This window comes from Raphanus sativus, chromosome 4 (genome assembly GCF_000801105.2).
Source record: "Raphanus sativus cultivar WK10039 chromosome 4, ASM80110v3, whole genome shotgun sequence".
NCBI lineage: Eukaryota > Viridiplantae > Streptophyta > Magnoliopsida > Brassicales > Brassicaceae > Raphanus > Raphanus sativus.
The window spans coordinates 44,799,328-44,908,424 of NC_079514.1; the positions used below are offsets into that span (position 1 = coordinate 44,799,328).

The following is a 109,097-nucleotide window of genomic DNA, read 5'->3' on the forward strand; positions in this document are numbered from 1 at the left end:
CCGATCTTGATGGAGAGATCTAGGTACCGAAATTACGACCACCTCATGTCATTAGCCTACACAAACAGGATTTGCCAGGTTCGTTTTTTTTTTTAAGTTTTACAACCAGTCGATATAATAACTTAACAAACTCCAAGATATCTTAACCATTCATTGTCAAAACCGTTACTTTCACCTCTATATTTAAAAAGTCAACATGGTAATCTGAAAAATATATAGTAGATACTCATCAATTATTTTACCAAAAAAATGACACTTCACCCTTATTTATTATAAAATTTATAAAATTTATAAAATTTGAAACTTATTCTATCTTTCTATTTTTTGAACTAAATATATTAGTACATGTTTAATAGTTCATAATTAATAAGTTATGAAATATAAGTATGTTGTCTAAATAAAACATCAATTTTGCTTTATGTTTAAATTCCAACTAAATTAACTTTGTTACGACTATCGAATTTTTATCCTACTTTTATTAAATCGATTAGTAACAACCATTTATGTTATTCTACTTTGAACTAAACAACTTCAAACAAAATAATACACTATGGTCGCTAACCACTATCAAAAAATAAAAATAAATATCATTTTTAACATATTTTCATTATCATAATTTTAAAATATTTTATTTACTAAAACCATATAATAAATTATAAATTCATGTGAGAATACAACATATGAACATGTCGCATAACACCGGAATACCACTAGTAATTATTAAAAATTTAGATATGGAAACATTTTAGAAATATCTCCAATGAGTTTAATTGTTTACCTTTGTTTTGTTTATCTCAAGAGAAACTAAATAAGACGAATTTTCTTTTTCTTTGTAAATTATACTCCCTCCGTTTTTGAATAAGTGTCATTTGACATTTTTCACACAGATTAATAAAGTGACGGAAATATATGTAACATGTTATTAATTACACTTTCTGGCTAATATTTGAGATAAATAAAACAATGCAGTTTGCAATTAATTTTCAGCTGAAAATAAGTATAATTTGCATTGGAATTATAAAATGACAATTTTTGTGTAATAAAAAACTAGAATGACACTTATTATGAAACAAGTGAAATATATTTTTAATTAAAAATAGAAATAAAGCAGGTTATCTTTTGATAATATAATGTTACATTTAATTACCATCCTAACAATTCAACATGTTGATTCTTATGTCCCTAAATTTTAATCTCATTTAATACTATAGGCCTTAAATATTCCCGAAAGCATGTAATGGAAATAGATTTTATTGCATTTGTCTTATGCGATTAATTTTTAGATTCCTTTATTATACACTGCAAATCACATATCGATGCATATCACAAAACAAGTCAATTTGTGCTAAACTAAACACTGCGGGAGCTTTCTATATTGCTAGAGTGTGGTTTGTTCTAAGTTACCCTTATTTTCATTACTCACAGCTATCTCTGTCTCTTTTTAAACACAGCCAAGAACCCTAATTTTCACACCAGGAAAACTATTATTACGTGTCAGACTCAAATCACATTCTTGGGGCTTTTTTTTTTGTGTACGAAGATGGAAGAGATGAAATAAGTTATACAGGATTCAAATACTCTCATCTAGATGTTTTTAGGTTTTTTCTTGTGTCTTAGTGCCGAGGAATGTAGATTAAAACCTAGAGATTTAGGACTATTATTCTTAACTTGCACATAACCCGTTTTAAATTTTTACTTTTAAAGTGTTATGCTTGTTTGTTTAAACTCTGGAACGAAATGTTGCAGTGAAGAAGAACAATCCTGTATAAGTTGTTGCAAATTGGAGGGATTAGTCAGAAGCTCTGACGCAGGCGTATTCGAGGTATTGACTTGGAGTCAAGAAGCTAAAGATACATGGTTGTTGCATTCTCTGGTAACTTTTTCACTGTTCTTTAGCTGGTATGAAAGGTTATGTACCTTTTTAATTTTAACCATGAAATGTTAATTCACAGAAATGATGGTAAGAATTAGAAAGCTTGTGACTTCTCGTCCAATATTCGTCATCTTCGTCCTGGTAATACTTTTCTTATTCTTTAATTCTTTTTTTATATGATAAGTTGGATGCATTTTCTTATATAAGAAGATATACGTTAATAAGATTTTGTGTTCATATTAGGCATTTCTTGTGTTTGTTTTCGGGTGCATACCGGTCACGATTTGGCGTAGAACAACTAAGGACGTAACAAACGAAATTGCTTCTATCACTGAAGATCTCCAGTCAAGTCTAGTTTCCGAGGTTGAAAACATCGGAAAATTTACCTACCAGAAGACCAGTTCATCTACAACCGGTTTAGCCAGAATTATAGATTCTTATCTCACCAACAATGATATTCATTTCAAAAACATTCAAACACAGGTTTGTTTAAATTAGTTATGCATCAATAAATCGATTCTAGTGGCTTTATTAAGAGACTTATTTGCAAAACGATTATTTTATTTTTGTTTGTTGTTTATCTTTCAGATCGCACCGGTTCTGTTTCAAGCCTATTCAACGATCCCTCAAGTCTCTCAAGTTTTGTACGTCAGTACAGATGGTCTCTTGTTTTCTTACAAAACAGAACTAAACGCAAGTGTCGCTGTTTTTGCCAACTCTTCGTCCTCGAACTCAAGTGGTAAAGGAGACTACACTTGGTACAAACAAACCATTGATCAGATAACCGGTCGTCTTATCGGGAATGCAACGAAAATTAAGCCCGTTGATGTAACCCATAAAGACTGGTTTCAAGCAGCACAGAGAAACCACACTATGACCTTTGTGGGAGCTGGTTTGGGAGGAGAAGTTAACGAAACTATGTTTCAGTGTGTAGTTAGCTTGGACAGCAAGAAAGGAGTTGTTTTATTAGGGTTTCCGGTTAAGACTTTAATTGGCACTTTGAACCATTTGGATCTACAAGGTGGACAGCTTTACTTGTGGACCAAGGAAGGGACCTTGATTGTTCCTGAAAGTTCACTAAATGCTACTTTCTTCACCTCTAATGGCTCCATTTGCTTCCGTAGAGAATCCTCGAGAACCCTCTCGTCTCATTGCATCCACGGAAACTGTAGTTCTAGTGCCTACCAGGTGGTGATCGGAGGATCCAAACTCCAAGCTTTTTGCTCTGTTCTTGAAGTTTCCGGCGTGCCTCTGGTAAATGTTAATATCATCTTATGAGACTCTTTATAGATTCATAACTTTGTTTCTCAGATTATTTTTTCTTCTTCTTACCAGAGATACACACTCATGTTTCCCAACAAAGAAAGAACACCAAGCATCGGGAGCGCATCGCTATATCTGCTTGTTGCAGCAATGTTTTTAGGCTTGTGCTGGCCTCTAGGGTTTGTGTATTTTATGGTGAATGCAGCAGGAAGAGAGATGCATATGCGTGCAACATTGATAAACCAAATGGAAGCAACACAACAGGCCGAGAGGAAAAGCATGAACAAGAGCGAAGCCTTTGCAAGAGCTAGCCATGATATAAGAGGTTCCCTTGCAGGGATTACCGGTCTTATTGATATATGCCATGACTCTGAAGAAGTTAGACATGGTTCTGAGCTAGAGACTAGTCTTAAGCTAGTGAATGGCTGCACCAAGGATCTGCTTGGTAAGATTCTGACCGTTCTCTTTTATATGTGTATTTGTGACTTTGAGCCCTAACAGTGAGTCTTTGTAATGTTGTTTCAAAACAGATTTGCTTAACTCAGTTTTGGACACGAGCAAAATCGAAAGCGGGAAGATGCAGTTAAAGGAAGAAGAGTTCAACCTAGCAAAACTTGTGGAAGACGTCATCGATTTTTTTCATCCTGTGGCGATGAAGAAAGGGGTTGATGTGGTTTTGGATATGCACGATGGCTCGGTTTTTAAATGCTCTAACGTACGAGGAGATGGTGGAAAACTGAAGCAAATCCTCAACAATCTTGTCAGCAATGCGGTCAAGTTCACGGTCGAGGGACACATTCTGATCCGAGCTTGGGCTCAGAGGACAAGTTCCAATGTGGTCCTTGCATCGGACAATGAAGGTGGTTTATCAAAGTTTTCAAAGTGTATAAAGAATAAAGACCAGTCGTCAACATCAAGAAGAGACAATGGGAACATGATGGAGTTTGTGTTTGAAGTGGATGACACAGGTAAAGGGATACCAATGGAGATGCGCAAATCAGTGTTTGAAAACTATGTTCAGGTAAGAGAAACAGATCAAGGACAACAAGGAACTGGACTAGGACTTGGGATTGTGCAGTCTCTGGTAAGATTAATGGGAGGGGAGATAAGGATCATTGACAAGGCCATGGGAGAGAAGGGCACATGTTTCCAGTTCAATGTTTTATTGTCAGTTGCATCAGAGTCTCAACTAAGTAGACAGGACATGGAACTGGAAGAAGGAAATTACAAGCCTTGGGCTATTAAAACTTCATTGGGAGGTAGCATGAGCATACGCAATATGAGCCCTAGGTTACACAACTGGCTCAGCTCAAGTCCAAAGCAAGAAAGGTCTCGAGTGGTTCTTCTGCTGAAAGATGGAGAACGGAGAAAGGTTACAGAGAAATACATAAAGAGCCTTGGAATAAAAGTCACAGTGGTGGAAAAATGGGAGCATCTGAATCATGCCCTGGAGAGACTTCTTGGGTTTTCACGTCAGGGTTCCATGGGAAGAGCAGAGTGCGGATCATTAAGCTCGAGCTCAAGGGAGTTGCCTTTGATTGGCATGGATGGGATTGATTCAAGAAGCCAGACTCCTAAAAGAACAAGGCATGGTTTCTCTCCAGCTTTCCTTCTGGTGATTGATGCGGAAACCGGAGACTTTCTTGAGCTGCACGACATCGTTGAACAGTTTCGCAGAGGCTTGCACCATGGTCAATCATGTAAAGTTGTTTGGCTTAACGGACCGAGCGGAAGTGAAAGTTTGGAAGGGAACATTATCTGTTCTAAACCCTTGCATGGATCATGTCTCAACCGAGTGCTGAAGATGTTGCCTGAATTTGGAGGAACCGAGCCAAAAGAAGACAAACAAGGAGCTTTCAAGCCTAGTGAAGATGAGTTCTTGAGTGGAAAGAGGGTTATGGTGGTGGATGATAATCGTATAACATCTTCAGTTGCAACAAGAAAGCTGAAAAAGATGGGAGTGTCAGAGGTCAAACAATGCTACAGTGGGAAAGAAGCTGTGAATTTAGTCAGTAAATGGCTTACACAAAGAGAGCTAGAAGAAGAAGGTTCAACACAAATGTTTCTTCCATTTGACTACATTTTCATGGACTGCCAGGTAATGTTTATTCGATAAGCCTTCCATAATGCAATAGCTTAATGGCTCACTCCTATTGCACAATATTTATGCATACAGATGCCAGAAATGGATGGATATGAAGCAACTAGAGAGATTAGAAAAATGGAGGAACAATATGGTGGTGGTTTGCATATACCAATTATAGCTGTATCTGGACATGATCATGGTTCAAGGGAAGCAATAGAAACCATCCAAGCTGGAATGGACGCCTTCATGGAGAAACACCTGAATCATGACCAACTTGCAAAGGTCATCAGAGAAATCACAAAGCAAGGTATGGGCTCTCTTAACTAGTATTGTAAGTTGCTTATATCATTAGGCTTTTCTATTCTCGTTTCCATAGCACACAAATATTTTACATTTATCTGTCACAGAATCCATAAACCGGATTTTGATGGAAGAGGGATCATCTCCAGACTCCATCATCTGAAATGATTGGTTTCCAACTGCTTCAGAGTGGGAGTACGCTTCCGTCAGATTCACTGTTAGCTGGATGAATCACATTTATCAGCATCCTCATCTTACGAGGAGCTTACAAAACCTTTAGAGAGCAAGCATCTAGCATTATAGGCCGCTTCTCTTTTTTGATGCCTTGCATCAGATTACTTTATATTTTTGAGGACTTCTCGCCAACTCTTTGGTTCTTTGTTCTCTTATTTCATAATTCCCAGCTATCATTTTTATCGGAAAACCTCTTATCAGCCTGAGGAAAACAAGACAACTATAGTCAATAGATTACCAACAAACAAAACCGCAAGAAGTGAACAAAACTTACTCTGAACATGTTTTGCTCTTCTTTTCCGATGATAATTAGCCATTTTCATCGGCCTTTTTAACTGTCATCTGAAGAGTTGCAGAACATGGGAAGAATCTTCAGCATTGGAGTAACTATCACTTAGAATTTCATGTTCGGTTATGGCACTTAAAGAAGAATGCAACAGAAGATACAAGTAAATCTGAAACCAGCCTAATATAAATAGTTAAAACGATACTGTATTAAGATAAAACAAAATGTGATTTGAGACAAACAAAACAACAGTGTTGGGACTGGTGGCGGAATAAAAAAGATTGGCATTTTAAAAGCAGTGGACATCATCACCAGAAGCGTCTTGTTGCTCCAAAACAATAGTGGCCAGTGCGAGTCTGTAAGCACAAGATCTTAGGTTTCTAACCAGGACATAAATCTCCTTCTTTCTCCGTTTCACATCTTTCCCTTTCCATTGCTCTTCTCTTAGTCTCCCTAACAACACTGCATCACACAGAGCTTCCGCCGTCGGCTTTTTACTGCACATTATTATAATAAGTTTTAAGAACGCATAACAAATCAGCCTCTGGTGATTGTTATAAAATCAAGATCTTTATGGGTTTAATTTTTGTTTTTCTTTTACCTCCCACGGACAAAACCTGTCGTCACAAACCCGATTGGCCATCTATGAGACTGCTTTGTATGAGTGTCTTCAGGGACATTCAGTTCCCAGGTTCCAGAAGGTTGTTCTTGGAAGTAACAACTTACAGAAGATTGAGGGATTGTAACACGCTCTTCTTCTCCTTCACTGCAGCTGTGTAACATAAATGCAATACATCAGAAATGGCATCCCAATGTAAATGGTTTCAACTGATTCGCAACATGATTTCTTGGAGATGTTACCCGGATTTTAGTAATGATACGTCTGCGAGAGATGGTGCGCATACAACCGCGCCCTCTTCGAATGAACCTTCCTTGAAAGCATGTAGAAGAACTCTGACAAGGCAGAGTTTATTATCACTGTTCTGAAGGATCCCAGCTCTTGCTTTCGTTTCATCTTCTTGAATCGTCTCCACACGATTTGTGAAAGTTTGGAGAAAAGTAGGCAGCGAATGTGGTGTTCTTGCCACGATACCATCGAATAGTTTACCAACATTACTGAAAATTTCCACTCCACTAGTCTCACCGTTTGTAAGCTTTTGATCGGAACTCTCTTTGACACAACGCGTGACATGGATACTACTCCATGGAGGTGGAATGGGAATTCTGGAAGGTCTCACGGCAAGAGGTCGTCTTTGTGCCTTCTCCTCCAAGTCTGCAGCTTCACTCATTTTCAAAGATGAATATGCTTTGCAGTCAGGAAAATCTGATGGGAAAAAGGGCAAACCAGCCTGCAAAAGAAAAAGGTTGTTCAGGCGTTTCTTAAGTCTTCGATTTAAGAGAATCTCATCACATAATGGTTAAAGTTCAAGAGATCGGAAATATACATCACAAGAAACCCAGCGTTTCTCCCTCTGACCTATTGCTTGAGCTCCTTTTGAGACAAAGGTATTCCAGAAAACTTTGACCCAACTAAGGGGAAGTATGAGAGACCATCTGAAAAACCATAATAGTATATGATTAGTTGTGGGCCCTTAAAGACCATGATCCTATATAACAACACAGAAACGATTCAACTAAAGTGAAGATTACCCTGTAGCTGTATCCCCAAGCTGTTTATGTTTAAGAAGCAGTAAAGGACAAGACCTCGAACTCCTTGGCCTGCTAGATATCTTAGGAAACTCATCAGCTGGGTCATCGATGCAAAAAGACTTCATACGACTTTGATGCTTCTCCCAACACAATATGTTCTCTTCTTCTGGAGGGTACAGTTCACAATTTGCGTCCCATAAGCACTTGAAAGTTTCAGCTTCTGTGCTGGTAGTCATCTCAAGCGACTCAGTACTCTTAGTTTTGGTCATTTCAAGTGACATTGTGCTATCATCACAAGGATTATTCGGGATTAACCGCGGATCTATGACAAACCGTGGTAAAATAGCGCAAGATGATATGCTCTCTTCTTTGTAAGGTTCAACAACGTTCTTAACTTCAGCTTGTCCCATCGAACACTTCCTTAAAATAGAGGGAGAATTCTCTGAGCTACTGCAACGAGAGAGAAAACTGAGATAAGAAAATCTTCCCTTGTTCATTTGCGTTCTTACAAAACCATTATATATTCACTTAGGTGGCTCACCTTGGAACAGGATGTATGGTCTTTTGCAGAAGCTGAGATGCTTTTGTACCAAAAATCTCAAGTTTTGCAAGCTGGCCCTCGAGTGACAAGCAATCAACTAAAACACCTGTCTCATCCATCTGAATGAAGGAACTTCAAAATGTCAATATCTCCACAAAAATACGTACAGCATGAGGCAAACTACTAAAACTGACTTCAAAAGGGAAAAATAAAGAATATAACTAACCTGTTTTTGACAAGCTAGTTTTAGAGAAGCATAACCCTCACTGAAGGAAGAAGCATGGATCCACAACCAAAGTTTTCGAGAGTCTGCATGATCTCCATTTGAGACTGGACCATCATTTCCTACGCAGTCACCCACTTTCTCCTCAACATTTCTCTTAGGTAGCTGAGAAGGTCTCCACATATAAATTACAGGAGCAATCACCTGAGAAACTGGTGGTTCGACATGATAAAGCTGAAGAAAACAGAAACAATTATGATTAAATCCTGCTGAAAGTGCCGTTTTCTGTTTTACTCAAAAAGTGATTCAGTATACCATGGCGTTTCCATAACTAAGGCCTGTGAGAATAGAGTCGAAAACTTCCTTGGAATGAGATAAGGGAGAAGGCTCCAATAGCATGTTTAATATCGACAAGAGTGAGCCCTGAGAAGTTCGACGCCAGATAAATACTTAATTACAAAACTTTTTTCAGAAGAATCTCAAAATAATAAGATAAATGCCTACCTCTGGACCCTCCAATTGAACAGCAATGTGATAGCTTGCATCATGCACAAGAACACCTTGCCTAGACTTCTTCAAGATATCCCTAGATCCCCTTCCTCTAAAACCATGACAAAAAAAAAAACAGACTTAAAAAAGGAACAAACAAATGAGAGAAGCCAAACTAACTACACTGCAAAGATTGAGATTAACCCGCCGTGTAAACCAAGAGGAAGGTGAAAACCCCAAAGCTTAGTCATAGAGAAGCGTTTAGCATGCCAAACATGTGTTCTCAGCCTCTTTGTTCCATCACCAGTGGTACTAAACCCCGATTCAGGGTTCCCTTTAAGTTCCAGTCTCCTCTTGACTCGTCTTGGGATCTTTGTTTCTTGAGACGATGATGGTTGACCTATAGATAACAATGACTCTGACCTCTGCCTCTTTATGTTACGTTTCTTTGAAGGTTGGTTAGTGTAAGCATTGGTCCTTCTCCTCTGGTTCCTCTTTGACCGGAAGTCCTTGTTCAAACGCTCAGACACTATGGAGTGAAGTGATTCGAGCTCTGCTGCTCTAGCCTCCGAGAATTTCTGGACGCTGATTTCTCGAGGGGCAAGCGACGATAGCCCACCACCTCTTTTCTTATTGTTGTTCCCATTACCAGAAGAAGCCATTAGAAATCAAAAACACAGAGTTGTTCGAATGAAACCCTAGTGCCCAAATACCCTAATACCAAACTTTTGTCTTCTCTTGAAAGAATTGGTCCTGACAATTTGTCGAACAGATGGCGCGCGGTAACAAGATACTGCGCCGGCGATTAGACAAGGACAGAGATAAGCGGTGGCTTAACTGAATCAGAAGTGGGTTTACTTGAACTGTAGATGGGTTTAACCCTTAACCGTTATTTGCTTTTTCGAACAAAATATATAAAATCTTAATGGGCCTAGACAAAAGTAAACTAGAACTCGTTTGTTTGTCAAGGACAAACTGCTACATGAGAAAAGGAGGGATGTTCAAAAAAAGAAAAAGAAATATAGAGAAAAGAAACCAAGTGATTTTGTTTATTTCCAGAATTTTAAAAATATTCAATTGTCTTAATAATTTTAATAAATTACTTTTAACATTTATATAATTTGATATTAATTTTTTTTTAAAAACAATTTATAAATAAGTTATAATCAATACTATTAATTTTGGATCATGACCTATTGATAATAGTTAGGTCCAACTAAAAAAAATACATAAGCTGTATTATATATAACTGTTTATACGTGACAGGTTCTTTGATAATTTTGTCACTTTAACATATGCATAACGGTTGGTTGCACCACGTAACTGTTTCTATTTCTTTTTAGAGTCTTCTTTTTATATGTTACAAAATATATTTACTTTTTAAAATCTCAACCTTTTATATAATACATTATTTTATATAATTATGTATAGAGTTACATTATGGACATATCTTTCTATAATGATATGCTAATTATTCCTCATAATATCAGTTAAGAAGTATAAAATGTAATTATTGTATAGTAGACACTTTATATTTGTTAACAATACAAAATAAAACATTTATAGTAGTTTTACGTTATATTTATATAACTATTGGACTAAACATATATCAATAGATCATGATCCTAATTTAATATATCACACTACAACAATATAACTTACAACTCAATCCAAAAAATTAGAATTTATTCACCAGAAATTATTTTATTCGAATTTTAAATATTTTATATATACAGTAAATTTATCAATTAACAAAGCACATGATGTTAAATTAAGATTTTAAGTGGACTTTTAATAGAAAAATGTATTTAAATAAACTCATTTAATTTAATGGGTTTTAAATAAGTTATTCTATCAAAAATATTATTTAATGCGATTTTACTTAAAATTAATGAAAACCTTATTAACCATTCACATATTTATATAAGAGAGTATATTAAAATTAATTTTTCAAATATTTTTCAAAAACTTTGTTTGGTTTCGATACGGGTTGGATTTAATATATTGATTTTCGGATATAACACGTTAAGAGCATTTGAGTATATAAACTAGGTCTAACTTTGATTTTCGGGTCGATTACGAATCGAGTTTTTTTGGTACAAATATTCTTGACTAATTATTTTAAGCAACTATTAAAAATATAATATGTTGCAGTCTTAAAAAAATTAAAATAATTTCTGAAATATATATAGCACAAGTATATAGTTAGGTAACTTTACATATTAAATATAGTTGCTAAAAATTATATTAAATTAAACTAATACTAAACAACAACATGATTAAAAAAATATAAATATAATAATAATTTTTCAAAACAAATTTTAAAACAAAAAATTACCCGCCCTTTCAGTATCTAGTAATTTCATTTAAATTGATAAACAAACAGTCACAAATAACATTGGAATATACATAATTTTTTGTCATCTTCGAATATATCATTTAGATATATACCATTTTTTGATCAAAGAAAAAAAGATATATACCATTTAAATCGATCATACCGATTGAGATTATTTTAAAACAGAATTATTTTTACTTCGTCTGGTAGAGAAAAAAAAACATTTTTCTTTCTGAGACTGTACGTCAGAACAACTTCTGTGATTAACAAACAGCCCATATTTTACAAGTCGTAACATACACTACAATTACGATGCCGATTGGTTCAGTTGCGTAGGTGCAAAGGAAGTAGAGACAAAAACAAAAAACAAAAAACAAAAAAGTGTAGCAAGAGAAGAAAAAACTTATTATATGTGTAGATGAATTTGACCAAATAATGAGTGATTAATACAATGAGTGCTTACATTATAACAACGCAGTTGCTTTACATGAACTGTTTCAGAAACTCTGTAGCCACGAGTCTTCCTCTGGTGTTCACTGATATCTTCAACTCGCTTATTTCTTTCTCTATATCCTGCAATTTCAGTTACATTTCCAGTTTTAATCAGAGTACCGAGGAGAATAGCATGTTGGAGGATATCATCAAAGTAACTAATCTCTTTTTTTGATTCTTGTAGAAACATTTCAATGGCTAGGCCAACTATTAAGATATACTACACTTTCCATTGTTACTACCGTGAAAAAGACAACAAGGTAAACACATAAGGTTTGGAGAAAGACTTGCCTCCATAAACTGAATAATGAAATCGATTAGCTTCTGTTTCTGCATCTCTTCACAGTGATAGTTTGTTATAAGAAAGCTAATGTCATATCCCTGTTCAAAAGACCAACAAGGAAACAAAATTGAATGGGATCACGGATAAATTATTCACATAATAAACAGTAACCATCTGATCTAAGTAAAGTGCATTTCCAGAGAGTGAGATGATTCATGATTTGTAAAATGAAAATCCCAATCCTGTGTGCGTTATATACTAAACCAATTAGTGATGCATTTTCCATAATATAGATTTTACAGAAGAGGGAATGCAATTTTAGAGCTTGGAAGATAAAACATATTAGCAGATACAAGTAGCTACGTTTAAATTAAGAAGAAGGTCTACCTGCACTGGCTTCCTCCTCAGTACTTGAAAAGCTTCTGCCCTCATGGACAAGAATCTAAGGAACTTTTTGGTTAGTATGTTTTCAAGTTCATCCGCTTGTTTGACCTGCAAATTCAAGAACAAGTATTTTTTTAAACAATAGGACGTTTAAGTCATGACACATGAAGACGTTAGTTATCTAAGGAGAGTGAATAGAAAGGAAACGGTGAAACAATATAAAGCTAATTCAAACACAAAAAAATTACCTTGAGGCTTATCCGGAGTGAATTTATAGATGTTTCTATCAAACACTTTTCAGCCTCATTACGGCATATCAAAACCTGCAAATTCAAACATAAAAAATTTAGCAGCCAGTTACAGAACCTAGTAAATAGAGAGTGACGTATCAATGCCAAAACTGAGAGGGAAACAAATAAACTACTTACAGGATTTAGCAAAAGTTCTGGGCTCGTCCTACAAAAGTTAACAAAAAAACACATGTCGATAAGAAGATTCCACTAAGTTCAAAATCACAATGGATAAGAGTATCCATTCTCACAAGCTTACATACTTTAGTTCAACCTCTGGTTTATTATGCCTTTCAACTTCTTGACACGGAAAGTTCTGCAAATAGAGAAATATAAACGCTTTCAGGAATATATACAGAGTTAAACTGAAAACTACAAGGACTTTACATGGCCCCTTTAACATACTTGTACTGTTGCACAGGGAAAAAAATGCATAGTTTTCAACATTTGCCACGAAAAATTGCGAGAGTAAAAGCGAATGATGGTGCATCATCAAGTGAACATGAACGTAACAAACACACGAGAGGTCAAACATAGATGGGGGAGAAGGGAAACAAAGAGTCTTTTATTGTTTCCTTAAACATAGAGAGAGGAAACTTAGAGACAAATGCACTGATACTTTGAGCGAGAATCGTTTTGTACCTGTAAGCACATAGCTGCCTCGAGGGTATTCTTTATGCAGGCTAGATATAGCCGTAATGGATTTGCCTGGAACATCAACAGAAGAGTAAAGAATCGCACAGAAGAGCAACTAGTAATCTAATAATGTAGGTAGAGAGAGAATAACATTCAAAGTTCTTACCATGTTAAAAAGGTGCCTCTTAGAAATGATGTTCTTCTACTTAAGACTTGCACCAAGATTAGGTATTTATCTTGGCCTTTTGATGAATCTTTAAGCCCCTGAGGAAAAAAATCAAAGTAACACAAACAATAAACAAGAAAGTATCTTTAGGACCAAATGTCAACAAGAAAGCTGAAAAAGGTTAACCTGATAAGAAGAGAACAAAACAAGGGGCAAGGCAACTCAGGACTGTCTCCTATGATCGGAGAAACCTTGATGTACAGGAGAAAAGCGGCGGTAAACAAAAACCCTAGATCAACATAAGTAAAATGCTGATAAGTACCAGATCTTTGATCAGATTACTCTATATACGAATTCAAATAAGTAAATTGTTGAGAAGCCCCAAAAAAAAAAAATAATAATAATCAGCCTCTGGAGATCGGAGAAGGCATCTATTGAATGGAATCGAGAGCAAAGAGTGATGCCACTGAATACCTTGGAGAATCGCGAGAGAAGAGAGATCGAAAGGGGGAATCAGATTTAGAAATCGACGCAGAAGATTGATTGATGCAGCCGATCGTACAAAGCCAACGAATTCAATTCATTTGGTATTCCTTCCGGTGTTAATCAAAACCGGACCTGACCGGTTCTACCGCGACCTTGGTGCATATCCGGTCCGGTTACAGTCTAAAACGCAAATGTTCAACACCACCGGCCCGGATGGAACCGTTGTGATGGGCAAACCCGGTTTATCTTTTTGCTATATTTTTAGCCAAACCTATCCTTTAAATTTATTTGAAAACGAAAATTTCCACTGATATAACCATTTTTATTGCGATGATTTTAAAATACACTATAATTTAATTTTTTTTTGAAAATGCCATTTTTCCCAAAAATTATTAAAATCTTTTTTTGTGACCAATAACATAAAAAGAGAAAAAATGACAAAAATAAATTTTATTAAAGAGATAAAAAGATTGATTATTTCCCAAAAAAATTAAAATTATATTTTTAAAATTATTATTTAATTTTATACTCTCAATCTTAAATTCTAAATCTTTTACTTCTTTAATATATTCCGTCATTTTGATTTTTGAGAGAAATTTTTGTTATAAAAATACATTTTGATGTTTTTTTCTTGGAAACTACACTTATATGTAAAAGGAAATTTTATCCTAATTTTAATATAAAACAAGAAAAATTAAATTGAAGATTATTTATGTTTTGAAATAATTAATATTTGAGAATATAACAAATATATAATTTTTTGAAAAATTAAAATCTGTATAAACAACTTACATAATTATGTTTCGGGAAATCAGCCAAAAAAACACTGAACTTTGCAGGAATTGCCAACAGAAACCTGTACACTTGTCTGACCAATAAAAGTCTGAACTTTTGTTGACTTATTTAGATTATTAAGAAACTTACGATTGACTGGCCAAATTAGCACACCGTTAAACGAGAGTTAAAACAGCGTTAACCCAACGTTAACTGTTGACGTTAAGTGAAACGACGTCGTTTCGTTTTATTTGATTTGAAAATAAAAAAAAGGTAGACTCCGAGGTTCGAACACAGGTTGTTTGGATCAAATGGCAAGGTATTTTACCACTAAGCTAGTGGCACATTCAATGTATGAACAAACACGTTTGCTTTTATTTGGTATTGATTTTGAATATAAAAATTCTCTAAAAATTTAAAAAGTCTTTAAAATTCCAAAATTTTGAAAAATAAAGATTTTTTTTATAAAATTAATTTTGAAATTGAAATTAAAAATAAAATTTTATTTTTACTTTTAAAAATCAAAAATCTTCCAAATTTTACATTTTTAAAAACAAATTCCAAAAAAAGAAAATTTTCATTTAAGATTAAAAAAATGAAAAAAATAAAAAAAATGAAAAATAACAAAAAAAAATTATAAAGAAATTTGAATCTGAAATAATCAGAATCTATAAAAAATAATTTTTTTTATTTTTTTATTTTTTTTATAAAAATGCCAAAAAGAAAATTTTCATTTTTCAAATTATTAAAAGAAAATTTGAAAAAATAAAATAATTCGAAAACAAATTCAAAAAAAAGTGATAAAAATTTTCAAATCTGAAAACATATAATAAGAAACTATAAAAAAAACAATAATAATAATAATAAAAATTATTTTTTATAGTTTCTGATTATATGTTTTCCGATTTGAAATATTTTAACTTTTTGGAATTTTTTTCGATTTTTTTCAATTTTTTTATAATCCGAAAAATGAAATATTTCTTTTTGGAATTAATTTTTCAGTTTTTAGAAATTTTAAAGATCTTTTTAAGTTTTAGATAATTTTTTTTATATTCAATCAGTACCAAATATAACTAAATGTGTTAATAGTTTCAATGATTGAGCCACTAGCCTAGTGGTAAAGTACCTTGTCATTTGGTCCAAACAACCTGGGTTCAAACCCAACCCAATGGTCAACTTGATTTTATTTTGAAATCATGTAAAACGACGTCGTTTCATCTTATTTCAAAACGACGTCGTTTCACCTAACACCAACATTTAACGATGTCATTTTTTCTGTTAAATTTGCTGACGGCGTGCTAAATTGGCAAGTCAACGAAAACATTGTTAATTAATTCTAAAGTCAATGAAAAGTTTGTGTTTTGTTTGACCAGCCCATATGTTCAGGTTTCTTTTGGCAATTCCCGCAAAGTTCAGTGTTTTTTTGGTCGATTTCCCATTATGTTTCATATATTAGGTTAATATTTTATATTTAATTTTGTTATATCTAAATATTTATTTATTTTTGACAAAGGGTTTCATATTATACCTTTTTTTTTGTAACGGGGGTTTCATATTATACCTAAATATAGTTTCCAGAGTCATTGATTTTAAAGATATTTTTTTTTAAAAACTATTTTTCAAAAACATTTAAATGTAACAATAACTCATATAAATCACCTTTAAATTGAATCATATATAACAGTATGAAAAACTAAACTAATTATATAAAATAAATATATAGATTTTGATGAAAAATATAGTGTATATATTTTGCGAGAATTAATTGTAATTATGTCTCAACAAAAAATACACTAAGATAATATTAATAGAGTTAAAATTATGTATATAATTAAATGTTTGAAATATAATTAAATATACTAATTATTTTAGGAAATATTAGTCAAATTTCTAAATTAGAGTTCGATGATGTTTAGTTGCGACAAGTTACTCAAACAATTGAAGCTAAATACTAAATCATAAACTTTTGGCGAAAGCCTGAACCCTTGGGCAAATCCTATACCCTAAACCGTTAATCCTAAATCCTAAAAAAATTTCTAAACCCTTAATCATAAACCATAATATTAAACCCTAAATTCTAAACACGAAACCCTAAACTCCTGGTCAAATATTAAATCCTAAACCCTTAATCCTAAATCATAAACCATTTTGGAATTTAGGATTTAGAGTTTAGTATTAAGAGTCATGATTTAGAGTTTAAGGTTTAGGATTTAGTTTATGATTTAGAGTTTGATTTAGGGCTTAATACTCTATTACTACTCCAAAACCTAATATTTTATCTAAACATAAACCTTAAACTAGATTTTGACCCGCCCTTAAAAAGGGCGGGAATATTTTTTGTCGGAAAATTATTTTACGTAATAAAAATTATGATTTTTGATAAATTATATATTTAACTTTTTATGAAATTTATCTTAAATTTACTTATATGACTTATCTTTGTTATTTTGAATATGACTAAATTTTAGAAGACTCTAAATAATTCTAACCCGTAATATGATTTTATTTATTTAAACCGAATTTAAACTTATTTTACACTGATTTTTTAATTTAAATAAAATATTTTATATTTTCAACACTCTTGTATTGAAAAATTCATTTGTGCGTTTCAAAACATTTTCTATAATTTTATCAAATTAAATTTATGTGATTTAGTTTTTATTTTAAATGAAATTATTTTTAAGGAGTTGAGATAATTGAGAACCATATTATGATTTTGTTGATTTAATCATTTGTTATTTCAACTTGATTTTATTTTGAGGTTTCATTTAATAAATGTAATTAATAATGTGAAAGATTTTTTTTGGAAAGATATGGTGTAAATATTTAGGAAACAAAATTTTCAAAAAGATTAAAAACTGAATTATATTAAATATTCTTTAATATAATTACAAAATAATGACTTTTGATTTGTTGCAAATAATGTTGGGAAAAAAATACATACAATTTCTATAATTAATTAGAAAATTTTCAAGGACATATTCATAAACAGTCATCTATCTGCTTTAATAGTATACATATGACCAGCTGAAACAAAGATTATATGTTTCATTTATTTTGTTTTATTTTAAAATAAACAAAATAAAAATATATTGATTCATCTAATCTACTAAATAAAATGTTAGGTTATTCGAATTTATGCTGTAATATTATATGCTTTGTTGAAAACAAATTTGACTTATGGAATTTAACGTTAGTGTTTTTATTTGTTTATTTATAAAACAATTTTTTAACTTTAATTATTAGATAGTTTATAATATTATTTGAATTATGTTTTGTAAATACTTGACTATTTATAATTAATTAACATAACATTATTTGAACTATGTTTTGTAAGTACTTGACTATTTCTTAAAGTTAACATTTGGTTTTAATTGCTACAATTTTATTTCTTAAAATATATGATCGGAAATATAAATATATTTTTTTTGGAGAGTTTTACTCCTATATAGGAGGAATATCTACGATTTAATATTTAGGAAATTTTAACTAAGAAGAATATCTTACTTTAGTATTAGTTCCACAAACCTAGCTTATTAGTTATTTTGCAGATGTTATAGAATCTTTCAAATTTAAATGTGATATATGATTAGGAATAGATTTTATTATTCCAGATTTATTTTATTATCTTTCAAATATAGTTTTGTTTCCACCACTGTCGATTGAACTTTGTTTTACCATTAGTCAATCAATTATAAATACAAACAGAGGAAAGTAAAAAATACATCGATCTAGCTAAACAAAATGAAAACAAACATGTACAAAAATGTACAATAAACCAAAACCCAAAAGAGCTTACTTTTTGTTAGTTGTGGGGTCAAACTTATCATATACCCAGAAATAGCTTTGGTTAATCGACAGTAGAGCATCAACCTAAAACACTTCTAAGAACAACCATTATCACCAGTTTTCATATTTAGATCGACATGCACTCATTGCAAACCAGCACCCATAATCTCAACAAAAATAATTGGTAAACCTAACTTAGAATCACAAAAACACAAATCACGTGCATATTCATCTCTATTTGAATCGCTAACAATCTTTAGATCAATCTATACAAAAAATGAGAAAGAGAGGAAGAAGATGGAGAAGGTGAGAACACAACGATGATGAGAATAAAAGATAAGAAAGAAAACGTAAATGATGGATTAACTTATATTATTAGATTTGTATATTAAGGGCATTTATTTAGCCACAACATGTTTTAATAAGTCCAAATTTAAATGATGCCATGGTAAGTTTTAAATAAGACTCTGTTTTAATAGATTAGATATAGATTAATTAACTACGTTGATTAATTCATATATCTTTTACTTTTTTAATATATTTTGTCATTTTAATTTTTGAGAGAAATTTTTGTGATAAAAATACACCTTGATGTTTTTTTCTTGGAAACTACACTTATATGTAAAAGGAAATTTTATCCTAATTTTAATATAAAACAAGAAAATTTAAATTGAACATTATTTATGTTTTGAAATAATTATATATTTGAGAATATAACAAATATATAATTTTTTGAAAAATGAAAATCTGTATAAACAACTTACATAATTATGTTTCATATATTAGAGAATAATTTTATAATAAATAATTTTATAATAAATAATTTTGTCGGATAAATATATTTAGAGAATAATTTTATAATAAATAATTTTATAATAAAATGTATTAAGATGCACGTTAATTAATAAGTTGGATCAATTTTGGATTAAATTTATATAGAATACCAATACTAGATTATAAAATATGAACGACAATTTAAAAAAAAAAAGAATATTCAATATGTATTTATCAATATGATAATATAATGTATAGAGATGCTAATAAATTTATCAAATAAAAAGATAGGTAAAGTGTATAATTATTATATATAACTTTTATCATACATATTATCATACACAATATAAATCCAACAGTGTATTGACATTTTTTAATCATACATTTTATCTAGATTAATCAAGCATAATGATAGGCAATTTTAGTGTCTCGTAAAAATGTACAATAAAATAATAAAATATATGATAAAACACTACACTTGCAGTTATATTAAGCGAGCAACATAATAGGTAAAAAATATGATAAATATATTTACAATAGTGTATTACCAATTTCTACGCATCGATAAATTTATATAATAGTAAAAAGAAATTTAGAAACATTATAAATACATTTACAAATATAATTTATATTTTTTTCAATTGAAACAATAAATAGCTACTCAATTCAAAAAGAAACAATAAATAGCTAAGAACTAATTATTTTAGAAGGAATAATCTATACTATTATTTGCGAAGTAATTTTCGGAATCAAGCTCTCACGTTAAAAGTTAGAGTGGTTAAAGTCGATGATATCTTTAATGAATTATATATATATATATATATATATAATTATATAATCAAAATCGAAATTTATTAATAATATTATTTATTTTTAAAAATAAAATAATTATTATATATTGTGTTGTTATCTTAAAATATCCCTTATACTATATTTGAGAAAGTGATTTTGCCACATGTCTTTTCTACAATCATTTTCACAAAATAATATGACATGGTTACTAAAATTGATGACATGTCTTATAGATTAATATGACATAGACAATCATATTTAATGTTAATTTATATTTTTGGTAAACTTTTTAAAATATAGTAATAACTCATATATTACATTTATTGTCGATTTCCATTTTTGGACTTTTTAAAAATATGTTAATAACTCATAAATTATCATTAAAATAAATATATTCAATTATGGCATTTCAAATTTCGAAATATCATTTAAATTAAAAATATTTCAAAAATATATACATATTTTTAGAAAATTATAAAAATTAAATCATAAAATCAAATTAAATCGTAAAATCATTAGTTTTTTAATATATATATACATATTTTATAAATATTGTTTAATTTTAATTTTTGACAATTATGCAATTTTACATATTTATTTAATATATTTAATTAAAATAAATAGATAGAAAAATCTACCTAAGATTATAATTTAAATATATACATGCACATTCTTAAATATAATTCAAAATAAACAAAATTGTTTTTATCTTAATTTTAATGTTCAGTTAAATCAAATTTATATTAAAATATTGATAAGAAAAACGAAAATTTATAATATTAATAAAAAATAAATATAATTTATATTTATCTGTTAAAAAATATTTTAAAATTTTTTACTGCACATGGTGCAAGAAAACACATAGTTTTCAATTATAATACATAAAAATTAGATATAAAACAATTTATAATAATTAAGTTGTTAAAATAAATATTGATTTTTTATTAATATTGTTAATTTTTTTTGTAAAGATAATTGTTATGTATTTTGTTGTTATCTTAAAATATTTTTCAATTATAAAATTAAAATAAGATATAAACAATTTATAATAAATAAGTGGTTAAAATCAATATTACCTTTAATTATATAATTAAAATTGATTTTTCCAATTGATCTCTTAGGCTAAAAGTTATAATGGTCAAAGTCGATGATACCCTTAATGAATTTTATATATAATTATATAATCAAAAAGAAATTTATTAATAATATTATTTCTTTTTTAAAAATAAGATATTTATTATATACTGTGTTTTTATCTTAAAATATTTTTCGATTAAAAATTTAAAAATTAGATATAAAAATTATAATAATTAAGTGGTTAAAATCAATATTTATTTTTTAATATTAATAATTTTTAATAAAATAATTCTTATGTATTTTGTTGTTACCTTTAAATATTTTTAGTTATAAAATTTAAAATAAGATATAAAACAATTTATAATAAATAAGTGGTTAAAGTGAATATTACCTTTAACGAATTTTATATATAATTAATTATATAATTAAAAACAATTTTTTATTAATAATATTAGAATTTTTAATAAGATAATTCTTATATATTGTGTTGTTATCTTAAAATTCATTTTTTAAATTATAAAGACATAAAATAACATATAAACTCTTTATAATTAAATATTAACCAACTAAAACTATTTTATATAAATATATTTTGTAAAATATTTCTAACATATAAATATTTTCTTTTAAAATATTAACACAATTATAAACATTTATATTTTACTGAAATGTTTTTGTAATATATATATATATATATATATATATATATATATATATATAGCTTGATGTTTGATTTTTTTTTTGAAAACATAAATAGTAAATTACTATGCTGGTTTTTGAATTAATAAAATATAAACTAATAATATATTTGGAAGACGTTCAAGCCCGCACATGCGGGCAAAACAGCTATGTTAATGTAGTGAGAGCAGAGAAATAAAGTGCAGAAAGTAAAAGACACGAGTTTTGCTTTTCAAATTCACTAGAACAAGAAAGTCTTACACCAATCTTTTCTATTACAAGAATCCTTTAGGATTAGCCTCAATCCTAAACTAAAACTCACCCTAGAGTCTAGACTTTTGTTTATCAGGATCCTCCAAACCCCGAGCTAAACTCCCCCTGAGTTTAGGCTTCAATCTTCCCACTTCTCGGAAGTACTTCACCAACTACGTCAGCACCTAACGCAGAACAATGACACCAAAGGCTTGATCACACAAGCACACACCAAACGATCTCTCAACTCTTCTTTCTTTTTAGCAGAGACATCTTTCTCCATAGAGGCACGTCCTCCTTATGTAGATAACCAGAACTTGCTCCACAAGTTCTTTCAAAAGCAACTTAAGCAACTTTCCATTTTCTCTTTAGGAAATAACTCTCTTGCATTTTCCTCTCCAAGTAATACCATTTACCTTTAATGTAAACTTTCTGATAAATATATTACGTCTTCTCCAAGCTTACCAAGCCCACGGACATCACAAAACACGAACTCCAACTCAGCTCATCTTCATGACACACACATGTACTACCTCCTGTAGTACTTCACAAACTGATACAGAATATACATCTTCAATCTCCCCCTTTTTGACTATGCATGTGAACTCATCACCACTAGATAAAAGACCACGTCTTCAATCTCCCCCTATGAGTCACATCATTGTCAAAAACTAATATGAAGATCTATATCCTCCAAAGTAAGAAGGAAATCCCATTCCACCATCTCCATAGTGATTAAATCCTCCATGATTAGCTCCTTGAACTGGCTTGAAACACTCACGTCAATATGCCCTTGAACTCCACAAGAATAACATATAGGACCATGACTTCTCATACCATAAGCACCATAAGTTTGCACCATCTGATTCTTCTCCCTCAGCAACTTAAAACACCTTGGCCTAATGTGCCCAATAACACCACAGTGATGACAAACAGGCCGCCACTTTCGTTGAGCTGCACTCTTCAATCCAGAAACTCTCTCTGGAGCAGTCGCCGTAGCAGTTACGTAGCAGTATGCGTAGCAGTCGCGTTCTTCACATCAGTTGCAGTCTTCACTGCAGTCTTTCCATTAGATGTCTTCTTTGCAGACACCTTAACCTCTGGTCTTGTAGTAGACGTAGCTAACACCTCAGCTTTTCCTGCTGATACAAAAACACCTTTAACTGTAGAACATTCTCCTTGATATCCAAGGCCACATCGATCACTTTTCCCAATATTGAGAAGATGATCTAGCTGTTTCGTCCCACCATTCAGCATCTTCAAACCCTTCTGAGTCTCTGCAAGTCTAGCCACAGCCTGTCGTGCTTCTTCTTCTTTCTCTGAAGCATACTTAAGTGCTTCAACAACTTGAGCTTCTAACTTGGCTTTCTCCTTAGCAAACTGTGAATTAGCATCAACCTGCTTGAGCCAATTCTCATACAGCCTCTCATAATTCTTACCAAGATCAAACTCTCCATCATCGTCATCACTTCTAGCATCATCTTCACCTCCACATGAAGACCCTGACACAGACGCTGATGCAGACCCCGTCGCAGATTTCGTCTTAGAACTAGGCACAAAAGTTGTGAACGCCACCAAGTTCTTCAACTCCTCACCATCATCTGAATCAGTACCAGATTCATTCTTCTTCTTCCGCTTCTGCAGATTTGTACATTCAGCTTGTACATGCCCAAAACCTTTGCATTCAAGGCACTGTAGAACCTTTGGGGAATCACCAAATCTTCCTCTTGTTCCTTTCGCCTTCATGTAATCATCAACCATCAACTCTATAGAAGATCCATTCCTAGCAAAACGCTTCTTGAAAGGCAACTTAGCTTTCTCCATCGATCTTCAAGATCTTCTTGAAACAATGTCCTTCTTCCTGAACCAGTTTCTGTTCTCACTCTCCCAGATCACACACCAGTAACTTAGGTGACCCGCTCTGATACCACTTGTTAATGTAGTGAGAGCAGAGAAATAAAGTGCAGAAAGTAAAAGACACGAGTTTTGCTTTTCGAATTCACTAGAACAGGAAAGTCTTACACCAATCTTTTCTATTACAAGAATCCTTTAGGATTAGCCTCAATCCTAAGCTAAAACTCACCCTAGAGTCTAGACTTCTGTTTATCAGGATCCTCCAAACCCCGAGCTAAACTCCCCCTGAGTTTAGGCTCCAATCTTCCCATTTCTCGGAAGTACTTCACCAACTACGTCAGCACCTAACGCAGAACAATGACACCAAAGGCTTGATCACACAAGCACACACCAAACGATCTCTCAACTCTTCTTTCTTTTTAGCAGAGACATCTTTTTCCATAGAGGCACGTCCTCCTTATGTAGATAACCAGAACTTGCTCCACAAGTTCTTTCAAAAGCAACTTAAGCAACTTTCCATTTTCTCTTTAGGAAATAACTTTCTTGCCTTTTCCTCTCCAAGTAATACCATTTACCTTTAATGTAAACTTTCTGATAAATATATTACGTCTTCTCCAAGCTTAACAAGCCCACGGACATCACAAAACACGAATTCAGCCCATCTTCATGACACACACATGTACTACCTCCTGTAGTACTTCACAAACTGATACAGAATATACATCTTCAAGCTAGTTTGATAAACAAATAAATAAATAACATAAAATAAAATTTTAAATACATTTTTACAAAAATGTTTATTATAAATTTATATTTAAATAACTTGCAATTATTATAAAACATAAACTATTTATTAGTACAGACTCGTGTTAACACGAATATAAAATCTAGTATCTTTAATAGTTCGGGTCATTTGGATACTTGGATATTCATAAGTAACAATGTTATTTTGGTCATATAATGAGCGCAAGTCGTGGGAGAAAGTAGGTCAGAATTCGTTCACAGAATTCTAAATTTCGGTTAAATTCAGTTGGTAACCAATTACTCCATTATCTGAATATAAATTGGCATGAGTTTGTCAGCTAATGCAACTCTTATCACAGAATCAGACATCCAATTTATACACATACAAAAAAGGTAGTGGCAAATTAGAATTATATGTTGCACCGGTCGTAACCCGAGAACCAAGAGGGTTCAGCAACAAGCTTTGAAAACTCGGATTCTTTCTCGTACAGCGGCTCAAACTCATCTCTCCATCGCTGCTCACTCGTAGTTGCAGATGGTTCCACGGCTTCATCACATTTTACAGAGGAGCTTTCTTTGTTGTGCATATGAGATTGTTGGACGAGAGTCTTGATTTCGTTCTCATGTTTCCTCTTCAGCTTATCAATCTGTTTATATGCGTCTGCAGCTTCATACTCTGCATCCATCGCTCGTTTCTGTTGGACACAAGAACACGCATAGTTTATTTGATCTGTAACCAATATCTGAAACGATATGCAGAACATAGTCTTATGTAACATGATCTGAAAATGTTCGGAAACGTACCTGTGCAACTGTTAATCCTTCCTCAGCCTCTTTAAGCCGAACAAGTAACTCTCCAGCTGCTTGTACGGCTTCCGCTGTATCTCTAAGTTGTGTCTGGAGACTTTTATTCTCATCTCTCAAGTATTGTCTCTCTTTCTCCTTTTCTACCTTCAATGCTGAAATCTCTGCTGCCAGTGCGTTTATGAATCTGGACTCTGCTCCTCTGACTCCGGCTCTTGCAGCTGACTTTTTAACATCATCGATTCCTTCTTGAATCTTCCTATGCCTTGCGAGCAATTGCATATGCTTCTCTTCAAGATCTGCATACTGTTCAAGCATCCTTGCATGCCCTTCCATGGCCATTTGCATCGCTTGTTTCAGCTCTTCCGCACATCTTTTCTCAATATCAAGTTCATGTTTCTGCTTATTTATCACCACCTTGCTGGCTTCAAGCTCAGTTCTTAGCTCCTCGGCGAGAGAAATCCATTTCGTCTCTGCCTCGGTCCAACGAAGTCTTTCCTGTTCCAATGCCTTCTCAAGACCCTCGTTCGGTGCTTCAGAAATTGTGTTAACTTGGGGAGCTTGGTATGTCAGCTTGAGCAGGGAACACGTTTTCCGAGCTGATGTAAGAGAAGGGTCGATGTAACATTGTAGCTGCATCTTTAGATCCTGTATTTCTTCCAATAGCACTTCCCTTTCTCCCATGTCACCATAAAAGTTCCTGAAACTCTCGACCTCTTCTTGCGCTCTTTCCAACTCAATTTTAGTCTGCAACACTTCAGGGTGATTCTGATACATATCCTTCAGAAGCTGCAACATTATACGTCAGAGAAAGCTTTCGGAGTGGAGTTAAATTGCCTTACTGTAAAACGAGTTCCCACAATTACCTTATGTTCATGTAGGAGAGAAGCAAACTCTTCATCCAGGAAGTCTTCCTTAGGTAAAACGCCGTCCATAAGGCCTTCAAGGCGAATGATTTTGTCCTCCCTTGTTTGTCCTATGATGGAGTTGCACTCTCTCTCATGTTTGTATTGTTGTACCTGTTTCACGATTTGGACCAATTTGTGTTCAAGGATACAGTATAAGGCTTCTCATGGTATGCAGAGCATTGGCAAATTAAAATATAAAATAGAAAACAATCAAGTGCCATACCAATCGATTAAGTTGAGTTATCTCAGAGGCTTGTTTAGCGCAGAAATCTTCTAAAGCCATTTCCCTCCTGATGGATCCTGCTAGAACCCTTTCCACTGCCTGAAAAGTGTAAAGACGTCCATCAATTGAAGGCACACATTATATGAATGTAAAGAAGCCACCGTTCTTACTTTAGGAACCTGGCTCTTGGGTTTTTCTGTCACTTCTGAGTTGTCAGCAGGCACTAAGTTGTCAACAGGTACTAGCTGAAGATTTGGCATGTCATTTATTTGCTGGGTATCATCAAATTCTTCTCTGCATTTACATTTACTGCAAAGAAACTCTTTTGTATTCTCCTCTGATATAGCATCAGCTTCGGGAAAGGTCTGCACACCTACATCAGCCTTACTTACAAAGGTCGAAGGCTTACTATCTGGAGCTTTCAAGGAAAACCTGAATGTCGATCGTCTTTGAGCTGTACTCTGGCAATATGACTCGAGGAGTTTAATTCCTTTGTGGAGGCTAGCTGCTAAATGCTCGGTTCCTACGGGAAAATCTTTGCTCTTCTGTGTAGACAAAGCACTAGGAAAATTACGCATCTTTTTGGATGATGTAGCCAAAGATGGGTCCGCCGCTGCTAAATTGTCTCCCTCAGTATCCTTTTGAGATGCAGTTGACATTTCCGATGTCCTCAAGCTTTTCCTGCTATTTCTTATTGTAGGAGAGACGCTCTGTGTGGGAGATTTTAATATAGGCGAAGGACCAAGTGGATCTAATCCATCAGCTATCAATACATTTGCAGATGTAACGTCTTCCAGAACCAAGTCAGGGAATGATGACACATCTTCTGCTTCGTTCGGTGAAGAGCAAATAGCATCCTTTACTAAAATAGGCTGCAAATTCGAACCTTGATCCAATGTAAGCAAGGGTGTCTTGATCTGATCTGCTGCAATGCTGGTCTCTGTCTCCGTTCTCACATTAACCACTGTTTCTGGTACATGGTTTTCAGATTGGCAACAAGCATCCTCCATGGCGACATCTGTGTCCACAGGAGACTGCTTTTCTATAGATTGTCCATCAGATGATTTAGGATGCGAATTGTTGTGTCTTTCGTCCTTAAGGGTTTGTAGGGATGAACGTATACTCTCTACTGAGTTCACATCATGATTGATCCTCTTGGAAGCTGGAGATGATTGCAAACCCACTTGAGCACAAAGTCTATCAACAGCAGCCTCATCAATTTCCATCTCAACATCTCCGTCATCATCTTCGTGAGGCAAGAACCTTGGATGACCCAGACCAAAACTTCTTAATACATTCATACTTCTACGTACGTTCCATGCAGTAGAATAAGCTACACTTGGATTCGTTGGTTTATTTCTATCATCCTTCATCCTTTGTAGTTCATCCTGTTCAATTTATCCAGTAAAAGTCATATTCACATTCATATTTATAACTTATGAAATATGAACGCGTACCCTCAGCTCGCTTATTACTTCACGTAAGACTTTGACATCATCTTGCATCACTTCATTCACTACAGCCTTGTTCTGTATTGATTTTGCACGCTGAGCAAATCTCAAAGTGCTTAAGGTTTCGCTCTTGCAACTGCAATTGTCAGTGCATACTTTATATTACAGTAAATGGAGGATAAATGATTGCTGAAGTAGAAACAGAGGGTCCTGTTTTACCTTTGTGACGGAGATATTGCAGAGACCACTGCTAACTTTGCATTCCCACCAAGAGAATCTTGCAACAAAAATGTCAACCTGGAATCCCTATAAGGTATATGCCTTTGCTTCCCTGATTGAGAAATCTCCGCGAGGATGTTTATCAAGTTCCTGCATAAATTTGTATGGTAAATTAAACATGCAGTTGACAATTTGGACTTTTGCAAAACGTCCTGTATTTACAGGACTCCATGCTACCATCAGTTTTTCAAAATTATCCCGAAGTGTCAGCACATTGTCATCAAAACTAGATATCTAGTGCCTGCCGCAGTATCAGAAACAAGGAGGCACTAAAATAGCAGAAGCTACACTACGACCATCAGTTTTCACACTATGTTCCATTATCACAAAATGTCAGTTAACATTAAAAAGTAGCTTTCTGGTGCATTCTAGTATCAAGAAATGAATGTAATGTTCCATGCTTAATTAACCCGATATGTAACATAACCACACATAATTAAGTTAATTGTTGAGTCATACCCTAGCTGTGAGAGAGATCGATTGATATTTCCAGCTTCCTTCAGACGTTCTCCTGCCGCACCAGTTAACTTTTGTCGTTCCGAACCAGCCAGATCAACAAGGTTTATTCTGCTCGTCTTAAAGCTGCTTATCCCATCTGCTACATCCTGTTGAAAGTACATTCAAACAAAGTCAGATGTCTCTTCCATCATACTAATCTATACAAAAGTTTAAGAAGAAGGTAGTATCTTAGCTTCACAGATTCCTCATGAAACGAAAAGCCTACCTTGCATCGGGATTCAACAACGCAAGTAAGGACACAATGTGACCTTGAACTCTCTGCATTCACACTCGTTGCACCACTCCTTCTATTTCCCAATCCCTGCACCAGTTCCAGACACAGGTATAGCTATCTAAGATACTTTTTTCTCAGAGCATAGACATATTCTTTTAAATAAAGAATAGCAACTTCTCTTAACTATTTTTCTAAAAAAGTATTGCCTTTTGTAATATGCGATTTACACAACATCGCTAACAGAACACAAACGTTAGAACCCAATAGCAACGTTCTATATGATTTGTGGCCATCTCCTCTTTCTAACAAAAACAAGATTTCACATAGCTACTTGAAGTTGAAAATTAAAGAGAAGTACAAAGACATGAGACCGGAAACTGGTTTCTTGTTTACTTCTAGTGCAGCAATCTTGATCAAGTACTTCGGAAATATTGCAAATCAAACAGGAGAGAGAGAAGCCCAAAAGTATAACAAACCTTAACCAGAAGCTGCGACACGTCTGTCAAGTTCTCTACGTTTTTCACAGTCAGGCCTACAACATAAACACCTGACTTGGCATCTTCTCGAATCTGGTGAGACATGAATGAAAAACGATGACACCCTTTTTTCTTAAGAATATAAGTCAAGTTAAAGGTGAAAGTTCTTTTTACCATCAGATTTTTCCGGCTCGGATCCAGTAGATCTGTTATCTGCTCGTTATAAATCTGCAACAGAAAAGAAAAAAAATGACATCATGTATCAAAATCTATGTAACGAAACCTTCAAACATACTCAAAAATTAAGCAATGCATCTAGTCAAAGAACCTCGAGTAAAGAACAGTGGCACTGGTAAATGAGTTGCCTGTCTGCATGCTTGACTTGTTCCTGCAAAAACCAAAACGAAACAACTTATAGTTCTGAACGTAGTAATCAGCTAAAATCTGCAAATTAAAAAAAAGAACCATGTATCATATCACCTCTTTGATTCGAGCAAACAGGTGCTCAAAGACGCGTGGGGTGAGACCTCTTTGGTCACCACTGAGGTGCTCTTCCAACAGTCCATTTGCAGGACCCCACATGGTATATGTCTTCCCGCTACCAGTCTGATGGAAACAGTTTCACAATTACAATCTCAGAAATGGAACTCTGAAGAGACTTCTCAAAAAAAAAAAACGAAAACTACCTGTCCATAGGCAAATACAGAACTGTTAAACCCAGATAAACAATTCTCAACAAGAGGTGCTCCCACTAGCTGAAACATATGTTCCTGAAAAAAGTTCAAAAGATAAGAATTAGACATAGCTTAATGCCACCACCAAGAATCATCCCAACAGATATATATCCTGCCTGTGTCGACTCTGAATCAGCGATTGAGTCGAAGGTGAAAGTCTGCCCACTGATTGCGAGAGAATCACTGGATATCTTATGTACTATCATATCTTCTTCCTCACTTTTGTTCGGAGGCTTCATTCTAACTATAACCTGGTCAAAAAAAAGTTCGCTCAGTTTGATATCTAAAGCTTGACTAGAAAAAAAAACTTCAACGGATTAATAAATAACCTTGACGCCGGAGTCTGAGAGACCAGATACGGTATTATCCGCCGCGGCGTCTGCACAGAGCTTCCGTTTGAGAGGATTAGACGGCGGTGGGCGTGGGGGTAACGGATTCTTCATTTTGGCCGCCGATTTATGGTCGGGAGTGGAGGAGTTTTGATTGGGAGGAGGAGCGTTTTCTTTTGCGGATCTGGTTTTGCGTGGGGGCTTCGATCTCGATGTGCTAGGGTTTGGAGAGTGCGGCGGCTCTCCGCCGCCGTCGCGGAAGATACCGTTTCTTGGCGACATGAAATGTTTCATCTCGCCGTGGAAAAGAAGGGAGAAAGAAGCGAATCTGCTCCTGCGAGGCGCGTCAGAGAAACCTCCTAAGGAAGAGAGAGAGAGAGAGAGAGAAGAGAGAGAGAGAGCCGTTAGAGCGAGAATTTGAATTTCTCCAGATCTTGTGAGCGATGACGCTTCACATGTATCACTAATTAATTATCTTAATTAATTATGAGGTCGTGACTTTAGGGCCGCAAGATGAATCCAACGGAGCGAAACCCCCTAATACAGATACGGGTCTTGGTCATATATTATTTTATACTAAAGCTATTTTCTTACGTATTTTTAATTTCTTAAATTCGAAATTTTATTTGTGTATAAATTTGTGCTTAATAATTTATTTTATAGCCCAATTTGAAATAGTTACTTTTCTTACCAACTTAACTGAATATTTTTAATTTTTTGAAATATTTTAATTTTGAGTTTTTTTTTAAATTGTGTCGAGTTTATATTTTTTCGGTGTAAATGTTAAATTTTATACCAATTTTTTCTTTATGACAGAAATTACATAGAACACAAGCAGCGGAATAAAAAAAATATAAACAACATGAAAAAGAAAGAAGAAGCAAACCCAGCTGAACGTCGGAACCATTAATGACTAAAAGAGAATTTGCTCTGAAAAAAAAATTTCCTAAAATTCTTATTCTTATGCATCGATGAAATAAAATATAATAAAAATAAATTTGTCATTTTATACTTTCATATTAATTGGTTAATATCAGACATAATTGCCTCTACACTAATCAAAATATATTTTTAAAAATATATATAAATCAGAAAATATAAAATAACTAATACAATCATTAGAATAATTTACATGCTTTGTTATATAAACTGAATTCAAAAGAATTTGCATTTGTTGACCTAAGTTACAAACACATATATTACAACCGTTTTACTAGGGTAAATTATTATCTAAATCTAAGTTAATATTAGAAGTGCATTATATATTTTCGGTTAGTCCATTTGAATCTAAAACAAATTAGAAAACAATTCTGACTCATTACATTTAAACTTAATATACTAATCATTTTCTAAATCATAAAAATTAAATAGCCACAGAGAAAAATTATAAAACTATATTTGAATCTTAGAAATTTTTTATATTTTAAAAATAATTAATAAATCTAATTATTGTTAGGAAAATAGTATTATAAGCTAATATATCTTTTTAATTATAAAAGGGAAAATGATATTCTATATGTTATAATAATCAAATAAAAATATAATTAAACAATAAGTATGGCGATTAATAATTTTTAATTTTAAAATATAATAAATTAAAATGAAAATTTAATATAGTATTATTTTGTAAAATTTATATATTTAAAATATGAAAACATAAACTATATAAATATTAAGGTTTATTTTATTTTAATAACTTAAAACATAAACTATATACATATTTTAGCTATTACATTATTTTGTATTTTATAAATCAGAATTTAAGGGTTAAAATGTAAGGTTTAATGAGACAAAATATAAGCTCAAAGATATAAAGACCAAAATAGTATAAGTAGCCAATTTCTCTGTACCAATTGGTTTGGTTCGGAAAGGAACATCATTGTTCGGTTCGCAAATTTTGGTAGCTATATCGGTTAGATGATGATGTATAAAAAGAAAAAAATCTTTGACCCAAACCCGAACATAAACATCATCAGATCCATCATCGATCTACCCCAAAGGGTTTGAGACCTCACCAGTGATATAATCGTTCCTTCCTAACTCTCCACAATTCGATTATTCCTCCCACCGATCTGATGGCTGAGATGGCGAACATGGATCCCGAAGGCATGGACGGAGTTCGCATGACGTGGAACGTCTGGCCTCGCACCAAAGTGGAAGCGAGCAAGTGCGTGGTCCCACTCGCCGCCTCAATCTCCCCGATCCGTCGCCACTCCGACATCCCTTCCCTCCCTTACGCCCCCCTCAGATGCCGAACCTGCGTCTCCGTCCTCAACGCCTTCTCCCGCGTCGATTTCGCCGCCAAGATCTGGATCTGCCCTTTCTGCTTCCAGCGCAACCCTTTCCCTCCTCAATACCACATGATCTCCGACACCAATCTCCCCGGCGAGCTTTACCCTCAGTACACCACCGTCGAGTACGCTCTTCCTCCCTCCACCGGTCAATTCGATCCCAGAACCGCCGCTGCTCCGCCTCAGACGCCTCCTCCTGTCTTCGTCTTTGTTCTCGACACGTGTATGATCGAGGAGGAGCTTGGATTCGCTAAATCCGCGCTCAAGCAGGCGATCGGGTTGCTTCCGGAGAACGCTTTGGTTGGGTTTGTGTCTTTTGGGACGCAGGCTCATGTTCATGAGCTGGGGTTCTCGGAGATGTCTAAAGTCTTTGTCTTTAAAGGGAACAAAGAAGTCTCTAAGGATCAGGTTTTGGATCAGTTGGGGCTTTCTTCGAGAAGAGCTCCCACTTCTGGTTTCCCCAAAGGAGCTCAAAATGGGTTCCAGAGTGCTGCTGGTGTCAACAGGTTCTTGCTGCCTGCGTCTGATTGTGAATACACACTGGACTTGGTAAGTAAACGGTCAATTGGTTTGGGTTATTAAATTGATTATTTGTTTGTGACGTGGATTGATGTTTTTGTATGTAGCTTTTGGATGAGCTGCAGACAGACCAGTGGCCTGTTCAGCCGGGTCATCGTCCCCAACGATGCACTGGTGTGGCGTTGAGTGTAGCTGCTGGACTGCTTGGAGCTTGCTTGCCTGGTACTGGGGTTAGAATTGTAGCTTTGGTCGGAGGTCCATGTACTGAGGGCCCTGGAACGGTTAGTGCTTGTTGATTCCGTTGAGGAAAGTTTGTTATAGTCTGGATCAAAGTTTCATTCTATTGTCTTTTTCAGATTATCTCAAAGGATTTGTCAGATCCTGTGCGGTCTCACAAAGATCTAGATAAAGATGCTGCCCCTTACTATAAGAAAGCTGTCAAGTTTTATGATAGTATTGCAAAGCAGCTGGTCGCTCAGGGTCATGTGTTAGACCTTTTCGCTTCCGCACTTGATCAGGTATTAATGTGTCGTGATTTTTATTTTGCGTGATGCCTAGTCTCTGGATTTGTTCTTTACGTATGAATGTGTAGTTTTCTTTCGCCTGATTTCTCAACTTTGTTTTTGTCGCTTTTTTGTATGTTTTAGCTATGATTTTATGTGTCGTCATCTTGAATATGCATTCCGATTTAATAAATTGTTAGGTGAAGTCGACATTAATGATGCACACCAATTGTCAAAGCTCTTACTTGTACTCAAGTTGTTCTATTCAAACTTTGATTACTAGTTTCTATTCTTTTCATCTGATTAGTTTTGAAGATGTTAAATAGATGTGTACGAAAGAGCGTCCATTTGTAAATAAAACCTTTACATATCTTTTGAAATCTCAAGTGATATTCTCTGTGATGTTTGATAACACCGCTTTCGTCTGGAAGTCGATAATGTTGCTTTAAAATCTCTGGATAACTTTTGCCATGCATGCCCATGTCATACATAGATGTCTGAAATCCCTGCTTTCCTGTTTATGTTGATGTCTTTCACTTTTTGAAAGATCATATTTTCAATACCATGTTTCCTTCTTAGCTTCAGTGTCAATAAGGCTTTGGTTATTCTACCTATCAAATTATTTTATTTTGCTATCATCACTCGTCAGATAATTCGATACCTAACTATAACGGTCTCTGCTGTTGCATTTTGATATAGTTAGGTTGGGGTTGCTGAAATGAAAGTTGCAGTTGAAAGTACCGGTGGCCTTGTTGTTCTATCTGAAAGTTTTGGGCATTCCGTATTTAAAGATTCCTTCAAACGGGTGTTTGAAGATGGCGAGCAGTCTCTTGGCCTCTGCTTTAAGTTGGTTTCTTCTCTGCATCTGTGCCAATACTTTACCATAATTTTGTCTATTCTTTGTGCAGCATGATAAGGATTATGTTGGCAATTCAAGATCTTATCTTGTGGAACATTATGCATAATATATTACTCTTATGCTACGATAATATATATTTGAATCCTTATTGTTTTATCTGACTAACCTTTCATTTTCAGTGGCACGCTTGAGATTAATTGCTCAAAAGATATCAAAATTCAAGGGGTTATCGGGCCTTGCTCATCATTAGAAAAGGTTATATCCTGAGTGCTTGGAATTCTTTTTTTTTCAAGATGTTTCGTTTGTGCTTTGTAAATGAATAATGGTATCTGATGTTATTTTTCTTTTTGAGCCTTGCAGAAAGGTGCCAGTGTTGCCGACACAGTCATTGGAGAGGGGAATACCAATGCTTGGAAGTTATGTGGCCTCGACAAGAGTACTTGCTTGACTGTATTCTTTGATCTATCCTCAACCGGGTCAAATGCTCCTGGAACTGTAAATCCTCAGTTTTATTTGCAGTTTGTTACAAGGTATTCTGAGAGCTTTTGTTTGTCTAAGTGTTCTCCTTCAACTTTTGTTGCAACCCTTTTGTCTTTCTGCATTATGTTACTACTTTTCGCATTGGATTGACTGTTGTTGATTGGATTGCAGTTACCAAAACCCTGAAGGTCAAACATTGCTCAGGGTTACAACAATAACCAGACAGTGGGTAGATACTGCTTTGAGCACAGAGGTTCGTTATTCTCTTACTTTCTGCATAACATACGACTTTATACTTTCTATCCAAAAGCAATGGTTGATTTATTAGTCTCAGTCTTTTTTTTTGCTATGACCTACAATTGTGCTATCAAATTTTATTCCACACTGAGTAAATGCCCTTAGATTAGTATTGTTAAGCATTTTTATCAACTTGCAAACAATTCCTATTTGTTCACTAGTGTAACTATTAAAAGCTAACTTTTTATTATTTTTAGTTGTAAAGCGCTAGTCTCTTGGCTTTCAGTAGGACTTTACATTGGAAAATTTAGTTGGTTAAGGAGAACTTGGATCCTTAAATACTGTTACTGTATAAAATACTCTGCTTCCTAATGCTTTAGTTTATATTATTCTTAACTATGAACCTCCCATGTTTAACCTTTTTCCCTGCTTCACTGCAGTATCATATTTATGTGAATCTTAGAATTATTGTGTGGTTGCATGATTCTGACCTTTTCCAAATGTTGATGCAAGTACCAGCTTGATAGCCATTTTCATTGCATTTTATTCTTATCACGAAATAGATGATAATTGCGGCTTAGGGTTAGGTGACATTCATGTAAATGTATTGTTGTGTTTTAATATCCTAAAGCTTTCTAGCAAGCTAATATTTTGTTGCAACGGTTGCGATATACATTCTCAGGAACTTGTGCAAGGCTTTGATCAAGAAACTGCTGCTGTTGTCATGGCAAGATTAGCTTCCTTTAAAATGGAAACAGAGGTACATTGCATTATCTCCTGGCCAAATTTATCTGCTTAGTATGTGTTGGGTTGACCGAGGTTAGGCGCGTTGTGCTTTCGATGACTATATTTTCGCTTCCGAGCCAAATTTTTCTACTAGGAGTCTAGAACCTTTTGTTAAGCATCCATCTATATGTCCAAAGCAAGCCCATTTTAGTTGTCACACAACTGATCCCGTAGAAACAAAAAAAACCTAAATCAAGATCGTTCCCTGAGAAAACGTCTCAGACTTCTTCCCTGTAGCATCTTTGTTGATGAACCCCGTTGGTTGCATTATATTCAGCTTTCGTGTCTTTATAACTAGAATTTGTGTATCTGTTAGGCTCATGGTGAAACTGGCAAGTAATAGTTGCTACCCAATTCTGTCTTATTGAAGTACTTCATTTAGCTTTTACTACTTGTATCTTTACAGCAGTGTGTCTCACATATACAATTTATCTGTCATGTATTACCTCAGGAGGGATTTGATGCTACTCGATGGCTAGATCGGACTCTCATTCGTCTGTGTTCAAAATTCGGTGACTATAGAAAGGATGACCCAACATCGTTTACGCTGAATCCATATTTTTCACTGTTCCCTCAATTCATGTTTAACCTGCGGAGGTCACAGTTTGTCCAGGTAAACTTAACTGTTTTTGTTTTTTTTTTTTAAATCATGATTCTCTTTGCGTTGTGTGATTGGCCTATAGAGGCTTAATGAATCGTGAATTCTTGTGTGGTGTTTGAACGGTGGCAGGTCTTTAACAATAGTCCAGATGAAACTGCATACTTCCGCATGTTGTTAAACAGGGAGAATATTTCGAATGCAACGGTCATGATCCAACCATCGCTGACATCATATACATTCAGTTCACCACCTCAGCCAGCTTTGCTCGATGTGGCTTCTATTGCAGCCGACAGAATTCTTCTATTAGATGCATATTTTAGTGTTGTTGTCTTCCATGGAATGACCATAGCACAGTGGCGAAACATGGGTTATCATGAGCAGCCTGAACATGAGGTAACACTCACTTAGAAATTGTAATTGTTTGTTTAGTTGCGTAATCTTTTCATATTTGCGTCTTATATGCTTCCTAAATCTCTGATGTCTCTTGTCAGGCCTTTGCTCAGCTATTGCAAGCTCCCCAAGAGGATTCCCAGATGATAGTGCGGGAGCGTTTCCCTGTCCCGAGATTAGTTGTGTGTGATCAACATGGATCTCAGGTTAGCAAATAACATTCATTTGTTTGATTTTTTTTTGTCATCTCGATAGTGATGATTTCATCTGATTTTAACCATTACCACCACTCACTTTCACAGGCAAGGTTTTTATTGGCAAAGCTGAATCCATCAGCGACTTATAACAGTGCAAACGAGATGTCAGCTGGGTCTGATGTAATCTTCACTGACGACGTGAGCCTGCAAGTCTTTTTTGAGCATCTCCAGAAACTGGCCGTGCAATCCTGAGAGTCACAGTCGATCCCGGTTTTCGTTTAAATTATACATGTCTTCCTTGCTATCCGTTTGTACCAATTTAGATCTCTTTTATTTTGTTTTTTTCTTCTTTTCTTATATCAACTCGTTTGATTTTCTGTCATCTTGGTCTCATCTAAAATACATCTTTGGAACACATAGTTATTTGCACTGGGATTTGTCTTGAGTAAAAAGAATGACTGTTCACTGTTTGTTTTTTCTTTTGGGTTTTGAAATCATATGATTTTGAGCTCTGAACCCAAATAACTGGAAATATTGGGTTAGGGGTCTTTCCTTTCTTCCCTTTACAAACTCTTATATGAACAAAAGTAACTAAACTATACAAAAGTAACTTTACAAAATCTTTGGATAAAGATTTTTTTAGGATTCCGACTCCGTATTATTAAGGGTGTTAAAATGGATAAACCAATTTAAACTAAACTATATCTAAATGATTTTAATCTTTGTTCTCTTTTTTGAACATCTGAAATTTTCATTGAAACAACAAAGATACACATGCAATTACAAAGTCCGCGGAAATAAGGTATATCCCCGGAAACAAAGCTGGCCAAAGACAAAATTTCCCCAGCCACTAAGATTACAACCAGATTTAAAGTCATAAAATATTTTGTTCCAACCAGAAAATGACGATGGTCCATATAGAGGGGCTTGAAACTTACAAATGGACTTGGTCAATCTATAACTCATTTAAGTCAATGAATTGTCGTAAAAAGAAAAGTCAAATGAATTAATAGTTTTTGTATATTGACAGAAAAGATTAATTTTACTGTTTTGATAAAAAAATATGATTTTGGGGAATAATTTTAGACAGAAAAATTCAATTTTACATTTTGAAAAACATTATTTCACGGTTTTAACGAAAAACTCAATTTCACGGTTTATGGCAGAAAACACACAATTTTGTAGGCATAGTAAAAATACAATTTACGGTTCTTACAGAAAATTTTCAAATTTACGGTTTTAACAAGAAACAGAAATTTGTGGTTTTAACGAAAAAACTCAATTTTACTGTTTTTGTAGAAAACCCAATTTTACGATTTTTGTCGAAACCATGATTTATAGTTTCAACTAGAAAACACGGTTGCCTTTTTGGCTTGAAAACAAGATTTAATGGTTTTAATGGAAAATACAACAGTATGAACACGATACCAAAGCAAACCTATGGAAATACCTCTTTATGACTTATTAAAAAAAACCAACATATAATGTTTATGTACATAAGAGGTTGCAACAAACTGAGAAAGTGGGTTAGATTTAGTTTATTAAAATTTAGTTATATATATATATATATATATATATATATATATATATATATAAATTTGGCGTAGACAAATTGGATTAAAATTTTGGTTTGGTTATTTTTTGTTTATATTTTTTTTGAGTTTCTGTTTGTTATAAATTTTTACTGGTTTGATTATGAATAACTCATTATTCGTTATAATCCAAACCATTTTAACCAAATTTACTAAGTTAATTAATTCAATTGTATCCATTAATCCATTTTTACTCTATTTCCTATCTATTAAGATCCATCATTTGGATTGGGTTGGACTATTAATTTTCATCCATGTTGACGTCTCTACGTGAGATCAAATGATATGACCGATCACATGGAGGACAAATCATCAAGTATATTTGGGTTTTGAAATTTTAATGCTAGAGAATTCCACTCAAAAGTATTTATAAATTTTAATTCGAATCTGGTTCACGTTTGAATATCTAACTAAATTATACAAACAAATTTCAAAATTTCAATATACCTTAGAATTCTTAATTTTTTAAAATAAAAAGAATATACAATATATGAATTTAAGTAATGTATGTTAAATAGTGAAAATTAATATATAAATTGAGTCTGTTAGATATGTGAACTGAGAACCATTAGATATTTCGCTTTTTGAATATCTTTTAAATTTAATTTCAGATATTTTCAGATGTTTTGGACTTTTGCAAATATTTTTGAGTATTTTTAAATTTTATCAAATATTAAAAATTTAAAACAATTAATATATTTAAATATATAGTTATGTTTCATGTCAGGGTTGATGTCTTGAATATTTGCATTGTTTTAACCATTCATTCATAAGCATTTGCATCATATAGACTAGGATTTAGGCATGTTTAGGTTGCATTTTGCATACATATGTCTCTATCAGGTATTGGAGTACCATTTGGAGTTCTTGGAGGCATTTGGGATGCATTAGGGGCTCAAAAGAGGCAAAAGAAGTGATCTAAGGACGAGTGGAGCCGCAGCGACCCTACCTGGTCGTTGTGCCTTCAGCGAGCCGGAGCGACCTCACCCCAGCGGCTAGCCCTCCTCGCTGTGACGCCCTCTTCCGGAGCGACCACGGCGCAGCGACTCCTGGCCCTCGCTCGTTATTTCTCGCCAACCTGGAGCGACCCAGTGGAGCGGCTCACCCCGGTCGCTGTGACGACGTGCCCCTGGAGCGACCACCCGGAGCGACCCCTCCTGGTCGCTCCGCACCTGTTTGCTACACGATTTTATGATTTTCCAAGGACCTTTTTGCAATTTCTTATGCACGTTTTTACTCTGAAAAACCTAATGTTTAAGTATGTTGTAGCCACCTTTTGGCATATTATCTTTTATCTATTGAAGAACACAAAACTCTCTCAAGAAAAGTTGTCTTTTGGATTTGATTGTTCTTGTGTTCTTGTGAGTTTCTCTTCTAATTCTCTATATGATTCATCTGAAATCCACCATGGGTTTAAGAGGAATCATGGATAGTGAGTAATCACCTTTTGAATTCATGGGTTAGGGTGATTAAGGATGATTAGGCTAGTTCTAGGATGTTTTAGGTATAGATCTTACTTGTTCCTTGCATAGTAGAGTGATCTTAATGCATCATTTGAGTAGGCCACTCAAAGGGTGATCTCTAGGCATTTCTCACCCGACAGGTGTTTGATGAAATGCCTGAGTCAACTCTCCTAGGCTTTTAGTGTACTTTGCCAAAGACATTTGTTGTTAAAGATGCTAAGATAGCTAATAGACTTGTTAGTAATGATTGCTTGCATGTTATTCAACCAAAGACATTTGATGTTTGAGACATGTTAGCAAATGAGCATTCATTTAGACATAGAGGTTGCTAGAATTGTGTCTAGGCTTAAGGTTGATAGTTTGATTTATCATTTGCATTCCTTAGTTCGAAAGCTGATCACCCAAGGTCTAAATCCCTATACCCATGAGTTCTCCTTTAGAAATAGTTTAAAAGTCATCTCATTTACTGTTTTGTTTCATTGTTAGGATTGATAGAATTCATTCAATCACTGGTTGCACTTAGATTAAGCAAATACTTGCATTCTAACTGCTTTGAGTCCCTCAGAACTGGTTCGACAAATTACTACCATTATACTATCATTTGACTTAGGAGCCTCAAAACGCCTAACATCAAGGGTCGAATCCAGTTTTCAGATATTAAAATTTTAGACTCCTCGGATATTTATCTGTTTCACTTCGGATTTAATACAATTTTTTAAGTGGGGAGTACCGATACATACCTTTTATATTAATCGCACTAGTTCTATGATATGTGCATATGCTAGTATCCCTTTTACCAGGTTTGATTTACCAGGTATTGAGGTGAATATTTCTATATAGTAAGCCAAATGATCTGTACTACCTTTGTTTGAAAAAAGAGTATGTACTACCTTTAACTGTAGCAAGAATTTGTCTAACAAAAAATATTTTTTCATTTTATTTTAGTAGGCAGGGGGGGACTCATCCTTCGAAGAGATGTGTTCGAGGAGATGTGACATGTGTCACCAGCGGCGGACTTACATAGAGGAAAGGGGGGTCAACTAACACCGGTTAAAATTTTAAAAACTGATTTGTAAACCTTTATTTGTATGTGTAAACAGCTTAGTTGGTTCTGACTTCCATGCTCTGACACCTTTTAACCCGGGTTCAATCCCCTTCCTGCACCTTTTTAATGAAAAGTTATGCTATAGTCTGGGCTTATGGTTACATTTTGGGCTTACTGTACAAATCATGACTCAGATGAAAATATTTTCTGGGTCCGCCACTGTGTGTCACATACTAATTTATAAAACATCTTGTACAATATCATATCTAGAACTCTCATGGTTAATAAAGCTCATGAGCACCTTTAATAGTGGTATTATTAGAGTATCTTAGTAATTAAAGAAATAAAATAAAAGAAAAAAAGGATAAAGAGATATAAGAGAGAAACACACAAGAAAAGTTCTTAGCATTCATAACTTAGACCATCTTTATCGGTGGGACAAATAAAATGTTCTTAGCATATTTTAATATTTTTAAGTTAGGTACAAAGTTTAAAGACTTTTCTAATATTATAGATTATTGATAGAACAAAAAAAAGTTCTTAGCTTTTTTTTTTTTATCAAACCAAATTTCATTAATTATAAGAGTTCAAACTCCATTCAAGGAGGACATACAAGATATAAAGGCATTACTAGCCAAGGAGTAGCCATATTACAAGCACAGCAAAACACAAGAAGGATAAGGGATCGAATAGCTAATAAGATCCAAAGAACACCAAAAGACCAACTCTCTAAAAGGAGGCAAATGAGTTCTTGACAGTCTGACTTGCAGACAAGCTTGGAAATGCTCAGTAGAACGGCTGCAACTTGTGCGTCCAAAAGAGCTAGACACTCTGTAACAATTGCAGGAAAGTCATAATACCAGGAAGATAAACATTGCAATACTGGGAAATCTTGAGCATCCAGATACATGTTCTTAAAAGAACTAGAGAAACGGGAAGCTATCATCAACACAAAGCTCCATACACAACTATCACTTAAACTAAGTGAAAAATTAAGTGCAAAGAGACATTGCAAATCAAGCACAACTAAGACCACATTGTCTTTGTGACTTAGACTACTCGTTAAACAGCACAGAAAATGAGTGATGAAACTTTGAACTACTAGAAACCCAGTGATAGAATCAAAAGCACAGAACACAGTTTCACAAACCCAATCAAATAACATCTCACTTCTAATACCAAGCACAACTAACGAATAACCACAGATCCGAGAACCAGTAGGCAAATAGTTTTCATTCGCATAATAATGCTACCATTGTAGTTAAGAAAATGGAGAAAATAAAAAACCTCACGATCCCCCTTCTTCTTCTTCTTCTTCTTCTTCTTGTATTCGCATCCGCTCGGTTTAATTTTATGGTTATCTGTAGATTATATATATTTTAAAAATCATTATTTAATTTAATTATTATAAAAATATATTTGTTTGTCGCGGCGGTTAGATTCTAATCCGCCCTTTGAAAGGGCAGATATATTTTTTGTTTTAATTTCTTTTTTTTTTAATTTAATTTTTATATCTGTGTTTTCTTTAAAATTATAGATGTATTTTCTTTGTAATCATATTTGTGTATAAATCTTAATCAAAATCTATTTTATTAAATAATAGCAATTTAAAAGTTGACCCAGCATACGCTCGTTTCTTTGTAAACATATGTCCGTATTCTTTTTTTTAATCATATTTGTCTATTTTAAATCTTGATCCGTATTTCAAGTGCGGGTATAATGGTGTTTTGTAATTTTTATTTTTTTGTGTAAATATGTAACATTTTTATGAATTTTTTTTATATGTTATAAAAGTTTAATTTATATGTTTGTGTATAATATTTTTAATAAAATTATTAGTAAGAGGTTTTGATAATTGTACTGAATTTGTGATGTTCCATACCTATACAATTTTGTTATAACCGTTTCATACACTAATTTTATACTTTATTCCTAAACGGTGGTTAATATTTCTTTAAAAAATAACAACATATAGATACAGTTTTGTTTAGTAAATTAAATAGATAAAACTATATATTTTTTTTAAAAAAATCACGATTTGGTTTCACATATAGATTCATATAACGTTTTTATTAATATTATACAATAGTCAACATCGATTCCACCCAAATCCGTGGGATGATGATTAAATAAAAAAGAAGGTCGAGGATCAAACCACGTTTGATATAAACCCAAAAGAAGGAATATTTGTTGATGTATATGTACCACGGACGGCAAACTCAAGGGCGGATCATTTAGCATGTAGTGCCAGGCAACAATCGTCTTTTGTCGTTCACATGGATGCAGAGCTACCAGTTTGGTGTACAGAGTCTATATGAGTCTGTATGTTTGATGACGAAAAAAAAAGATTAATAAAAGTACGGTTGTATAATTTGTTGGAATGCAATTATAAAATATTTGGTTTATATTTTAAGTATGTTATGTGGGAAAAAAATAATTGGACCTAACTAATATCAGTGCGGATAGGTCAAATGGTCGATAGGAGTGTTTTAATTGGTTAGCAGAATGAATCACGCGGATTGATGATATCATGACATCTTAGCCGTCGATAGTACTCTAATCCAACGTACAAGATGATAAAATTTTCCTCCCGAATAAAATTTTCATTTCTTATAAAAAGCAACACATCCTCGGCGTTTCTCTTCACCTCCTAACTTTCGACATTCTCATTCTCTAGATTCTTCACAGTGACTCTTTTGATTTCGAGAAAATGGCTCGTACCAAGCAAACAGCAAGGAAATCCACCGGAGGCAAAGCCCCAAGGAAGCAGCTTGCGACGAAAGCCGCCAGGAAATCAGCTCCGGCCACCGGTGGCATTGAGAGAGATCAGGAAGTACCAGAAGAGCACTGAGCTTCTGATCCGCAAGCTTCCTTTCCAGCGTCTCGTTCGTGAGATCGCTCAGGATTTCAAGACGGATCTAAGGTTCCAGAGCAGTGCCGTCGCGGCTCTACAAGAGGCAGCCGAGGCTTATCTCGTTGGGTTGTTCGAGGACACCAATCTTTGTGCGATTCATGCGAAGAGAGTCACTATCATGCCTAAGGATATACAGCTCGCTAGGAGAATCCGTGGTGAAAGAGCTTGAATAGTTATGCCAATCTGCTTCTGAGCTTTAACTTGTGTGTGTTAGTTATGCTTAAGCCTTTTGTTAAAAAGAGTCCCGAAGGTGTTCGACGAAATATCCCAGCGAGTATTATCTCTTGTTTAATAAATAGCTTGTTTGACTATTTTTATGATATGTTTACTGTTATCTTTGCTCGTTCCTTGTTGATCAAAACTATGTACTCGGGCTTAGTTTAACCTGTCTAACAAGACACGCCATGCATTCGTCTTTGTTCCTTGTTCCTTGTTGGTGATGAGAAGTTGGCACTGAAACTGCTGATGAACTGTCTTCTACTTGCTTCCTACGCTGTGGAATTGATCTTTGAACAACATAATTGAAATTAGGTTTCTTATTTTATTTTTGTTTCCGTAGAGTCCAATCCGTTACAACTAACTTGTTGAAAAACGGCACCTACACATACTTTGATTAGGGTTTGGGATTGGATCATCAGTAAACCGGCATCGGTTTCAGACTCTAGTAATAACGCGGAAAAAGAGAAAAACCTAAAAGCTATCATTGGTTTAGCTGAACCGGCTTCGGTAAATGACAGCGCCGTCATCTAGTATTAAAATTTTACCGTTTTTGAACAAACAGAATCAAAATAAAGATTTTCTTATTTTATGACCGTTACTTAGAATCCAATCCATCACTAATTTGTTTGTCTATATATACATACTGAGAGAGAGCTACCAGAGTCCATCGATCACTTTGCTTTGTCCACACGCAAGACAACACAAAACAAAAGAAATTCGCTCTTGTGAAACACAATCTGATTCTGTTTGTTCTCACGATCTCGAAAGAAAGGGAAGAATGGTGAAGAAAGGTACAAAGAGGAAGCCTACGATTGAGAGGATCACGAAACGTGAATCTGCGGCGACGACTTTCACGAAACGAACCTACGGTCTCCATAGCAAAATCGCACAGCTCTGTCTTCTCACTGACGCACAGATCGCTGTGTTGGCGACACCTCCTTCTGCTAACTCCAACGTAAGCTTCTTCTCCTTCGGTCATTCTTCCGTTGATTCCATCGTCAAAGCTTTTCTCACGGGGGAGAGACCGGTTCGAGAAGAAAGAGATGATGATAAGGAGGACCTTGGGATCTGTTTTGCAAGAAAAGAATTAGGGTTACCTCAGTGGTGGGAGGACGATGCTCTTCTCAAATCCAAGAATCTCCAAGAATTGAACCGTGCCGTCAACTCAATGTCTAGGTTGCTGACAAAAATAAAAGAGTTGCGTGCTGATGACGCTGCTGACGAGCAAGAGCAACCTCCTCCTCTGAAGAAGAAGATGAAGAAAACAGAACCCACCGTGGAACAAACCCTAGTTCTCCACAAAACCCTAGATTGCAACAACAATGTTATGACAGAGGAGGAGGAGCTTGATCACATCATGTCTACCTGTGAAAGCTTTTGTCTTCCCCGCAACAACAACAAGATGACAGAGCCCACCGTGGATCAACCACTCATCTTCCCATCCGATATTTGTGTTCCAGACAGCAACGACTTTTCAACTGGAGAGATGAGTTTAGCTTACGAGATAGAAGATATCAATCAACTCATTGATTTTGACTTGGACACCACTTCAGTATTCCTTGACGATTGGCTTTTGGAGTCTGGTGATGGATTTGTGGAGACTACCACTACTACTACTACTACTCAAGAGAGTAATAGTTACTATGTAGCTTGTGATTATGATGCCTCTGCTTTGAATGAAGAAGACACCGACTTCTCTGATTATCTCACTCAGTTTCTGCAGTCTTAAAGAGGAGTGAGTATATTAGTTATTCTCTTAGTAACTTCTCCAAGTCTACTTACTTTGTTTCTTATGTCTATTCATGTAACAATCTCTCTGATCAATTTTCCATCTCAGGGAATTGATCATACTCAAACCCTTTCAGTTTTTCATTAATGGTATTGTTTGAGTTCTGTGTTATGTTTTTTCTTTTGCAGTGTATACGTTATTCTAATCCACAAAATATTTTGTAACACCTTAGTAGCCTTAAGATTACCTTAAGAATCAACAGACTTAGGAACATGTACTCAAAACACACAAATTTTATGTTCTAAACGCCAACCAAACGAAGAAAAAATCAGTTATGTAAAAAAAAAAAAAAAAAAAAAGTAAAAGCTCCTAAAATAATCAAACTTGTAGCTAAGTCTACTTCGTCATCATCCTAGAGAGCCTTCTACTACTTAACAGAGGAACAACAAACAAATGGCACCCTAAAGGGTCTTCCTTTCACTTTCTTCTCCTCTCTCTTCAACTCCACTCCTCACTCACTTCTCTTCTCTTCAGGGGAAGTCTCTTGGTCCAATAATATCGAACTCACTCTCGGTATGTTACTCTTCATGTTTTTTTCTTAAATAACTCCTCTATTTTTTTTTTTTACATTATGTATTGGTTTTCTGCCACACCTTTAGCTTTGTATTGAAATGTGGTTTGTACACAAAAGTTACAAAATAATGGTTACAAGCACAAATCAATGATCTTTAAGCTTCCTCTTCTCATGTTGATACAGTTGTCTCCGACAAGTTTCGACGTCCAGACGCAGCCAATAACTCATAATCCTGTTTAATCAGGGTAACCAAACTTGAACCAATATATCTATGTAACCGGAACAGATCTAATAAACAGACCGGTTCTTGGCAAAAACCGGATCATTTAAAATATTCAGGGTCACTGGTTAACAAATAGATGTACATATGATATGATTTTGAATGGGCAAGTAAGTTAGTGTGTTATTTACCTGCACAATAGACTGAGAGCAGAATTTGCCAGAGAGAACGGCGCCTTCCATGGAAGCTAAGTACTTCTGTTTAGTGTAGTCTCCAGCTAAGTAAAAGCCTTGAATAGGAGATCTCTGTAGAGGACGACATGGTTCACAGTCTGGGATGGTCTTGTACACAGACCTGAGAGAGAGAGAGATTGTATCAATTTGAAACTAAATAAAATGTGACATTTGGGATTTGGACTAAACCTTGGAGTTTTGACGACATGGTACTTGAGAATTTTAGCTTTGCTTTGGTCAGCAGCGATTTCGTCAGGGAAGAGTTTCTCGAGCTCTTTCATTGTTGCATCTATGATGTCAGAGTCGGTCCGTGATATCCATTCCTCTGCAGGTGCAAATACTAGCTCCAGCATTGATCGGTTTGGATCGTAATATTCCTACACCGTTAAGAAAAGAAAACTATCAAGTAAGAGAGAAACACAACTTAACTGAGACAAGACCCGCTTTCTTTACCTTGCAAGTTAACGACATGTCTGCATACACACTCAGAAGGTTACTTCTGCAAAACAAAACAAGAAGAGACGAGATTGTTGCAAATTAACCAAGAGCAAGCCTTCACTGTTGCTGATTTATTTCTATAGTGGTTCAAGACTAATCTTTATCATTTTCTTGCTTGATGAAGGCGTCTAAAGTATTTAATGGATGACTTAAACTAAGTAACATGAAAACAAATGTTCAGAGAAGTTATTCACCTGCTAAAGAGTAAGTGATCATATGTGTTCTTCAGTTTCCGATCGAACCTGCAATATAAATACACAGCACTTAAAGACCAAAATGGCAGACGATGATTACAAGTGACTGTCACTAACCATATATGAACGTTAATGACTGGAACACCAACTAACTTCTCCAATCTCTTGAAGTATGGTATTTCTTTCCATGAATCAGGCAAAAGGAGCTTCAGGATATCGACTACAAGAAGAAGAAAATGTAAGAAGACATAAGACCAGATGGAATGCAAATTGACAAGTGAACCTGGAGTGGCAAAGACATAAGCGTCTCCTTGGATAGTGGTTCCATCAGTGAGTAAGAAATTCTTAACCGTGCCATCATCCTCCAGCTCAATCTTCCTTATCCTTGAATTAAGTCGTACTTCACCACCTAGTGATCGAATATGTTCAACAATCGGCATGCACAGCCTCTCCGGTGGATTACCATCTAAGAAGGCCATCTTGGAACCATGTTTCTCCTATCAAAAGCAGTTTCTATGAGGAGTGAGCATGCTTGAGTGGTAACTTCGATTCATCCGTGTAATAAAAGATATTGGAATGCCAAAACCTGAAGAAACCGGTTCAAAGCTATCAAAATGCATTGCATTGACAGTTCGTCGGGGTTTATAAAGTTAAGTGCCTTTGACATGGCTATAAACACCTCATCAGTCACGCGATCAGGTACTCCCTGGCAAAATGAACACTTGCATCACTAGAAGGAAGCAACAAAGGAGCCACATTAACTTGAAAAATCAGAGCTAACTTGCCTGCTTTCTCATCCATTCTTCAACTGATAAACCATCTTGGGCCTCAACATAAGCCTGACCTCCGACCATAGCTGGAAGAAGTCCAATAGCAAACTTTATTTTCTCTGGCCATGTCAGCATCTCGTTGTTCCTCAAAATAGCCCATATACCTACAGAAACGATTTATTTCAAACAGAGGACAATTCAGCACTGTGCTACAAGCCTGCAACGATGTTCTTACTTCTAACATGAATACTCCCGCTACATAAGTAGATTTCCTTACGTATGTTTATTAAGAGCTTAAAACAAGACTCCTTGCTTTGAAAAAAAAAATGAAAATGTTCTTTTCAGAGTCTACATTAGATGTATATCAATGGCATGAATTGACCAATACAAATAAAAATGTGCAAAATGATAAGCTTTCTACTGAATACATCTTATTGAACATGTTTTTCATATTTGATTCAACCACTGTTTTCATCAGATATGCTATGTTTGAAAGTTCCAAGAATTAGAAGTAATAATTTATATTATCTAGTTAGCAGATAAGACTATGGCTCTGTTATAAGTTTATCCTCTTACCGTTCAAGGGTGCTGGTAGAACATCTGGGAAATCAAATCTACTAAATTCTCCAGGTTTACTTGGCATGGCGAAAATCATGGAGTGTTCCTTCCATTGCAACCGATCATTGATTCCAAGTTCTCCAAATAAGTTCTGTACATTCGGATATGCACCGACTTCCAGCAAGAATACAAAGGAAAAATGTTAAAAACTTCACTTAAGAAAATCAAAATAAACTTTGTTTGATATTGACATCTTCCTTCAAACTATGAGAAGGATCTTTCTTGCTGACCATTCGAAATGCGGTGCAATATAACAAAGGTTACTATCATACTGAACTCTATATGCTTATGCTCTCATTGACATCATGAATTTTCTGTATCATCACTCTGCAAAGAGAAAATATACATGCTGCTAAAATATATATCGTTATTCAGCTATGATTCTTAGAGCCTGAAGCACAAATTGTTATTTTACATGTAAACTATCCGTATTCTTCAAATATCAACCGTCTTGTAAGCAAATTATAATATACACATTGGAGGACAAACGGAGAGATTAAGAAATTGAACTTACAAAATATATGTAAACCGGTTTCATACCAATCTCCATCTTCATCCTTCCATGCAGCTATCTAGAGAAACACATATTTCACATCGTCGTTCGTTAACAGATGATCTCAATCAAGAACTTCGCCGAAAAGCCAGAGGCCACAACAACAACTTAACGCACTATATAATCTTAAACTACTGTATACTGTTTCACAGTACAGTGTTGTGCAGTGCGTAGCACATTGTGGATCCAGTAAAAGACTAAAACAGCATAAAATGGGCAGTGAAAGACTAAAACAACAAACAAGACAGATTGTGTGTAACTAGCTTTTAGTCTTAACACTCTTAACATTAATTATATGTTGTAGTATAGTCTCACAAACTCAAATTGTGTGTAACTAGCTTTTAGTCTTAATAAGAATGTAGACAAGAATGGAGAAATAGAAGTACCTTTCCACCAAGAACATCTCTTGCTTCGAGCAACAGAGGTTGGTGGCCTGCATCAGCCAGGTACTTTGCAGTTGACAGTCCAGCCAATCCTGCAATTATTTTGAGCTTCATCACATCAATTTGCAAAAAAAAAAAAGAAACTTCATCATGTATCGAAATTTTAAGACATACCAGCACCAGCAATGACAACTTTCAAAGGCTTTGCAGGACGAGGAGCACTACGGAAAGATGCAGACAAACTTGCAGCTTCCAGGAAATTGACAGTGTTCTCTAGCTCTGGCCTTGGTATATCCACACACACTACCTACTCCCCCCGGAAAAAGAAAAGAAAATGTGTTTTTTTTATCACAAGAAAAACACATATACTAAAAACTTCAAGAAATTCAAGAATCAGACAGAGACCTGCAAAGGACCAGCAGTCCTTCTTCGCCTTGTTCTTGTCTTAAGGGTTTGTGAAGAAATGGGAATTCTGAAGCTGCTGTGTCCCATTAATTCAGATGAAAGCGCCTCCAAAAACCCATTTTGATAAGGCAAATTCGCTGCAGAAACATTCCCAAATACAACCATAACTGCTTCCAAGTAATCTGTAAAACCATAAAAGAAGAGAATTTACAAAAAATAAACCGCGATCGCAGCAATTAACACAAGATTTGTGTCTGAATACAATAAAATTGAGAACAAAAAAAGCGGGTTTTGATTATAAGGGGTTACAGTCTCGGACCCTGCGCGTGTATTTTCTGGAGAAGAGAGGAGGAGGAGGAGGAGGGTTGTGGAATTAGCCGATAACAAAAATGGAGTGCCCCCGGTATGGTTGTCTTAGTTGGATTTTAGTGGTTAGTTCCCAGGCCACGCTCTCCCCTTTTTGGTTACTAAAGAGATATTAGAGATTACCACCACACAAAATCGATTTAAAAGAGGCTACTTTGGGTGGTAAAATCTTTAATAAGTTTGGTTGTCGTCAACTATTTGAATATCTAAGTAAGTTCAATTACATATAAAAATTTCACTAAAGTTATGGGATTGTAGGTGCATTTAATCTCCTATATATTAAAGTAGAAATATTTAAAAAATTGTAACCTTAATTTTGTAATAATTAAAAAGATTTTATGCTTAAGTGTCATTCAATTATGTAGTCAACTGCATTCAATTGAATCATGGCCCTTGCAGATCATGATTTAAGTAAAATCTTATTTAAGTTTGGTTGTCGTCAACTATTTGAATATCTAAATAAAGTTCAATTACAAATTAAAATTTCACTAAAGTTATGGGATTGTAGGTGCATTAAATGTAAATTATTTGCCGTCAAAATTCGATCTGGTCATATTTTCTGTAGCTACAAAAAAAATGAAAAAAGAAAACAGTTTTACTCAAAACATAAAGTTTTGAATCAATACAATTATAATTTATCTGAAAACATATTATATGTGATATTTAAAGTTTGGTGTTTAGACAGGTTAATAAAATTTTGCTACAAATCAACACATATATCAACAAGAAAATCTGACAAATGTTATATGGAAAGCGCTGCATGATCTGAAAGTTTAAATGGATATATCAAAATGGTCTGTAATAAAGATGTGCACCATGAATATAAGAAAGATCATCGGTTGTGCTTAGTGGTTTGAAGTTCAACCCCTATCATCAGAACCCATCTGGAATCAAAAATCACTGTAACATTCTGATTTGTGATATATTAAAAAGCTTTACAGAATTGAATTGGATATCTATGTCATCAAAGATCGCTTATCTTTTTTGGTATACATACATTTAGAATTCTAGAGTTAATCGTGTTTGAACTGGAATAGTGGAAAGATGGTTGACCTATCCGAAAATAATTAGTGATAGCGTGCAAGTGAGGCCAAAACACAGAAAAATATCATGTGGTGATTACAGGGCCAGTAAACAATGATTTTGAGCGAAAGAATACTTATGCACTAATTGGTGGAACGGGAAAGGGCCCATGGACCGAGGGAGCGGGCATGGGTGGCCCATTAGCCGTGGACGGTTGGAGCGTTACAAGTAGTACCAGAGCTGGTTAGTCATCTCGGTTCTGACCCGAGAGCCATTTTGAGACATGTCGTGAGATGCAACGAGGACGTTACATTTTTTGAGAGTGGTTAAATTGTAACATCCCGAGTTCTGATATATGGAAAGAGTTTAGAGAATTGATTTTGTTACCTTTGTCACCAAAGTGCACTTACCTTTTTCGAGACACATCCATTTAGAACTCTAGAATTAAGTGTGCTTGAACTGGAGTAGTGGAAGGATGGGTAATCTATCGGGAAATTATTCGCTATAGCGCGCAATTGAGGCCAAAGCAAAGGGGAAGATCATGTGGTGATTGCGGGGTCAGTAAACAATGATTTCGAGCCTGAGAATATTTACGCACCAATTGGTGGAACAGGAAAGGGCCCACGGACCGAGGGAGCGGGCTTGGTTGACCCATTAGCCGTGGGCGGTTGGAACACTACAAGTGGTACCAGAGCTGGTTAGCCATCTCGGTTTTGACCCGAGAGGCATCTTGAGACATGTCGTGTGGCGCAACGAGGACGTTACATTCTTTGAGAGGGGGTGAATTGTATCATCCCGAGTTGTGATATATGGAAAGAGTTTAGAGAATTGATTTGGTTACATGTATCACCAAAGTGCGTTTACCTTTTCCGGCACACATCTGTTTAAAACTTGAGAGATAAGCGTGCTTGAGCTGGAGTAGTGGAAGAATGGATGAACTATCGGGAATTGATCTGCGTTAGCGTGCAAGTGAGGCCAAAGCACATGGAAATGTCATGTGGTGATTTCAGGGCCAGTAAAAATGATTTTGAGCTTGGAAATATTTACGCACCGATCGTTGGAACGGGATAGAGCGGGCATGAGTGGCCCATTACCCATGGGCGGTTGGACCGTTACAAGTGGTATCAAAACTGGTTAGCCATCTAGGTTCTGACCCTAGAGGTGTCTTCAGACCCGTCGTGGGGCGCAACAAGGACATTGTGTTTTTTTAGAGAAGGTGAATTGTAACATCTCGAGTTGTGATATATGGAAATGCTTAAGATAATTGATTTGGTTACCTATGTCACAAAGTACGTTTACCTTTTCCGACACACATCCATTTAAGACTCTAGACTTAAGCGTGCTTGAGTTATAGTAGTGTAATGATGGGTGACCTATCGGAAGTTATTTCCAATAACGTGCAAGTGAGACCAATGCACATGAAAATGTCATGTGGTGATTAGAAGGTCAGTAAACAATGATTTCAAGTCTGGAATATCACCGATCGTTGGAACGGGATGTGACCCACCGTCTGAGAGAGTGGGCGTGGGTGAGAGTGGACGTGGGTGGCCCATTAGCCATGGGAGGTTGAGACGTTACAGTTACCCTCCCTAAAATTTGGTAGTTGATCAAAAAGGTTGAAAGCCAAGTTGACAACAAGGGTAAAATCAATTTTTATTTCAACATAAAGCACCATATGCTCATAGTGTTGGAGAAGCAGTCTTATACTTTAAAATAGGTGGATAGTAGCTCTTGATCGTTGGAACAACTTAGGTTACTCAATGTTTCTAAAACACATAGCTTTTAAAGTAAGAATCTACAATCTCTTATATATCCATCCTCGTCATAGAATTGTTAAGATCATCGGATCAAAGCTTAAGAAAATCAATGAAATTTCAATCATTAAACTAATCAATGCTAAATAAGCATAAATTTTGGGTGAAAAGCTGATTTGATGTTGGTGATGTAATTACACTCACAAGGGCAGTGGAGATAATGAAGAAGACCATGTCGAGCTTGATTTTAGATACGTGGACCTCAAAAGTTATGTACTCTATGTGGAAGCCTTGATCATGAACTTGAAATGTCCAAGGAGTCAGCTCAACTGCAGCAGCTATAATATGAATTGATGGACATTGGAACAAATCCTTACATGCAAGCTCAAGAAATGAATGCTGCTAGAGGAGAGTACCTTACTACAAGAGAGGTGAAGCAATCATCTAGTACAACAGAGCTAATGAAAATAAATCCCAATCAGCCTAAATATCTTGAAGCAGAAACACTTCAACATGGTCAGAGTGGACTCAATCCAACTTAAGAAGTTCAACAACTAGTCCCAACCCCTGCTCAAATAGATCAAAGAACAAAGAGAAAAACTCTAGGAGATACTGAAGATAATACCACATATTCTGCAAAAATTCTTGAGATAGAACATCATGACCATGGTTTGGTGGTTTTCCTCAAACCACCCCAAGTGCAACAAGGCTCTTACACTGAAATCGTTACTGCATTGAGTGATCATTAGAACTAACGAAAGTAGGACCGACATAGAAACTCCAATATACCAGAAATTATTGTCAAAATAACAACTCCAATATACCAGAAACTATTGTCAAATTGATGATGAGTTCACATGAGAAACAAGACTTAACAACACTGCCGGTTTGGACTCATGTGGATCTAAATTCTAAAGAGCACACAAAAATTGTTACCCCTTGACTACAAAATTTTAATAGAATCACAATAAAAATATTAGTAAAACTTATGTTTAGAGAGTTCTATAAATTAAATATTTTAGTCAATCTGTGTTCTAATATTTACAATACAGAATTTGAGAAAACATATCTAACTTCTAGTGATGTTCTATTTATTCAGATTTTTAAAAATTGTTAAAATACATTATAAAAATATGAAAACAAATAAGAAGAAATTGAGAAGAAAAATGTATACATAGAAGATGGAAAACACATCAACTTTAGCAACATTCAGTTAACAATTCGAAGGCACTCCACTCTATTTCACCTTGTGACCACGCGGATATGGGCCTATCTTACGGCTATTTTGAATACCCGAAGTGAAAGTCCATGTGGGCTGCACCAACTATTTAGTTTATACATCATATTTTATATAATAAGAGAAAAACATGGTTGAACAGTGAAGAAACTAAGATGTTTTACAAGTGATGTATATGTTCCATACTGTTTCATTTTATAGTCAATATTTTTAAAATGGAAAAGGAAATAACTTTTGGTAATATCTCTTCTTCCTCTGTTTGCTCACTTGAAATCTTTCACCGAGAGAAAGAAATGAGATTCAAAGTTTTTTTGTTTTTTTTTTGTTTTCTGATCTTTGATCAGATTTTCCTTTCGGCTTGTCCGATTATCTCTTCCACAATTTGATTTTTCTGTGTTTATTCAACCAAATCACAACTTTTATTCATGTTCTTTAGTAGTTTTGAGATTTAGTTGAAATAAATAAAGTCTCTATAGTTCTTCTCTTTTGCAAAGAAATTCTATATCCTTATTTACTTGAGTAGGTTTCTTCCTCTTCCTTGGTTATGCACTGATTTTTTCTAAAAGGGAGTCAATATTTGCTCATCCCTTTTGTGGATCCGCTAGATCGGCTTAAGAGCAGAGTTTCTTAGATAGAAGGAAGATGGTGGAGATGAAACTATCTGGGTTGAATTATGGGTGGTCAAGCAGAGTTGGCATCTGTGTTTGGATGGTCCGGCGAAGAATCATCTCTTAAATCAACATAGTTTTTCCTTGTTTTAACCTCCGGCGTGATGGAAAATCTGGTTACAAGTAGCGGTTTTAGCGAATGGAGCAATGGAATGATCAGGGCCGGCCCCAGGGCCCATACCAAATTTGTTTTGATATTTTATGTTCAATTTATAATTATAATAGTACATTAAAATAAATATAGTGTAATAAAAATATAACTATGTAAAAGAAATTAACTTCTTACTGGTTTAAATAAAATATAAATGTATTTTTATTTTAATTTTTTTAATTTAGTTATAAGGTCAAAAAAACTTTTAGCTCTAAAAATTTGATAAATACAGTTTTTTTTTTTGCACTAGGGCCCATCATAGTATTGAGCCGGTCCTGGGAGTGATGATTTTGGTTGTTTATTTGGAGTTTAAGTGGAAGAAGACATGCACTGGTGACCGGAGAAGATGACCGGAGAGAAAAGTGGTTCACCGGAGTACGCATAATGAGAAGCGGTTGTTCTTTTGTCTCTGTAATGCCACATGTGTGTAGTCCTCTTTATGATTGATACATATGCTCACTTAATGATGTCTACGTTGATTACATATCGTTTTGGGCTCCTTGGGCCAATATCATGTACTAATCTTTTAAACCTTCAGTTTAAATCAATAGAATTGTATCGATAAAAAAAGAAGAAAAAAGGATAAAGAAAGTAGAAAAAAAGGCTGGAACCTACCACGTGAAAGACAGAAGAGAAGTATATAAGTCGCTAGACTAAATGGATTCTACCCTAATATAGTGCCTTAAAATACTTATACCTCCGGCCACCTGAGTCCTAACTTTATTGGCTTTATACCAGGGAAGCCCTGATTTACAGTATAGCTCGACCCGTAAGAATCTAAACCTCAGAATGCATGCATATAAATATTTTCCTCAAACTATTGTAGAGAGGTGGAGAACTTCAAGAGATAAATTTGGACTTCCATAGACACTCAGACTCAATCAAAACCCTTTTAGATGGATCAAACCATTCCAATAACCATTGATCTCTTTTTATGTCTTATGTCTTATTTCATTTCATGTTGATTTTGATTTAAGTCTAAAAAAAGCTAGACTTAGGAGAATCTCCTAAACTAAATAAATACATCATGAAGAACATCAAATATAAATGCATTTGATCAGAGCAGGCTAAATATTTATTTAAAGTTTGTAATACTTTTCTTTTAAATACTAAAGTAGTTTTATATAAAATTTATGTTGAAAGAAAATATGTTTATATAGAATATTTTTGGACCCTTTTATTATCTTTTGGATAAAAACATTACTTTTACAAAATTAGATTCTTAACAAATAAAAATTGGGGGATACAAAATCGGAGCCCTGCTAGTCTCTCTAAAAAGCCTTTCATATATCATTTTACAAAAGCATCATACTATCTTTCATCTGTTGAATTTTTTTCATTGCCTTTTCATTAGTAATAGTCTCAAATACATCTTTTCAATATAACAAACTAAACAGTCACTAAGCATCATACGATCTTTTCATGTGCTGATTTCACCATCAAGAATATCTTCCTCAATCATTTTTTTGTGATCAATCTTCTCGAATCATATACTTTCATTTACATGAAGGATCCAACCACATTCAACAATAGATAAATCACATCAAAGAAAACCTCAAAATACTTTTTTTTTTGCAACAGCCACAACAACCAGTTGATGAGAAAAACAATGAACATAATAAGCTGGGATATTTTCCTGTTAAATCAGTGACCTTAGTCCATTGTATTCATCTTTCATATTTCTTGCACCAACGTGCCTTGTATTCTCTGCTTTTTTATGCTCAATCCAAGCTTAGAAAACAAATAATTGATAGCAGATTTCAGATATGCTAAAGATGTCTCAGCCACATGTACGTATGATGCTAATGAATATTACTTTGATAATCCCACTTTTATCAACAAACCAAAATACTACTGCCATTTGTTCTTTATGAGAAACATCAGCAGATTTGTCAACCAGCAAACCCAAAACATCATGATCAATTTCTTCAATAATAGATTTGATTACTCTTCTGCAAAACAATCCACAATATCTTTTGAAATATTCAAAAACACCATCTAACTACTTCCATAAGCATTCTGTAGGAGAACTTTACTCATTACTTCATTTTTTGTCAGTAGTGTTTTTCAGAAGCTCCGTAAAGGTTCCTTCATTATCAGATGTTGCTGATTCATCATGAACATGAAAAGGAAGACTTTGTCACAACAAATATCTGGAAACATCAATTGAAGCATTTAACCAAATCTTCTCATTCTTCGTAGTATCATTATGCTTATGCAAAACATGCTTAATACACTGACCTTGTCTCATCAAGTTTTCACATTTCATAACTGCATTATTATGAAAACTATTAACTTGCCCGACATGCTCTGCAAGCCTACTAAAATTATTCAAATTAGAAAAACTTTTGTTAGTCCATGCAGCAGTTTTTCCACATTTTCTATTAATATCTCTAAACAAGTAACAATATAGACAATGCACAGTGTCTTTCTTAACAATATACTCTAGCAAATTATACTGATCAAACCAAGCAAGATTAAACCGCCTCATTGCACATCTTATCAGTTTATGTTTAAAAATATGACCACAAGGTTGGCAAAGACTTCTAGTCAAATATCTACTAGTTACCTCATCCATTGATCTGAAAGATAATTCATATATTTTTCCGATCAGCAGGAACTCATGGTAAATCATCTAAATCATATTTAGATGATGATGATTCTTTTATTTTCAAATTAAAAATCTTTTCCATTGATTCAGCTGAACATAGAAAAATATATTAATAAAAAGATATAATGTACATAGAAACAAAACAAAACAACATTTATCGATTAGTTTCTCATCTATAAACTAAAGAACAAAAAGAAGTTCGGTTGTTTTTTTTACAACATTAAGTATTACGTAAAAGTAATTTTCTGTTATCTACATAATTGATATAAAGTTATTAAGAGACACTAACATAAAATCTTAATTGTGAATCTGAACTTACATGGAATGCACGATGGATTTGGAGAAGAGAAGAAATTGAAAACACAAAGAAAATATATATCCTAAAATCAGTTGAGAAAATAAATTAGGTTTAAAGTGTTTAATAAAGATTAGCTGCTCAATCCATTGCAAAATTTATCTGGATTTGATTTTTGGGGTCCAAATAAATAAAGAATAGAAAAAATAGAATTTTGTTTTGTGGGTTCAAAAGATCAAAATTTAGTGGGTACAAAATAGAGATAATTGGATAAATACCCTTAGCGGAGGTCTATATTCGTTAAGTATCTATCGATTATCATAAACTAGATTTTGACATGCACGCATGTGCGGGTATATTTTCTTATAAAATATGTTGCTATTTGTTTCTCATGTCAATATATATTAGAGTTGGACAAAAAATCCGAATCCAAAAAATCAAACCGGTTCCGATACAAAAAAAAGTAACAAATCCGAACTGAAATTGATTAAATATCCAAATTATTCAAAATTTTAGTATTTAGAGAACTTAAACCGAATCCGATTTGAACCGAAATATTTCGGATACCCGAATGTTTGAAATATATTTATATACTTATATATATTATTATTTTAGATTTAATGTTTAATGCATACCATTTATTACATGACTAGACGATTTTTCCCCTCCGTGATGATGAAAGTTCTACAATATCCTCTGACACAGCAGACAATAAAAAGGAAAAAAATGTATTTGAACATTTAGAGCACTACTCTTCCACTCGTCTCCTACATTTTCTTTCTTCTCACCTTACTATTTTTCTTCTTACACTTTCTTCCTCCTACATTCTCTTTTTTTTTTTTATAATTTTTATCCGTTAAATCACTTCATCCTCTCTTCTTCTTCATTGTACAATTCACCTATTTAAGAGTTAACAAAATCATGTATCATCTGACGATACCGTTTTTTACCATCTTACCAATATTAATCAATAATAGGTAATCTTATCAATAACATTTAACAAAACATGTATTCCACAACAAATGTAAAGTGTTTAGTGAAACGATAAAATATATAATAGTAAATAATGATTCTTTGATATCGATCAATGTATAAGATATACAAGTCATGTAATATGTAACAAATCATATATCATCTAGCAAACTAAGTATCAGATAACAATAATTATTTTGTAATATTTTACAATCATATACCATTACAATATATCAGCTAACAAAGCATGTGTCAGCCAAGTTATACACTAACAGACAATGTTATCTAAGTAAAAAAAATAATTTACAAAGATCTCATGAACGGCGGGTCAATAAACAAGTAAGAAACAACATTTCAGCCGGAAAATTCTTCTTCTTCGTTTTTGTCGATTCACAGCACTAGAACTTATGCTATGACACCATCATAAGCTAACATGCCATACATCATGTAATAAATCTGTGAAACATAACTGAAAGCGATGTTATTAGTGAGAGCATCAAGATTCTACCTTGTACTTATATGTCAATGATTGAGGAAATAAACTTTGCGGTATCACTAAAATCACTGGATATTATCGGGTTCCTACGAAAATTAAAACCACAGAAGAAATATATGGTTAAAATTCAAAATTGATAAGAGTTTTTCATAATAATTAGAGAAATAAAGTTAGTAAATAGGATATGAATTTTGTAAAGGACACGAAAAGGGAAAGAAAAGTAGAAGAGAATATGATAAAAAAAGTAAAAGAGAGGATGAGAGACAGCTAGGAGTGAGATCACTTGTCAAACAGATAGGACCACGTCCCTTCGCTAACTATGAGTTGCTTGTATCAAGAGTCTTTTTCGGACAGGCACATAGACAACTAACACAGCTACATGTAGGGGTGGGAATAGATATGTAGGGTTAAAATCGTCATAGTAATATTTCGATCAACTCAAGTGTACTTCCCTAATTAAGGTACTGGTCATGGGCATATAAGCCAATTATATCTTCAAAATATTCAGTCTATACTACTAATAAAGAATATTTTTTGTGGTGTCGCTTACCTCATTACCATGTACATGGGTCCACCCCTATAAATGATAAAGGCATGAAGCTCTTGCAAAGTGGTGATGGTTTGACCCATTTTATTTTTAAGTTGTTCAGACATTGCTTACATATAGCTAACCACAAAATAAAATCAAAAACAAATGAAGAACAATATATAACTACAGAAATGAAGAACAAGTGGTCGACACATTTTTTTCCCACAAGAAATATCGTATAGCACCATATGTTTTTCAACTATGACTGCATCATATATATCCTCTAATTTTTAAAATAAATCCTTATTCTTACAAATTAAAAGTTTAAAATTTCAAACCCCCTGAAATTAAAGTTCGAAACTCTAGAACATATAGACCTTAATTTCTTTGTTTTAAAGATGTTTCAGTGTTTTGTAATCAAACTATTAACCTTATAAATTAGATTTAAAACCAAATTAATATCCTTTGGAAGGTCGGAAATCTATTTTTAACGGATATTAATTTGGTTTTAAAAATGATTTATAAGGTTTATGGTTTTTTGTTCACTTATAAGGTTTATGGTTTGATTATAAACATTAAACCATATTTAAGCCAATATAATTAGGGGGTGGGTGTTAGTGGGAGAGCAATTTTTAAAGACTTGAAGAGTTAAAACATTCTATTGTTATTGGTTTTTTTATTCTTAAAGTCTTAATAAAATCTTATGTTATTGGTGTGATGATTTTATAATCCTCATTAAATCATTAGTTAATGGTGTAGTGATTTTGTAATTCATTGTAGAATCTTTTGTTATTCAAAATTTGTGTATTTCAAGATTTGGCAATTCTATTAAACTTTTGTGTTATTGAAACAATGATTCTTTATATTTAACTCATCAATCGTTACTTTCAAAATTTTAGAGTTATAGATAGTATTGTAAAATTTGGATAACAAAAACTGAAAATTTATCAAATAAATATACATTATCAAGCATATTTGTATCAGTGAATGAAAAACATAGATCTATTATGCCAATAAAAAGGAAAGAAAAAAGATTGAAAGATGACATAATAGCACTTCTAACATGTTTTTTAAAATTTTAATACCAAAAATTGATATAAAATAACAAAACCCATATTTTCATATACATGTCATATGTATTTCAAAAATTTAATACCAAATATATTATAAGAAATAAAACCCAGATTTTTCATGTACATGTAACATGAACTTCAAAAATTTAATACCATAGCAATTGATATATGATATATATTTATATATCTCACTGTTAACGTTCAATATACTTTTCTACACATCATTCACATATTAAATGAAAATATTTCTAGAAGAATTTTTTTATATAAATTTTTTACATAAAAGAATAACAAAAATTGAGGTGAAACTATGAATGCATGACAATCTATAAAATTTGTATGAATTCTATAAATATGAATGCACTTGTTTGTTAAAATCCATGAAATTTTCCAATTCTTTTAAAATTATCAACTTTTCATATCCATAAAATCTTCATGAATCAGTCTCCCAATAACAAGCAGTACGTGGTTGTAGAGTTGCAGCTTTAATTTCAGAGGGTTTGGAGTTTGAACTTCTAATCTATGAAAATATGGATTTTAAATTTTAAATTTAGAAAAAATATAAAAAACGGCCATAGTTTATGAAACATCTAATACTATACATAGTTTTGTGGAAAAATAACTCGACCCAACCATAAAGGACAAAAATTCACTAATCTGAAAAAATCCCAAAATAATATATACTAGTTGATAATCCGCGTGTATGCGCTGGATGAAGTTTTCGTAATAATATTTTCTTGGAAATTTTTTGTCATAAATTTCATTTTGTATATAATATTGGACCTTAGATATAAAGTTGCTAATTATAATATGTTGTTGGAGAAAAAACCATATATTGTTTCCCTTTTAAAAATTAATATGACTTTGAAAATCATTGGTGGCATATATGTATATAGATTGCATTCATATATTGTATTTATACGTCAACTATTAATCATGTCATAGTAAGCTTAACCGACTTGTTTACAAAGTAATATAGATTCTTCGTATAAGGGATTATAGGTTTTTTGTATAATAATATTTGTAGCATTAGTCGCAATTAAGCACATATAGAAAGTTCCCTGTACAAAAAATAATAAACCAATAATTAACACCAATAAAAATCAAATATTATATCTCATTCGGTGTATAATGATATACGTAGAGTATCTTATATGAAAAATATTAAAATTATCGAACTGGTTCAATTTAACTGGTTTATAAAATAACTGGTGATTTGGTATTCTCGGTTGAATGGCCAATGTTGCGGTTCAACTATAATTGAGAAAAATTTGCCCGTTTTTACAAACACTGTCAAAAAACTATATCCACTGGTGTTTATGACTGAACTGTAAAAATATATGCTGTAAAATGTAGGCATGGATTATTGACCATGTTTGTTGAAGATAATTTATAATACCCTCTACTAATTTTTTAATGTACTAATGACTACTCTCTTTGAACATTACGAGAAAAGAATATGCTAATGTTCATTTCAAACTGTTACAATGTAACTTAACATTAATGTTTTTCATTTCCAACATTTGATATTTGATCCATATATTATAATTTGTGAATATTTTTCTTATAATTATGAGAAACTAATTTGGCCATCATCGTAGAAACATGTTTATAACTTAACCTTGATGATTTTTTTCCTAATAGGTCTTTACATGGATGAAACATAAGTCTTTTCAAATTATGTGCAAATGGTCCAACGTAATTCTGGACAAAAACAAACATTCCACCAAAATTAAATTATATTGTGTAATAAAAATTCTACTAAGAGGTTGGATTTAATTATGTTATACCAATATGTATATGAAACATACTCTAAAGAATTGTAGCGGTTTAGAAGTTATTGTATTGTATTTAATGAAATTGCATGTTATATTATTATTATAAACAATCCACTGTTGTTATTTTCCTAGCAATATAAGGAAAATTAGATAAGAAGTCTAGGGAAAAAAGTTGGTTACACTTAGGGGTTATTGGAACTAGAATTTGGAAAGAGTTTAGTGATTGTAAAAGTTGACAGATTTTTGAAAGTTGAATAGACTTAATAAATATTCTCTAAATTTATTTCAAATGTTTTTCATTGATTTCCATAAATTGTTAATCGAATATTATGGATTTGCACAATATTTTTTTATTCAAAAGTTTCTCTTTCTAGGATAATAAACAAAAATCATTCTAGTAATTTTTAAAAAATAATTTCTATGAGACACAATACTTCTCTTCCATACATATAAGATCATCTAACTACATTGAGACACAAACTTTCTCTTTCTAGCTACATACAGGTACTCCACTTCTTCTTACAATTATTTTGTAGTCTTTTTTTTGTAAATATAAGATTGCTTTCTAGCCACATTTGTTGACCATATACGATATATTATTATTCTACAGTGTTGTTGCTTCATGCTTATGCTTGACTTCTCTCTATATTTTCATCATTATGAGATTTGTTTGTTTATGATTTAGACGATTGAGATTATTATCTGGGACTTCTATCATTTGAGTTTTTTTGTGTTTGCTTATGACTTCTAGTTTTCCATTTGATTTTAGGTTTTTCATACGATTATGTTCATTATTTATACTAACTATAGTTAGCTCTTGAATAAGATTACAATGGAAGACAGAGAAAAAACTAGATATAATCATTGGAATTCAGAAGAAACGAAAGTACTGGTTGAATTACTTGTGGAGGAAATTAAACGTATATGGTGTGAGAAACTCTATAAAGAGTACCAAAATAGTATAAAGTATTGGAAGACTCTATACCAAAGCTATGTTGATCTTCAACGGAACAGCTCTGGATTTGGATGGGATTATAAGACAAAAAGGTTTACAGTTTCTGAAGAAGTGTGGCAAAGATATTTGAAAGTATTTTTTTCTGTTTTACATAGTTTATATTATAGAAATTCATAATTGTATTTCTTATGCATGTTTATGAAAAATTGCAGGCACATCCAAACCACCAATTTATGCACTATGACCGCATGAACAATTTGAGGATTTGAAGATTATATTTGATGGAACAACTGCAAATGCAGTAGGAAATGAAAGTCAAATGTGGTGGTGAAACATATCATTTTATTGATATTATGGTTTTGTGTGTTGATGTAGACAAATACATTTTATGGTAGTTCTTTGTGTTATGTTTTTGGTGTATTCCCATTCTTTGTTTTTTATGACTTTTTGTTTGGTTCTTCCCCAGATTTTATTGAATCAAATGATTCTTATCATATGAGATTCGTTTCTTCACCATTATTGTATCAAATGGTTGTTTTATCGAGCGAAAGTTTACCGACAATGCCGTATATCAATAGTCAAACAAGAAAAATATAATGAATTACAGAGACCGAACATACGAATATTGTATGCATATGTTTTTGTTATTACACAGATTTCAGAAATCTTATGAGTATACATGATATTTTCAAAGTTTAGTGTTATGAGTAAAAATATAAAGAATTTACCTCCCAATAAGGATAGACTTTAATAGAATAGCAAAATCAGTAATAACTAAACTCTACAAATAACAACTGATTTAAATAGAATTTAAAAATCTTTAAACCAATAACAATGGATTTTGGTAAGATTTTCAAAATCCATAAAACCAATAACAATGAATTCTCAAAATTTTATAATTTCTTTAGAATTCTTAAACTAGTAACCCCCTTTAGAGACACTTTTTGACTTTCCATTACATTAAGGGACACTTTCCACATGAGAGACACTTTTATGTGGGGACAAGATGTTGTTTGGAAACTATACCCTTTTGAAAGAAGCCGGTTGCGTTAGAAGAGGCTTCGGTGGGTCTAATTTACTTTAGACATTAGATTAGTTAAGTTTTTGTTTTATTATTACTTATTTCATCTTTTGTTTTAATTGGGGTTTTCTCATCTTTCATATAGATACAATTGTGGGAAGATTACTAAAATAACATCAAATCATGTTATAATTACTAGAATAACATACAATGTTTTTTAATTACTAGATTATTTTTTATACCTAAAATGCCCTTATTTTCTTTGTTAACAAAAGAAACATTTACAAAAATTTCTTTTACAGAAAATATAAATTTTCAAAATATATAAATAAGTCTGCTGTTAAAAGTTTACGACACTTTACGGCAGTTTTATTAGTACTTGACAGATTTATTTTTTAAGCAGACTTATTGTGGCAGACTTTATAGCGTTACAGACTTTCAGCAAAAAGACTACCACACATGATGGAAGATTTAATTACGTTAGCATATTTGTTTTTAATTGGCAGGTTTTTGTAGCATATTTTTGTTTTACGATGACAGCTTTATAATATTCGGAAGACTTTCATAATGACATGCATATTTTTCTCGTATACTTTTTATAATTTGGCAGGTTTTCGTGTTCATGAGATGGCAGACTTATATTTTTGTCGTTTATAAGCAGCAAACATTCCGAATTAGTATACTTCATTGCAGACTTATAAACTAACAAAACTAACTTTTATGTGATTGCAGACTTTGACGTAGTTATGACAGATTTTCAAGGAATTATATATTGTAGCAGACTTCTTCACGAAAATCAGTTTACTAATTAGATACAACATATATTTTTGTTGTCTCCAAGAGCTACAAGATTTTTTTTTTGTCTCCAAGAGATATATCAGGAACTGATGTAGCAGAATTTTTCGCGAATATACTTCCTCTGATTCTTCAAACACATTGGAGTAAACCACACTTTTAGTTATTTTTCCCAAATCGTAGACAATGATGTAAACTATATTGAAATGGAGCTCAACATATAGCAAGTGCCTGAGTTTTACAAAGTGAAAAAGGAAAACTGAAAAATCTATTACATCTCGCTGTGTGAGTAGCTTATAGTCACATGCCACTATCTTGACCCGGCTCACATCCTCTTGACGGTGGTTTATCTTGAACATTGCGTCATGTAATATAAAGATCCATGCATTGCTATTCATCAAGATAAGGGCCAACTTCAATCTGTTATTCATCCAAACAAACAGTTATCTTGATAGATTTCATGAAAATACTAGTTTTTCCTGAGATAATCAATCTAAACTTTCTACTCTAAGACATATTTTTCAATGAAACATGGATACTGCATCAGGTTCAAACAACAAACCAAACCGACCAAACCAAACTAGAGCCAGACAGTTTAAAACTAACAATCACAAACAGAAACAAGATGTTTACTTTTCCCCAATACAGTTGACAAAGCTTCAGTATTTCAAAACAAAGAGTCAAAAAAGCACAACAAGACAGAGAGATCACCTTGATATACACCTTGGTCTTCAAAGGGACACATATATCAGACAGAAAGAAAACAAAAAACAACAGAGGCAAATCCAAAAGACTCCAAGATCAGTCATCTTGTCAAACTGAACAAGGACTTGGATTGCTAGCTCAGGGCTCAAGGTACCGCTCTGAACCATCTCGTCAAGAGTCTCCGTCAAACACATCCCTATCGTCGATCTGCTGTATAGCTCAAACGTCGCCATTATCTAACGATCTGCTGATTCAAATCCAGGCAAACTCAAATCATTATTGAAATCGAATTTCGCAACTAAAGTTAACAAATCGGAAATCTGAATAGTTTTCGACGAAAAATAAAAGAGCTTCACGAATCTAAAAAGGAGATGGTGATGAGAAAATAGAGACGATTTACCAGTCTCCAGCAACGTAAAAAGGATAGTTCATGCCCTTGTGAATCGAAGCTTTTAGTGGTAGAGAAGGGTGAGAAGAAGATTGAGTCAAAACACAAGAGATTTGAGAATTGAGGAATCAAGAGATTTAGGTTCATGTCGGAAAAGGAGATTTTGGAAGGGGATCTCTTTTTCATCGTTGTTTATGAATGTATTTTTTTCAATTGTTACTTTTTCTATTCTAGTATATTTTTAATTATTTAGGAATGTTTATTAAAAATTGGTTTAATTCATTTTAAATTAGGGTATTTTGACTTTAACTCACCTTTTCTAAGTTCTTTTTTTGTATGTTATTCTAGTCATTACTTAAAAGATGTGTGTTATTCTAAGTAATTACACAATTGATACAATAAATTGTAATTTTTTTCTCCACATTTTAACATTCACTTCAGTGGCGGAGGCAGTCATATTTCTCACCTGGGTCATTTCAATTTTATCCATATGTTATAGGGGTCACATAAGCTGTATTTGCAATGTTAACTAAATTTGTTCAAGTAAAAAACAAGAATTATCAGAATTCATAGGGGTCACATGACCCCCCTGCCGTAACGGTGGCTCCGCCACTGATCCACTTTCATATATGTATTTTATATATTTTAACAATTATATAAAAGTACTTGAACATAAAAAATGTGGACGTGGATGTAAAGATGTGGAAAAACTTCTCTGTTTTGACACCACAAAATGTGGATATGGATTTGTATAACCAAAACCCTCATAAAAAACAATTTTGAGCATGGATTCATGTTACTATGGATGCTTCATGAGTTGTTTAAATCATAGTCCACAACATGGTTTAGCTTTAAGTCATTATGATAAACTATCCGGTTTTACAAATTTTATAGAGATCTTTTACTTGTCCACAACAGGATTTGTTAATTGGATGTGCCCACAACATCTTCATATGATCATACTTTATTGATCCACTTACTTCTATTATGTCAATATTAATTACAACTGTTGGAATTTTGGTTCTGATTTATAGTGATAATTATATGTCTCATGATCAAGGATATATAAGGGTTTTTGCTTATATGTGTTTTTTTAATACTTCAATATCCACAAAAACATATACTAAAACATATTTCATGTCCACGTTTTTCATCTCTTGTCTACATGAGTCCATGTCCACATGACTTCCATGTCTTATTTTGTTAACATGAATCATCTTGTTAACATGAATCCATGCTCAAAAACTTTCTTTACGAGGGTTTTGGTTATACAAATCCATATCCACGCTTTGTGGTGTCAAAATAGAGAAGTTTGTCCGCATCTTAACATCCACGTCCACATTTTTATGTTCAAATACTTTTATATAATTGTTAAAATATATAAAACACATATATGAAAGTGGATGTTAAAATGTGGTGAAAAAATTACAATTTATTGTATCAATTATGTTTATTTTATATATATAAAAAATGAGAAAATCGAGTAAAAATAATTGTATATAATTAGCTTAATTTAGGGGTATAAGAGACAAACCATATAAAATATGTATGTCACATGTGGAATCTGTTTCTAGGTGTAAAAAGAAACTCAAAAGATTTTTTTACTTCTTAAGACATTTTATGACGTATGAATTGCACATATAGACACATCCTACTGGCCAGACACTTTATAGGTGTATATTGTATTTCATGCCTTCAAACTAAACCAACTATCTCATCTAAGTGAAGCTAACTTAACTAGAGAAATAAATGAGAATCTTATAATTAAAAGAGATAATTTTTTTTATTTTTTTTTATTAAAAAGTCACATATTCTCTCTCTATTTCCATTTCAAAACTCAGATCCACTTTCCCTTTCTTAAATTTCTAACCCTAATTTCGAATCTCTCTCATTTTTTCTTCAACCCAGATTTGTCGATTCTTGTGGTGTTTCCGTGATTTCCTCTACAGCTTTCTACCCGTTTTCTTCCGTTTCCCGATAATTCTCAGAAATCTCTATCTTCAAACGAACCATGACGAAATCAAAGCCAAAGAAGAAAAAGAAGAAATCCAAAACTTTGGAGGAAAATCAATTCCATCGCAAAATGCAGCAAGAGGTTTTCTTCTTCTTAACTTTTTGATGCAGTAGCTTCTCTAGCCAGTTTGTTTCTTCTTCTTAACTTTTTGATGCAGTAGCTTCTCTAGCCAGTTTGTCAACTCTGTTGTATTTGATCAAATCTTCCATAAATGGAATGCAAGCTTTTATTTATAAAATCTGGGTTTTATAAAAAAAAAACAGTGTTGATTGAGAGTTATAAGCACGTAGTCATGGCTTATATGTCCACATCAAATTTGTAAGACTGATATTTTTTTTTTTGCCCACAAAATCTTGTCAATAAAAAATTGTACACTAAAATTTGAAGTTGTCCATAAAAATGATATACAAAATACTAAACGCTATCCACAAAACACATATCCATTACTATTTCAAATGTTTCCATCAAAAATGTATCCACAAAACTGACAAAATACCAAAATGCTATCCACAAAACAAATGTCCACGACTATTTCAAAACGTTTCCATCAAAAATGTATCCAGAAAACTGTGTCCACAAATATCAAGCTACACTATATAAAAGTTAAATTTGATTTAAAATATTAAAATACATATATACATATGGATAGGGATATCAAAATATGAAGAAAAAAATTAATAATTTGTTTTATGTGTTAGATATTTATTTATATAGTAGAACATAAAAAATGATATATTATGGAAATACTGACTAGTTTCTTGTCTCACTTCACCTAGCAAAGGACAGTTCCATCTGAAACACAAATATGAATGAAGAAAAGTGTTCCCCCAATGAAAAATGTCTTTATCGTATCAAAAACATGCATAAAGTGTCCTACACTGAAACATATTCAACTCAAAATTTATCCGTGGATGTAAAAAATCACATAAACATGCTTCTAAGAATTATCATCTAAAAAATACTCCACGATTAATATATAGGAAATTTATTTTTTGATATATTATATCTCAATAAGATCAAAAGATATTTAAGAAGAAAGCATTATGTTTTGCGGCCTCGTATAGTCCACTGCTTGACAATCAACATTTTTTTGCTTACCCAGAGTGAACTCTTGAAATCCTTCGGAACTTGGTAGAAAATTAAACACGACTGACACGTATAAAAGAATAAGTACGGGGAGTATAATACAAATTGTACGCATTTGTAGAACAAAAACTGGGACGAACCATCTCTTATATGATGAATTTTCCAATGGAACAGAACGTGGCCAAGACTTGGATCTTTACTTTATTCTATGTTCCTTTCTTATAACAGCAAACAAGAGCTATACCCCTTCAAGCAACGACACAACATCCATTATACCGGTTGCTTTCCCTCAACAGTCCCAACCATTTTATCCTGTTCTTGAGAAGAACCTTTTGTCGTCTGCGCTTGCCTATTTTGTCCACCACCCTGCAAATAAATTTACAGAACTTATCTCTAAAAGATCTCTAAACTTTCTCCATCATAAGAAACAAATCATTCTTTTTGTTTGCAATTAACTCACAGCTCCCTTTTGTGCAATCAGTCTCCTGCTTGAAGGAGCTCGAGCTATTGATGAGGCAGCAGCTGCTGCTGCTACTCGAATCCTGCATATAAGGGAGACCTTTTTTTGTCAGACAGCTGAAACATCGTTACATATGATTTATAAGTGTATTAAAGAGGATAACCTTTTATGTACGTCAACATATTCATCAGTTTCATCCACAATCTCTTCCTGCAAAAGTTCTTCAAACACATCTTCCAAAGTGATGATACCAATAACTTCACCATCCTCAATATCCTCTGAAGTATGTGTGAACCCGTGTGGTACAGTCTCGTTGCTTTGATAAAACGACTGTCTATTAGCCTTGTCGATTTGGACAATGACATTGTCGTGGTTCCCTTCTCGTTTCAGTAAGAGAGGTGCAGTCAAACCAGAGTCATTGCTTTCTTCAGTGTTCTCTTCAAGCAAAGTTGAAGGAGGAACTTTGTTTTTGCCCTTAACCTTCACAACTGCAGCCATGTGACTGCTTCCTTTTTGAAACTCATTTAGTATATCATACAGAGGCATATCAGCTGGAACCCTATTGAAGCAAAATATATAACACCGATCACAATACTAAGTCTCAATAATAAACAGACAAAAAGGAAAAAGACAAAAATAGTACTCCCTCTGATTTTTAAAGATACATATTCTAGACTTTTCACATATATTAAGAAATCACATTAAAAATGCATTGATTTTTGTGAATAACAATTTTCCATAATCTTTAACCAATAAAAATCCAATAAACACAATTAATTTTTTTGAAGTTAACAGATTTTCATTAAATAATACATTGAAAAAGTAAAAAATGTATATTTTTAAAACAAATTTTTTTCCTAGAACATGGATCTTTAAAAAACAGAGGGAGTATTGGATAAACCTTGGCATTCTACGTATACAAACCGCGCTGACAAGTGTCTCTGTTTCAGGTCGAACTGTTAGTAGACTCTTTACCTAACAAAGACAAGAGTTTCTTGATTACAGTTTGCAAAAGAATGATGATAATACAACATTGTAAGAGTAAGCAACAGTTACCAAGAGAAGGCCAATAACGTTTTTGGGATTCCCAGAGTAGACAGGAACTCGGCTATGGCCTCGTGCCAGAATCTTACCCATAGCTTCCCTGTGAGATTTATGCAAGAGTTTCGGTCTTTCAGAATCATCAATAAAAGGAACATTGAGACAGTTGAGAACCAAGCTCACCAGTCCAACTTTGAATTTACATCCAAGGAGAAGGTCGATTCGATTGGGGTCATGGCTTCTTGTGCAGTCTGTCAAACCAAGTACCAATTTTGCGTGAAATAACTTTAGACTAAACAGTCAGGAAAGAATTCAAGAAAGTGAGATATTACCTTTTCGGTCAAATCAAGTGCTCCACTAATGATTGTCGTCTCATCATGCGTAAGTTCACCTCCCTTGCCAGCCTACAACCATAGTGTGCCCAAATTAGTAACTCCAAAGTAGTGAAGCATCTGCAGAGTTTTGTAATAAAAACCTCTTGGCTGTGAATGGAGACAAGAGCTTTCAACTGAGCTCGTCTAAACAATGCGTCATTGTGTCCCAGTACCAAATCCAATATCTATCCAAATGATGTTAGAATCAAGAAAAGAAAGAACAATCAATAAACATTTCCAGAACAAAGAAAAGATAATAAAGAATTGACCTTGCCGATGGGAAAGGCAATAGGGTAGCAGAGAATCATTAAAATGCGGACAAGCCAGACGAAGTTAGCTCCTACGGCGAGTCCATACCTGGTGCATATCGCTTGAGGTATAACCTTAAAAGCAATATATTCAAATCAGTCGTTGATAAACTTTTTAGATTTGCAAAAAAAAAAAAAAAACAAACATACATACCTCACCGAAAGCAAGAACAAAAGTGACAGAAAGAATGATGGCAACGTATTCATTGAATAGCTTATCCAAATATATAGGAAGCCCCTGCCCAATTAATTCCCATAGACCATCATAGTAAGTTGTAGAACCAAAAAAAAAAAAAAGAAAGAAACTTTGAATAAAGAGAGTAAACCTCCATTGCAACAGCATTGCACAGAAGCAGTGTCACTAAAAGCTGATGCTGTTTCTGAACAACCGGGAATATCGCAGCTGCACAAACCACCATCATCACATCAAATTTCGATAATTAATAAATAAATAAAAAAACTGATTAAGAAACAAAAATAGGAATGAAGATTATTACAGGCTTGTTTCTTCTCGTTGGGAGTGCCACTGCGTTGGAGGATCTCGAGCTCGACGAGACCGAGAGACATAAGCCCCAAAGTCAGACCAGACATGATTCCCGCGAACAGAACGAGGATACAAGAGACACCTGCGTAGATGAACCACCACGGCGATCCATACGGGATCGCCTCGCCGCCTCCGTTGGATTGTCCGAATCCGTACAGCATCCTCCCCGCCGCCACCGCATTGATCAGTTGCATTTTTTCTTCTTCTTCAGATCTTCTTTCGGAAAAGGGAGATCAAGAAAAAAGGGGGGCTTTATGATGATGATTGGATTATTTTAAGACCTTCTACGATGAATCAAAATTAATCTTCTCTCTCTGTGTGTGTTCTGTGATTCTGTACAAGACACATATCACCAACTTATCGGATTCAGTTCAGTACAACTTCTAGGACAAAACGGAAAAAAAAATGTTTAGCAAAATTAGATCTTAGACCCCTAAGGTTTTATTATTATTTTGAAATGACCCTATTTACTTTCAATTTTTCTGAAGCTCCCTATTGTTACAGACGTCAGATCGTAGCGTGTTCATACAGAATTTCTAGAGATGTATTTGACTGGATCTCGTAGACCAATCTGTTGAAGCCACAATTTGTATTTTATATTTGTGCCAACAGTCAACATTAAGATCGTAACTAGAAAACTAATAATCACAATTACCCAAATCAACATTTCCATTATCAAACAAAAGGATGGTATTAGGGAAAGTGTGCTGTTTAGGTTCTCAATCAACTTGTAACATGACTCATATCGTTCTAGTAGTCTCGTTCCTTGCGGTAGAACGTGATTGATAATATAATATATGTGTTTCTGTATCTTGACACAGATCTTAACCGATTTTCTGTTCATTAGCAGCATATAAGTTTGATTGTTTTCTATCTTTATTTCTGTAGTCTGCCATTGAATTATTTTATAATAACGCACGTGACTAAATCTTATTGGGTAAAAATAATTTTCTTTTTGTAGCATATAATTCATTTTTTGGTTTATTGACTAGAAAGATTACTGATAAAATATTAATATTGGGAAAATAGTTTTTTTTTTGCCAAAAAATAATAATTATATCTTATTAGGCTAATTTTGTACACGTTATGTCTTATTAGGCTAAATATTTTTAAGATGGAAATAATGTCATTAATTTCAATTAAAATCCAAATTTATAATTAAGAAAACAATTGTTAAATATTAAAATATTAATTTAACTAAAATAATTTTTAAAAAATGAAAAATCCCAAAAAATAAATGTCGAAGATTTTTTTTTTCATACGGGAACGATCGATCCCGTATGCAATTAATCGATATGAACCGGGATCGGTCGATCCCGATATATATATCCATAACAACAAAATCAAGCGGAGCATTTTCTGATCGACGAAGCCTAGTTCAGCTGATCGCTAAAGCTAAGATCGATCAATCGTTTCTTACAAATCAATTGATCCAGTGCCCATGTAAGACTCCTAAAATCGATTTTCTGTTTTTCGTCGGTTTAAACCGGTTTTATTCTCATTTGATTTGAACCGAACAAGCACGAAATTGAAGCTTTAAAACTTGATTTCTAATCTATAAAACCCATTTTTCTCTGCTCCTTAGAGAACAAAGAGGGAGAAAATCATATTCTCAAGTTTATATACCCTAACTCATTCAATTTCACTCTGATTTGGACGATTCTTGAGCCTAACCCACAAAAGTTTCGTGAGCTCTTTCCGAATCAATCACTATTCCACTCGAATTGCAAAGGTATGAAATTCTATCACTACTTGTAGAATTCGAAAATACAACTATAAAAGGGGCATTTTGTTAATTTTTTTTCGTTTAAATCGTGTGTTAGAATGATGATTAACACAATTTCACACACAACCTATTCCTTAAAATGTAGAAAACAAAAAGTTATAATTTATCATATCTAATTATTTATTTATATACTTTAATATCTTAAAATAATCACATAAACAAAGGGGAATGATAATATCAATATAAAAAACTAAAATAATTTTAACCTTACGATCTGGTCTAACTTGTCGCATCTAATGGCTTACAAAGACCCTTTTTCTATACTGAGATATTTTTTTTGAGTTTTTTACCTTCTAAGACACATTTTGTCTTTTGAATTACTGGTTTAGACATTTTCCACTTGGAGAACACATTATCTCTGTACAAAGTCATCTATGCCCTCTTTTTAGACTACACCACACTTTACTAACTATAGGGGAAGTAACCATGGTTAGACATTTTTAATCTTTTTTTCTTTGTTGTCGGACAAATCAAGATACATAATTATTTGTCTTTTCTCCAACTCTTCTACTTTCCTCCATTTGAAGAAAACCCTGTTTTCATCGATTTTCAAAGCTCCGTGAGTTACGATGATATCGACGAAGTCTAGTGGCGAAGAAGAAACCCAAGTCTTTTCAGGCGCCGGCGAAGAAGAAAGCCGATCCTTCTCCGCATTCCGATCTTCCGCCGTCCTCTTCAGGTTAGATCGAATCAACTTCTGCTTCTTCTCTTTCTAATTTTTGTTGCTTTCTTATATAGTGCTTCAATTTTTGGTTTTTTTGCAACCGAGTCCCGTGCGATTTCTCTTTTCAATTCTAGGGTTTTTTCCCCCAAATCAACGGCGTCTCAGTCGAAGACGAAGAAGAAATCCCGTGCGACTCAGGAACCAGAACCACCGCAGACCGCATCAGGTTAGCATTTCTACCAGTGGAAAAGGACGACATCGAACTCTCGTTGTTGTGTGATTGGATCTCATTGTTGTAACAATTATTTATCTGATTTTTGTTTCAGATCCGAGTTGAAGGGACAAAAAATCAGATGTGATTTGCCTCTTAGTTATCTGATTGAGATTAGAGCTTGAAAGATGTTGATTTGCGAGGGCTTGGAAATTAGTGATTTGGAATTGGAAAATCATTTTCAAATTGATTTTAGGTATGCTGGTGAAACTGATGGCCAGAACTGATCACGATCATCCACATCCACAATCTCTTTGTTTTTATTTTTCGACAAATCTGACGTCCACACCTTGTCTGTCCACAACACTTTTTTCTATCTGGTTTGGAGAGGACGTGACGACGAGCAGATTCGACCTCCGTTGTGGAAAAGATGACGACAAGCTCTCGTGTCTATTATATTTAGTGATTATGTTTTGTGGTGTGTCTATTAGAGATTTTAAGGATGATGTAAACTCTTGTTTGTGACTGTGACTATAAACCCTTCCTCATGATTAATAAAATTGGTCTCATCTGTTTATTGAACATTTTGTTTAGTTGATTGGATTTAGAAAATGTTTTGACTCAATGAAACAGTTTGTAGACCTTCTATTAGTTGGGTATGTCAATTCTTAACTTGGCGACTATAGTTTCTTGATATTTTATCAGTTATCCACATCCACAAATGGCAACAGTGAACTTTTGTCCATATCCACAAACGACAACCATTTTCAGCATCCACAAACACGTATACACATATGCATATCAGAGAGACTCGCTTCAACACGGTAACTCATAGACATATTGTCTTTTGTCAAGGTTCAAAGACTCAAAATACAATCTTGGTTAATTTAGTTAATATGAAACCACATTTCTCAAATGAACACTAAGTCATGTACAATTTTTGTATACATTTACGGTGTCCATGTCCACAATTTCTTTCATATTCAAATTGCAAAAATATACCAAAATGGATCTTACAGTGTAGAGAACAAAAAGACATAATTTATGATAACAAATTTATTTATTTATATATTTTAAATATGTTAAAATAATCACATAAAGAAATAAATGAGATTGATAAAGTAGTATTAGAAAAGTTCAAGTAACTCTGACCATACGATCTACTTGCACTCCTTATATCTAATGGCTCAAAAAAATATAAGGAAGAAGAAAAGAAAGTGAGTGGGTGGGGGAAAGCTGGCAGAATATTATATTAGTAAAACTAGCTCATCTCTTCAAAGTCTTAATCACAGCAAAAGAATAGTTATGTCAAAACACTAGGGGGTGAGAGGGAGAAAGTGCCTCTCAACCGGCAAGTGTCTAAAAGTGTTAACAAAAAAAAGAAAATTGTGTTTGTTGGAATAATCAACTCTATTTTTTTATATTTATTGTGTCTATGACATATTTTCATGTATCCACAACATATATGTTCACATTTTACTTGTTCACAAACAATTTATCTAAAAAGAAAATTGTGGTGATATGTTTTTTATATTCAATTGCTAAAATATACTAAAATAGATCTTAAAATGTTGGAAACAAAAAGTGATAATTTATTATATCCAATTTATTTGCTTATATACTTTAATATATCAAAATAATTACATAAATATAAAGAAGGGAACTGATAATAATAACATTAAAAAATTCTAATAAACCAAACTTTACGATCTAGTTTCTCTTTCCATATCCGGTGGTTTAAAAAACATTTCTTTCTATACATTTATCATAATAATTTTTTCACAAAAAAAAATTAACTCTTAACTAGTCAACTTAACTACTAATCTATTGCAGTTCTTTTTTTTAGTGGACAGAAGGATAGTTTCGTCTCAAAATTTTCTTGGATTTCGTGAATGTGTTCTTCAAGCACAACGTGTCTAGTGTCAAAAATTCAAAGAAGTGCCTTAAATAGTAATGCACTCATATTAATATAACTAAACCGACCAGATGTTACATATATAAAATCACATGTCTAATCCATAACTATAATATTATTAAATTATACATATAATTATTTAAATTGAAAGTAAAAAAAAATAATCAGCAATTATAATATATATTTTAAAAATATTTACATCCGTGCATAAACACGGGAAAATCAGATAATAGTTAAATATCTAATTACATTTTAATTTCAATTCAGAGGCTGATTCTGTGGCAAAGTTAGCCTTAAGTATGTCTGTAACAAACTCTATTTCAGGGGCTTAGAACCCTTTCTAGTAATGCAATGTTGGTTCGATCAAAAAAAAAAAATATATATATATATATATATATTCTTTTTTTTTTACAATCAGAATGAATGATATATATTAACTTGAAACCAGTACAATACTTCAAAATGAATTATATTAACTTGAAACCAGTACAAAACTTCATCGTCAAGCGTCTAGAAATCGTAATTGAGAACTGGTAAACTTCATCGAGGCCTTAGTATTAGAACATAGAAATTAGCAATTAAGAACTGGTATGATCAAAGGGAAATTTTACAGTTCACTTGAGATTTCAAGAACCAGAAATTAGTATGTTAAGTGATTTGGAAGGGTGATATAGTAGTACAAATCTTAAGTTTGAACTTGTAATTCGAGTTGACCCCTATAATAAGAAATTGGAATTGTACTAGAAAGGTTATTGATTCACTACAGTTTATTTGAGATTTCAAGAACCAGAAATTAGCATGTTAACTGATTTGGAAGGGTGGTCTATGTTGTACAGATCGTAAGTTAAAAACAATGTTATCCAAATTTGACCCGTTTAGAAAAAAGAAGAAACTGGAATTTACTAGAACGGTGATTGATGGATTCATTACAATGAATTAAGAACAAGAAAAGAACAGCAATACGCTTGAACCAAACTCACAATCCATTTCTGTCTTTTAACTTTTAAGGTAAAGGTTAAACTAAAACTCGAAATCTTCACTCCCAAGCAACCGAGATCATTGAATTAGCGAGTCCAGATTCCTCAAAAGTCGCATTAACTCCATAATCAAGAGTCTTGGGAGCACCAGGAATCGCCTGTACCAGTTTAAATGCCTTTCTCTCAAATCCTTCCATGTGAGAATAACAGAAAGACCAGAGAAGCTGAACAGGTTCGCTCTTGAGAAACCTTCTCTGCCTTCTTCTCCCATCTAGAAACCGAACACAGACACTGCACACAACGCTTTTATCACAATCTACTTTTGGCTCTTCTGTTAAATCCTGGAACTCAAACCAATTCTCTTCCTCCTCTACTTCTTCAGGCTCTTCAAATCTTGCCCCCCAAGAAGAAGCAATGGTGTTATCATTGTTGTTGCTTGGAGACCGAGTCTCATTGTTGTCAAACCCATTCTCTTCCTCCTCTACTTCTTCAGACTCTTCAAATCTTGGCCCCCAAGAAGAATCAATGATGTTATCATTGCTGTTTCTTGGAGACCAAGTCTCCTTGTTGTCAAACCCATTCTCTTCCTTCTCTACTTCTTCAGGCTCTTCAAATCTTGGCCCCCAAGAAGAAGCAATCATGTTAGCATTGCTGTTGCTTGGAGACCAAGTCTCTCTGTTTTCACACTCTTCGCCCCAAGAAGGAGCCAGAACATGATCAGTGTTGTTGCTTGTGGAACAAGTGTGATCCTCCTCCGTTTCAGGGTGTCTTTTCCTTATCAGAGAAGCAATGTGCTCATGAGGACCAGCCTCCAAAAACCACGACAAGTCCTCCACAAAACTCTGAGCTTCAATCACACCGCTCCACATACGCATCTTCTGACCAGTGACGGGATCGATTACAAGCACCACAGGTGGAGGAGAGTCGATTTTGTAGTAGTTCGAGATCTTATCCCCTTCGATTGTATTATCATAGACCTGCCACAAGAGGAAGCTGGACATAACAGCTTCTGAAACGGTGTCGTTGGACCATAAATCACGATTGAGCGTGTGAGAAGCAAACTCTGTTTTGGATTGGAGATTCACTAGCAACCATAGATTCTCCGTACAAGAAGTTGATTTCGCTTCTTCCAACGTACGACCATCGAAAAGCAAGTCTACAGGAGGACGATACATGGAAGACAATGTCGAATTTGATTCTCCATCATCGAACGTCGTTGACTCGTTATTTTGCTTCGCGACATGATCTTCATTATACATGGACGGTTCCATATAGTTCTTGTCGAGGAGAAACAAATTAATGGATTCTTCTATATTCCAGTTCGTTGTCTCCAAGAACCTTTTTGCGGTTTGTACAGTCTCGCCGACAGCGACTTCGAGAAAAGAAGAGATTAGTTGATCTTCATGTTGTTGTTCGATAGGATTCGTGGAAAGTGTTTGAGGGGTTTCGTTGTTGAGGAAGAGATTGATTTCTTCGTAAAGCGGCGACCTATCTGTTATCACTCGGTTTGTGCTCGAAAACGGTATCCCCATTGTTGCTGTTGTGAGAGATATCAACAGGTTGTAGAGCTTGTGTCTGTTTATATAGAAATCTTGAAAGAGAAAACTTGTTTTTATTTCCTTTTCTGTTTAAAATATATGGAAAAGGAAAGTTTGTTTAGATTTGTTTCCTTTTCGCGCAGACCGTCTCAAAGTAATCGTGATCCCATGTGCAAGCTCTTTTCACGCAGACCGTCTCAAAATTAATTTACTTGATATATATCCAATTTATAGAAATGTAAAGATTCCTATAAAATATATCCTTTAAAATCAAAACAGAAATCAACATCAAACAGTAAATTACAAATAAAAAATCATTAAAATTGAGTTGATATATCTTATATATATTTGAAAATTTAACATAAACATTAAATGTAAAATGTAAACTAAATATTTAATTATATATGTGTTAATTATTGTAAATTCAATATAAACTTCGTTACAATTTTAATAACCAAATTTTTGAATATTAAGCAAATTTATCTTTTGAAATAAAATTAAAAAATATTATAAATTAATTAAATTGATATGTATACTATTTATAAAAAAATCAATATTCCTATAAATTATTCTTTAAAATAAAATAGAAATCTACATAAAAGGTAAATTAAAAAATTTAAAATCCTTAAAATTTTAGTTAATATCTATTATGTATAACTGAAAAAATAATATAAACATTTAGTGAAAATGGAAAACTAATTTTTAATTATTATATATACTTAATATTTGAAATTTAATATACAATTAACTAACAAAAATATACAATATATTATATTTAATTATATATACACTTAAATTTGAAAAGATTAATCAACTATATCTTAAAATATGATAATATATCTTAAAATATAAGAATTTTTAAGGGGTGTCAACCTAGTATTTAAACAAATAATAACAATATGACACATCAACATTTAAACTTACTATTTATGAAAGTGTCAATATTGCCAATTTTGTTCTAGAAAATAAAAGAACATGAAATTAAGTAAACTAACAAAATAAAAATATTAAAAATTAATTAGATTGATATGTAGAAATTTTTTAAAAATGTGAAGATTCCTATAGAATATCTCTTTTAAAATTAAACTAGGATACTACCCGCGCTTTGAAAGCGCGGAGTTAAATTTTATTGATTTGTTAACATGTTATTTTATTAAATAATATGTTTAGATATGTACGTTCGGTTTTCGTTTCATTTCCAGGTTGTATTTTTGGCTTTCATTTGATTTTGACTCGGTTGTAGCTTTTTATTTTCGATTCAAGATATATAAAAATCGTTCGGTTAGTTATTAATTTGAGTATGGTTTGAATTTTAGTTATTTATTTTTTGGTTTGGTTAAGTCACAATATTCAAAAATTCCAAAAAATACCACGGTGTATGGTATAAACCATTTACTAAAATCGTGGTATAGATAATATTTTATGTAAACTATATACCATGGTATTTTTTGGAATTTTTGAACATTGTGACTTAACCAAACAAGAAAAAATAAATAACTAAAATTCAAACCACACTCAAATTAATAACTAACCGAACGGTTTTTATATATCTTCAACCGAAATCAAAAGTTACAACCGAATCGAAATCAAATTGAAAGCCAAAAATACAATCAGGAAACGAAGCGAAAACCGAAAGCACATATCTAAATATATTATATCATCCAACACATATTTATCGAAATCAAATCGAAGGTTTTCTTTTTTTTTCTTTGTTTTACTGGTACAATAATAAGCAAGAAACAAAAAGGATAAATCATAAAAACAAAGAAAAAGTGTGATGGGTTCGCGATGGTGAATGAGGTGGGTCCATTAGTTTCCTATTATACCTCAATTAGTTATTCGATAGCTTGTTAATTGTTATAAAATATTTTCCATTTGTTTTTTTTTAATAAAAAGCGAATGGCATTGCTGTAAATACTAAGCAAAATAAAGAGGATGTCAAAAAAATGTATGCTGTTTTAATTGTATTGATAGATATGAACCTATAAAGGTGTTGCCAAATAAAAATCACTAAAATTGAGTTGATATGTATAATTTATATTTTGAAAATTAACATAAATATTAAATTATGTAGTTATATACATTAACTATGTTCAATTAAATATACAGTTAATAAAAAAATTAATTTACTATTTGTAAAAGTGTCAATATTGCCAAAACATTTTTAAATAAAATTAAAAATTATAAAAATTAAAAAATAAAATACGATTAAAATTTAATTAACTTGATATGTATCCACTAGACATTATTTGTGAAGTGCTTTTGATACATGTCATCACCAAAATAAGTCTACGAAAAAAATGATGACATGACTTAAAAGAAATATGACATGACATCGATTTAATTGTGATATGTAAAATTTTCTATATTAAAATTAATGTTTTTGATAAGATTTCTTAAATATGGTAATTACTATTTTGTATATATGTATTTGTATTTTTGTAAAGTTTCGTAAATAGTAATAACTAAAAAAATTTGTATCAAAAATATTCTAGAAGTATCCATTTTGGTAAGATTTAAGAAATATTTAAGAAATATGGTAATACCTAATAACTTTTCTATATATATATTAAAACAATATAATTATATATATAAATAATAATTATAATTTTATATTTAACAACTTATATATGTTATATTTATCAACTTATATATGTTATTTATGTTAATGCATATATTTATTAGAACTAATTTATATATTTACAATTACACATATTTAAAATAAAAGTAACTAAATAAAGTATAATATGAATAAAGTAAATTATAAAATTTAAATTTTAATTATTACAATTTGAATATAATAAAACTAAAAAGTTAAAATAAAATTGAATAAATCAAATTAGAAAAATTACATTATGATTTTATTTTTTAACTAATAAAATTTAAATTTAAATACTGAAAATTAAAAATTTATTTATATAAATTTATTTATAAATTTTTTTATATATGCGTATGGCGCAGGAAAACTCCTAGTTCAATTTATAAAAATGTGAAGATTCCTTAAAATATATATTTAAAATAAAACGGATATGCACATAAAAGGGTTAATTAATAGAATAAATCTTTAAAAACTGAGTTGATATATATGATATATATTTGGAAAATTATCATATACATTAAGTGAACAATTAAAATGAATATTTCGTTATATTATATACTAACTATTTTAAATGCTTAATCATTATATATATATACTAACAATTTAAAATGCTTAATCAACACAAAATATAATGATCTATCTTTAAATATAATAATTTTAGAAAATTTGAAACTTTTGAAGAACCATGTATATACAAAGAAATAAAATATGTAAAGAAAAGGTAAATAGGAAAACCAGAAAACTATACGAAAAACATATCTTCATATATATGCTAACTCATTATATAATTACAAAAAAAAGTTCAACAAAAGAAGAAGTAGTGTATCCATAGTTTTTCCTTTACTATATGTTATACAAATAATAATTAATAAATACTAAATTAGCAAATAAAAACATCAAAAATAAAATAATCGGATAAGATAATTCTTCGAAAAATCAGTACAAGAAGCTTCATTGACCAAATAAAAAGAACAAAATGTCTTACAAAATGAAAAATAATAATTAAATTTATAAATAAAATAAATTAAAATTAAAATTAAAAAAAATTGATAATTGGTCTAACTGTTTAGCTTTAAAAGAGTTAAATAAAACAATATGTACTCAAGTATGTCAAAAATATAAAAAACAGATAAATATAGAAAGATAAATATGATCAAAAGAGTTGAATAAAACAATATGTACTCAAGCATGTCAAAATATACAAAATAGATAAATATAGAAAGATAAATATGATCAAAATTGCAAAGGTTGTAATCTTTTAGAAGAATATGAACCTATAATTTAGTATTTATTTTTAAGCATTAGTACCAATTATAAATAACTAAATTAATAATAGATTACAGAAATTTCCAAAACAAATAAAACAGTATAGCCAGCCATTTATTTTATTGCTTTCAGCGATAAAAAAAAATAATCATTCAGAATGAACAACATATGGTTTACTCATCAATAATCAACACTTTTATATTATTTTTGACAAAAAGATGAATCAACTACAATTTAAGAACTCATAGATGCTAATCTAAAGAATTCACTGAAACCAAAGAAAACTATTTGGTGACTTCTCATAAGTTTTTAACATAAATTGCTTGATGATCATTTAGATAACAAGTTTTATAAAATAGATGAAAAAGATACAAAGAAATTTGTAAGTAATTTATTTTAAAATTTCAGTAAACTTTACAAAGAACATAAATAATATAAATACACATTTTATACATTTATGAATACAAAAAAGAGAAATATATAAAGTTATTTATTTTAGGAGTACAATATTACAAACAAACATAAATACAAAATAACACATTATATTTAATTTATTTTTAACAAGAATAAAAATTAATAAATTCATTATATTTCAAGATTTTAAAATTATTGTAAAAGTTTAACTTAACTATTAATAAAAACTCACGCGTAGCGTGAGTATAAAATTTAGTAATAAGAAAAAGTAAGACCATGTGCATATGCAATGTATGTTAGCACATGACTAAAAACGGTAATTTCATGTATAGTTGAAATGAAATTTTGTTTCGTATTTAAATTGTGTGAATAATATTATTTTTTCTCTTTAGATACACCCCCTTTTTTTAATTGATACACCGTCTTTACAATTACTTTGCTATTGAGTTTTCAAATGGTCTAAATGATACTAATATCTATCTCATCTCAAAAACAACTAAGCCCCCATAGATGTCTTAATTCCATCCCATAGGTTTATGCAAAGTATGTTACAAGTTAATCTTTAAGATCTTATACTAGAGGCTAAAGAAGATTCTTCATAGTTGAGTTTTTAAATTCCAATCAACCTTTATGGCTAAAAGATAGATTTCAGATGATATCATGGTTGCATAAAAAATATTTTACGTATTGAGGACAAAGCCAAGTGAAAGAAACAACAGATTAGCCAGTAAAACATATATAAGTAAAACGTACGATAGGATAAAAATGGGATTTTTGGCAATGTAGGTTGACTGGATTATATACTGTATTACTTTAGTGAAATAAAAGGTACTTATGAATGCCTAACCAAGAGGAAACATATTTCCAGAAAGAGGTCTATGATAAGGAGATTCTTTGTCTTTTTTCATTTTTATTCTATGCACAGAAGCGTTCGTTAGCATTTTTAATCATGCAGAGAATCAAGCGAAGATAACAGCGATGCATGTCACACGCGCGTGTCCCTCGATATCCCACCTTCTCTTTGCTGATGATAACCTTTTCATCGGTAAGACGGAATCCTTTGAATGTGGAGAAGTAATAAAAGTAGGCAGGAAATATGGTAAAGCATCAGGCCAATGCATCAACTTTGACAAATCCTCCTTACTCTTTGGTAAGAGGGTTCACGGAAATATAAGACAACAAATTAAAAACATACTTGGGATCCAAAACGAAGGAGGAACAGTGACATACCTATGGATTCCTGAAGATATTAGTGATTTCAATTGTAAACTATTTGCTTTCCTGAAAGATAAACTATTGCACAAAGTTAATGAATGGACGTGTATATGGCTCTTAAAAGGAGGTCCTAATTAAATCTATTATGCTTGGTCTTCTGACGTATGTTATGTCTACTTTTCTGCTTCCGCTAAGATATGTGAAACTCTTACCAGTGCCATTCGACAATTCTGGTGGAGCTCAAACCCGCCTGATCAGTGAGGAATTCATTGGGAAAAATGAGAAAAAAACTTTGTTTACCTAGAGAAGAAAGAGGAATTGGCTTCTGTCTGATTCATGAGTTTAACCTAGCTCTACTAGAAAAATAACTGTGACGATTAGTCCAAAATCCAGATCCACTAGTGGCTCGAGTTTTGAAGGGAAGATATTATCGCTTGAGCTCGCCTTAACGATTTTTTCTCAGTAGAGAATCTATTAGGCCTGAAAAAAAAACGGGACCAAAGAATCGAACCGAAATACCCGAACTAAGAACCGAACCGAAATACCCAAACCGAGAACCCTCAAATACCTTAATGGTTTCTATATTTATATATCCAAAATAACTGAACCAAACCGAAACCGAACCAAAAACCAAACCGGTATCCGGATATTTAAATTAATTATATATACATATAACATAACTTATATATATTTATAACTTAAAAATTTATTAAAAGAATCCAAAAATATTTGAAGATAGCTAAATTATTATAAAATATCCAAACTACCCGAAAGTATCTGAAAGTATCCATATAGTTTCATCTGAAATATCCAAAGTAATCTGAAAACAATCCATTTTTTATCTAAATATTCCTAATCATTTGATAGTTTATCCTAAATAACGGATATTTTACCCGAACTATCTGAACTACCCGAACCGAAACCAAATGAGAACCAATTTTTTTTGGGGTATTTTCCGGTTCCTACTTTTACCATCTGAACCAAACCTAGAATATGTCAAGTAGTAAATAGATACTCTAACCCCCTACCTGAACTATCTGAAACCCAAAATACCCGAACGGAACCAATATGACAAATAGACAAAAATAAAATTAATAAAAATATAAAAAATAAGAAAACTACCTAAAATTATGAAAATATAACAAATAAACAATAAGCAATGAAAATAAGCAAAATCACTTAATACTATGGAGAAACTGACAAGTAAAACCACTTCATAAATAATTGTATAGAAGTATTTTTTTGGCTTGTCTGATAATTTAAGTGGGACTACTGGTTTATATGAATTCAAATTTATTTATTTTCTATGTATGTCTTAGGCCTGAGAATTTTGGATATCGGTTCGGTTTGGTTCGGATATTTCTGGAATCGAGTAGTTCAAGTAGGAGGTTAGAGAATCTATTTACTACTTGTCTCATTTTCGGTTAGGTTTGGTTCAGGTAGTTTCAGGTTTGTTTGCTTTGGATACTAAAACTTGGAACTAGAAGATACCCGAAAAAGTCAATTATCATTTGGTTCCAGTTTTGGTTCAGTTATTTCGGATAGTTCGGGTTAAATAACGGATATTTTTGGTAAAATATCAAATAATTCAGATATAAATCATGGATAGTCCGGCTTATTTTGGATGTTTTAGATAAAAATATCCGGATAATTTCAATAACAAATATAATTTACCAAAATTATTAAAATTATTAAAGCTAAGTTTCATTATCTAGTTTAGGCCTTGAACCGATTTTAAAATATATGTAGTTTTGCTTTGCAACATATATATTTCCATCGGTACATTCAGCTTTTATGGGTCGAACTACTACTGGATATAGAACATGTTAGTTATCCTACTTCGAACATACAATCGTGTATCCTATAGACAACTATCCTACAAGATAGTTGGCTATTCCAGAGATAATTACTAACTAAGATATACAAACCAGAGTTTGGAAATGTGTGATATAAATGTTGACATAGAAAAGTTTTATGTGATATGAAGTAAGAAAGATCTGCCAAACATCGAAAGCTTTGCTTTTTCTCTCTCCCCCCCCCCTCCCCCAACTTTGTTTCTTAATCATAGTCTGTGGCTGAAAGTTAAGAAGAAATTTTGGTTTGGATTTTTAGCAAATCCCACCCACTTTCTACATCTTTTAAAGCTTTATATACCTAATATTAACCACTTTCTATGGTTTTTGGTTTGAACTGTTCCTATCTTTCAAGTTACGATAATAAAAATTGGTGTTCTCATTGTTCTTTTGGGAGAAAATCTGAGTGTTAAATAGTATTTATGTCTCTCAGTTTAGACAATGCTCTACTGAAGATGCCAGTGGAAGAAGAAGAAGAGAGCAGCCTTTAAAGTTACCAGACCTCCCTGAGTTCTACATAACAGCAAAAAATTCAGCAAGCTTGGTAGGTTAAGTGATCAATTCTCAGGTTCAGAAAATGTATGAGTTGATTCTAGATATATCAATAAAATGATAGCTTTATGACATATTGAAGGGAGTTTCTCTATCAAAGGAAATATTTCAGTTCATCTTTAAACATGAACACAACTTAGTGGATAGCCTTAGTAGAGGAGTTCACTCTTTCAATCTATAGTCTTCAAAGACCAAAAGATTGGTGTATAAACCGCTGCGGGTTACTTGCAATATATCGACTTGTGAGTTCAAATGCATAATGTTCCGGTCGACCATTATACAACACAAGAACAGCATTGGGAGAATTCGCAAGACAAAGCATTGAAGTGGCTTTTTATTCGGAAAAGTCACAAGGATTATGTGAGAGTTAAGGTCAAATTTCATGTTTCCTAAGCCTTGAGATGCTCGGATAAAGTGATTCATCCTGGAGGTGACGTGTTCATCATTTTGCTGTGGCGGACCCAAGAGTTTTTTTAACATGTGTCAAAGTTTTGGTCAAACCTTTTGTAAACTTCCATAGCAGACTAGTACTGGTTGTACACTTCAAAGGAAGTCTACTATCAAAAGTCAAAAATTCGGTCAATCTACAAAACCAACCCTTTTTACATATACTTCTTTGTAAGTATACCTATTTTTTTTTGTTGTCAATGGTAAAGACGTAGACTTCTGCAAATTTTATTAACATATATGCGTTTTGTATTTTAAACTAAAGACATTTTTCCAAATTTTAGCAAAGAGAAAAAAAACTAGAGACATTTTTAATGTTTGAACATGGTGTTGAACTATCTACCTCTTGCGTGAACTCGATAGATTCTGATGATGTTGCAAGCCCCCGTTAATGCCATTAATGTTTTTTCAAAAAAAAAAAACCATTAATGCTACAGACTACAGTTCCTTGAGGACATTTCCAAAAAGACCACGTTTTCCACAAGCGCTTCTTCTAATCTCTCCTTTCAATTTCGATATGCGAACATTTGCAAGATTTCTAACAAGATTATTTAAACACCACAGTGGTCGATCCATGTTTAGTTTCAAACGTTATTCAAGACCACTTTCTCACAGTTGGATCATAATATCATACTAGTGTTGTCGGGTTTATAAAAACTATTTAGATGAAGAGGTCTCATTGACACTACTAACTGAAGGAACAAACTATTAAAATCAAGATATAAGAAGAAGAAAAAAAAGAACTAATACTTCGGGACTAAACTCCAAATCTTCACTCCCAAGCAACCGAGATCATCGAGTTTGCGAGCCCAGATTGTTCGAACGTGGCGTTAGCTCCGTAGTCAAGAGTCTTTGAAGCACCAGGAATCGCTTGTACCAACTTAAAAGCCTTCTTCTCGGACTGAGAATAACAGAAAGACCAGAGAAGCTGAATAGGTTCGCTTTTGAGAAACTTCCTCTGCTTTCTTCTCCCATCTGGAAACCGAACGCATAGACTGCACACAAGGCTTCGATCACAGTCTCCTTTTGGCTCTTCTGTCAATACTGGAAACTCTAAACAATTCTCCTCCTCCTCATGTATGGGTAAAGTCTTGGTCTCAACTGTTTCGACGATATCATCACAGTTAGTCTCCGCCACAACACGATCAATGTGGTTGCTTGAAGAACAAGCCTCCGACTCAACCATGTGATCTCTAGCCTGGTTGCTTTCATTACAAAGCATCTCTGTTTTAATGAGCTTTTTTCTTGTCAGAGAAGCAATGTGTTCGCGAGGACCAGAAGACATATAGTCCATCAAATCCTGGACAAAACTATGAGCGTCAATCACCCCGCTCCACGAACGCATCTTAAAACCAGTAATGGGATCAACGAGGAGCACCACGGGACGAGCAGACCCGATCTTGTAGAAAGTTGAGATCTTCTGTCCTTGTGTGGTAACATCGTAGACTTGCCATAAGATGAAGCTGGGCTCAATGGCTTGAGAAACGACTTCGTTTGACCATAAATCTAGGTTAAGTGAATGACAAGCATGGTCTTTCGTGGATTGGAGATTCACTAGCAACCATAGATTCCTCTGTGAAGCTGTTGATTTTGCATCATCAAACGAACCCTCGAAAAGAAATTCCAGAGGAGGTAACTTGGTCGTATATGATCCAACCAAAAAGAGATTAATGGCTTTTTCGAGGTTCCAATTTGTCGTCTCTAAGAACTGCATGGCTGTTTCCGTGGTTTGACCTACAGCTATCTCGGTGAATGATGAGATCAGTTTCTGTTGGTAATCACTGGTTGTTTGAGTCTCATCGAATGTCATTGAATCTGCTGATTCAACAGAGTCCGAATCTGACGATTCTGATTCCGAGTCAAAGATCTTTTCAGGAACGGGAGCATCACAGAGAGTCTCTTCTTCTCCTTCTCCGTGAGAATCATGTGGAGCATCCATCATCAGGAACGGTTTGTGATAATTACTGCGTATATCTTTAGATAGAACCTTTTGTTGATAACAAGGCCAAATATTTATATTGCAAAGAATTAGGTTAAACTCTTAACACAAAGAGAAAGGGAATATTAGATTTTTGTAAATCCTAGATAATTATGGAATATATATCCTAATATGTTACATCTACTTTTTTTTGATAAAAGGAAAAATTGTAGATGATGATGATGTTACATCTCTACTTTTAAAACAACTAATTCGGTTTGGTTTGATTATAGTAAAATCGGATTCTGGTTCGATTACGTTTTGGTTCTTGTTATTGGATTATAAAGCAGCAGAACCAATCAGATTACAAACAAACGGAATTATTCTTGTTTTTTCCTATAGATATTACACAAAACTATATGTCTATCCCTGAAGATGTTTGTTTATTCATTTTTTTTCTTTCTATAAACTAGTTTATATGTTTGTTTATTCTTTCTATAAACTAGTATTGTGTTTTTAAATTTCTAACATGATTAGCTACCGTAGATTATCGTCAGAACATCACGGTAGTTGATTCACTCACTTTTACCTCAGCGCCGGCTCAAAGAGTTGATGGACCCTTGGGCAAAATATTTTAAAATTTTTCTTTAACATGTATTTACAGATAATTTTAGAAATTTGGGCCTTTAAATTTTTTTTTTTTAATAACTGGACCCCATTTTAATACTATTTGTGCAGAAAAATAGTTGGGCCCCGGAACCACGCCGCCCCTATACCTAAGCCGGCCCTGCGTTTGGTCAGAGTCTTGTCTGATTTATAGAACAGACTTGGATGAGGAGCTGAGGTTACAAATGACGTAATATCAATATAGCAAAAGAGACAATTTGGATTAAGCTGTAAGCCTGTAAACTAAAATCAACTAATCATTTTGATGATTAGATAAATAAACGTGAAGAAAATATGTATTAGCCGTCAAACAATGTTTCTTAAATTACTAAAACGTTTGCTATCATGTATGCATTAATCATCTTTCACCTTGTCAGTGTATTTCTTAATCAATCAAAATTTACATATGAAAAAAATTAATTGTAGTAAGTGAATCTTTACTCCCAAGTAACAGAGATCATTGAGTTTGCGAGGCCAGATTGGTCGAAAGTTGCGTTATCTCCGTACTCCAGAGTCTTGGAAGCACCAGGGATCGCTTGTACTAGCTTAAACGCCTTTTTCTCAGACTCCAGCATCTGAGAATAACAAAAAGCCCAGAGAAGCTGAATAGGTTCGGTCTTGAAAAACTTCCTCTGCTTTCTTCTCCCATCTGGAAACCTAACACAGACACTGCACACAACGCTTTTATCACACTCTCCCTTTGGCTCTTCTGTTAAATCTGGATACCTTAAACAAGTCTCATCCTGCTTCTTCACTTCTGCAGACTTTTCAAATTCGGGCCCCCAAGACGGTGCCACAATGTGACTGATAGTCTGGTTGCTTGAACAACAAGTCTCACCCTCCTTTGTTTCTTCTAAAGACTCTGCAAGTTTGGGCATCCCAATCTGGCTGCTTTCAGAGCAAAGACGTTTGTTTCTTGGTAGAGAAGCCATGTATTCATGAGGACCATCATCCATGTACTTCATCAAATCCTCCACAAAACCATGAGGTTCGATCACGCCGCTCCAAGAACGCATCTTCTGACCAGTGATGGGATCGATGAGAAGCACCACAGGAGGAGAAGATTCGATGCGGTAGAAACTAGAGATTTTCTGTCCTTGGGTGGTATCATCATAGACTTGAGATAACATGAAGCTAGACTCGATGGCTTGAGAAACGACTTCGTTAGCCCATAAATCTCGGTTTAGCATGTGAGAAGCAAACTCGGTCGTGGACTGGAGATTGACTAGCAGCCATAGGTTCTGTGTAGAAGAAGCTGACTTTGCTTCTTCAAACGTACCTTGGAAAAGAAGTTTCAGAGGAGCACGGTACAAAGAAGACAAGCTCCTAGACTCTTCTGAGGGTTCTGGTTTCGAATCTGGTTCAACAGAAGTGTCCGAATCTGACGGTTCTGATTCCGCGTCCCAGATCTTCTCAGGACATACTTGGACCGGAGTTTGATTAATGGAAGAAGTATAATAGTCATAGAGGGTATCCCTAACTGAAGGTAAAGGAGGAGGGATATGTTTTTCTTCTTCTTGATAATCACTCCAATACTGTTCTGTTGCGTTTTGTTGACACAGAGGTTGATTCTGACTGTGGGTGAGAAAGAGGTTAATAGCTTCTTCAAGGTTCCAGCTCGTTGCCACTAGGAATTGTATTGCGGTTTCTATGTTTTGACCAATAGCAATCTCCATGAATGATGAGATCAGTTTCTGCTGATCATCTCTCATTGTTTCGGTCTTGATGGTTTTCCCTTAGAGAGAACGTAAAAAGAGTTTTTCTTTTCTTTTTCTCTTGAAGAACAACAAGACAGAGACAAAGCGTGAAAGAGTTGAATAAATTTCTCTGACAAAGCCAATTCTCAAGAAAAGATTTCTCTGACGTTTTGGTTCTTTATATAGAGACACAGCATCTCTTTGGTTTTGTTCCTTTTTCTTAGCTGATTTGGTCAGCAAAATAGGAAATTCCTTTCCCCTTTTACTTATAAATATATTTTCCTTTTTAGAGTAACTTTGTAATTTTTCTTAGAACTATTTAAGCCTGTATACCCTAGATTTTGTTAAGATATTGAAATCTATACTTATTTGAGATCTACATTATTATTTTAAATGATAAATTTATTTTTAATAATAAGTAAAAAGAATTTCATATTTGGTTTTAGTAATCATACTATTATTTGGAACATGTAGTAATAGTATAGTGAAATCCTTATAAGTTGATTGGTTAACTATTTTATAATGATGATTCAGCGATTTCACAATGGTGACATACACTAATCACTAATCCTCTCTCTATATATCTTTAATATTTCACAATGATGACTATATTTATCTTTAATATTATCCAATTCCCTCGACTATTGTATTCTATCATTCATGCACTAATGATTCCTCATTAATGCACATGAAACTTAACTACATCGATTATGAAACGAGTGAGAAGCCAATGGACAATTACTCTTGTCTATGAATGTATTTCCCTTAATATTGATCTATCATCATTTTATTGATTGTCGTATTTTACGTATTTAGTTTCCTAATTTGTTATTTTCAAATTTGTATAACAAAATTCTTATATTAATGTATAAGTTATCTAATGCAGAAGAATATATCTCCTATACATTATTTGCGAAGTGATTTGTACATGTGTCATCATTCAGTGGCGGAGCCAGACTTGAGTTTTACAGGGGGCAGTCTAAAATTTGAACTTAATTTATAGGAGGCAATCATAGAAATTTTACCATGTAAACCATAAAAATTATGAATAATCAAAGAAAATGCATAAAAATACATATTTCATGGTGGACAGCTGCCACCCTTCCTCTCCATCTCCCTCCGCCACTGTTATCACTACATTTATTTTCAATAATAAATAATGACATGGCTCAAAAAAATGACATGACATCAATATAATATGACATGTAAAATTTTCTATATTAAGATTTATATTTTTGGTAAGATTTTAAATATGATAATGACTATTTTCTATATGGTAAGATTTATATTTTTGGCAAAGTTTCATAATATGGTAATAACTAATAAATTTTATATCAAAAATATTTTTCTCTATAAATATTCATTTTGGTAAGATTATAGAAATATGAAAATAACTAATAAATTTTCTATATCCATTGAAATAATATATTTATATAGATAAATAATAGTTTCGAGTATATAATTTTTAAATCAATTTATGAATCATATTTTTATTATTGAAATAAGCATAGTTATAATCATCTATTTTATCAACTTATATATGTTATTTATATTTAATGTATATATTTATTAGAACTAATTTGTATATTTACAAATACACATATTTAAAATAAAAGTAACTAAATAAAATATAATATGAATAAAAATAACTTTATAAAATTTCAATTATTTTTATTAAATTTAAACAAAATAAAATTAAAATATGAAAGTAAATTTGAATAAATCAAACTAAAAATTACGTTATGGTTTTTGTTTTTTTAACTAATATAATTAAAATATAAAAACTAAAAATTAGAAATTATATATATATATATATATAAAATAAAAAAATTTATATTTGCGCATGACGTAGAAAAACTCCTAATAATACTATGTGGGTCAAGCAAATATTAAGCTAACTGATCATCAAGCAGATATTTTCCAAAAGAGTAAGAATGAAATGATTAAGGATGTGAGAAAGAAATTTCTTGGTCCATATGTTTTCAAAATTCATGGAAAAACATATCACGTCATTTCTGAAGACTTACCCGAAGATTGAAAATATATAATATTTTTTCATCTTTACAAAGTAGTGTACTCGGATTCATATATGACACCTTATTATTTTCATGTATTGTTCTAGTAATAATTGTTTTGCTGCTCTTATTTTATTTATCATAAAAAGTAACTTGTCAAATATGATGTGTTTTTTATATATATATTACCTTTACAACTCATTCATATACTTGTAATGGCCATTGATCTTAATATTATCTGTGTAAAATGTTTCTCAACTCAACTATAACAATGTTACACAATCAATTTATTAAGTGTAAGGGTTAGTTCAATTTAAGATACCCTTTGATGCTTTGGTTTTGATTGAGCTAGCCAGTAAAACTCTCATACCACTCTCACACATACAAAATTTGTAATCAACCAGTAAAAGTAGTTTCATATTAAATTGCTAAAAAAATTATAACCACAACTAAAAACTTGTTTTTCTTATCTAACAAACAGTATAATCATATAGTTTAATTTTAGCATTTAACGTAGTTATCGAAATAATTTCTTATCTATAAATGATTCCCACTATAAAAGGGAATATTTACTTTCTATAGGAATTTAACAATTTTCCCAACCTATAAAAATAGTTTTCTAAAAAATGATATTGTTTCTGTAACCGCCTATAAAATTTGATTTTCTATACGACCCATATCTGTCACACATAAAAGGAATGAAGATCTTGCAATAAATATTATAACCACTAATATCTCATATACACTCAAATTTTGTTATATACGCTTTGTCAAAATTATGTTAAACCTCTTTATTTGTATCTTCTAATGGAAGCTTTTACCTCTGATAATTACTATATATATATATATATATATATTAAAAATGACTTCTTTTCATAAATAAAATCAGTCCTTAAACATATGTCGGTATACTATTCTTGCTCTATATTATTGAATTTCTTTGAAACAATGCCATTCATTTGTTTACTTGCTTGTGTTTCTGTAATATCCGTATGATGATACTATTTTTTTAAAAAAATGTTGCTCTTGCAGAATAATCATAACAATTTTGTAGGGCAAACAATTACCAAGACAATGGATTATGAGTTGTGTAATATTTCAGATGGAAATATTTTCTACAAGTTTGATGGATAAAATTTCCAGATTTGGTAACGAGAGATGCAACTTTATTTATCCTATTTGAAGTTGGATATGTGAGAATAAACTAGTTAATCCTCTTGGTAATACTGATGTCGTCGTACTTGCAAGTGAACATGCATGGATTCATGGTGATTATATGTGGAAAGGAGTGATATTAGATCTTAGGCCAATTAATCGATCCCTTTTATGTATTATATTCTCAGAAAAAATCTTCTAAAGCCTTGTGGTTATATTTGGAGAAGAATCACAAACCATATGTGATGAGGCGTCAATATTTTTCCACTCCTAAATTCTTACACTTCAAGATGGTGGACCATAAACCAATTGTTTTACTTTCGATTTCGTCGCCATCTTGAGAGGGGCTATTAGAGTATAAGTTCAATATCTGTTCAATGTGTTAATTGGTTTTGCTTATTCCGGTTTAACCAAGCCTCTATATAAAGGCATTGTGCATTGTAACAGAAACTTAATGAGAATAAGATTTACATTTCGATGTAACAAACTCTCTCTGCTCTCGATTCCTTGAAGCTAACACATGTCCATCAAGATCGGAAGTTTCAACGAGCAGACCCTCCTTGTGCAGACTATTATTAGTACTTGTTAGTGTTAATCATGCTTAGAAAATGGTACTGTTGAGAAAAGAGGAAAAACAAATCAGTATGATAACTAAAACCATAAACCAAAGTTCATTGGGATAAACCAATAACCCCCTCAAAAGCACAATTGAAATAAACCCAGAAAAACACCTGTATATAGACAAAAAAATTGCAGCATCTAAAAATAAAATGGCATATAGCAATCTTTGTTTAATCATATTCTATATGATCTTACACAAAATAGAATTGCTACGTTATTATTTTACGAAGTAAGAAAAAGAATATGATGATCGAGCTAATTAGCAGTCTCCTTTAGGCTCTTCTATCATTGTTGGAAACTCCAAACAAGTCTCCTCCTCCTTTACTTCTTCATATTTTTCGCCCCTAGAAGGGGCCACGATGTGATCGTCACTAGTCTTGTTGCTTTCAAAACAAATCTTCTCTGTTTTCATGCGCTTGTTGCTTGTCAGAGAAGCAATCTGTTCATGGGGCCCACTATCCATGTATTTCATCAAATCCTCGACAAAACTATGTGCGTCAATCACCCCGCTCCACGAACGCATCTGCAGACCAGTGATGGGGTCGATGAGGAGCACCACAGGAGGAGCAGATTCGATCTTGTAAAAAGTACAGATCTTCTTTCCTTCCATGGTATCATCATACACTTGCAACAAGATGAAGTTAGACTCGATGGCTTTAGAAACAACGCTGTTTGACCATAAATCTCGGTTGAGTGTGTGAGAAGCAAATTTGGTCGTGGATTGGAGATTCACTAGCAACCATAGATCCTTCCTGGAAGAAGTTGATTTTGCCTCTTCAAACGAACCTTTGAAAAGAAGTTTACTAGGAGGCAACCTCGTCGAATCTGATCCAACAACATATGTCGAATCGGACGGTTCTGGTTTCGAGTAACAGACCTCTTTAGGAGATACATCGACCGGAGCTTGATAGACGGGGGAGAGAGCATCCCTAATCAGAGGTAATGGAATTAGAGGGATGTGTTTCGGATAATCATTCTCTAATTGCTCATGAATATATATATGGATGCGAAAGAGGTGCATGGCTTCTTCAACGTTCCAGTTTGACGCCTCCAAGAACTCTATGGCGGTTTCCTCTGTTTGGCCACCATCCATCTCGATGAATGATGAAATCAGTTTCTGTTGGTCACTTGTTGTTTTAGTCTCCATTGATATATTTTTTTTAGAGAAATAGAACTGAGAATTCGAGAGAAAACGAAAGAAGAGCGACTGAAGAAGACAATAGAGGAATCGTGAGAGAGGTTCTCTTTCGTTTTATTTTGTTTATAGAGAGACATGACCTCATTTAGGTTCTCAATCCTTAAACCTTCTATGGAAAAAGGAAATTACCTTTTTGTTTTGTTTAATAATTTCCTTTTTCTGGGATATACACGTTTTATACGGTCTATTATTTATTTACGATTTTAGATATAGTGAAATAATAAATATATATTAAATAACTGATGATGAAATAATAATAATATTAAAGTATTAGTAATTTAGTAACTATTTTTTTTAATGTTACGTATATAATTAAATTGCTACTAGCTAGCATATAAACAAAAAATATTATTATTTATTTACAATTATTTTAGATAAATAAATCCAAACAATTATTTATAATTATTTTGTGTGATATATAATTAAATTTAAATATTACTAAAACAGATATATAATATTTTATTGAATGAAGTTTCATACTCATATGGTTTTATGATCATTTATTACTAAAAAAAATTATTTGTGAGATTTCAACAATTTATTTATTTTTAAAAATTAAAATATAAAATATACATAAAAATATAAATTTTCTAGTGCGATTATTAAATTTATAGTAATAATATAAAACAAAAAATGATAGAGAATACACAAATTATTATCAAAACTTTATTATCCAGAATCATTTGTCATGTATATTTTATCTATATTAGGTAATTCTTTAATTTTTATCTATGGAAAAAGAAGAAATTATTTCTATACATTACTAACTAATTATAGTGCTTTTTGAAAAAAATATATTCAAAATTCAAAGTCAAACACAAAATTAGCTCATGACTTTTTTAGAATTTTCATTTTTTCTACTGACTCTAAAGTTTAGATTATTCACGAAAATGTCATTACTTTTTTTACCTAAATAATTATTTTACTCTATCATCCTCATATTCATCAATTATTTACAATATTGCTATGCCATGAATACAACAATTACCATGAATACCGAAATTGAAGCTTTTAATGCTCCTAAAATCGATTTTTACTCCTCTTATCTAATTTCTTATGCATTAAAACAATATCTCTTTCATTTTCTCTCTATATTCATCAAAAAATCCAACTTTTTAAGATTCATATAGCCATTCAAGCTCATGATTCTTGGTTATTAAAAGTGGATCCCTTTCGTGTCAAAATTATGTGTGCTTGGAGAAGTTAAGCAAGTTATCTCACTAGTTGAAAGTATGAATTGAAACTTTTTTTTCAGATCTGTTCGCCCAGAAGAGACTTCCCGTATAAGTTTTCTGAAAAGTCTTCTAGTCAATGCAGATGGAATTGACTTTACTTTGTTAAGAAATAAATCTTGAAAATACCAGAGAGAGTCTTCTTGGATAGACATGTTAGTTTCTTCAATTGACCGAATTGTGTTTTTATTTGTCTTTCTCTAGAAGACCTCTCAACTGTCGTTGGAAGTCTTCTAAATTGTCGGTGGAAGTCTTCTTACTATCGGTGAAAGACGTCTCAGATTACTTTTGCAATTGAAAAATAAAATTTTAATATTTAGTTAGACGACTTCTATGTAAGTTTTCCGACGCAAGTCTTCCAGAATTTTATACCGAGATTCTGATCAAACCATTGGTTATCACAGAAGACTTCCGTGTAAGTCTTCAATCGGAAGACTTGCATGAAAGTCTTCTAATTAAAATTAAACATTTAAGTTTTATTTTTAGATTGCAAAAGTAACCTGAGACGACTTTCAACGAAAGTGAAAAGACTTCCTCCGAGTGTTCGAAAGACTTCCTTGTAAGTCATCTAGAGAAATTCAAATTTCTGACACAATTTAGTCAATTGCAAAACCAACTTGTTTATCCTAAAGACTTCCCTGGAAATATTCTTTGGTATTTTTGAGATATTTTCAAAAACAAAAGTAAACCAATATTTAGAAAGAAAAACTTCCAAAGATGTCTACTCTCCAAAGAAGTCTAATGTAGAGTAGACTTCTCTCGAAGTATTTCTTTGTAAATTTTCAATTGCAAAATTGACTTATATGGAAGACTTCCTAGAAGTATTCTAGCATAAGACTTCCACGAAAGTCTTCTAAGTCAATGTGTAATAATCTTTCATTTTCTCTAAATTAAATTTAAAAAAAAAATATTTTCTTGTTAATTCATGTATATTAGTCGATATTGAGACTCTTGAATAAAATTCATAACTTAAATAGTGAAAATTACAAGATTACCAACATTCATGCTTATTAATATTTCTAGCTAATGAGAGAAGACTTTTGAGAAGTCTTCTACGTTAGTTTTGTAAAACTTGTATTTTCAACTTTAAGATATATTTTTAAACTTTCAAAAGTGTTAAATAACTTCAAAAATATCAGTTCACATGGTTTAATGTGTCTTATTAGATCATAAAATATACTATTTAACTTTCATGAAATTTAAAATATCAGTTTTCACTTACACTTTTGAATTTTTCGCTTAAATTTTAATTTTCCGTTTATATTTTAAGTTTTCGCTTGAAATTTAAGTCTTCTGAGAATGGAAGTCTTCCGAAAAGACTTCTATTGAAAGTGTGATATGTTTGAACTTATGTAATTTTTGATCTTTTGTGAATTTCAGTAGTTTTTCTTGGGAAGTCTCTTCCCTTAGTTATAGTAAATTTGATTAGTTTTTTGTGTTATTGTGTTTGCTATTTAAATTGTATTAATAACTTCAATAATGTCAAGTACTTTCGGCAACGAAATTGTATTAATAACTTCAATAACTTCAAGATTTTCTAGGAAATCTTCTAGCGCATTATATGTTAGAAGACTTTCGAGAAGAGTTCCCAGAACACACAAAATACATGTCCAAGATTTTTAGATCTACCTTTAAAAGAGTATAAGATGAGAACCATGTAATAAAAACATGCAATACAAGATGAATTAGTGAGAAATTAATGAGACAAAAATGATAAATTGATATAAATTTTGTGTGTTTTAATTTCTAAAAGATTAAAGAAAAGTTTGAAAGTTTTAGTTTGGTAAAAAAGGTAAGATCTATAAGCAACTAGAGATTACTAAATGAAGAAAAAATAAACATAGAAACTTACCAAAATACTCAGATCTATTACGAAAGAGGAGACATGGGAGAAGACTCCGTCTTAAGACTTCCAGAAAATTTTCTAGCGCATTATAATTAGAAGACTTCTCAGAAGTCTTCCAAAGTCTGACTCAAATCTGATAAATCTGCAAATCCAAAAACGTTCAAATCGCTTTAAAACAGAGAAACTGAGTGGAATATGAGATATATATATATATATAGAACACACAAAAATACATATCTAACTTTATAAATCTATCTTTAAAGTAGTGGGAGATGAGAACCATATAATAAAAAATCTGCAAAAACAAAATAAATTAGTAACAAAAACATGAGACAAAAATGAGAAATTAATATAAAGTTTGGTGTTTTCAAGTTCAAATAGATGACAGAGAGGTTGTAGAGTTTTAGAGATAAATATTGCATTTTTATTGCAGTCATTTGAGAGGAAGAGAGAAAATGTATAAAAAAATTATATAGTGAGATAATTTTCCAGTTAAGTTAAATATTTTCTATTCGAAAAACTTCCGGAAAGTCTTCTAACATAAAAAAAACACACAAGAAGACTTCCTGGAAATCTTCTAACCGTTAAAATAGTATTCCGAGAAGACTTCCTGGAAGTCTTCTAGACCAAAAATGTAAACCCTAAACTCAAATAAGTAACTAAATAGAAACAAACACTTCATTAAAACTAATTCAACTTAAAAAGTGTTTAATATACACAGAACTAAACACATATATCAAAATTTAGTTTTTCGGAGAAAATGTTAAGCTTCCAAAATCTAACCCTAAGAATAGAAACAATACTACAACATATGTTAACAAACCCTAAACCAAAGAATACCATGACTCACTACATTCACTCATCTATGTTGAAAACAATTAAATTTTACTTTATCTTAATTTATATCATTTACAAATGTTTATAATTAGATTATTTCAAATTTTCTCTCAACAAACTTTTTTAATTAAAATTTATAAATTATTTTTACGATCAGAACCTTTAAACCTTAAAAAACTTACAAAACCTCAAAAGACTTTTCGGGGCAATATCCGTAAAAATGAATTCTGTTTTTTTGTCATAAGGGGCTGGCTGTAATTTCACAAAGCTTTTGAGTTACTTTTGCATTTGAATGAAGTTTGGGTATACTTTTGTATTTAAAGTCAAGTTTTGAGTTATATTTTGAAAATTCCTCTTAATTATATGATTAGTTTAATGAAAAAATATAGTATATGTTTAAATAGATTAACCTACTTTCTAAGAATTTTAAAAATCATTCTAGTGATGACATGTATCATAGCTTAAAGTTTGTAATGTTTCTCAAATAATATATAACTAGATCTCGACCCGCACAACCGTACGGGTATTTATTTTCATGTTTATGTATATATATATATAGATATATACATTTTTATATAATTAGTATATATTTCTAAGGTTACTTATATATTCAAATTTGTATGTAATTTTTCCAAATACAATAATTTCATATTTTTCATGCTGTAAATTAATTAATTATTTCAAATCATCACATATATGTATATATTGCTTTATTATATATTTCTCCTATTGAATTTGTGTTTGATTAAAAACAAAATTTTTTTATGCACGAAAAATATATTTAAAAATTATTTTGATTTAATTTATTATGATCCTGACCCGTAATTCAAATCTTTGGATTTCTTTTTGCAATTTTTTATGTTTATTCATTTTAGATAAGAAAGTACTGTATATATAGAAATTTAAGATAAATTAATTTTATACATGTATTATATAGTTTACTAATATTAAACCATTCTAACAACATATTATACCTTTAGCATATTTGTTTTATATTTATAAAAATAAAATATATTAACTTTTCAATTTAAAATAATTTTATCATATTTAGTTCAATATAATGGTTTTCTTTCAAAATGGTAGATATTATTATAAATAGATAAAATAGTATATCATTTGATTTTTCATTTTATAAAATATTATTGTATATATATATATATTAATTAATATATTATTTAATGTGTAATAACATTTTACTAATTACGAGATTAATGTCAATATTTATTTACAATTTTTGACACTTAAGATCTTGTTATAATATGTTTCAACAGATTTGTTAGAATTTTTAAATATATATATTTATGTTTTTAACAGATATCAAAATATATTATGATTTAAGTAATTAGAAATATTATATTATATTAGTATTAAGGAAATACTTTAAATAAAATTTCTAAATGATGGTAAAAATAAAATATCACACATGAAAGAAGTCATAAATTATATTTTGATAGATAAGATTATTAGACAATATATTGTTGTAAGTTACAAAATTTATGTTAATAAATTTTGTTCTTTTTTAGAATATTACATGATTTACAAATTTTAACTCATTTTAACAGCGGCTTATATTTATTTATGTATTTAAATGAAAGAAATATTTAAAAAGAAATTGGGTTACTTTACTAATATATTAATTTTGTTATATTTATTTATATAGCATATCTAATTTAATATAATATAAACTAAAATAAATTTTATAAAATATAGCATATAATTTTATTTTAATTAACATTAATTTATAATAAAAATATATTGCTAATCTCGAAATTAGTTAATGTATTATTTTATAAAAAATATTTATACTTTTTGGTAAGATTTTTTTAGATTTTCCCAATTTCTATGAAAATATGGAATGTTATAATAAATCATAATAAGAATGATAAAATTAGAGAATAAACATAACATGACTTTCTAGGAATAAGTCCAACTTAAAAAATCACACATGAATCAAGGTTGTAACTTCTATTTTAATATATAAGATAAAATATATTTTCTTATAACAATAATCAAATTCAGTGCCATTTTCTGTTGATAAGTTTACATTTGTACTTTTTGCCTAAAATACCATTTTCATAGTACCATTTTTCATATTTTTCAAATTTACACTAACCACTTTTACCACTACTTTTGATGAAGGGTTTAGATTTGAAAGTTTAGGATTTAGGGTTTAGATTTGATGTTTTAGGATTTATGGTATATAATTTAGGGTTAAGAGTTTTTTTTTTTTTTTTTTTTTTTGCTAAAAAAACTGTTGTAGGTGAGTTTAGGGTTAAGAGTTGAGGATTTAGGGTTTATAGTTGAGGATTTAGGGTTTATAGTTGAGGTTTTAGGGTATTGAATTTAGGGTTTAGGGTTTATAGTTGAGGATTTAGGGTTTAAGGCTTAGAGTTGGGGGTTTAGTATGTAGAATCTGAGGTTAGAATTTTGAAAATCATTTTAAAACAAAAATAAAAGAGTCTTTAACATTTTAATAAATAATATATTTTTGAAAATATGTATTTAGTGGTGATAAAAATGAATAATGGTATTTTCAAAGTGTTTTTTTTTTAAATTCTCCACTTTTAAATTCAATTGTATATGAAACATTAATAGCTTCTTTCTTATACTAGGGAAAGTATTCGACATATTTGATTTAAAAAAATTTCAGTAATCCCATAAAACAAACTAGTTTGAACCATATAGACTTCAAAATCAACATATATGAAGCATATACAAGTATCCTTTTACAATAAAATTAGGGATTTCTTCATTAGACTAAACGAATTAGCAACCTTAGTGTGTTGTGGTAATTTTTTTTTTTATTATACAGAGGTATCCTGGCCTCATAGAAGTGATTCAGACTAGTCACTTATTGCCACATGTCGGTGCTCTGTCTTTGGCGATGCCGAAATGTTAATTCTCCAGTGGCCGGGATTCAAACTCAGGTGGCGGAACTCACAGCTGTGAATCTTTTAACAACAGAGCTAGAACTCACAGATGTGGTGTATTACATAAAATGCCACTCAGATTTAAACTAAAGAGACGAAGAGGCGGTGGTGATAAGCGGGGGAGAGGCGCGTGATTTGTACACAGTAGAGGGAAGCGCCTAGGATATAGGTAATGATATGAGTGTGAGTGAGAGAACAGTCATTGGAGGAAGAAGACGTGTGAAGTGTGTAGTGAAAGCATATATATATATACGAATATTTGAGTCCATTAAACTATAATTATCTGAGTAGAGCCATGCTCGTTGGTTGATCGTTGCGACTAACACAAGCGACGGGATTTTCTTTGTAATTTTCTCTTTCACTTGTTGCTGATCTGAAACAAAATGAAGGCGCGTCAAAATAATGGACGGAGTCCGGTGATGTCTGTGTCGCTGAATGAAACAGCATCACTGAAACATCCCTATCCCGGACCCAATTTTTTTTTAAAGGATAACGGGTTTTTCTACGGTCCATTTGACAAAAACCTAAGAGTTCTTCCTCATTTCTTATAAATAGGCAGTCTCCCTTCTTTTTGTCACATCACAAACTTTGCAGCGGAGCTCTGCAGATATTTTCCGAAGACTGGAAACCCTACCCGTCAAGCTCTCTCCTTCCGCATGATCTCTCCTCTTCTCTCTCCCTCTCTTCTCACGGTCCCTCTCTCTCTCTCCCGTGCGTCTCCTTTCTCTTTCCTTGCCGGCGCCGTGTGGTGGTGGTGGCGGTGTGGTATCCGATCGGTGGTGGTGGTGTGATCAGATCAGATCTCGTTTTTCCTTATCTCTTGTTTCCAGATCCAGATCTAGACTAAGATGAGGTGATCCGAATCCAGTCTCTCTCAAATTCTTTATATTACCCATGTTTGATCTAGATCTGGTTAGTCCTTGATTGCGTGTTAAGTTGATAGATCATGATGGTTATTAGGTTGATAGATGCATGAACCATATTGTATAAGAACCTTCACACTGCTTAAAAGGGACATTAATGGACTGCCTTGTGTTGATGTGGCTAATGTTTATGTTGACTGATTGTGTGCTTGTTTGGTCCCATGTGATGATAGAGATTTCCCTTAGCATCTTGTTTAGTGGTTGTTCATATTACTCTTGTGCTAATTGACTTGTGTGGGACACCGATAACGGGTGGCGTCTTGATTAAGAGTATGCGTCTAAGTGTAAGTGGTTGACTAAGTGAAAGAGGAAGTATGAGTATGAGTATGAGAATGAGAAAATGAAAGCGTCAATGAACCCTGTATTTAGTCCTGCTTGGACCACCGAGAACGGGTGGGCGTCTAGAGTCTAAGGTGTGATGTGACCCGTGGGACAGTAGCCTAACATGAGGTACCCATGGGAAGTGACGAGATGTGAAGGTACCGCGCGAGAGCGGGATACAAGTAAGCAAGGAAGTAAAGGCGCCATAGGATCGAGTCAAGCCGAGTCGTGGCTATGCAAGGCTATGAATGGCCGGGGGTAGACAGAGCAGGTGGGGCCAACGTGCCGCAATCCGGGTAGCCTCTAGGAAGTTGGGCGGTATGGATTCTCGAAAGAGGCGCTTGCCAAGGATAGACCGGAACGTGTAGGGACATCCGTAAATGGTCATATGCCCATTTCTTGAAGTTGAGTCAGTTGTGTTTGTCGAGTCAGTCTAATCTATTAATGAGTGTTGTGTAGCAGTGACTGTGTTCATTATATTGATTGATCGCTAGGTTTCTAGAAATGATGTTGTCTTGAAATGATTTATGATGCATGGTCTGATTGTAGTGGCTAGTCAGTCCTGGTTCCCGCATAGAGTAGTGTAGAGTGTCTTACGGGCAGGCTGGTCTAGAGTCACTTCACTGAGTAACCCAATACTCAACCCTCCCTTTCCATTTCCCTGTGCGCAGGACTATAGTAATAGTGTATTGATACGGGTGAATTGGAATTTCAAAGAAAGCAACGCGACCAGCGACTCTTGGGACCAGTAATGGACACGGCGGGTTGCCTATAAGGATATACGCGTGTCCATAACTCCCTTTCAATAACCCCGGTCGGAATCGGGGGAAAGTGGATGTTACAATTAGTATTTAGAGTGGGGGTTAAGACCCCTTAGTGCTATCCTAAGGGGTCGGCATTTCCGAAATTTTTAAAAAACCTTGTTTTAAAATAAAAGCGTTTGTGAAAGTTTGTTGTTAAAGAAAGTTATGAAATGATTTTCAAAAACCACCCATTATGTCTATACTTCTATTATGGTTCTTATCAGATGTCTACTTGCATGATGTTTTCACTTGACCATTACGAGTGGAGGATGCCGCATATGCACTATGGACAGGTGGGTACCCAGGGGTATATTCGTAAGCAGTACTGTGACGCAGAGGGTAACTGGGTTCTACCCATGTTTCCAGAACCAGAAAAGCAATACAGGGAACTTCCGTTCGGGTACCCTCATGAACAGACCGTGGGGCGTAAAGTGATAATGCCACATTTTCAGAGGATGGCAATGGAGAAGCGCATACTACAAGGACATGCGACGTTTCAGCTCGCATCCGAGGGAGAGTTTCCGAGGAAACGGGGCCGCCGAGCAAGGCGCCGAGTGCAGCAGGGGAGCCCCCGAGGGCGTTCACCGGGAAGTGTCAATGTCGGGCACTGTTCCAGAATACTCAGAGAGAACGATCAGTTGTGGAATACACAGAGGACTTCATTAACCAAGCCAAGCTATGCAAGCCCAAGAATGCAGAAATGTGGTGCAAGTGGTACAAGGACGGGCTTCATGGGGACATTAAAGATAAGCTGGAGGGTATTTTAGAGCCTCTTGAATTCGCGCTGGTGAAACGGATGGCCGGATTCGCAATCGAGGCAGAGAAAAAGATTGCAGCCGAGTTGGCCGCCCTTTCAAATGCAGAGAAGGAGGATACAGAAGGAGCTCCGAAGATGGACGACTACGGCCTAGGGGCATCGGTTGGGGAACCCCCTAAGAAGAAGAGGGGACGTCTGCAGAAATGCTCCATAGCATCTTGTGATTGTGATTGTGACGTGTTAGTCCAGATGGTGCAGAAGCCACGCACGGTGAGAGATTACCTGGATGAGTTCTTGGATACGGCAAAGAAGTGCCAACTGAAGCCTGCAGAGGAGTGGTGTCGGTTATTTAAGGCCGGTCTCCGCGGGATATTCGTGATGAGCTCGCTGGTGTCCTGGAGCCCATGGAGTTTGCACTCCTTAAGAGGATAGCTAGTCAAGCATTAGATGCAGAGGAGTGGTTAGCGGAGAGGAATGCAAAAGCTGAGTATGACTGCTCTACCGAGGACAACGACGACCCGGTGCCTTCAGCTAGGAGTGCCAGCGCGGTTGGTCCTGAATCCGAGGCCGACCGTGCTTCTCCATATCATGGTGGCTAGCTGAGGCCATTTGATCATTTCGTAGGAGTATGACTCACGCTTTTATTTGATTGATTTACTTATTTTATTGTTGGCTTTGGTGTTTTTTCGTTTCTATGGGCATTCTGTGTTTGTATAGATGCCTTGAGCTTTTCTAAACTATTGTAGTCCTACTCCATTCCATTTATTGAAGTCGTTCGTTGGTTTTAAAGATCGTGGTCAAAGTGTTCGTGTCTGGTTTGTTTCCCGGGGGTGATGTGTGATTATGTGGGTGTATTCCTGATTCAGACGAATGAGTTCAAGCCTAGGATCGGCCAGTCATGGGGGAAGTAGGGCGCTACCATTAGCATCCTGATCTAGACCCTAAGTTGAGGCATGTTAGTCGAGGACAATTTTATTAGTGAATATGTATGTGAGTTGCCACAAAAGTTATATGTTACCATATGGAAATGGGATAGTCAAGACGGATCGACCGACTGAGTAGAGAGCTTATGTGTTTGGAATAGGAAGAAGGTGGATGGTACATATACCGCTGATGAATGCTTGCGCAATCTT

General features: G+C 33.0%; 13 protein-coding genes, 1 long non-coding RNA gene and 1 pseudogene across 18 annotated transcripts; 4 read left to right on the forward strand and 11 right to left on the reverse strand.

The window, feature by feature from the left end:
* Positions 1-1,854: 1,854 nt before the first annotated feature.
* Positions 1,855-5,580, forward strand: LOC108848977 (histidine kinase CKI1-like). The gene is made up of 7 exons (XM_018622452.2): positions 1,855-1,873; positions 1,953-2,014; positions 2,117-2,356; positions 2,462-3,127; positions 3,209-3,581; positions 3,667-5,234; positions 5,313-5,580. Exons 1-7 carry the CDS (start codon positions 1,855-1,857, stop codon positions 5,547-5,549), a joined length of 3,165 nt encoding a protein of 1,054 aa, XP_018477954.2. The 3' UTR covers positions 5,550-5,580.
* A 652-nt stretch (positions 5,581-6,232) lies between these two features.
* On the reverse strand, positions 6,233-9,835 carry LOC108848976 (ribonucleases P/MRP protein subunit POP1). 2 transcript variants are annotated; one of them, XM_018622451.2, is made up of 10 exons: positions 9,150-9,835; positions 8,961-9,057; positions 8,772-8,879; positions 8,460-8,690; positions 8,234-8,352; positions 7,693-8,139; positions 7,488-7,596; positions 6,904-7,391; positions 6,644-6,814; positions 6,233-6,539 (listed from the first exon to the last, which is right to left on the reverse strand). In XM_018622451.2, the coding sequence occupies exons 1-10, from the start codon at positions 9,605-9,607 to the stop codon at positions 6,332-6,334; spliced, it is 2,436 nt and encodes an 811-aa protein (XP_018477953.1). In that variant the 5' UTR covers positions 9,608-9,835; the 3' UTR covers positions 6,233-6,331. The 2 variants fall into 2 exon arrangements, with proteins under 2 accessions (XP_018477953.1, XP_018477952.1); XM_018622450.2 differs by having other exon boundaries at positions 7,693-8,142.
* A 1,839-nt stretch (positions 9,836-11,674) lies between these two features.
* LOC108855098 (actin-related protein 2/3 complex subunit 4) lies at positions 11,675-14,202 on the reverse strand. Its single transcript, XM_018628812.2, has 10 exons — positions 14,009-14,202; positions 13,721-13,823; positions 13,535-13,632; positions 13,375-13,440; positions 12,996-13,048; positions 12,871-12,898; positions 12,691-12,765; positions 12,446-12,550; positions 12,067-12,156; positions 11,675-11,856 (listed from the first exon to the last, which is right to left on the reverse strand). The coding sequence occupies exons 3-10, from the start codon at positions 13,535-13,537 to the stop codon at positions 11,767-11,769; spliced, it is 510 nt and encodes a 169-aa protein (XP_018484314.1). The 5' UTR covers positions 13,538-13,632; positions 13,721-13,823; positions 14,009-14,202; the 3' UTR covers positions 11,675-11,766.
* Positions 14,203-22,820: 8,618 nt separating this feature from the next.
* Positions 22,821-23,980, reverse strand: LOC108851143 (uncharacterized). Its single transcript, XM_018624559.1, has 2 exons — positions 23,163-23,980; positions 22,821-23,055 (listed from the first exon to the last, which is right to left on the reverse strand). The coding sequence occupies exons 1-2, from the start codon at positions 23,978-23,980 to the stop codon at positions 22,821-22,823; spliced, it is 1,053 nt and encodes a 350-aa protein (XP_018480061.1).
* Positions 23,981-24,988: 1,008 nt separating this feature from the next.
* Positions 24,989-31,141, reverse strand: LOC108855099 (kinesin-like protein KIN-12A). Its single transcript, XM_018628813.2, has 16 exons — positions 30,692-31,141; positions 30,479-30,613; positions 30,315-30,398; positions 30,109-30,234; positions 29,957-30,016; positions 29,803-29,856; positions 29,629-29,721; positions 29,144-29,239; positions 28,879-29,024; positions 28,360-28,509; positions 28,147-28,276; positions 26,860-28,077; positions 26,690-26,788; positions 26,425-26,577; positions 25,559-26,347; positions 24,989-25,449 (listed from the first exon to the last, which is right to left on the reverse strand). Exons 1-16 carry the CDS (start codon positions 30,983-30,985, stop codon positions 25,165-25,167), a joined length of 3,912 nt encoding a protein of 1,303 aa, XP_018484315.1. The 5' UTR covers positions 30,986-31,141; the 3' UTR covers positions 24,989-25,164.
* Positions 31,142-32,638: 1,497 nt separating this feature from the next.
* LOC108854886 (protein transport protein SEC23 F) lies at positions 32,639-38,024 on the forward strand. 2 transcript variants are annotated; one of them, XM_018628560.2, is made up of 12 exons: positions 32,640-33,531; positions 33,609-33,782; positions 33,858-34,019; positions 34,708-34,850; positions 35,043-35,118; positions 35,224-35,393; positions 35,515-35,596; positions 36,263-36,340; positions 36,818-36,979; positions 37,097-37,360; positions 37,459-37,563; positions 37,660-38,024. In XM_018628560.2, the coding sequence occupies exons 1-12, from the start codon at positions 32,767-32,769 to the stop codon at positions 37,804-37,806; spliced, it is 2,328 nt and encodes a 775-aa protein (XP_018484062.1). In that variant the 5' UTR covers positions 32,640-32,766; the 3' UTR covers positions 37,807-38,024. The 2 variants fall into 2 exon arrangements, with proteins under 2 accessions (XP_018484063.1, XP_018484062.1); XM_018628561.2 differs by lacking the exons at positions 37,459-37,563; positions 37,660-38,024 and having other exon boundaries at positions 32,639-33,531; positions 36,818-36,980; positions 37,216-37,274.
* A 6,271-nt stretch (positions 38,025-44,295) lies between these two features.
* On the forward strand, positions 44,296-44,879 carry LOC108849452 (histone H3.2-like; annotated as a pseudogene).
* A 542-nt stretch (positions 44,880-45,421) lies between these two features.
* Positions 45,422-46,639, forward strand: LOC108853179 (agamous-like MADS-box protein AGL16). Its single transcript, XM_018626629.2, has one exon. The coding sequence runs from the start codon at positions 45,566-45,568 to the stop codon at positions 46,514-46,516; it is 951 nt and encodes a 316-aa protein (XP_018482131.1). The 5' UTR covers positions 45,422-45,565; the 3' UTR covers positions 46,517-46,639.
* A 455-nt stretch (positions 46,640-47,094) lies between these two features.
* Positions 47,095-51,445, reverse strand: LOC108848374 (15-cis-phytoene desaturase, chloroplastic/chromoplastic). 3 transcript variants are annotated; one of them, XM_057009121.1, is made up of 15 exons: positions 51,284-51,445; positions 50,965-51,146; positions 50,734-50,866; positions 50,563-50,651; positions 50,138-50,195; positions 49,582-49,737; positions 49,017-49,169; positions 48,822-48,937; positions 48,519-48,732; positions 48,353-48,455; positions 48,236-48,283; positions 47,997-48,042; positions 47,733-47,920; positions 47,502-47,664; positions 47,095-47,322 (listed from the first exon to the last, which is right to left on the reverse strand). In XM_057009121.1, exons 2-15 carry the CDS (start codon positions 51,127-51,129, stop codon positions 47,260-47,262), a joined length of 1,695 nt encoding a protein of 564 aa, XP_056865101.1. In that variant the 5' UTR covers positions 51,130-51,146; positions 51,284-51,445; the 3' UTR covers positions 47,095-47,259. The 3 variants fall into 3 exon arrangements, with proteins under 3 accessions (XP_056865101.1, XP_018477228.1, XP_018477229.1); XM_018621726.2 differs by having other exon boundaries at positions 48,822-48,941; positions 49,021-49,169; positions 51,284-51,444; XM_018621727.2 differs by having other exon boundaries at positions 48,822-48,941; positions 49,021-49,169; positions 51,274-51,431.
* A 15,435-nt stretch (positions 51,446-66,880) lies between these two features.
* On the reverse strand, positions 66,881-67,980 carry LOC108853171 (uncharacterized). The gene is made up of 3 exons (XR_001949693.2): positions 67,794-67,980; positions 67,400-67,637; positions 66,881-67,108 (listed from the first exon to the last, which is right to left on the reverse strand). It is a non-coding gene; the product is annotated as an uncharacterized LOC108853171 (long non-coding RNA).
* Positions 67,981-70,912: 2,932 nt separating this feature from the next.
* Positions 70,913-73,957, reverse strand: LOC108855847 (DUF21 domain-containing protein At4g14240). Its single transcript, XM_018629761.2, has 12 exons — positions 73,562-73,957; positions 73,391-73,467; positions 73,219-73,302; positions 73,026-73,139; positions 72,858-72,941; positions 72,715-72,786; positions 72,566-72,633; positions 72,398-72,485; positions 72,243-72,316; positions 71,505-71,900; positions 71,342-71,423; positions 70,913-71,247 (listed from the first exon to the last, which is right to left on the reverse strand). The coding sequence occupies exons 1-12, from the start codon at positions 73,800-73,802 to the stop codon at positions 71,152-71,154; spliced, it is 1,476 nt and encodes a 491-aa protein (XP_018485263.1). The 5' UTR covers positions 73,803-73,957; the 3' UTR covers positions 70,913-71,151.
* Positions 73,958-79,098: 5,141 nt separating this feature from the next.
* On the reverse strand, positions 79,099-80,748 carry LOC108852292 (plant UBX domain-containing protein 16-like). Its single transcript, XM_018625794.2, has one exon. The coding sequence runs from the start codon at positions 80,691-80,693 to the stop codon at positions 79,221-79,223; it is 1,473 nt and encodes a 490-aa protein (XP_018481296.1). The 5' UTR covers positions 80,694-80,748; the 3' UTR covers positions 79,099-79,220.
* An 8,942-nt stretch (positions 80,749-89,690) lies between these two features.
* On the reverse strand, positions 89,691-91,066 carry LOC108852293 (putative plant UBX domain-containing protein 15). Its single transcript, XM_018625795.2, has one exon. It carries the CDS (start codon positions 90,985-90,987, stop codon positions 89,818-89,820), a length of 1,170 nt encoding a protein of 389 aa, XP_018481297.1. The 5' UTR covers positions 90,988-91,066; the 3' UTR covers positions 89,691-89,817.
* Positions 91,067-91,867: 801 nt separating this feature from the next.
* Positions 91,868-93,459, reverse strand: LOC108852739 (putative plant UBX domain-containing protein 14). The gene has a single exon (XM_057006708.1). The coding sequence runs from the start codon at positions 93,339-93,341 to the stop codon at positions 92,067-92,069; it is 1,275 nt and encodes a 424-aa protein (XP_056862688.1). The 5' UTR covers positions 93,342-93,459; the 3' UTR covers positions 91,868-92,066.
* Positions 93,460-97,152: 3,693 nt separating this feature from the next.
* On the reverse strand, positions 97,153-98,471 carry LOC108852740 (putative plant UBX domain-containing protein 14). Its single transcript, XM_018626230.2, has one exon. It carries the CDS (start codon positions 98,262-98,264, stop codon positions 97,377-97,379), a length of 888 nt encoding a protein of 295 aa, XP_018481732.1. The 5' UTR covers positions 98,265-98,471; the 3' UTR covers positions 97,153-97,376.
* Positions 98,472-109,097: the final 10,626 nt, after the last annotated feature.

Coding starts and splice junctions, on each gene's coding strand:
- LOC108848977 (XM_018622452.2), top strand. Junction 3,128..3,208: donor AAGTTTCCGGCGTGCCTCTG/GTAAATGTTAAT, acceptor TCTTCTTACCAG/AGATACACACTCATGTTTCC. Junction 3,582..3,666: donor CTGCACCAAGGATCTGCTTG/GTAAGATTCTGA, acceptor GTTTCAAAACAG/ATTTGCTTAACTCAGTTTTG.
- LOC108848976 (XM_018622450.2), bottom strand. CDS start 9,607: ATGGCTTCTTCTGGTAATGGGAACAACAATAAGAAAAGAGGTGGTGGG. Junction 8,691..8,771: donor TTAGTTATGGAAACGCCATG/GTATACTGAATC, acceptor TGTTTTCTTCAG/CTTTATCATGTCGAACCACC. Junction 7,392..7,487: donor AACGCTGGGTTTCTTGTGAT/GTATATTTCCGA, acceptor TTTCTTTTGCAG/GCTGGTTTGCCCTTTTTCCC.
- LOC108855098 (XM_018628812.2), bottom strand. Junction 13,049..13,374: donor AGGCAGCTATGTGCTTACAG/GTACAAAACGAT, acceptor CTCTATTTGCAG/AACTTTCCGTGTCAAGAAGT. Junction 12,157..12,445: donor TGAGGAGGAAGCCAGTGCAG/GTAGACCTTCTT, acceptor TCTTTTGAACAG/GGATATGACATTAGCTTTCT.
- LOC108851143 (XM_018624559.1), bottom strand. CDS start 23,980: ATGGAGAAAGCTAAGTTGCCTTTCAAGAAGCGTTTTGCTAGGAATGGA. Junction 23,056..23,162: donor ACTGCTACGCATACTGCTAC/GTAACTGCTACG, acceptor TGGGCACATTAG/GCCAAGGTGTTTTAAGTTGC.
- LOC108855099 (XM_018628813.2), bottom strand. CDS start 30,985: ATGAAACATTTCATGTCGCCAAGAAACGGTATCTTCCGCGACGGCGGC. Junction 29,025..29,143: donor TTGTTGAATCCCGATGCAAG/GTAGGCTTTTCG, acceptor TACTTTCAACAG/GATGTAGCAGATGGGATAAG. Junction 26,348..26,424: donor CTCTCCTACATGAACATAAG/GTAATTGTGGGA, acceptor ATAATGTTGCAG/CTTCTGAAGGATATGTATCA.
- LOC108854886 (XM_018628560.2), top strand. CDS start 32,767: ATGGCTGAGATGGCGAACATGGATCCCGAAGGCATGGACGGAGTTCGC. Junction 36,980..37,096: donor GGAGGTCACAGTTTGTCCAG/GTAAACTTAACT, acceptor GAACGGTGGCAG/GTCTTTAACAATAGTCCAGA. Junction 37,564..37,659: donor GTGATCAACATGGATCTCAG/GTTAGCAAATAA, acceptor TCACTTTCACAG/GCAAGGTTTTTATTGGCAAA.
- LOC108853179 (XM_018626629.2), top strand. CDS start 45,566: ATGGTGAAGAAAGGTACAAAGAGGAAGCCTACGATTGAGAGGATCACG.
- LOC108848374 (XM_057009121.1), bottom strand. CDS start 51,129: ATGGTTGTATTTGGGAATGTTTCTGCAGCGAATTTGCCTTATCAAAAT. Junction 49,738..50,137: donor AACCGGTTTACATATATTTT/GTAAGTTCAATT, acceptor TCTTGCTGGAAG/TCGGTGCATATCCGAATGTA. Junction 47,665..47,732: donor CATGTCGTCAAAACTCCAAG/GTTTAGTCCAAA, acceptor TCTCTCTCTCAG/GTCTGTGTACAAGACCATCC.
- LOC108855847 (XM_018629761.2), bottom strand. CDS start 73,802: ATGCAACTGATCAATGCGGTGGCGGCGGGGAGGATGCTGTACGGATTC. Junction 73,468..73,561: donor CAACGAGAAGAAACAAGCCT/GTAATAATCTTC, acceptor TGGTTTGTGCAG/CTGCGATATTCCCGGTTGTT. Junction 72,486..72,565: donor GTAAATTCAAAGTTGGACTG/GTGAGCTTGGTT, acceptor TAAATCTCACAG/GGAAGCTATGGGTAAGATTC.
- LOC108852292 (XM_018625794.2), bottom strand. CDS start 80,693: ATGGGGATACCGTTTTCGAGCACAAACCGAGTGATAACAGATAGGTCG.
- LOC108852293 (XM_018625795.2), bottom strand. CDS start 90,987: ATGATGGATGCTCCACATGATTCTCACGGAGAAGGAGAAGAAGAGACT.
- LOC108852739 (XM_057006708.1), bottom strand. CDS start 93,341: ATGAGAGATGATCAGCAGAAACTGATCTCATCATTCATGGAGATTGCT.
- LOC108852740 (XM_018626230.2), bottom strand. CDS start 98,264: ATGGAGACTAAAACAACAAGTGACCAACAGAAACTGATTTCATCATTC.